General features: G+C 40.7%; 2 protein-coding genes and 1 pseudogene across 2 annotated transcripts; all 3 read right to left on the bottom strand.

Moving 5' to 3' along the window:
- Nucleotides 1-41,213: 41,213 nt before the first annotated feature.
- On the bottom strand, nucleotides 41,214-74,325 carry LOC118849113 (arylacetamide deacetylase-like). Its single transcript, XM_036758200.1, has 5 exons — nucleotides 74,116-74,325; nucleotides 64,333-64,540; nucleotides 58,009-58,078; nucleotides 56,076-56,247; nucleotides 41,214-42,233 (listed from the first exon to the last, which is right to left on the bottom strand). Exons 1-5 carry the CDS (start codon nucleotides 74,251-74,253, stop codon nucleotides 41,634-41,636), a joined length of 1,188 nt encoding a protein of 395 aa, XP_036614095.1. The 5' UTR covers nucleotides 74,254-74,325; the 3' UTR covers nucleotides 41,214-41,633.
- A 17,901-nt stretch (nucleotides 74,326-92,226) lies between these two features.
- LOC118849115 (arylacetamide deacetylase-like) lies at nucleotides 92,227-119,678 on the bottom strand. Its single transcript, XM_036758201.1, is given in 7 exon segments — nucleotides 92,227-92,877; nucleotides 92,880-93,202; nucleotides 93,204-93,277; nucleotides 102,091-102,262; nucleotides 104,016-104,085; nucleotides 106,173-106,380; nucleotides 119,483-119,678. Coding segments are annotated over 7 exon segments (1,173 nt in total). The 5' UTR covers nucleotides 119,621-119,678; the 3' UTR covers nucleotides 92,227-92,689.
- LOC118845988 lies at nucleotides 113,836-114,827 on the bottom strand (annotated as a pseudogene).
- Nucleotides 119,679-144,039: the final 24,361 nt, after the last annotated feature.

The following is a 144,039-nucleotide window of genomic DNA, read 5'->3' on the forward strand; positions in this document are numbered from 1 at the left end:
GAAAGTCATTACAGACAAGAAGAAAGGTATAAGATGTGTTTGGGGAACCAGGAAAAAGGACACAATCTGGGGGAGAGTATGTTGGAGAGTTTGTTTAGGGGCTACTGGGAGATGAGGTTGGAGAAGAAGATTAGGACCAGATCAGTAGAGTTCAAATGCCAAGGCAAAGACTCTGGACTGTTAGCCTATATAAAACTGAGCTGTTAATTTGGTGTTTTTATTGTTTGTTCATTTGTTTGTTTTTCCTGAGGGGGTGACACCAATAGGGAAAGCAGCATTTTAAGAAAACAAGAGTTGCAGGAGCATGCAGAGGAAAGGCCAGGAGGAAGTGAAGCCTGTTAGGGAGCCATTGCAATGAAGTGATAAAGGCCTAGAGTAAGGTGGTGGTGAGGAGGAAAGGAAGGGACAGTCCTGATAGAGACACTGGAAAATTAGATGAATGTTTCTGAATGTGGGGGATGAAGGGAAGGGAAGAGTCAGAAATGTCTGTGTAATTTTAAACTTAGTTGTCTGCTAGGCTTGAGGTACCATGAACAGAAATAGGGAAATCAGAAGAAGTAACTGGCTTGAGAGTGAAAATGCCAAATTCATCTTAGACATGTTGGGTTTGAAGTCATGGTGAGCCATACGGGAGGTAGCCATGAGCCAGCAGTTCCTTAGAAGAGGCACTCTGGCTCAAGAGAAAGGTCAGAGCATGGGGAAGCATGGACAGAGAGTGGTTAAAGAGCTTGCCTTGGAGTCAGGGGTTCTGGGCCCAAATTCCACCTCTGACACGTACTGCTCTTTGGCCCTGGACAGGGCCCAGGCAATGCTCTATGACTGCCAGTTGCCAAAAGGTAGCAATAGCCAGAGTTCATCCTTAAGAGTTCATAGGTCTAGTATATATATACTAGGTCTAGTATATATATACATAGGTCTAGTATATATATATATATATATACAGAGGCAGTATAAAGTTGTTCAAGTGAAAAGACTCATGAGGGAGGGAATGTAGACAGAGAAAAGAAGAAGGAGGCCAGTGGAAATGTGGGGAACCTCCACATTTGGGGTGATGAAAATTTAGAGAATGAGGAACTTATAAAAGGGATAGAGAAAAATGTGGTGAGAAATGTAGAGGAGAACCAGGGGTTAGTGATGTCACGAAACCAAGGAAAGTGAGAGTTTCAAGGAGGAATGGGGATGCAGAGCTTTGAAAGCTACTGAGGGAGGGTGGTGATAATACCACATTTTCCTGATTACTGGGACCAAAGGAAAGATGAGACATGAGCGGCTATGTTGTTACTCATTTGGAATCTAAAAAGACATTCTCCAGGGAAAGGAGTTCAATGGGCTCAGAAGGAGAACGAGGAAACAAGAAAAAGTCTCCTGCCTTGGCTGACTTTAGGATGCATTTCTTTACAAAGTTCCACAGCTGAACTAGGCACAGAGAGGGCACAATCAAACCTGGGGAAAGGAGGTTGCTTTTCAATCAGAATGGTGGCAGTATAGTAATATTAAAATTAGGAGAAAACAAAATGGTGACAGACAATGGGAAGAGACACAAAGCCAATTCAATAAAGTCCACTTAAAACCTTGTCAGTGACACATGTGGCTAGAGGAATCACACGTGAAGCCACCCAGAATAGGAAGGACCTCCAACGTAGCGGGATTATAGAAGGAGACAGGCATCTAATAGCCTGGAGCCCAAATGGGAAATTCTAGAGTAGACCAGAGGGAGAAGATTCTGTTTATCCAAGGAGCTAGTGACCTGATGAGATGTCCCTTACCCATCTCCCCCTAGAGAAGTTTTGAGGAGACTGGGAGGAGAATCCTTCTAGGCCAGAGGACTAGAGTTACTGAACCAGAGATAAGGGTTAGGGAAGTGAATTCTAGAAGGTCTCAGGAAAAAAAAGCTTCCCTGAACCAAATCAACCCATGAGATCAAGAACTGAGATAACATCTTATAGACTGGTTTTAAGGGATTCCTTTAATGGAGTCAGCCAGAGAGGAGGCAGCAAAACTAAGAATGTTCTAGACAGTTGCTTGCCTTGTGCATGGGAGACCCTAGACACCTTGTAGCTTTGGTCTTTGCTGAAGATGATCTTCCCTCTGTTTCTCTGTAGTGCTTTGTGCTGAGCCCTTGAAAGAACCTATGAAGAATGAGGCATCTCTTTCAGGGAAGAGGGAAAGAGTAGAGAGTTATCTTGCTCTCCTGTGGCTGCACTGAAATTTAGGAAACTCAAAACTGTGAATGGAGGTGATGGCAGCTGGTACTTGTTTAGAGAAAGAGCAGTAGTTTAAGCAATTCCAAGCTTGTTGACACAAGAAAAAAGTCCCCTTGCTAGCATTGGGTTGTGGGTGACATTAACCAGTCCATAAGTTCCAGTGTAACAGATACCCAGAAGACAAGGGGGTTTAGAAGGCCCATGGGAGTAGACGACTTTCACCACATATAATTGATGACCTTCTGGAATAAAACTTGGCAGTGTAATGGTTAGAGCACAAGACCTGGAGTCAGGAAAACTTGCTTCAAATCTGGCCTCAGACACTAGCTGGATAACCCTGGGCAAGTCACTTAACTTCTGTCTGCCTCAGATTCTTCAACTGTCAAATGCTGATAATAATAGCACCTACTTCCCAGGGTTATTGAGAAGACAAAAGTAAGGTGATATTTGTAATGTACTTTGCAAACCTCAAAACACTCTGCAAGTGGTAGGTATTATTATTAGTTTCACAATAAATGTTAGAGGCAACAGATTACACGTGATTAAAAGATAGTAGACAAAGAGTCAGCTGCTATAAATACATTACTGCAAAGGGCTTTGGGCAGACTAGATTTTGCCATAAAGAGCTATGGAAGTGTTTTCCTATGGAAAACTTACTGCCTTCCGACAAACACTGAAGATACTCACAACTCACTTGTGCTCAATTATCCATTCATATTTGACTCTTTTTTTCAGAATATTCTAAGCCCTGCCCCACTCCACTGAGTCTCTGAGCTTCATCCATTTAATTTTGCATTTGTTGTTGTTCAAGATTTCAGTCATATTTGACTCTTTGTGAGCCTCTTTGGGGTTTTCTTGGCAAAGATATTGGAGTGGTTTGCTATTTCATTCTCTAGGACATTTTACAGATGAGGAAACTGAGGCAACCAGGACTAAGTGACTTGTCCAGAGTCACACAGCTAGATAGTGTCTGAGTTCAGATTTGAACTCAGGAAGATGAGTCTTCCTTACTGCAGGCCCAGTATTCTATTCACTGTGCCATTTAACTGCCCCTTGCTTTGCATATTTTCATTAATCTCCATACTTTGCAGACCTTCATTCATTTCCTAATTCTGTACCACCCTCAATTGAATTTTTGTCTTCTGCAAAAATGAAGATTTCAGTCTTCCTGTAACTAACTGAAGAAATTCTTCGCTGCACTAAGACTCTGAGTCTGTAACCAAATCTCTTCCATTATGGATGTAGGAAATAAGGTATGAACTTGGTTAAACAAGTATTAGATTCAATCTTCAACAAATATAAAGTGAAAACTATTCATTGAGACAGCTAAAAGAGCTAGGAGAGTCAGACCTGGAGTCAGGAAGACCTGAGTTCAAATCTGACCTAAGACACTCATTTATTTGCTGTGTAATCCTGAGCAAGTTAGTAAAGTTTTGTTTGCCTGTTTCCTCAACTATAAAGCGGTGATAATAGTAGCACTCACCTCCTAGGCTTGTTGTGAGGATCAAATGTGATAATAATTGTGAAGCAGTTAGCCTGGTGCTAGTAAGTGGTATAATAATATAGTGGACTATCATTAGCTATTATTAAGTACCAGCAGTGTCTAGACAGCACCTGCCCTCAAGGAGATTACATTCCAATAGAGGGAGAACACACTTATAGGGGAGTGGCAGCCAAGGAAGGGATTTCATTCTGGGAATTCATATGGATTATGAGTGGAGCCACAAGGCTCTTGATTATCACACCCTTTCCAGAAGCAATGGCTGTATTGATCAGATTACAGTTGCCAAAAATGGAATAGAAAGTATGAGGCACATGCATGAAGGCTCTGGTCTCCTAGTTTGTGGTTGGGTGGGATTAGGAGCATGGTCTGTGCCCATCTAGATATAGAGGGTCAGATGAGTCTTTGCTTACTTGCTTATTCATTTGTCAACCATTACCACTCAAGCTGAAGGCATGGTTCCAAAGAAGGATGAATGAACTCTCCTTGGTGTGGGAGGCAGGTAGAACATATTCTCTGAAGGAGAGGAGAGGTAGTCAAAGGAAGAGCAAGTAGCAAGATGTCCTATAAGTCCTGATTTTATGTAGTGGGATTGGATGTGAAGCACAGAATGGGGCCAGCCATACGTGATGGGTCTTTAACCATATCTGTAGATAGAGATTTGTTCTGCTTGCTACCAGACAGAATAACATAGAGTAATGAGTGAAATCCACAAAAAGGTAAATTTAGACTTGGTATAAGGAAAGGCCTCTTCCCAATGAGTGCTAGCCATAAGTGCAATGGGCTGCTTCAGCAAACAATCAGCTGCCCCTCGGGAGAAGACTTCCAAAAATGCTAGTGGGACTCTTTGTGGATAGATCACAGAGATGGTCTTCCCAGCCCAGGCTATGTCACAGCAGCAGCAGCCACCACTGAGATATTGATGCCCAAGAAGAACTGTCATTTATAAATGTCTTTTTAAAGAGGAAGTAATGATAACACCCTGAGCTGGCAGACCAGAATGTACCCAGCCTCCATGTTATGAAGCCCATGCAGACTTGGAAGTCTCAGGGCTATACTAAGGATTAGTTGTCATGGAGATTCTTCTACTGGTCCCTTAACAAAGAGGGCATTGAGTACCACTGGGATTACTTTCACCTGCCCCCTTAATATTGTGCCCAGAAGTCATTCTGAGACAAGCAGATCAAGGACTAAAGGGCTGGAAGCTGAACGGCCTGCATCACTTACTCAGGGATGAAACTGAAGAGAGACATATAAACTAAGGGATGCTGGCCCCTTTTCTGAGGAGGCTGAGGCTGGTGCTGGGTCAGCAACAGCATTTCAGTAAAAAGGTGAACTAAGTCATAGATAGGGCAGCTAGGAGTTGGTAAGACCTGAGTTCAAATTCAGCATTAGACAACTAATAACTGGGTGACCCTGGGCAAGTAACTCAATCCTGTTTGCCTCAGTTTCCTTACCTATAAAATGAACTGGAGAAGGAAATGGCAAACCGCTCCAGTATCTCTGCCAAGAAAACCCCAAATGGGATCACAAAGAGTCAGACATGACGGAACAATATTTGAATTTAGTCACAGATGAGGCTAACCTTGTCCCCCAAAACTATATTAAAATTTACTTGTATTGAACAAAATTTGGAGAGAAAACTATCACATAGAGGAGTTCTCGTTCAGCTACTAATTGAACCAGCCAGCCTCTGATGTTCCTTTTTTGCCAAGAAATTCAATGATTTGGTGCTTTCCATTATCATCAGGGGAGTGCTGGTAAATGTTTAACAACCAGCTCTCTGGAACAAAAACTATGTGCATGACTCCCTTTAATCTTAATCTGCATTATTAACATTTTCTCCATCACTTCATCAAGTCTAGACAACAAAACAACAAATCAAGTCCTAATTTGTAGCATTTGCCAACTTGTGAGGTATAAATGCTCACCCTGAAAATTTAACAATTGACTCTGGAGATCTGATGCAAGTTGGCTCCAGCACACCTCTGAATCAACAAAAAAAAAGTCACAAAGGGCAGTTTGGATGCATCACCATGAAAGGCATTGATGATGCCTAGGATCTTCATATTTTCCTGTCTGGTGAGTTACCAAAGAATATAAAGATAAAGATGATAGTACAGGAAGGAATGGACATTTGTGAGCATATCACATTCAATCACCCCTGGTTCAAAGTGGCTGCTATCCAAACAAATGTAGTTTAATTGGTTTGGGCTTCCCTAGTTGGGCCCATGATTTGAAACAAAATGAAAGAAAGCATATTTCTAGACCTCAGCACCCATTCAAACAATCATACCATATTCACTTTTCCTTTGAGGTTACTGTCATTTAACAATTTCCTCATAGTTACATTTTCCAGAGGGCAAGCACAGAACCCCTGTAATTGCAAAGAGACTTAAAGGAGAGAATGTACTTTATAGCCTGATCTTTACGGTTTTTATATCTATCACCTAGGCAAGAAAGATTGGGAAAGATAGCAGGAAGAAGAGGGTAGGAACAGCAGCTGGTCTTTGGTAATGTTACCAAAAACATTTATTCCCTATAACTAGTCACAAACAAATATTTATTTCACCATGACAACCAAGGCAAGCATTTGTTTTCTGGAAACCTTTTTCCATGATAACAAAGGCTCACAAAAGAATTCTGTTTTGAAAGGATTAAAAAGCTGAGAATCAAACAGACTGAGATGGGGAAGGGGGTCTTGGAAGAACATCTAGTCCCACCCTATCATCTTACAGATGAGGAACCTGGTGCCCAGAGTAGTTAAAGACCTTCTTTTGGGTTAAATAGCTAATAAGTAGTAGAACTAGGATGAAAATCTAACTTTCTGAATCCAAAACTTGGGCACTTTTCCCTGTTTACAACATGTTGCCTCCTCTTATCAGCTAATTCACTTTAGTGTTTCTTGTGAGAATAGATCGCATGAATGGTTTTGGTCCTCTGCCAAATTGGGTGTAGTAGTTTATGCTATGTATCCATTTGTATATTATATTTACATCATGCATGCATATGTATACATGCATTCCTTGTGTGGAAATCCTCCCTTTGTCCCAATTTAAAAAAATATTTACTCATTTTAATTTTCAATATTCACTTTTATAAGATTTTGAGTTCTAAATTTCCCCCCTTCCTTCCCTTCCTTCCTCCTTAAGATGGCATGCAATCTCATATAGGCTACACATGTACAATCACATCCCCATTAGTTATGTTGTGAAAGAAGACCCAGAACAGAGAAAGAAACAAAAGGAGATGAAATAGTTTGCTTCTGTGTGCATTCAAGCTCTGTGTTTCTCTCTGGGTGTAGATGGCATTTTCCATCGTGACTTTTTTGGAATTCTCTTAGATCGTTGCACCTTTGTCCCAATTTTAAAGTGCTCACATCTCCATGCTGTTAGTCAGAAATTGGGCTGATATGGTCATTCATTTACACAGTCTTTCGTTCATTCTATAAATATTTGTTGAGTACCTACTATAGGTGAGGCACTGTCCTAGGTGCTGAGAAATGCCCAAAGATAACAGCCGATCTAGGAACTTACAATCTGGCAGAGGACTGAAAAGCATCTATGCTATCCATTCTCACAAGAAACACTAAGGTGAATTAGAATTATTGAAAAATGTTAAGTGTTATGAAACTTTAGTGGAGGGAGAGATGATTCCAAATGGGGAGGATTGAGGAGGACTTCACCAAGAAAAGAACATTTGAATAGGATCTTTGAAAAAGACTTCTTCACCCTATGAAGATGAGGGGGAGAGCTTTCCAGGTCTGATGAATGTTGTAACAAAGGCAAAAGAATGTAAATGCAAAATCCTTGTTCTCAGAACAGTGATTAAGTTAGTTTGACTAGAAATGAAAGAATAGCATAAAATCATGCTGGAAAGATAAGTTGGGAGGCCTTGCTTATAAAGCTAGGGGGTGGAACATTATTCTATAAATAATAGGGAGGCACTGACGGTATTCGAACAGAGGAAATGACTTAACCAGCTCTTTGTATTAGGAAAATTAATCCGCCAGCAATGTAGATTAGAATAAAGAAGAATTGGAAGTAAAAAGTGGTGGGAGACATTTTAAAAAGTCATAGGATGGATTGGTCAGGTTTTTGGAGAGGAGGTGTTTGGAGAGGAGGTGGGATTGAAGCAAAGCATGACTGGGGCTTTCCTGAGTGAGGCAATCACCATGCTGAGAGACAATAATGAAGTTAATACCAGCTGGGTTGCTCAATACACACTTGATCACCTCTAGCAATCTTGCAAAAACAATAGATTTCAGGAGGTCTGGGTTCTCATTCTGACACAGACTCACTAGGTTACCTTGGGGCATAGTAATTCCATTGACACCTGAAAGGTGGGGAATTTTTAAGAGGGTGACTTCATTTGAGTAGCGAAAAGTCTCAGTGGGAAGAGATCGTCTAATTTATTAGATTGTGAGCTCCTTGAGGACAGGAACTGTCTTTTGGCACTTTTTGGAACCCCAGCACTTAATAAAGTGACTGGCTCATAAGAAGTGCTTAACACATGATTATTGGTAGATTAATCCAAATTATACTGAACAAGAATTCTTTTGGCAGCGTTTCCAATGAGTCCCCATGAAGAGACATCTGGCCATGATAGCTGGCTGAAAAGAAGAGAGCCTACCCAGCTCCCACATACCTACTCCAGCAAAATCCGGAATTTCCCACCAGATGGAAAACCAATGAGATACTGCAGCATGTGACTTTTTCCTCTCAAGAACTAAACAAAAAGGCTTCCAGAAGTCCATGAGAAATAGAAAAAGTGGCCCCCACAGACAAAGACAGTGCCAGCTTCTCTTGGCACAGTCAGAGACAGGACATGTGTTGCCTGCAGGCTGCAAAACAAAGAGAGTGAAGGGCCCCACTCAAAAAACCTCAGGGTGAAAACCTTGGAAATGCCAAAGCACACACACAACACACACACAAGAGACACTAAACACCTGCAGCACTAATGCAGGCCAGCTACCCCTGGTGTTCTGAGACACCAGAGAGGGCATCAATCCAGCACTCTGAACCTCCAGGGTCACCTACCCTTGGGAAGTGGAGATCAATTCAAGACCAAAGGGATCCAGAGCAAGAGTGAGTACTGCCAACCACTCCACCCCAAAAGTCCATGGGGGTAACAACCTCTCTCTAGGATGAAGCCTCAATTCAGGAATAGAGAACAAGAGTTGGCACTGGTATCAAACAATTACCAAAATAGAGATGCCCTAAAAAGACAAGTGAATAACTTTGAAAACTAAAACCAGAAGTTTTGAGGAAGAAATGAGTTTTCCACAAGGATTACACAAATATCTATGAAAAATGAAGCAAGATTTTTTTTAATTGGGAAAGGGGGACTGGAGGAAAGAATTGGAAAGGGAATAAGTAGCTGAGAATAAAAAGTGGTAAAACTTATTCAAGAAGTGGACTCCAAAAACTAGAATGGATCAACTAGATGACTCCATTAAAGAGAAACATTGGGACAAAATGAAAGGTTTGAAAAATCAACAAAAATGTAAGATACCTGATAAGAAAAATAACCAACAGAAAATTGGTCAAGGAGAAATAATTTAAAAATCATTGGACTCCTCAAAAACTTTGTTGTTCTTTTAAAGGCTGGACACTATCTATCTATCTATCTATCTATCTATCTATCTATCTATATATATATATATATATATATATATATATATATTATATATATATTATATATATATATATATTATATATATATATATATATATGAAAATCATAATTAAAAGCTGCTCAGATTTATTACAACCATAGGCCAAAATAAAGATAGAAGGAATCCACAAATAACTTCCTGAAGATCCACAAAAGAAAGTCCCAAAAGTGTCATAGCCAAAATCCAGAGCTCTCACACCAAAGGACAAATATTTCAATGCAGTGAAAAGCAGTTACATGTTGCAGGCCGAGTTAGAGCTGAGCCCTGTCCTCCTCGGACCTCCAGGCCCAGGGCCCTGCTGAGATAAACTCAGGGCTTTAAGATATGGGTGTAGCCAGGAGGAGGGGTCTCGCCTTTGTTGCCTCCCTAGCAATTCCAGGTCTTTGCCTGGACCTGCCTGACCACATGGAACTTCCGGCTCTCTGTCTGGGCTTGCCAGAGCACATGGAACTTCCTGTTCTTTGCCTGCACTGCCTGACCGCAGGGAGCATCGGGTTAGCACGGGAAGAGAAGGGGAGGAGAGTAGGTGGAGTTGGGGCTGTCCTAGTTTCCAGGTGAATTGAATTTTACCTGTCCTTCACCCATGTAACCAAAGAATGTACCTATGTCACTAAAGATATAAATGTGCTGCTTGCTGAAATAATAAATAGAGTCATTCACCATCTTCTCGGCTCCCTCCCCGTTCATTGTCCGCGAGATCAGGTCCTTTGCTTAGGCAAAGGCCTGGGGCTTGGGGGGAACCCCGAGCATAGTTGCGAGGCTTCGGAAGCCCATAACAGTTACAGTACCAAGGCTCTATAGTAAGGCTCACACAAGACTTGGTCAATTCTGGTATAAATGAGAGATCTTGGAATGCAGTATTTCAAGAGGAAAAAGACAGACTTGTCTTTTACTTACCCTGAAAGTCTGAATATAACCCAACTAGGTGAGTGTGTGTATGGGGGTGTGGAAGATTAAAGTGAGGACAGAACAGATACGTAATGGAATAAAAGATTCTCAAGTATTTTTAATGATGTCACCAGAGCTGAGTCAGATCTATGACATACAAATACAAGTCCAAAGAAACCTGGAAAGGAAATGATGACAGACATGATTTCAAAGAACCCTTAGTATGAGCTGATGCATGTTGGTATAAGCAGAACCAGAAGCATAATTTATACAGGTAATAAAGTAAAACAACTTCGAAAGCTTTGCAAACTCTGAACATTGCAATGCCAACCATTTCTCTGAAAGACCGATGATGAAAAACTTTCCACCAAGAAATTAAAATATGTAGCTTTGAATACATTAAACCAAAAAGACTTTAAACAAACAAAATCAATGCTTTTTGAATGAAAAAGGAAATAGTTAATGGGGATGGGGAGGGAGTCTTTGCAGCAAATTTATCTGATGAAGATTTGATAACTAAGATACATAAGGGATTGATGTAAATATGTAAGAAAAAAGGCTCATTCCCCAAAGACAAATGACTAAAGAAGACGAACAGACATTTTTCAGAAGAAGATACGTTAACTATCAAAAGCATAGGCATTGTCTATGATGACAATGGATGAATTTTGAACTCATTCCTCAATACCTTTCTTCACTACATCCTAAGAAAGAATAACCCCCTCATTTCAGGAAACATAAAACCACATTAAGTCCACTTTTCTGACTTTCACAAATGATTCTTTGTTCAGACTTGGTATGTCCAAGATAAAATAGAGTATTTAGAAGGGAAGGATTCCCCAAGATCATAAGGGAGTCCAAACAAATTAAAAATGCATTCTAAATACAGAAAATATCTTCAGAATCTTAGTGTTTGGATGGGATGTTGGCAATGAGACCTCTTGGTTACTTTACTTTCTGATAGACAGATCTTTATCTACATTCTATGGAAACTAAGAACCTGTTTCTTCTTGGTAAGGAAATTAAGGCCAAAACTTGTGGTTTCAGTTAGACCACAAGAAACCTGGGGCCCTTGGTTAAAAGCAGTGGAGAGATTTAACTTCCCTTCTTTCAGAAACCCAAACTGGATCATATGTTTTTATGTATGTTTATAAGGCTTAATATAAGGAAAAGCTTCCTAACGTTTAGAGACATCCTAAAGGGATTGCCATGGGAGCTAGTGAGCTAGTGAGCTAGTGAGTTTCCTTTCACCAGAACCATTCAAGTGAGGACTCAATGATCACGTGTCAGGCTTGTTATTCATGTATGGCCTAGACAAGATAGCCACAGAAGTTCCTTCCTTACTATTATGTAATTTTGTTTTAAAAATTATTCAACATGTTCTAAATAATCAAACCATTTCCCCCAATTATTTTTTGGGGGGCCTTGGCCTAATGAGGAGGACAGGTCTAGATAATTTCTAGGATCCCTTTGAATACAGGCAGGCATTCTACAATTCCATGATTGGAGGAAAAATTAGGTGAGCAGGGATTGGAAAGTAGATAATGCTATCTAGGTTAGAAGGTGTTTAGCAGGGTCATGGTGGCAGCTGTTCAAACTGAAACTTGGAGTGGGAGGTGTGGTGTTCTGGAATGCCGGAAGTACAGGTGATACAGGAAGTACTGGGCTGTGGTGCTGGAGAGGGCCAAGGAGGAGATGATTCAGACACAGCAACGGGGCAAATCCTCGATCTCAGCTAGGAGATCCATCAAGTGGAGAAGGGAGAGAGTTACATCTCTAGGAAGAGCCACCTTTATTCCTGTGCATAGGATGCTATGCTAATCCTTACCCCTACAAATGTTGCTGGGCTAGCAAGTATTTCAGACAAATAATGGTCATAGACTGATAGTAATGGCATAATATTTACATTCAGGTTTAATATTTTAAAAAATATTGCCGTGTCTTATCTCATTTATTCTCACAACAACCACTTGAGGGTAGTATTATGCTCATTTTGCAAATGGGGAAACTGAGGCTTAGGAAGGATACTTGCCAGTGTCACATAGCTGATAATGCTAGAGACAGGATTCAGACTTGCGTCATCCTGCCACCGAGTTTAGCATTCTTTCCATGACGGTATTCTCATGGCCTCCAACAAGAAAGGCATCATAGTTTAGGAGTGGATAGATGACCAGCCTTCAGATGAGAAGAACCTGGCTTCATGCCCTGCTTCTGCTACATGCCAACTGTGACCGTGGGCAGCCATTTAGCCTCTAAGTGGCTCAAACAACTTCCTGCTGACTTTAAGTTAGACAGGGAATTTCCACTCTAATTTGGAGTTTCACACTCCAAGGAAATTAGAAGTCTAGACTAAAATATCTCCATGTCTTGTTGCAGTCAGCAGTATCTTCTCTGTGACCTGGGAGAAGAAGCTTCCCTCATTCTCATGGAAGCTCTAAATCTATGCCAATACATATATGTTAACACAAATGCATATAGATGTATGTATGTGTATGAGTTTTAATAACTTAAAACTACCCTAAGATTTTTGGTGCTCTGTATGTGGGTACACACACATACATCTACATGTGTTGTGTGTATAGACAAACACATAGATAAAATTTGTATATGTATAAGTAATCTTTAGAGCAAGAAGGGATCTGAAAGTTCCACCTTCCTTGTTGGAAAGATGAGAAAACTGTGTTCAAAAGAGGTGATATGACAAGGTCAGGCAAAATTCAAAGCTTAATCTCTTGAGACCAAATCAAGCCCTCTTTCCATTGTATCGTATGCCCTGTCTATTTGGCATTTGCATATTTATGGGGCCTGTTGATAGAATGTGAACTTCTTGAGGGTAGGGATTTTTCTTTATATGCCCAACAACTCGTACAATAACTGACACATGGTAGGTGCTTAATAAATGTTTGCTGATTGACTCAAATGGATATATGTTTTACATATATATACATATATATGTATATATAAACAAAATGAATATGTGCATGTACATACTGTGTGTATTTCTAGACCTCAGCACTCATTCAAACGATCATACCATATTCACTTTTCCTTTGAGGTTATTGTCACTTAAAAATTTTCTCATAGTTACACGTCCCAGAGGGCAACCACAGGACCACTATAACTGCAAAGAGATTTATAACAGAGAATGTACTTTATAGCCTGATCTTTACAGATTTACATTTTACAGACTTTACACCAAGGTTAGCAGTGTATCAGGGCATTATCAACCCCATTAGTGATTTCTTTGCTGGTGAGCCACATTTACTTGGAAACCTCTTCATTTGCTGTGTTCTGGTTTACTGACAGCCAGCCCACCATGCCCATGTTATGCTGTCTCCCACCTTCACAAACCACCCTTGTTTCACCAGAAGGGTTCTGGGGCTCATTCCGTGCCTTCTATGAGCTGTAAAGAAAAATGTCTTCCAGGCTACCACTTTTCTTTCACAATATTATTTCATCTATGTTTTAGAGGCCAAATGTTCTACAACCTCAGATGTTGCTGTGAGCTATGGAATTGTTTATAAGAGCTGGCCAGGCTCTCCACAGTGTCTGCACACCCAATAAAGACTAAAGAAAATCAGCTATTCCTTCATTTTGCAGTTAATCACTGTCCTCTGCTGGTAGCTCTGTGAAAAGTTGTAGAAAATCATATACTCAGGTTGTTAGGGCTAGCAGACACTCTAGAATGTCTCTTACTCAGCTTCCTCCTTTTACAAATGTCATTGTCATTCAGTCATGTCTGAATCTTTGTGAACCTATTTGGGGTTTTCTTGGAAAAACCACATTTGGGATTTTCTTGGCAAAGATACTGGAGTGGTTTGCCATTTCCTTCTCCAGTTCATTTTACAGATGAGGAAAGTGAGGCAAACAAGTTAAGTGACTTACCTGGGGCCATTCAGCTAGTAAGTGTCCGAGGGCAAATTTGAACTCAGGTCCTCCTGATTGCAGCCCAGCATTCTATCTATTAAACCACCTAGCTGCCCTATTTTACAAATTAGAAAAATTAAGCTCAGGAGAGGCTCATGCAGCTGCTTTGTAGCAGAGCCATCCCCAGGAAGTCAGTCCTTCTACTAGACCGGGCTGCCTCCCTTCTGGGTTTTCATGCACTTTGTGCACTTCTCTGAATTTCCCTTTTTCTGGTGAGGGGGAGGCATCAAAAATGAATTCAATTAGAAAGGTGCCTAGAGATTCATCTCTATGGGATTGTGTGGTGCAAATGGGTCTGCCACCATCATGTGTCACAGGGTCATAGATTTAGAGCTGAGAGGGTCCTAGGAGAACATTAGTCCAAATGCCTTCTTTTTACACATGAGGAAATTAAAGTTAGGCAGGTAAAAGGACTTGTAATTAGCAGCTCCATGCAGTGGCACAAATCACTGAACTCTGATGAGAAAAGCCCATTATCCCAGGGCACAGAAAAGATTGTTGCAATAACCAAGACATACATTGCAGCACATGCATTTATATACACAGGCAACCACATGTTTTTGCATAATGCACATATGCACATACATATGGATAATGTGTACACAAGACACACAAGCCCCAATTAACACACTTATTCAAATGCACGTGTATACACATACATACTCACATATGTGTCCACACACACAGACAAGTACATTCTTATGTGTACCTATTACACAGTGATACAAATTCATAACACTGCATGCAGGGAAACAGTGGATGTGAAGAACTTTTGAAACTTTACCATACTATGTAAATATCTGGTATTAGTAGGTTATTGTTATATAGACATGTGCACAAAGTATGCACTCACACACGTGCAGCAGCCAAGATTTGGTGAGGCATGCTAGGAAACCCAGATCTAAGAGGAAGATTCTTGCAATGGACACACTCAGAATCTACTTGCTGTGAGCCTTTAATCCTTGATGGAGCCAGCCTTTGCTTTTAGCCAGAATTTCTAGCTCTGGAAGCCAGCAGCAGCTTTTTCAGGGGAGGTCATGTCTTTCCTAGTGACTCTCCATTTAGTAGACATGACTTCCTTCAAGATCAGCTGGAGTCACACCTTCTGAAGGAAATCTTTCCCAGTCCCCCCTGCTGCTGATGCCTTTCTTTCTCAGATTGCCTCCTACCTACTCTGTCTATATCTTGTACATGCCTAGGAAGAAGTAGAGAAAAGCCATTCCATCATGCAAATCTCCTGCCTTTGGGAAAAAGGAAGAAAACACTTTTCCAGGGTTCCAGAGCTCTTGTCTGCCTTGGAAAGAGGAGAAAGGCCATTCCATCATGCAAAAGTTCTCTGCCTTTGGAATAAAAGAAGAAAACATCATTCTATAGCGCCAAGTCCCCTACTTCCCTTAGGAGAAGGAAAAAGACCATTCAATCAAGTATCCAAGTCTCCCCCTAGTATCCTGCCTTGGGGAAAGGATAGCAACACCATTTCTTCCCATAACACTCCCATAATGCTCCACTTTGTATCTTCAGCTCTGTTTAGGTTGAACTCCATGGAATAAAATGCCCCTCCTAAGATAAGCAGATCTCTTGAGATTTCATCATCATGCTCCTAACTCAGTCTTGGATATTCAATGCTTTCCCCACTCCCTCCGTCTCTTTTTCTCTCTGATTAGGGGGCTGAGAGGAAAGCTCAACCCTTCCCAAAGCTTTCCTATATAGAGGGAAAGATCTGAAACTATCACTTTCCATCTGCAGCTCCTTTTGAAACTACCTGAAAAAAGATGCCACCCCTGCAGTAAGGTACACCCTCATGTCCCCTTCCCCCTTTCCATATTTCTCTTCTGTGTTGTCTTCCCCATTAGATTATAAGTTTCTTGAGTACAAAGACTGTCTTTCTTTTTTTCTTTTGTATCCCTAATGTTTGGTACAATACCTAGCACATAGTAGATGCTTAACAAATGTTTATATAATTGAACTTAATTGAATTGTCCCCTTACCTGAACCATCTAAGGTCCTAAGAGGATTCTACCCTGAGGCTAAATCCCTATGAACAGTGAAAACCTGCCTGAATTTATTCATTAATAAGGAATGACAAACTCCCCCCAAGTCATACCCTCCCCATCCCAATGATTTTGAACTCCTGGATGACATCATTTAAACACCATTGTCTGTCCACCAAGGCAGGATCCCTCATTCTCATTACCCTCAACCCAACCCTTCTCCCAATGTTCAACTCATCCACTTTTTCCAGTGTGGTCTCTGGAATGCCTGGTCCAACATATATGCTGCTAAACAAACCTGGAGAAAGTCACTAAACTATCTTGGTTGAGTCCACTATGAATTTATATTATATAACTTCAAGTTGGTCCTCACCATGGCAAGGCACTTCTTTCATACCTCCCTAGTTAACTCATTACCCCACTCTTCACAGCAGCTCTCCCAAACTTCCCATGGCTCCCTCTTGCCCCACAACTGAGAACCCTGCCTCTTATTTTCCTGAAAAAGCACTACTGCTTGGTTTTCTTGACTCAAGCTGCTCTACTCCAGTCCATCCTCCACTTAGCTGTCAGCAATCTTCCAAAAGCAAAGATCAAGCCACGTCATTATTTCCACATTCAGTAAAACTCAGTGGCTTCCTATCACCTCTAGGATCAAATATAAAATGTTCTCTTTGGCATTCAAAGTCCTTCTCAATCTGGCACATGCCTACTCTGCCATTCTTCTTATACCTTACTCCTCCTCTTTATGTCTTACTACTCCTACTTATACCTTCCTTACTCCTTTTGATCCAGGAATATTGGGATCCTTGCTGTTCCTTGAACAAGACAACCCATGTCCAGACTCTGGGCATTTTTTCATGTCCATTCTCCATGGCCAGGATATTCTCCCTCTTCATCTCTGCCTCTTGGATTTCCTGACTTCCTTCAAGTCCCAGCTAAAGTGCTATTTTCTCAAAGAAGCTTTTCGTGATAATCCTTAATGCTAGTGCTGTCTCTTTGCTGATTGTCTTCAATTTCTAGCTTATTTACACATAGCTGTTTTCATGTTGTTTCTCCCATTGGACCGTGAGCTCTTTTTGCCTTCCTTTGTATCCCAAGTATCAGGATAGTGCCTGACACATAGTAGCTTATTAACAAATGCTTGTTACTGAAAACATTTGTTAAGGTACTACAGCCAGTCAGTTGACTGTATAAATTTAGGAGTTAATCAACTGATTGGCTGTAGTACCTACCTCATAAGGCTGCTGGGAGAATCAAATGAGAAAACATATAGTATGTACAATGTAAAGTGTAAAATGTAAAATGTAAGGTATTTTGAAAGCAAAAAAGTCCTATATAAATGTCAGCTATTATTGGTACTATAAGAAGACAGTGTGGTACAGTGGGGAAAAAGTCCTGACTCTAGAGTCAGGGACCTGAGTTCAAATCCTACCTTTAAGAGACACTTTCTCTATGACTTTCATGAATCACTTTCACCTACCTGGGCCTCAGTTTTCTCATCTGCGAAAGGAGTAGATTATACCAGGAGATAAAACCTTCCCAATGTGCTTGCTAGCTCCCTAGAGTTTTAGGCTCCTGTGATCAGGGGTTTCTGTCTCATCAGAGAGAAAATGCCGGAGGGTGCTGTCCAACTCCTGAAAATTGCAGTCAAGATAGGAGAAGAGACAAAAAAGTTCTAGCTGGGGCCACCTCTACTGATTTCCCTAAACGTGACCCCATATGGTGTCAAAACTATCAAGATATACATCTTATAGTCTAGGTACCTTAAATACAAATGAAGTGAGAAATTTCCAAAGCAGTAAAGTATAAGCCAGGTTTGGAAGTGTCATGGATGGAATTAGGAGAGACAGATTTCCAGGTATGATAATCAAAATTTATTAGTAAGGCCGGCAAATCACCATAAATTGAGGTCAGTGGTCTCTCTCAGTGACCAAAGACCCCCACTGAGCATCCCAGGCTCCCCTTAAATCCAGGTATTTTCATGCTGATAGTACATCATTTGGATCTCACCTGACAAGTGAAAAGCAACTCTGATTGGTAGACACTTAATGAGGATGTGGGTTGTGTTCTCAACCCTTTCTGACTATTTCATTCTTTGAGAGAGGAGGATAGCTGGGGAACATGGCCTTGTCATGGGATTCAAGCCACCCTTCAGCAATCTGGGCTAGGAAAATCACTGTATTCAGGATCTCCCTGATTTAATTTCCCCTTTGAAGATCAGGTCACCTACAATTTTGATTAGAAAGCAACACACAAGGGTCAGTAACTTCTTGGTAGCATGGATGAGTTTAAAGTCGGTTTCTGTGCTCAGGGGTAAACAGAGAGGCTCAGCCCATTCCTTGAGAGGGCCTGAAATATAATCACATTCCTTAGCTAGTTTCTGGGAGCAGTTTCTCTATTTGAACTCTACTGAAAGGTGGGGATTCTGATAGAAAAAAGAATGTTACATACTAATATTAATAATCAAATGATGTGGCATTAAAGTTAATTTTCCTTAGAAGGCACTCTGTAGGGGTTGTCTAGTCCAAGATGCTAATTAGATATTCAAGGTCACAAAACAAGTAACAGAGCTAGCATTCAAACCAAGGTCCTCTGACTCCCAATGTAGTACTCCATGCCATCTCCGAATAAGTAGATGATTTATTATCAGGGCACTTGGGTTTGAATTTTGGATCTGTTACTTATTATCTATCTGACCCTGAACAAATTATTCCTCACTTTGAATCTCAGCTTCCACAGCCAAAAGAAAACAAGCTCCTTAAAGCCCTACCTGGCACATAGTAAGTGCTTTATAAAGCCTTGTCAGTTGACTGAACCATAAAATGATGACATTGGACTAGATCTCCTAGAAGTACCTTCCAAGTTTAAATTTCATCATCACCTCTCAGAAGGGTTCTAGGTTCTAGGGCTAATCAGCAATGCCCCCTAGCATTCCACTTTTTCCCAGCATCTGGATGACAAAAAGCAGCCAGTGACGGCATTTTCTAAACCACTTGAAAAATATATTATAACATATTTCATTTTTTTTTCTTTAAAGAAGGAAGCAGAGTTGTGATTGAAGCAAGCCACACAGATTCCTTTGAATCATATGTGCAAGTAGCACACAGGCCACTGGGGGAAAGACAGAGAGCAGGCCAATTGTTGCAAGCTCCCCATAGCCTCCTTCAGCTGGTGAAGGTTTCTATTCCAAGCAAATGGACTGGCCCTTTTAATCCTCCTCATTGCTGAGTTTAAATAGTGTTTTTTTCACAGCTGTGGAAAATTGTGGCATTTCTTTGCCCAACTTTCATAATATCAACCTTGCTCCATATTTCAAGTTCAGTGGGGCATTCTATTGTTTCTGATTTCCATCTTATTTCCATTCACAAATTGTGGTTAATAGTATTCTTTGGATACACAAACTATACATCAATTAAAAATAGGACTTTTTTTCCCTAAAATAATCAACAGGCTTTAAAGTCCTTTGAGTAAATAGCTTCATGTCTCTAAGCCTCAGTTTTCCCATTTGTCAAATGAAGGGTTTGGAATATATGACTTCTGAGGTCCCTTCTGGCTCTGGATTTCAGATCCTATGAGCTTATTTTGTAGGATCAAAGGACTAAATTTATAGTTGGAATTTTCTTCTGAGATGAGAACAATAAGATTCAGATTGCTCAGGGGACTTGCTAAGGGTCACAGAGTTTAGGATTTGCCAGAGTGTGTGTATGGGGTGGAGGGAGAGTGATTCTAGGTCCTCTGACTTCACCCTTAATAGAAAATTTCTTTCCTGGGGATCTTTAGCCATCAGGTTCAGTGACCAACATAATATTTATCAGGGCAGTAAGTCTTTAGAACAAACTAAGGAAGAAGTTGAAGAGAATCATAGAACTTCATCCAGCTCAACCTGCACTGGGACAAAACTCCCTCCAGCGCCCCCCCCAATAAATGGATCTGTAGCCTTTCCTGGAAGGCTTTCAAGGCAGCCCATTCTACCTTTAGATTCTCCAATAAAAAAGGTTTGTTTTCCTTGACATCTGAGCCCAAACTGAGCTCTTCATAACTTCCTCCCATTGTTCCTAGGGCATCCCCCCAGGGCCAATCACAAGTTTAGTCCCTCTTTCTGGGAAAAACCCTTCAAATACTTGGATAAAATGATCATGTTCCCACTAAGGTTTCCCCTTTCCAGAGTAAACATTCCCAGTTCCTGCTTGGGATCTTCCAATGATAGAGCGAATTATCCTTAGCCATACTGGTCATTGCGTAGAGGTGGACAGGACCTTACAGATGAACTATCCAATTCCCTCTTTTAAAAGATGAAGAATATGAGGCCCAGAGATACGAAGTTCCTTGCCATAGTTAGTTGTAACAGAAAACAATTTGAATCTGGATCCCAGCTCTGTCACTTCCTAGCAACATACCCTTAGAGAAGTCACTTCATCACCCTGACTCTGAGATTCCACAATTACATTATCCTGGGATTGCATTAGGTGATCTCTGAGGTCCCTTCCAGTTCTAACTGTGATTTAAGTTTTATGATTTAATCAGGAGATAGCATAACCATCCCCTGGATTTTTTAGGAGCATGATACACAGAAATATCAGTCTCAATTTGCACAGAACTCAGAACAGAAAAAAAATGATGTCTTTCATTCCTTTCCGGGAAGACTTTATTGGCCATTAACCAATTCCCTTCAGTTTTAAAATTGTAACTATCTTGTAATAATAAAGCAGATGAGATTGTGAGAAAGAGGTTTGCAAAGGAATAAGGCCTTAACTGATGAAGTTAGGAAAGCAGTTTATTACATTCTTTCAAGAGGGGGTGCCCTACACATAGGTGTGCACCAATAGCTTGGCACAACCAGCTTTTAATTGCCATTCTCAACCTCAAGGTCCCTCCCTTGTTTTCTATTGGCTAGATACAACTTCCTGAACCACCTATTCCATGTGTTTCTCCTACATGTGTTCCCCCTCCCTTGTCATGCATTGCATGTGCATTCAAATTAGCTTGCTCCATCCTGGGGGTGTGTTGGTCAATATTAAACATCTTATAAGCATGCAAACAAGCTTTTGACCCAATTGGAAGCCTGGTTCTACCAAGTCACAGCTCTGGTTAGAATTAGTTACTTCTATCTTACATCCTGAGGCTGGGGGTGTGTATACCTGTCACTTCTGTGGAAGCAGAACTCCTTCCTTTGTTTCTCACAAGAATGAGCACAGTCTTCTATTTAATAGATCTAAGTATAGCACATGAGGGAGAGTAACTCTGTGTTGATATTGTCACTTCATTCTGTTGTCATCTTTAGTATTCAGAGGAATGTTTAAGAGCTTCATTGCTAACAAGATAGTTCCTTGATTTCACATAATGAAATTAATCTATTTATTACTACACACCAGTTTTCAATGTTATAAATATACTAATGTTGTCTAGGAATAAACAACACTCATTGGGAAGCCAGGAAGGTCTTAATTACATTTATTCATTCTGAATAAATAGGTATATCCCCTGAAGAGAATATAGGAGAGTACAAGGACTCAGACAAATGCCAGTTCTTTTATTGACTCCCAATTCAAATCTCCTACCTGGCTCTTCATTGGCCATATGCAACCCCATGACTGCCTATGTCATGCCCTTCTCAAATGGCTCATTAAACATGCGTATAAGCCTCTAATCTTTCACCAGGATCAGAAGCCTGGTCTCTGCTAGATCACATCTTAGATTAGATCCGCCTTACAATCTGCTATCACTGTCCTGTGGAAACAAAACTGCTCCCACCATTTTTCACAATTTCCCTCTCTTTTCTTTATTCAAATTTTTGTTTCCATATCTTTAATACTCCCTTACTCTCTTTCTCTTCTGAATTCTTCCCCTTAACCACCACCCCTTTAAGTAAATATGGGAAGGGTTGATTGACACATTGACAAATCAAAAGGGGGCAGTCTCCTTTATAAATACAGATACAGAGACCCAAAAGAAAACAATATTGCAATTGTCCCTTTAAGATTCAAAAGTCTCTTCTCATACAGACATCTGGCAGGAAACATCACCAATAAAGTCCTCTGGTCTTTGGTATTTGTTCCAGTCATCTCCAGCACAGCATCTCAGCATCTTCTTCTTTTCTTCTGCCTTCTGATGTCCACCCTCCTACAAAAGTGGCCTCAGCACAATTTTATATTACTTCTAAATTATTTCTAATGCTTATAACCCTGATAATTTTTAAAAATTCAAAATTGGAACCTTGGCCAATTGCCATGTTTATGAAATTCACATCAGAACCTAGTTTCTTATACTTTACATTAATCCATCATTAATTTCCTCACCAGGAGGATGAGATCTCACTACAGAATTAACAACAGGCTCCAGTATATACACAAATACACTAAATAATCAATTTTCAACACAATATGTATTAAGCCATAAAAGAATTTCAACTCCTAGCCATGCCTTATTTCTTTTATTGCATTTACAAAATAAACCAGAAGCCATTCTTTTTTTAACATTACTAATTGTGACAAAATTTAGATAAGCATGATATTAAACAAATAACAAAATAACATTTTCACAAGCCCTTGACCTATCTCCATAGTAACCTGAGAGCTTCCATAATCAATTACTTTAATAGATTTGTTACTGTACCTTCTGATGAAGAGATTAGGGACTTAATTTATAGTAAGGGAACAATATTTCCCTAACTTCATGTCAACTCCAGGCAGAAGTTATGTTCAGTGGCTCAAACAGCCTTCCTTGATATTTGTACTTGGAGTCAGACTCAGAAAAACAGTCGGTAACAGTCCCAATAAGTCTCTGAATAGCATGTTCCAATAATCTGTTTAGGATATGACTATAATTTCACATTGCTTAAGGAACATCTCCCAAGTGAGCCCTAAATAGCTTGCATGTACTTCCATCCTTGTTCATAACATCTTTCCATTAAGATCATTAGTTATTGTTCTAACAGATTTGCATCAGTTTTCCAAGTTTTTCTACTCTCCTCTAACTATGCCCAATTTGAAAGAATGAGATATTTCAAGAATTGAACCATATAAATATGATAGGTTCAGACACTAACTTTATCTTATGTTTTATACCATGGAATGAATTCAAATCCATATAGCCACGTTTAAATTTTCCCATCAATGCAAAAGTATTCTACAAGTTATGTCTCTCTAACAAACTTACACTGAAATTCTTTCCCCAAACTGAAAATGTCTCTTATTTAGTTCCAGTAATTAATTACACCATTTGTGCTAATACCCAATTGCTCTTACATCACTTTGAAACATTTAAGGACCTCATTCCTGAAACAGTAAGGCAATAATAACAATTTGGATGATAATTGTCAAAATGCCTATATACTTCCTTATTGCAAAGTATATGAGACTCTCCATGTAGAAGGTAGAAGAAGTAAACCAGGACTTCCGGGGACGGAGCAAAGATGGCAGCTGGAAAGCAGGGACTTGCGTGAGCTCCCCACTGTGAACCTCCAAAAACCTATGAAAAATGGCTCTGAACAAATTCTAGAATTGTAGAGTCCACAAAATAGCAGAGGGAAGCAGGAATCCAGGCCAGGACAGCCTGGATGGTCACTGGATGAGGTCTATCATGCACGGAGTGGAGGGGAGCGGAGCTCAGCGTGGGAGGCAGCAGGACCAGCAAGAACAGGAGGTGGGCAGAACAAGCCCTAGCACCCTGAATCAGTGAGCTGTGGCAGTTACCAGACTTCTCAACCCACAAACACCAAAGACAACAGAGAAGATTAGTGGGAAAAGTTGTGGGGAACAGGGGCAGCGGGGGAGGTGCAGCTACAGATCTACAGCTGCAGTTACTTCTGGCCCCAGGCCCACGTGATGGGAGGAATTAAGTGGCGGATCAGAGCAGGAGTGCAGAGCCTGCTGAAGATTTGCATCAGGTCTGGGTTGGTGGTTCTTGAGGAAGGAGGAGTGCTGGGGTGGCAGAGCTGGCTATATAGAAATAGCTCTGAAATCAACGGCACATCCCCTCAAGCTTGGAAAAAAGTACTCTTTGCTCTACAAGCAGTCATACCCCGCTGAAAAACTCAAGGGTCAAGTAAGTTGTCTGGGAACATGCCCAGGCAGCGAAAACACACCCAGATTCAGCCTCACATTTTGGAATCTTTCTTTGGTGACAAAGAAGACCAAAACATATGGCCTGAAGAAGTCAACAAAGTCCAAGAGCCTACACCAAAAGACTCCAAGAAAAACATGAATGGGTCTCAGGCCATGGAAGAGCTCAAAAAGGAGTTGGAAAAGCAAGTTATAGAAGTAGAGGAAAAATTGGGACGAGAAATGAGAATGATGCAAGAAAACCATGAAAAACAAGTCAATGACTTGCTAAAGGAGACCCAAAAAAATACTGAAAAAAAATATTGAAGAAAACAACACCTTAAAAAATAGACTAACTCAAATGGCAAAAGAGCTTCAAAAAGCCAATGAGGAGAAGAATACCTTGAAAGGCAGAATTAGCCAAATGGAAAAGGAAATCCAAAAGACCACTGAAGAAAATACTACCTTAAAAATTAGATTGGAGGGGGCGGAGCCAAGATGGCGGCTGGTAAGCACGGACTACAGTGAGCTCCGTACCCAAGTCCCTCCAAAAACCTATAAAAATGGCTCTGAACCAATACTAGAACGGCAGAACCCACAGAACAGCAGAGGGAAGCAGGGCTCCAGCCCAGGACAGCCCGGATGGTCTCTGGGTGAGCTCTATTCCACACGGAGCTGGGAGCTGGGGGCTGGGAGCTGGGAACGGAGTGGAGCAGAGCCCAGCCTGAGCGGCGTGGACGATCCAGACCAGAAGCCAGGCGGAGGGGGCCCTAGCGCCCTGAATATGTGAGCTGCGGCAGTTACCAGACCCCTCGACCCACAAACACCAAAGACTGCGGAGAAGGTTAGTGGGAAAAGCTGCGGGATTGGAAGGAGTTCGTGGTTCGGCTTCCAGCCCCGGGGGCAGCGGAGGTGGGGCAGCTACAGCTGTTGTTACTTCCGGCTCCAGGCCCACCTGGTGGGAGGAATTAAGTGGCGGATCACAGCCCTGCCGAAGATCTGAGCCCAGCCTGGACTGGGGGTCCTTGGGGAAGGAGGAGTGCGGCTCTGACAGAGCTGGCACCTCCCCCCCAAACGTAGAACATAGAACTCTGTAATCTACAAGCAGTCATACCCCACTGAAAAACTCAAGAGTCAAGTTAGTTGGTTGGGAATATGGCCAGGCAGCGAAAACGCACCCAGATTCAGTCTCAGACTTTGGATTCTTTCTTTGGTGACAAAGAAGACCAAAACATACAGCCTAAAGAAGACAACAAAGTCATAGAGCCTACAACCAAAGCCTCCAAGAAAAACATGAACTGGCCCCAGGCCATAGAAGAACTCAAAAAGGATTTGGAAAAGCAAGTTAGAGAAGTAGAGGAAAAATTGGGAAGAGAAATAAGAAGGATGCGAGAAAACCATGAAAAACAAGTCAATGACTTGCTAAAGGAGACCCAAAAAAATACTGAAAAATACACTGAAGAAAACAACACCTTAAAAAATAGACTAACTCAAATGGCAAAAGAGTTCCAAAAAGCCAATGAGGAGAAGAATGCCTTGAAAGGCAGAATTAGCCAAATGGAAAAGGAGGTCCAAAAGACCACTGAAGAAAATACTACTTTAAAAATTAGATTGGAGCAAGTGGAAGCTAGTGACTTTATGAGAAATCAGGATATTATAAAACAGAACCAGAGGAATGAAAAAATGGAAGACAATGTAAAATATCTCCTTGGAAAAACCACTGACCTGGAAAATAGATCCAGGAGAGATAATTTAAAAATTATTGGACTACCTGAAAGCCATGATCAAAAAAAGAGCCTAGATACCATCTTTCAGGAAATTATCAAGGAGAACTGCCCTGATATTCTAGAGCCACAGGGCAAAATAGAAATTGAAAGAATCCATTGATCGCCTCCTCAAATAGATCCCAAAAAGAAATCTCCTAGGAATATTGTTGCCAAATTCCAGAGCTCCCAGATCAAGGAGAAAATACTGCAAGCAGCCAGAAAGAAACAATTTGAGTATTGTGGAAACCCAATCAGAATAACCCAAGATCTGGCAGCTTCTACATTAAGAGATCGAAGGGCTTGGAATGCGATATTCCGGAGGTCAATGGAGCTAGGATTAAAACCTAGAATCACCTACCCAGCAAAACTGAGTATCATGTTCCAAGGCAAAATATGGACTTTCAATAAAATAGAGGACTTTCAAGCCTTCTCAGTGAAAAGACCAGAACTGAATAGAAAATTTGACTTTCAAACACAAGAATCAAGAGAAGCATGAAAAGGTAATCAAGAAACGGAAATTGCAAGGGACTTACTAAAGTTGAACTGTTTTGTTTACATTCCTACATGGAAAGATGATGAGTATGATTCATGAGACCTCAGTATTAGGGTAGTTGAAGGGAATATGCATATATATATATATATATATGCATGTATATATATATATATGTTTATGTATATATATAAGTGAATGTGTATGTATGTATCTATGTGTATATGTATATATGTGTATGTATGTGCATATATATATATGTAAAAGAGAGAGAGCAGACACAGGGTGAGTTGAGGATGAAGGGAAGATAGCTAAAAGAAATAAAATGAAATTAAGGGATGAGAGAGTAACATACTGAGAGAGGGAGATAGGGAGAGATAGAATGGGGTGGATTATCTCGCATAAAGGTGGCAAGAGGAAGCAGTTCTATGGGAGGAGGGGAGAGGGCAGGTGAGGGGGGAATGAGTGAACCTTGCTCTCATCAGATTTGGCCTGAGGGGGAATACCATACATACTCAGTTGGGTATCTTACCCCACAGGAAAGAAGAGGGAGGAAGATAAAAAAAAAATAAAAGGCAGGGGGATGATGGAGTGGAGGGCAGATGGGGGTGGAGGTAATCAAAACAAACACTTTGGAAAGGGGACAGGGTCAAGGGAGAAAATTCAATAAAGCGGGATGGGTTGGGAAGGAGCAAAATGTAGTTAGCCTTTCACAACATGAGTATTGTGGAAGGGTTATACATAATAATACATGTGTGGCCTAGGTTGAATTGCTCAACTTCTTAGGGAGGCTGGGTGGGAAGGGAAGAGGGAAGGGAATTTGGAACTCAAAGTTTTAAAATCAGATGTTCAAAAACAAAAAAAGTTTTTGTATGCAACTAAAAAATAAGATACACAGGCAATGGGGCGTAGAAATTTATCTTGCCCTACAAGAAAGGAAGGGAAAAGGGGATGAGAGGGGAAGGGGGTGATAGAGGGGAGGGCTGACTGGGGAACAGGGCAACTAGAATATAAGCCATCTTGGAGTGGAGGGGGAGGGCAGAAATGGGGAGAAAATTTGTAATTCAAACTGTTGTGAAAATCAATGTTGAAAACCAAATATGTTAAATAAATAAATTGCATTTAAAAAAAAAATTAGATTGGAGAAAGTGGAAGCTAGTGCCTTTATGAGAAATCAAGATATTATAAAACAGAACCAAAGGAATGAAAAAATTGAAGACAATGTGAAATATCTCATTGGAAAAACCACTGACCTGGAAAACAGATCCAGGAGGGATAATTTAAAAATTATTGGACTACCTGAAAGCCATGATCAAAAAAAGACCTTAGATATCATCTTTCAAGAAATTTTCAAGGAGTACTGCTCTGATATTGTAGAGCCAGAGGGTAAAATAGAAATTGAAAGAATCCACTGATTGCCTCCTGAAAAAGAACCCAAAAAGAAAACTCTTAGGAATATTGTCGCCAAATTCCAGAGCTCCCAGATCAAGGAGAAAATACTGCGAGCAGCCAGAAAGAAACAATTTGAGTATTGTGGAAACACAATCAGGATAAGACAAGATCTAGTGGCTTCTGCATTAAGGGATCGAAGGGCTTGGAATATGATTTTCTGGAGGTCAATGGAGCTAGGATTAAAACCAAGAATCACCTACCCAGCAAAACTGAATATAATTCTCCAAGGCAAAATGTGGATTTTCAATAAATAGAGGACTTTCAAGCTTTCTCCGTGAAAAGACTAGAGCTGAATAGAAAATTTGACTTTCAAACACAAGAATCAAGGGAAGCATGAAAAGGTAAACAAGAAAGAGAAATCATAAGGGACTTACTAAAGTTGAACTGTTCTGTTTACATTCCTACATGGACAGATGATGTGTATAATTCATGAGACCATGTATATATATACATATGAGGGCACAGGGTGAGTTGAATATGAAGGGATGATATCTAAAAAATTAAATTAAATTAAGGGATGAGAGAGGAATATACTGAGAGAGGGAGAAAGGGAGAGATAGAATGGGGTAAATTATCATGCATAAAAGTGTCAAGAAAAAGCAGTTGGTTAGAAGGGAAGAGGGGGCGGGTGACAGGGAATGAGTGAATCTTGCTCTCATCAGATTTGATCTGAGGAGGGAATAACACACACACTCAGTTGGGTATCTTACCCCACAGGAAAGAAAGAGGAAGAAGATAAAAAATGGGGGAATGATAGAAGGGAGGGCAGATAAGAGCAGGAGGTAATCAAAAGCAAGGGAAAAATTGAATAAAGGGGGATAGGATAGAAAGGAGCAAAATATAGTTAGTCTTTCACAACATGTGTATTATGGAAGGGTTTTGCGTAAGGATACACATGTGGCCTATGTTGAATTGCTTGTCTTCTTAGGGAGGGTGGGTGGGGAGGGAAGAGAGGAGAGAATTTGGAACTCAAAGTTTTAAAAGAAGATTGCAAAAACAAAGTTTTTGCATGCAACTAGGAAATAATATATGCAGGCAATGGGGCATAAAATTCTATCTTGCCCTACAAGAAAGTAAGGGAAGGGATGGGGGGGAGTGGGGTGACAGGATGGAAGGCTGATTGGGGAATGGGACAATCAGGATATATGCCATCTTGGAGTGGGGGGGAGGGTAGAAATGGGGAGAAAATTTTTAATTCAAACTCTTGTGGAAATCAATGCTGAAAACTAAAAATATTAAATAAATTTTAAAAAAATTGAAAAAAATTAAAAAATACCAAATCAAGAAAAAAAGAAATAATGTTATCTTTCACATGACTATACAAGAGTTCCAATTTACCCCAATTATTTGATTGAAAACTTCAAGATTTCACATATTTGCATTAATCAAATTTTCCATTTCTCCCCATAAAACCTTCTATGTCTTTAGGTACCACAACTTCTCTTCACAGTAGTAACAGATTCTCACAGATACCTTTCCTTTTATTACTAACTACTTGTTTTGATAATAGAAAGCTGTTATAAAAACAGCATCATATCCATCTGTTTTTTCTTCCTAAGTAACTAATGGCATGTCCCCCAGAGGAATGGTTCTTTTACATCAGATGGCAAGTCTCATTGATCTAAACTTTACCAGGACCCACATCTCAAATTCTGATCTTCTCCTAAAAACCAATCACTAGAAATCAGTTCCTGCTGACTTTAAAAAGCCAGGTTTGGAGGTTGGCTGATTTCTGACCCCACTGTTCTCTCTCTTTCAGCAAAATTTCCAGGATTTCCCAGCCGCAGGGCCCCTTATTGCATAAATCAAAATCCCAGTAACTGGTGCCCCTGCCCCCTCCTTACCTTCAGCCAGGTTGAAAAAGGTAAAGCTCTCTCTTCTTACCCAGATTAAGGAGGGGAGGGGGAGTGAGGGAAGGAAGTGAGGAGATAGTAAGGATAGTGTTCCAAACAAAAATTTTTAGCAGTTCTGAAGGCATCCCAAAGTCTCCTTTCACACAATTTCCTGTCTCTCCCCCTCATCCTGGGTCATAAAATTTCTCTATCTTCCTTATCTTCTGCCACACAGACTCATAAAATTCACATGAAGTAGGCCTTCTAAAAGCTATACAAAAGATTTTACAAAACATTTTTTCCTTAAGTTAAGAACATGTCCAATTAAACTGGCCTTACCACGATAACAAAGTTTACCAAGCCTTTGAAAACTTAGTAGGAATTTCACTGCACAGAAGACTTTAGATACAGATAAGAATTTGTGACTAGATGATTCCAAAAATCCTTATTTTAGTTAACAACCTCCAATCTTAATTAAGTACAACTCTTAACAACATTTAAACCATACAAATGTAATAATGCTTTAAACATTGCTATGTGTTTAAAACTTTGAACTACCCACCAAATTAGGTGAATGCATTTCTAAATCATGTTGTCATAAACAGCCAAGATTTTAAAATGGAAAATCTGCTATATTACTTATTTATAACCAAATATAACAGTTTCAAACTATCACATTTTATCACACCCTCTTAAAAGATCAATTCATATGTAACAAAAACAGATTAAAATTGCTTTTAACACCATTTCTACCTCACAACAGTCTCTTAAATTTTACAGCCTAAGAGAACTCTAAAAATACAATTTAGAAATAAGATGACATCAATTACATTTCCAGATTATGACATATAGAAATTATTGATCCTATTTCTTTTGCTATTTATATAATCCCTTAAATATATTTCATTTAGCTGTATATTCCCAGCACTAAACTGCTCTTCTTCTCAGCCAACCACTGCTTCTGGCTCAGGTATTAAGAATCCAAAAATTTTACCTGGCCATGAGTGAATATGATGGGGTGCTTGTGCTTGGATCCTAATTCTAACATCACATTTCTCCTTAGCCTCTGCTTGGGTGCCTGTACCTGAACTACAGGTCTAAAACCACATCTCTCCCTAGCTTCAAAGCATTGTCCCAGCAGTCTCTCTCCAAATCAAAAGCAACATGCCTTAGCAAAACACAACTAGTTTTCAAAACATATTCTCTCCCAGGCAGTCTCTCTCTAGCTAAAGGGCAGCATGCCCCAACTAACCTATCTCTTTTTCTTGCTCAGTAAGCAACTATGCCCAATTATATATTAATTCTGGATGTCCATAACTGACTATACACTGAATCACAACCATATTTACTATTTACTGACCTTTCTGTCATGTATCCCAGACATAATATTTTGTCTAACAAGACACTAAATGAGAAACTATATAGAGATTCCCTTTTAGCCCCAGCCTATAGTGAACTCAATGACATTTCACAGTAAAAACCACAACCCTAGTAACTCCACTGTGGGCTATTTCATAGAGAACTCTGGGTAATACACCTGTGCACTAGATACTAAATGTGCATGTTCCTTTAAGAACCAACCACTCATTAACCATTCCTTAACATTTCCTAATCCCACACCAAAATACCTAACTGACGTGTTCTCCCCCTTTAATCCCCTAAAAGCTTCTATGAAAATTCCCCCTGCGCCTCTTTGTGGTTGCAGGTTCCCTAAGAAATCTTTCCCCACTGTAAAGCGTAATAAGTCTTTGCCTCCTTGACCTAAGGAATGCTTGGGTCTGTGAATTCATTCCAGGAAGCCTTGACCTGGGAACTTTGGTTTGGGATCCCTGCGTCCCTGGGTTTCTTTTCCCCTTCAACAAAAAGATTTTTATTTCATGTCATTACCTGTTTTTTATAATTCATCCAGATTTGAAGTCTGTGCCCTGATCCTCATTGCTCAGCTTTTCACCAAACCCCACACCTTCATTACATCATTTCACTTCCACATTCCAATTTCCCCTCTTATCCTTTGGAGGTTTTACAAAAAGGTTTGAATTAGATTAGCTAAAGTGAAAGGCTTTGGACTCCTTAAAGTCCTCCAGTCTTCTAAAGAAAGGTGAGGAAGGAGTGGCTCTTAAGAGAACATGGGTTTGCAGCTCCCCCATTTCTCTCATCTTCATATACAAATCAATATCTTTACCATAGTCAGTACCCTAAGCAATCAGCCTTATTTTCCAATCAAGCTACAAATTCTTTAGTTTCAAGCTCTGATTAACATACTCAGTCTTCTATAGTAGGGTAGGGTAGGGGCTGACTAAGAATGCATGGATCTGAGAGTCACATGGACCAGTTGCTGTTCCACCTCCACCCAAATCCTTTATCTCCAGCTTCTATCTCTCATCTTTCCCAATCTTTACTCAACTACCTCAAACATTTCAAATAAACGAAAAAAAAATCATAATGGTGCCTATCTCATTGGGTTGCTATGAGTATCAGATGATATTGGTAAAGTGCTTGATACAGTGCCTGGCACATAGTAGGTGCTTAATAACTGCTTATTCCCTCCTGACTTCCCCATGATAATTTTCTTTTTCCATTTATTATTTAATCACCTCTCTTGGTGCATTCCTTTTCATACTTCTGGGTGCTTGTTTCTGTCAGAGAGCACTAATTTCCTTTCTCTTTGAGCACCAAATCCCTTCAGATTATACCTATTTCAGTCCTTGCACATCCCATTACAGCATATATCTCTTTCTCCATGGAAATGTTTTTCAAAAGGACCTTTCCCCTCCATTAAATCTCTATCCCTGTTTCCATTCATTTATTTGCCATTTCTTCCAATCTCACAGTACTTCTTCTTGCTGAGAGAGTATGAGTTACATTCCCTTCATTTTTGGCCATTGAGTTGATTAGAGTACAGCACAAATGTCCATCTATCTCCTAACTCTCTTTTCCTCTTTCGTACTCCACTGTCAATCTGTAGTTGAATGCCTGTGGGGGAGAGCATGAAGTTTGGTCTCTGGTGTTTCAAGCCTGTTCCTCAATCATTATTACTACAGTTTCTTTAAGTTCTGCCTTTCTCTTTAGCCCTTATTATACTTTTAGAAGTCTCTTAATGGTGCCTCTGCTGTTATTTGTCCTTTCTTAATCCCACAGGGGTCTTGTTCTAGCTCCCCTCTCCCCACTTTTAATAGTCTCTTGAGATGGAGGTAATTTATTTTGTTACTTTCTCTTCCTCTGAAAGTTTTATTGCTAATATGATGGAAAAATAAAATGGCAAATGTTGGAGGGGATGTGGAAAAATACAAAATATTGATTCACTGTTGGTGAAGTTGTGAATTGATCTTACCATTCAGGAGAACAATTTGGAACTATGCCCAAAGGGCTATAAAAACTGTGGCTCATCTTTGAGCCAGCTCTGTATCCCAAATAGAGCAAAGGAAAAGGAAAAAGACATATACGTACAAAAAGGTTGATAGAAGCTCTTTTTGTGGTAGCAAAGAATTGGAAAATGACAGGATACCCATAAATTTGGTAATAACTGGACAAGTTGTGTCATGTGATTATAATGACAAGCTATTGTGCTATCAGAAATTGTGAGTAGGATGCTCTCAGAAAAAGCTTCAAAGACTTACATTAACTGTTGGAAAGTGAAATAAGTAGAACCAGGAGAACACTGCACACAGTAATGTAGGATATTGTAAGATGATCCATCAGCTGTGAAAGACTTAGCCACTCTATTTGAGAAAATAATCTGATAGAATTCCCAAGGGCCTATGATGAAAAATGCTATCCACCCCCAGAGAAAGAAACAATGGAGTCTGAATACAGATTGAAACATACTTTTTACTTTACTATTGTAATTTTCTTTTCATCTTCATTTTATTTTACAACATGACTAAAATGTAAATTTCATAATCTACATCAAATTTCTTTCCTTCTCAAGGAGGAGTAAGAGGAGTGAGAAAGAAAAAGAATTTAAAACTCAAAATTTTAAAAAGTGAACATTAAAGTTTTTGTTTATATGTAATTGAGAAAAAATAAAAAAGTTGTGTTTATCTTTCTTATGCTTCTATTATTTGTAAATTGAATAATCTACTCACGTGAAGTCTTTTTTTGGTAGGAAGTTGTGAATTGATCCCACCATTCAGGATCCCTGAATTTTTTCCCTGTATTTTTTCACTGATGATTAAGCACAGGTTTATAGAGTATGCCATTTTAGGTTGTAACTTCAGCTTCTTTGCATTTTGGGCTATATTGCTCCATTCTCTTCTACTATTTTTTAAGGTTCAGGATAGTCTTATGTTTTTAAATTTCCCTTCTTTTTTATATTTGGAAGTTTTTCTCCTGGCCATTTACAAAATTTGATTGTCATTGGAATTGCAAATTCAATCTATGGGCTTTGGAGTATGTAGCATAGATTTTTTTTCTTCTGGAGGCAAGCTCTGGATTGTTTCCTAGTATCCTTTGTTTTATGTATTCAGAAGTTGTAAGCAGAATTTTTCCTGTTATTTCTTGCATTGTGGTATCTTGTTTTTTTACTTATCATGTTCTTCTAGGAGATCTATGATCCTTAAGTTGTCTCTACATTCTGTCTTCTAGATCATCTAGATTTCCTTCTATAAAGATCATATCTTCTTTAAATGTTGATTTCTCTTCTTTATTTCAGTGTGTTTGTGTTCCTGATAAGTTATTCTCTTTTTTGGTTCTTCAGAAGGACTAACCATGATGGATTCAAGTTGATCTGTTCTGCTAATTATTTCTGCTACGCAGGCCATTAATTCTACTACCTGCTCCCTTTTAGCTTCTTCATTCAAATTTCTGATTTTTCTCTTATACCAGTCTGGAATGTTCTTCTGTAGTTCCATGATGACTTGGGAAACCATAAGGTCTTATGTCTCATCAGGTTTTGGTTCACTTTCCTTCCTCTTGCAGTATATATTCAGAAACATTGGCACTTGCTTAGGTGTATTGTGCCTATTTTTGTTGAATTATTTGCTTGCTCTCTAGGATCAAATGAGATTATATTTATAAAAATGCTTAGCCCAATACCTGACAAATGGTTGATTGTTGTTCTTCATTCTCAGAGAGGACCAAAATGACATCATTATGCTAGAACCAAGTTTCAATCTGTCGGACTGTGGCTGATTAGACCGATATGACCTTGGAATGCTCTACCACAAGTTGGACAAAAATAGACCATGTGAACATTGGGGTGGATACTCCCAATTTGCATGTCCTGAATTTCCTTTGAGCTGTTTCCCTTCATGTCACACAATCAATTCTGAAGCTCCTAAGAGAGACCTTATGTGTCCTTGTATCACTTCTTACCATCATGTGAATGCTTGCCCCATGTGAGTTCACCATAAAATAGTCTTTTTGGCAAGCATATGTTTTGCAATCGAACAATGTGGCCAGCCCATCAGAGTTGCACTCTCTGAAGCAGAGTCTGAATGCTTGGCAGTTTAGTTCAAGTAAGGACCTCAGTGTCTGGTACCTTATCCTGCCAGGTGATCTTCAGAATTTTCCTAAGACAATTCAAATGGAAGCAATTCAGTTTCCTGGAATGGTGCTGGTAGCTGTCCAGGTTTCACAGGCATGCAACAAAGAGGTCGGCACAACAGCTCTGTAGACCTTCAGTTTCATAGTCAGTCTAATATCTCTTCTCTCCCACACTTTCCTTCAGAGCCTCTCAAATACTGAGGTAGCTCTGGCAATGCATGCATCAACCTCATTATCAATGTGTACATTCCTCAAAAGTATACTACCACAGCATTCAAAACTCCTCCTTTTGCTGTAACTGATGGTTCCACATATGGATGGCATGGTGGTGGCTGGTGGAGCACCTATGTTTTCTCGGTGTTGTTAGGCCATAATAGTAGGCAAATAGTAGACACTATATAAATGCTTATTCCCTTTCCTTTTCCTATTTTTAATATCTTCCTTATTGAATTATTTGCTTGTGCTATAGGTTTTTAGCTGAATTTTTCTCACCTTTGGAAGTTTTGATGTTTTCCTTTTTATTCCCCCATTGCTTACTTTCTGACTCCTTTCTCTCTGATAGTGGGTCCCCTGGGTACCGAATTTCAAAGAGCTATCTCAGCCATCTCCAACATTGGAGCAGTAACTTTTCCCTGGCCTTAGTCTTACCCTGGGGGACTTCTGGGGTGAAAGGACTGGACCCACCTGACTATCAATTGCCTTTCCTCCAGGCCCTGTGCAGCCCCACATGCATGCCCACTGGAAGCATGCTTCAGTTCCATCTATTCTTCAGTTCTACGGTTAGTAGGTACATATTCTTGCTTTTATATTTCTCCCTCATTCCCATTAATGAGTGGGCAATGTTCATGTCTTCTCTTTATTGCTGCAGATTGGTGGAATGAGGGCTGGGCCAGGTGGTGCTTGCAGAAACTGAAACAACAGCAGAGAAATTCCTGAGACTATACTAGAACATAAGCAAGGAGGTTCAATTATGCATCCTGCTAGCATGTGAGTGTGAGGGGGTTCTGAATGAACGATTTAGGCATGCACATTCTTTGCTCTTAATTCATAAGGTTGATACCTTGTTAGGTTCCTTGGTATCTTGGCTTGCAGAGATAGCTGTAACTACTTTTCCTCTGGCACATAATTCCTCTTGGAGAGAGAGTTTTTGAGAGTTGATGAGGACTAGAGAAAATATCTAGTTCTTCAGCTTGTTGGTCATGTTGATAACTACATTTCAATATAATTGGATTCCTTATAATCTTATGTATTTTATTTTGTGGATTTAAAAATATAATAAGAAGGGGTCAATCTGTAGGCTTCAGCAAACTACCAAAAGTGTCCCATGACATAATGAATGTTAAGGATCACTGAGATAGAGACAATAGGGAACCACTGGAGGTTGTGGGGAAAGAAAGTAACATGATCCCACTTGTACTTTGGGAATATGACTTTGGCAGCTCAATGGCAGGTGGCTTGGAGAAGGTCCAGGTTTAATGCAGAGAACCTAATTAGGAGACAATTGCAATGTTCCAGAGGTAGAAACAGTACTCAAGAGAATTAAGAAGGGAAAAGCAACCAAATTATACTCAATATATTTAAGAAAAGTCTTGTTGGTGATGAGATATTTGTGAAGACATTGAGGGTTTTTTTCATAATATATGTGAAAGAATGATCCCAGAAATATATATATGTATGTTTATGGTGGTACAAGAGAGACAAAGATAGAGAGACAGATGCGGAGATGGAGATGAAGACAGATACAGAAAACATACTTACCATGACTAACCTATCTGACTACTGCTTTATCTTTTACAGAAAAGTGTTGAAGAATAATTTATACAACAATGGAGAGGACATCACTGACATTGTTAATAATAGGAAACAAGCAGATTTTTATATATCATTTCCTATGAATACCACATCTTTGGCATTATGCAATTGACTATAAAAATTGTAGAGAATGCAATATGCCCTTGTGCTTCTCTGTTGACTATAAAAAGTTCTTCTTATTTTTAATAAGAAAATATTATCTGAAAGGTTCTCTTCCAACTAGATATGTCCCACGCATTTATCAAAGTTATGCAATGTTCCTGGAAAGACACCAGAAAAACAACAGAGAAAACCTTGTTTGGCAAACCTTTGATGATTAAGGCCAATTTTAATAAAGCACAATGAGGTTTTCCAGATGCACATGAAAATACCACCGTATTGCATAAAGGACTAATAATAAAACACGGTATATAGAACCCCTTCTATTGTGTGAGCTCAGAGTAAGGTGATGGTGATGGTGATGATGATGATGACGAAGATTATGATGGCAAAGATAATACTTTTATGTTATATTTTAAGGTTTATAAAGTACTTTCCTCACAGAAACCATATTAAATAGCCAGATTCTTTTTACGTATAAGAAACCTAAGGCTCAGAGATGAAATGACTTGCTCATGATAACATGATTTTGTATTTGGGCCGGATTCAAACCACCACTTTCTGCTGCCAGATCTAGTTTCCTTGGTACTATGAACTCTCTGTATGCTTCATTTCTTCACCTCAAAAATGAGAAGCTTTGTTTAAAAGATCTCTAAGGACCTTCCCAGTTCAAAAGTTCTGTGATTCTGTGAAAATGAAATAACACTCTTCACCTACAAATTCAAGCATGAATAATTAAGTCAACGTTACCAGGTAAACTTTTTCCTCTAATTTTCTTTCTCTATGCAGCTTGTACTGGTACTGTTTGAATGAAAGCTCTAAAAAAGTACTTAAACAAGATTGAGTGGGAAACATTTCATTTCATCCAAACAATAAGAAGAAGAAGCATTTATATAGCGCTTTAAAGTTTGCAAAGTACTTTGCAAATATTATCTCATTCTATCTTTTCAATAATCCTGGGAATTAGGTGCTATTGTTATCCCCATTTTATAGATGAGGAAACTGAGGCTTAAAGTGTGTGACTTGCCCAGGGTTGGATTTGAATTCAGGCTTTCCCGACTCCAGATCCAGCTCTCTATTTACTATACCACCTAGCTTCAGTGGTTAAGTAAATGTTAGAAATATTGCCTGGCATACCATAAGCACTTAATAAATGCTTATTAACTGATTATTGAAGACTATTGTTAAGTTGGAGGAGATCAAATAGATGTGCCTGTAGCCAGTGCTGTATTAGTTTACAGGAATCAGGCTTATATTGTGAAGTTCTTGTGATGTCAAGAAATAGATGTTTACAATACTAATCTTTGTAATTGTACTTAACATTATGCTATTGCCAAGGTCCCTTCTTCCAACGCTTGCAATATTTGGCCATTGCTGTTGTGAGGCTGTGATATGTGGAACACAAGCACCTCCAAGAATTGAAAGTGAATATCCCACAGAAGGCCATGGAGTGGTTGGTGGTGGTCATGAGCAGGCTGCAACATGACCACGATGAGGAATTTTGAAGAATAAGAGTAAAAGATATCATTAGGGAAATGTATGCTAAGAAGGGTAGATGGCCTGCCCACTTGACAAAGGTAAGGCATAACAGGTGGATCATCCCATCAATCCATTTTCATCCTTTTGATTTTAGGAGAAAATGAGGAAGGCTTCCACCAATGGAGTCAAACCCATGGCAAATTAGGGAAGAGCATGCCCAAGAGTTGAGTGGGCTTGGCGGATGTGGATCATTTTTGATCTGCTTTGTTGGAGGTAACAAGCAGATCACTGAATTCCCATTTCCATTTAATATGACCCTGGAACTATGCTAAGGTATGGAAAGACAAAGACAAAATAAATAATTCTAGCCATTGGAGAGCTTTTGTCTTACCCATAGAAACAACAGATGCACATATATGTATAATGAAATATTTCTATCTGGAGTCCTTTCTTGGCTCTCACCTGGGGCAGATTTTTGCTAAGGAACAGCCCTCTGACTGGGGACATGACCCTTAACTGGCTAAGAGAATGCTGAGCTATGACACTATGTGAGGGAGAAGGAACTTGTATTTTGTTGGATACAATCGAAGGATTCACCTTAAGAGAAATGGCTGAGGGAGAGGGGAGGCATGAATTTATGAATAGGCAACAAAAGCCTCCAAAGCCAAAGACTAATGGGAAAACAGCCTTCATCATGGCCCTCGATGTCTAGAACTTAGAACACTAAAGAGATCAGGCTCTCCTTGTAAACTCCTTTGGTAAGACTACATCTGCCTCCTTGGCTGACTGGAGGTTCTACCTCACCCCTTGCTGAAGAGTCCAATCATTCTTCTGTGTTCTAATCTGAATTCCATTTGTCTTATTTGTATAAATGGGTCTAGTTGCAACTTGCTATTGGAAATAATCTTTTGCATAACCAAGGGCATAAACATTTATATAGCTTGGGAAGGGGATGAGCTTGATAGGTGTGAGATACCTTCAACCCTCCCGCTTGAGAGCCAGGATTGTATCCCTACATTAAAGATATTTGAAAGGTTGAAGAAGAAATCTTCCTTTCCTGGCTATTCCACAAACAAACTCCATCTCTGGGCCCCATGAATTTTCTCTGGCTGTCTCCCATGCCTGGAATGTGCTTCCTCCTTATCTCTACCTCCTGGCTTCCCTGGCTTCCATTAAGTCCCAAGTAAAACCCCGTCTTTGAAGTCTTTCCCAAATCCTCTTAATTCTAATGCCTTCCATCTTTTCATCATTTCCTATTATCCTGTAGGTAGCTTGTTTGTATATATTTGTTTGAATGTTGTCTCTCCCATGGCATTGGAAGCTCCCTGAGAGTAGTCACTTTTGGTATCCCCAGCACTTAGCACAGTATCTGGCACATAGTAGGTGCATAATAAATGTTTATTGACTGAATGTGCTCTGAAGGAAGATGCGGATTCTGAAGAATGCAGGGTGGCTATATTCCAGTGTCTGGCACACAATAAGCACCTAATAAATATATATATCAACTATTATTAACTATTGAAGAGAGTAGAACCTGGAGGTAGAAAGACTGGAGGAAAAAATAAAGCGATAGTCCTGCTGAAACATGAGGAAGTACTTGGCTAGAGTGGTAATGAATGAAAGGATCTAACTCTAAACCTAACCCCAAAATGTGCATTGTGAGTGGATGGTCATCGTGATTTTTTTAACTAAATATTTTGTAGCTGGGAGTCCAATATGCAGTCACTTAGGCTAAGTGTTCATAATGGCCCTAAACATATAGACAGTCATAGACAGCATGTACTTTTCTAGTATCCTGGCTCATTCAGACCCTGTCTCAAGCTGTTAAACCATGTTAAACTATGCCGGCTCCTGATTGGACCAGCCCCCCAGCCCACTGGAAGCTGTGAGCCACCCCCACCCCACTCATGGGGGCTCTGAAACTCTCCACACTAAGTCTGGTACCCATAAGTGACCTGGAGAATTTGCCCATCACATCTGGATCGAATTAGGAATGCCCCTCCCACATCTGACCTTGATCACCTGTTCTCAATCAAGGCCATTTTGAGGATGCAAAACTTTCCTGCTCAGACGCTCCCCCCACCCCCACCCCCAGAGTAATTACTCCCACTAAGATCCTTGATGTCATTCACATCTCCTTCCTTATCCAGCTGGGCATGGGGCTGAACCTTTGCCTACATTGTCATATAGTAAGTGTGGATTATTTTTTTCATTGCCTCCACATGGTGCCAAACAATAACAAAGCTCATGTTTGTCCTAGCTTCCCAAAAAATTCCATATGAACCCCCAATCTTGGTCTTTGCTCTAACCCCAGCAATGAAACCAAATGTACCACCGTGAGAGAAAAAGAGGGGGCAGTATCAGCAAAAATGGGCAACTGCTTGCATGGGGGCTGGGGGTTTAGGGGATGAAGGAGAAAAAAGAGTCAAACCAGACTTGGAGGTTTCAAAGCTCATGGACATCCACAGAAACAGGGACAATGAAAGGTTGGGCAGACTTATACAGAAGAGGACAAGGATTTCACTTTGGGACCTGGTGGGTTGGAGGTGTTGGTAACAATAAAAACCACCATGACAACAATAATCACTAGCATTTATGCAGTGTTTTAAGGTTGGCAGGATCCATTTACATATTCTTCTTTGGACACACAGGTTGGCATATGAAGGAAATGGTTGAGGGTGCAGGTGAGCTGCTCAAGACAAAGACAGGAGCTTCACCAATCATCCTCCGGACCCACATTTCATCTGGTTTGAACTTCTGCTAAGCACTTAGGATATTTGACTTGATGACATGTCAATGCATGTTTTCTCCCCTTTGCTTCAGTTTTATTGCATCTATCTGTGCACAAATCTTATGTTCAGGACAGTCAAACCATCTCTTAGTTCAGTTTCTAATCCCTATTCCCAGCCTACTCCACCCCTGCCAGCAGCCAATACTGTGATATGCACACATAAGAAACAGGATCTTGGGGGAATGGAAGAGCTGAATTATCACTACAGATTCTCCTCTAGCCACTTCAGATATTTGTTGAGTTCCCTACGGCTTGCTCTAAAATATTTACTGAATGACAAGACTCCATGAAACCAATCTTCCACATGCTCATGGACAACCTGGACCCCTGCAGCCCTAAGGCGGGAGACATACATGAGCCCATCATCTCTTAAGACATCATATTGACAGGTGAGGATATGGGTCAAGGGCAAACGCTGTAACTTAGAGTCATCAGCTAACAGAGGGGATGCTCTGACATCTAGAAATCCCGGGTACTTTTTTGCAAGGTCAGAGTGTCCATGAATTGGGTTGGTATACAGGTGTCCTTTTTGAAACCTCTCAGGAAGCAGGGTACTCCAGTTGACAAACTGGAAGAGATGGCTGGACTCCACAGGTGTATGTTGGTTAGCAAGCATGGCTTCCTTCAGTGCCTTGTCTGAGGTGAAATACAAGCTCCAAAACAGAACCATGTTATATTTTCGCAGCATGGGCATATGGGCATTTTCTCGATATGATGGTAAATCCACATCAAGAGCCTGAAGAGCAGGATAAATTAAAGACTGAATCTTGACTTTTATTTTGACTGCTGGATCATCTAGAAGCTGAAAAACAGACAATACCATGCTTAATTAGAATTCATAGCAGACAGGACCTTAATGGTCATTACAACCCTATCAATTCACAGAGAGAGACACGAAGGCCAAGGAAGGAAAAGCAACTTGGTCATACTTATAACATTCCATCTCTTACCACCAAGCCTTGGCATAGACAGTCCCCAACATCCCACAGCGGATGCCTACAAGACACTCTTCCTCACCTCTACTTCTCAGGAATTCTAGCTTCCTTCAACATACTGCTAGAGACCCTCTTCCCAAATACATGTTTACCCCTTCTTGCAATTTTTTTGAATCATTTTTTCATACACTTTGTATTTACCTACCAGTGTAGCTCTCATTTGTTTCTCTCAATGTTGAATGTAAGATCTTCAAGGTCAGAGACTTTTGAGATGTTTGTCTTTGCAGGCCCAGCAAGGCTAGTACAATGCCTTGAAAGCACTCCATGAATGACTATTGAGTGGATGTGCAATGATTGAGTTACTTATTGGGCAAGGTGGCCCAGCTGGCCCATGAACCATCCACTGCCTCCATGATTCTAACGCCATATTTTGGAGACTATGTCAATTTCATAATATCAAAATACATTTTCAAAAGAAGGTATTTATGAAATATAAGTTTATTTTAATTTAAGACATATCATATGTAGTTAGAGGCATAAAGAATCTAGGGACAAATGGAACAAATCAAATCTTCAGGGCTTTGTTGTACCTTTCCTTTGCTTGGTAGGAAATGTGGCAATACTCAAGAATTAGTTACTGGCTATGTGAATGAATGAATGAGAGATGATGCAGAATTTATTAAGTATTTATTTACTATGTGCCCAGCACTATGGTGCATTGGGGAATATATATGCAAAAGTAAAGACAAACAGTCCATTTGAATCAGTTACCCGGGCAAAAATTATTTGCACCAGTTTGTCTGATAAAGGTCTCATTTCCAAGATAGAAAAGGACATGATTCAAATGTACAAGATTAAGAGACAACCTCCAATAAATAATTGGCCAAAGGATATAGCCAGGGAGTTTGCAAAGGAAGAAAGACGACACAGATAACCACACGAAAAAATTGTTCCAAATCACTCATAGAGAAATGAAATCATCCTGAGGTTCTACCTCACACTCATCAGACTGACAAAGTTGAAGAAGAAGGAACATGACAAATGTTGACAGGACCGCATGAAAATAGACACATTGACATACCATTGGTGGTAGTTGTGGCTTTCTCCTGCTATAGTGGAAAGCAATTTGGAATTATTCCCCAAAAGTTAGGAGCTCTGTTTACCCAGGGACCCTACTGTGAGGCCTATACCCTAAAAGATCAAAGAAAGCAACCCCTAAGCACAAAGTTTTTAAATAAAAAAGTCTTTACTAAAAGGACAATCCTGAGGTCAAGAAGTTTGCATTCTAACAAGGGTAGACAACACAGATAGATGTATGGTGGATGAGGAGGGGTATTTTGTATTTGGAAAGTGACAGTGGAAGCAGAGCCAAGATGGTGCAGTATAGTAAGCTCTGCTCCACAAACTTCTACAAATAGGGCTAGAAAAGGCACCAGCTTGAATCTTAATGGGTAGATCTAGAACAGTTACAATGAGTAATTTGTCTAGCCCAAGTCAGGAAAGGGAGAGAGGTAGAGAGGTCTGCTGACACTGGGTTGGGGTCAGGCCAGAATCATACCTGACTCTGAGCATTCCAGTGCCCAGGGAGAGGCTGTGTGCCAGGAGAAGAGGATGTTTGAGACTCAGACCAGACTATCCCCAGAGCCATTATGGGGCCTTGCAACTAGGACAGATGGGAACTGGCAGCTTTGTGACCCACTCCCCAGTCCAAAGCTGAAAGGTGAGGGCAGAGGAAGAAGAAGACCTGCACACAGGCCTGACATTTCTGGCCAGGAAAGCCCTGGTCCTGTATGAAGAAAGGACAAAGTTCAGAAGCCAGCAATAGCAATGGTTGTGCCAGGTAGGCAGGCAGGCAGGCATGGCTCAGACTCCAGGAAAAAAGCAGGGCCTCGCTTTCAAAGTTTAACCTAGGCAGCAGAAGAAAAACCAGGGTGGGAATTCCAGACCAAAGAGGAACCTACAGTGCTGCTGCCCTGAGACAATGGATCTTTCCAGCTGGCTGATGGGGTAGAGTCCAGCAGCCACATCTATTCATGCTCAGACCCAAACTCAGGTCAGAAAGTTTCAGAGCTGAGACCAGGAAGCAGGAATCAGACTTTGCCCTGGATCTGACCACTTTGTGAGCACTGAAAGCTTGTAGGTTTCCCACATTTCTCTGAGATCCTACAAAAGCAGAAAACTCAACACCCCCAAAAAAGCAGCAACAGGTTACCTCCTGAAAGAAACTCCAAAGTAAAAACTCCCAAGAATATCACTACCAAAATCCAGAACTTTGAGGTTGAAGAAAAAAGTGCACCAAGCTGCCAAAAAGGAAGAATCCAAGAAGAGCCATAGTCAGGATCACACATGATTTAACAACCACCAAAATAAAGGAGCAGAAAACTTGGAATATGTATATTCCAGAAGGCAAAGGATATAGACTTACAGCCAAAAACAGCTTACTTACCAAAGCTGAGAATGATGCTACTGGGCAGTGGGAGGAGGGGGGGCAGGAAGCTATGTGAATGGATTTTTAATGAGTGTTCTTGTTCTAAAGACCTTCTAAGTGTTCTTATTGAGAGCTACAGACAAGCTTTGAAGTTCAAACATGTGAAGAAAAATAGAAAAAGGCAAACATGAATGAACAATGAAAAAGGACTATATAAGGGTAAAGTGCTTACATTCACATATGGGGAAATGATACATGTGTTCCTTTCCCCCCATCCCAGACACCTATCATCATCAGGGTTAATAGAAGGAGTCCTATTAGAGAAGGCCTAGTAGTGGTTCTGCTATGTCTTGATTATCTTTTTTTAGATTTTTTATTTTTAGTTTACAACACACAGTTCTGCATGTTTTTGAGTTCCAAATTTTCTTCCCTGCCCCTCCCCTCTCCCCTCCTGGTCAAGACAGCATGGAATCCTATATATATTCTACATATACCTTTGCATTAAACTTATTTACACAATAGTCAAGTTGTAAAGAAGAATTATGACCAATGTACTGAATCGTGAGAAAAAAGAAACTGAAAAAGAAGAGGAAAAAAAAGAGAGAGAGAGAGAGAGAGGAAATAGTTTGCCTCAATCTGCATTCGGACTCCACAGTTCTTTCTCTGCATGTAGCAAACTTTTGCCATCATGAGTCCTTTGAAGCTGTCTTTGAACCTTGTACTGCTGAGAAGAGCCAAGTCTATCAAAGTTAGTCATCGCAGAATCAATATGTCTGTGGTTCTGTACGATGTTCTCTTGATTCTTCTCCTCTCATTCAGCATCATATCATGTAAGTCTTTCTAGGTTACTATGAAGTTCGTATCTTCCCCATTTCTTATAGCACGATAGTATTCCGTTACATTCATATACCACAACTTGTTTAGCCATTCCCCGATTGATGGGCATCCCCTTGATTTCCAATTCTTTGCTACGGGTCCCTTTCCCACTTGTGTGATCTCTTTGGGATACAGCCTTAGAAGTGGTATTGCTGGGTCAAAGGGTATGCACATTTTTATAGCCCTTTAGGCATAGTTCCAAATTGCTCTCCAGAATGGCTGGATCAGTTCACAACTCCACCAACAATGTAACAATGTTCCAGTTTTCCCACATCCTCTCCAGCATTTATCATTTTCTTGTTTTGTTGTGTTAGCCAATCTGACAGGAGAGATGTGGTACCTAAGAGTTGTTTTGATTTGCATTTCTCAATCAATAGTGATTTAGAGCATTTTTTCATATGCCTATAGATAGCTTTAATTTCTTCCTTTGAAAACTGCCTGTTCATATCCTTTGCCCATTTCTCAATTGGGGAATAACTTGTATTCCTATAAATTTGGCTCAGTTCCCTGTATATTTTAGAGATGAGGCCTTTATCAGAGATACAAGTTGTAAAGATTTTCTCCCAATTTTCTGCTTCCCTCCTAATCTTTGTTCCATTGGCTTTGTTTATAGAAAAACATTTCAATTTATCAATTTATTAATCAAAATTATCCATTTTGCGTTTTGTAATGCTCTCTGTCTCTTGTTGGGTCATGAATTCTTCCCTTTCCCATAAATCTGACAGGTAAATTCTTCCTTGCTCTCCCAAATTGCTTATAGTATCAGCCTTTATTCCTAAATCATGAACACATTTTGACTTTATTTTGTTATACGGTGTAAGTTATTGGTCTGTGCCCAGTTTCTGCCCTACCATTTTCCAAGTTTTTGTGAAATAGGGAATTCTTAGCCCAGAAGCTGAATTCTTAGGGTTTATCAAAGAGCAGACTGCTGAAGTCATTGACTACTGCATCTTGTGTACCTAATCTATTTCACTGATCCACCACTCTGTTTCTTAGCCAGTACCAAGTATTTTTGATGACTGCTGCTTTATAGTACAGTTTAATATCTAGTATGGCTAGGCCACCTTCCCTAGCATTTCTTTTCGTTAATTCCTTTGATATTCTGGACCTTTTGTTCTTCCAGATGAATTTTGTTATTATTTTATCCAGCTCTGTAAAATAAGTTTTGGGTAGTTCGATTGGTATGGCACTGAATAAGTAAATTAATTTAGGTAAAATCATTATTTTTATTATATTAGCTCAGCCTAACCATGACCAACTGATGTTTTTCCATTTTTTTTAGATCTGACTTTATTTGTCTGAGAAGTGTTTTGTAACTATGTTTATATAGGCCCTGGGTTTGTCTTGGCAGGTATACTACCAAATATTTTATAGCACCTACAGTACCTTTAAATGGAATTTTTCTTTCCATCTCTTGCTGTTGGTCTTTGTTAGTAATGTATAGGAATGCCAAGGATTTATATGGGTTTATTTTATATGCTGCAACTTTGATATATGTCTTGATTATCTCAAGAAAACAATAGAAAGAAGAGGGAAAAGAGGGTGGGATGGGGGAGGGAAAGAAAGGCTAGGGAAAATTATCTCATATAATGGGCAGTTAGATGGTTCTGTGAATAGAGTTTCAGGCCTGGAGTCAGGAAGATTCATCTTCTTGAGTTCAGATCTGGTCTCAGACAGTTACTATCTATGTGACCCTGGGCAAATCACATCCCCCTGTTTCCTCATCTTTAAAATGAGTTGAATAAGGAAATGTCAAACCACTCCAGTATCTTTGCCAAGAAAATCCAATGTTCAGTATTAGTGAGCTATGGTCTATGGGATAACAGAGTCAGACTTGATGGCAGAACAAGACTTAGAGAGCAATTAGTCTTAAGCCAAATAAGATCTAAGAACATACAAAAATATTCATAACCCTTTTTGAGGTAGCAAAAGATAGGAATCTGAGATGATGCCCATAAATTGGCAATGGATATGGAAATATGTTTTACATGATTGCACATGTATAACCTATATGAGATTGCATATTGTCTCAGAGTGAAGAGAGGAGGAAGGTGGGGATAGAATTTAGAAGTTAAAATCTAAAAAAAATGATAAAATTGTTTTCACATGAAATTGGAAGGAAATGTTATTTGAAAGAAAAAGTAAGAAAGTAAGTAAGAAAGAAGGAAGGGAGGAAAGGAAGGAAGGGAGGAAAGAAAAGAAAGGCTAATTAGGCATGCCCTTTTTTCTTTACTGTATTGATCCTGTAACAATCACTACTTCCCTTACTAAAGGTTCATAAACCCTCCATTTTATAATCACTTCCAGAATATCTCTTGGGGTTGATGTCAAGCTATCTGGCCTTTAGTTTTTGGAATCACTATTTCCTATTTCTCAGCTTTTGGAAACTTGGGATAATCATCACTGCCCCACCACCTTCCCCAGTATCTAACACTTCTGTTATGCACTAGAGCTCCTCAGAGATCACTGAGAACTGTTCAGCAATCATACATTAAGTGCTTTCTCCACTGTATGGGGAAATTGGCAAAGAAATTTGAAATGACTGTTTGATTTGTTGTTTGTTAATTTCACAAAAAGAATACTAGTAATACCAATAATAAAAGAAACTTGGGCTCCTTTAAAACAACTACATTCTTTTTGACTATTTTTCCTGTTGTGTCTTGAAGTTCACTTCTCTTTTTTTTAAAAAAAAACTTCAAATTTATTTGTTTTTAACATTCAATTTCAAAAAGTTTTTGAGTTCTGAATTCTCTCCCACCTTTCTCCTACCTATTGAGAAGCAAGAAATGTGACATCGATTATATATGTGAAATCACGCAAAATATATTTCCATATTAGCCATATTCAAAAAAAGGAAGATAAATAAGGAAAGTGAAAAGTGTGCTAAAATTCACATTCAGATTCCATCAGTTCTTTCTTAGAAGGTAGGTAGGATTTTCCATCATAAGTCCTTTAGAATTATCTTGGATCATTGTATTGATCCGAATAGCTGTCATTAACAGTTCATCATCATTACAATATTGCTATTACTGTATACAATAATCTGCTGGTTCTGTTCACTTCACTTTGTATCAGTTCATATAATTCTTCCCAGGTTTTTCTGAAACCATCTCCTTCATCATTTCTTTCTCTTTTTTGGTAAATAATATTTTATTTTTCCAATTACATGGAAAGATAGTTTTCAACACTTATTTTTTATAAGATTTTGCTTTTCAGATTTTTTTTTCCCTCCTGTCCTCCCATTCCCCCTTCCCCAAGAGGACAAGGAATCTGATATAGGTTATTCATGGGCAATCATGTAAACATACTTGCACATTAGTCATGTTGTGAAAAAAGTAACTAAACAAAAGGGAAAAGCCACGCACACACACACACACACACACACACACACACACACACACAGACCAAAGTGAAAATAGTATGCTCCAATCTGCATTCAGACACCATAGTTCTTTCTCTGGATGTGGATAGCATTTTCATCAGGAGTCTTTTGGAATTGTCTTGGATCATTGTAATGCCAAGAAGAGCTCAGTCAATCATAGTTGATCATTGTACAATGTGGTTGTTACTGTGTACAGTGATTTCCAGGTTCTGCTCACTTCACTCAGCATCAGCTCATGGAAGTCTTTCCAGATATTTTTTTGAAATCTGCCTGCTCATCATTTCTTATAGCACATTAGTATTCCATAACATTCATATACCACAACTTGTTCAGCCATTCCCCAGTTGATGGGCATCCACTCAATTTCCTTTTCCTTGCCATCCCCAAAAGAACTGTTACAAATGTTGTTGTACATGTAGGTCCTTTCCCCTTTATTACAGTCTCTTTGGGGTACAGACCTAGTAGTAGTATTCCTGGATCAAAGGGTATGCACAGTTTTATAACCCTTTAGGTATAGTTGTAAATTGCTCTCCAGAATGGTTGGATCAGTTCACAATTCCACCAACAATGCACTAGTGTGCCAATTTTCTCACATTTTCTCCAATATTTATCATTTTCTTTTTCTGTCATATTAGCCAACCTGATAGGCATGTGGTGGTTCCTCAGAATTGTTTTAATTGTCATTTCTCTAATCAATAGTGATTCAGATAATTTTTTCATATGACTATAGATAACTTTAATTTCTTAATCTGAAAACTGCCTGTTCATATCCTTTAACTATTTATCAATTGGAAAATGACATGTAGTCTTAAAAATTTGACTCACTTCTCTATGTATTTGAGAAATGAAGCCTTTATCAGAAACACTGATTATAAAAACTGTTTTCTATCTTTCTGTTTTCCTTCTGATCTTGGTTGCACTGGTTTTGTTTGTGCAAAGCCTTTTTACTCTAATGTAATCAAAATTGTCCATTTTGCATTTCATAATGCTCTCTAACTCTTGTTTGGCCATAAACTCTTCCCTTTTCCACAGATCTGAGAGGTAATCTATTCCTTGCTCTCTTAATTTGCTTATGGTATCACTCATTATGTCTAAATCATGGTCCCACTTTGGCCTTATCTTGGTATAAGGTTTGAGATATTGGTCTATGCGTAATTTCTGCCATATTATTTTCCAGTTTTCCCAACAGTTTTTTGTCAATTAGGGAGTTTTATCCGAAAAGCTGGAATCTTTGGGTTTCTCAAACAGTAGATTACTCTAGTCATTTACTACTGTGCTTTATGTACCTAATCCACTGATCCACCACTCTATTTCTTATCCAGTACCAAATACTTTTGATGATTGCTACTTTATGATGTAGTTTTAGATCTGGTACAGCTAGGCCAACTTCATTTGCATTTTAAAAAATTAATTCCTTTGATATTCTTGATCTTTTGTTCTTCCAGATGAATTTTGTTATAATTTTTCTGGCTGTGTAAAACATTTTTTTAGTTTGACTTGTATGGCCCTGAATAGGTAAATTGATTTATATAGAATGGTCATTTTTATTATATTAGCTCAGCCTACCCATGATCAATTGGTATTTTTCCAATTATTTATATTTGACTTTATTTGTAGAAAAAGTGTTTTGTAGTTGTATTCATATAGTTCCTGGGTTTGTCTTGGCAGGTATACTCCCAAATGTTTTATATTGTCTACAGCTATTTTAAGCAGAATTTCTCTTTCTATTTCTTGCTGTCGGGCTTTGTTGGTAATATTTAGAAGTGTTGGTGATGTATTTGAATTTATTTTATATCCCGCAACTTTCCTAAAGTTGTTAATTATTTCAACTAGCTTTTTAGTTAATTCTCAAAGATTCTGTAAGTATACCATCATATCCTCTGCAAACAGTTATAGTTTTTCATAATCTGATTCCTTCAATTTCTTTTTCTTCCCTTATTGCCAAAGTTAACCTTTCTAGTACAGTACTGAATAATAGTGGTGATAATGGCGATCTGTGTTTCATCCTTCATCTGATTGGAAAGCTTCTACCTTATCACCATTACAGATAATGGTAGTGATTTCATTTGACTTTATGTAGTCATTTACATAGATGTTACTTATCATTTCAAGGAAAATTCAATTTTTCCCCTATGCTTTCTAATGTTTTTAATAGAAATGGATGCTATATTTTGTCAAGTTTTTTTTCTGCATCTATTAAGATAATCATATGATTTCTGTTGATTTTGTTATTGATATGGTCAGTTATGCTAATAGTCTTCCTAATATTGAGCCAGCCCTATATTCCTGGTATAAATTCCACCTGGTCATAGTGTATTATTGTTGTATGCCTGTGAAACATGGACAGTCTACCAGTGCCATGCCAGGAAACTGAATCGCTTCCATTTCAATTGTCTTAGGATGATTCTGAAGATCACCTGGTAGGGTAAAATACCAGACAGAGGTTCTTACTTGAACTAACCTGCCAAGCATTCAAACTGTATTTCAGAGAGTGCAACTCTATATGCAAAACATACACTTGCCAAAAAGACTATTTTACAGAGAACTCACACGGGGCAAGTATTCACATCATGGTCAGAAGAAGTGATACAAGGATACTCTCAAGGTCTCTCTTAGGAACTTTGGAATTGATTTGTGGCATGGGAGACACTGGCACAGGACTGCTCAGCATGGCATTCCCATATCAGAGAAGGTGCTGTGCTCTATGAGCAAAGCAGAGTTGAAACAGCTGAAAGGAAATACAGGATGCAAAATTTAGAATATCCACCCCATATGTTCAAATGGACTATTTGTGCCTGACCTGTGATAGAGCATTCCAAGCTCATATTGGTCTGATCAGCCACAGCTGGATATATGGAAACTTGCCCCTAGCATAGTGACGTCATTTTGATCTTCTTAAAGAATGAAGGACAACAACCAACTAACTATCCTCATGATAAATTGCTGTTAACTCATTGCTAATATTTGATTTTAACATTTCGCTTCAATATTCATTAAAGAATTTGGTCTATAATTTTTTTTCTCTCTTTTGGCTATTTCTGGTTTATATCAGCACCACATTTGTACCATAAAATGAATTTGCTAGAACTCTATATAATATTGGAATTAATTGTTCTTTAAATGTTTTGTAGAATTCGCTTGTAAATCCCTCTGGCCCTGGAGGTTCTTTGTTAGGCTTATTCAGTTTCTTCTTCCAAAATGGCTTTATTTAATTATTCCCTCTTCTGTTAATCTGGGCAATTTATATTTTAGTAAACATTCATCTGGTTCAACGAGATTATCAGATTTATTGGCATACAGTTGGGCAAAATAGCTCCTAATTACTCCTTTAATTTCCTCTTCATTGCTAGTGAATGCACCCTTTTCATTTTTCATAGTGGTAATGTGGATTTCTTCTTTTTTGGAGATTTTTTTAAAAATAAAATTAAATGAATGATAGGTTTATGTATTTTACTGGATTTTTCATAAAACCGGCTTCTAGTTTTCTTACTTTCAGTTTTGTCAATCAAAGGTTCAAACAATGCTCATTCACTCTCTTCTTTCTCTCTACTATAATAGGTCTTTCATGCCTCTTCATGTGATAGAATTTACCCCATTCTGCCTCCCCCTTTCCTCTTCTCCCAGTACAATCCTTTCTTTCACCCCTTACTTTTTATATCATTGCATCAAAATGAATTTATTCCCTTCTTTCTATGTATACTTCTTATACCTGCACTAATAGAAATATAGTTCTTAAAATTTATGAGTACCATCTTCCCGTGTAGGGATGTAAATATTTTAACCTTATTGAATACTATGCTGTTGGTTTTTGTTTGTTTTTCTTTCCTGTTTGCCTTTTTATACTTCTCTTGAGTCTTACATTTGAACATAAATTTTTCTGTTCAGCTTTGGTTTTTTCATCAGGAAAGTTTAAAAGTTACCTATTTCATTGAATGACCCAGCTTTTCCCCTGAAAGATTATGCTCAGTTTTGCTTGGAGGTTGATTCTTGATTGTAATCCAAGCCCCTTTACCTTCCAGAATATCACATTCTATGCCCTCCAGTCCCTTAATGTAGAATCTGCTAAATCTTGAGTAATCCTGACTGTGGCTCAATAATATTTGAAATGTTTCTTTCTGGCTACTTGTAGTATTTTCTCCTTGACCTGATAATTCTGGAATTTGACTACAATATTCCTTGGAGTTTTCATTTTGGGATCTCTTTCAGGAACTGATCCGTAGATCCTTTCATTGAGTATGTTGCCCTCTAGTTCTAGGATATCAGGGCAATTTTTCTTGATAATTTCTTAAAAGATGCTCTCCACTCTCTTTTTTTTTATCATGGCTTCCAGGTAGTTGAATAATTCTTAAAATATCTCTCCAGAATCTATTTTCCAGGTCACTTGTTTTTTCCGATAGGTATTATATATTTTTTTCTATTTTTCCATTCTTTCAATTTTAACTGAATCCTGATGTTTCATAGAGTTTCATAGATGTTTCATAGAGCTTCCACTTGCCCAATTCTAATTTTTAAGGAATCATTTTCTTCAGTGAGCTTTCATACTTCCTTTTCCATTTCGCTAATTCTACTTTTAGAGTAGTTGTTTTCTTCAGTAGACTTTTTTTTTCCATTTGGGCAGCTCTATTTGTAAAGGAATTGTTTTCTTCAGTCATTTTTTTGTGCTTCCTTTTCCAAGCTATTCACTATTTTTTTACAATTCTTTTGCATAACTCTCATTTCTTTTCCCAGTTTTTCTTCTACCTCTCTTACTTGATTTAAAGAGTTTTTTAAAAAAAGATTTAAGAATCTTTTTTGAGCTCTTTCAAGTGGACTGTTTGGTCTTGAGACCAATTCATTTTCTTCTTTGAGGCTTTGCATGAAGGCATTTTGACATTATTCTCATCTTCTGAGTTTGTGTTTTGATCTTTCCTGCTGCCATAGTACACTTCTATGGTCTGGGCCTTTACTTAATTTTTCACTCATTTAAAAAAACTGATCTCTGCTCTTGGGGTGCAGGGGGCACTGTTCCAAGCTTTTTGCACTGGGGACTAGGGTCCTCATCACTGGCTACCTACACCAGGGCCTTGGGGGCTGATGTCTTGCCCACTGTGCTAGGGTGGCCTGGCCTACCTGCTGTGCCCTAGGTTCCAGGGCTGGTAGTTTGCCTACTACGCTGGTGCTAGAGGCATCACAGCTGGCCTGCTGTGCCATTGGCCTAATGAGCCAGAAGAACTAGGCCTCACATGCTGATGTGTACTGTGACTAAGAGCCTCCCACTTGTTTCCACAGAAACTGCCTATGCTGAGTTGTGCTTCTTTATTACTGAAGTGAGACAGACTTTTCCTGAAGTACTTCTAAGTTATCCTGGGCTGGAAAATTGTTTCACTTCATCTTTTTTGTAGATTCTCTCACTCCAAAAGTTTTTAGAGACTTGATTTAAAGGTGTTTCTGAGAGAAACTGGGGAGAACTCGGGAAACTTCCTGCCTTGTCTCCACCATCTTGTCTCAGCCCTTCAGTTCTTTCTTAATAATTTTCATTCTTTCCTTTTTTTGTCCTAATGTTACTCTCCTTTACAATTAAAACAGAAGAAACATAAAAGGGGTTGGTTATCTTCCTGTCATGTCAGGCTGTAGGGAAATGCCCATCTCCATCTTTGCCTCTCTCAATCTGTTTCTCTGTTTCTCTCTCTCTCTCTCTCTATCGCTCTGGGTGAGTAGGTCACCTTCTCCCAGTAATTATGTGGCTGACTTTAAGGAGGTCCCCTCAAGGACAATGTACAGGGCTAGCACAGACAGATTCCTTATGACAAGAGTAACTAACACAGGTTTCACATCCAAGGCAAAGTAGGGCTGTCATGGAAAGATTATCTGAGCTGAGTTCACATAAGAATTAGAAGCATTATTACTGAGAGGAAAAAAGTACCCTGACATAGGAAAAAGTTTAGGTGGCAGAAGTGGAATCCAAAAAGAAAGGGGAAGGAGGGAGTCTCCATCCATGAACATCTAGGGAACCAGCTCCCTGCAGACATTCAATCTTGTGCTAAATTCAGGAAATCCTTCTTTACGTTTCAATATTCCGATCTTGACTCCATCTTTTAAAATTAACCTATAGATTCATAAATATAAAACTAAAAATAGATCATATAAATGAGGAAACTAATGCCCAGGACATTATAGTGATTTATGAAGGTCACACAGGTATTACACATCAGAGATAGTTTGAACCAAGGCCCTATAGATCCATAGAGTGGAATCACCCACCACCACAATGTCTCCTATGCTTGGGATCAGTGGTGGGTTTCCCCTCATCTTCTTGCAGCCTCTGGATCCTCATTTTTCCATGGAGCAGAAGTACTACTTCTTAGAATGCCCATTGCTTAAGCTTCCATCCTGTTTCCAGTCTTCTCTGTCATGTCTGTTTACCAACCACCTGACCTTGATTGTAGCTCCCTCCTGCCTCATTAGAATATTTTTCTTTCCGAATTCCTTCTTGGATATATCCTCTCCTCATTATATGTGGGAACTCATCATTTTAGTAAGGTTGTGAACAACATTTCTCTGCCTTTTCAACTTATTAAAGAAGGAAAACATCTTTCATTTGACCACACTTATAGTGAGACCCTCTAGCAGAAAGACAAGTGTAACACAGTCTTGAGAAGTCAATGATCTGGTTCCATCAGGGTTCATACATTGAGGAATGGGAAGTTTTGAGTTTGAGGCTACAATGTAGTTAGGAATTCTTTTTATCATCTGGTTCGTTGTGCCACTGAATTATAAGCTCATTTCTCTTATGCTTCGTGGGTAGAGGATTCTAAAACCACTGCCCTCCATGACATTGCATGTCATTTTAGTAAGAAAAGAAGTCAGTCTAACAGGAGGAAGGGATACACTTAAAAAATAATAGATTAATTCTACCTGATCATTCCTATAATATTCTCAAGGTGAAATATCACTACTTATAGTTTCATTTTTAAACATTTATGACACAAACATGATTTTGAAAAGAACATTAAATAAAAAAACATACAAATATTTATCTAATACCTTCTGAGTGGCAGCTGCAGCTAAATTCCCCCCAGCACTGTCTCCAGCAATAGAGATACGGGTTGGGTCCACGCCATACTCTGCAAGGACTTTCTTCCTCAAGAACCACCTTAAGGCATCATATACATCTTCAAATTGAGTTGGAAAGTGATATTGAGGTGATCGTCTGTAGCTTTTTAGAGAAAAACAAAATATTTATTGCATAATATGAGGAGTTCTAGATGAATGCTGAAATCATATGCTGTGTGGGATTTCATATTTTTTAACTTAAAAGCAAGATTATGTACATGTGGGTTTTTAAAATGGTTTTTCAAATCATTTGTAGGAGGAAAAACTTTGTTTTCATTGTGTATATTGAAATATGATCTTTAAAAGCTGAGTTTTTGCAGTCATTACCCATCATAACACCTCAGAGCATGGAGCATGCAGGATTATGAATGATGGTGATTTAACAAGTGGGATAGTGATTGTGCATTTAGCTTTGAAAGGGGCCAGAGAGGAAATTGCCCTTCCATGGTTGCTCTTGAACTTTTGGTTGTTGCCCTTCTCATGGACCCATCTGTCTATCCGCTTGACTTTATCTCTTCTCCCCCACCTTCTGCCCATTGTGCCAGCACCATACAGACTACATGGCCCATGTTTCATATAGTACTTGATGATAAATTGATTAAGGGATGATGTTTATTCAGGTATTGAGTTCAAATAATTACACCCTCCCTAGCCTTATCAAGGGCTTCTGAAAGGCATCAGAGTCTAGCGGATGAAGAGTCAGAAGATCTGGGTTCGAGAGCCATCTCTAATACCTACTGGCTGTGACCCCGGGCTATTTTGGTAAAGAGAGTTTCCTGACTGAAATTACAAGCCCTGGGGGAAGATACTGATCTGCTGTTCTCAAAATTTTTATCAAAGCTTTAAATAAATCATCTTTTCACCAAAAAAAATTGCTCATATAAATAATGTTCAATTTTTGTTTGTTTGTTTTACCATTAAACACATTATATTAAACAAGGAAATTTGACTATGCACCTACACACATGAAACAATTGGAGTACTTTGCTAGGAGCTGTGCAAAAAAAAGAAAACCAGTTAGTTTCATTTTTAAAGTTTGGCTTTGTCATTTTTGCCTAATTTGATGTGTTTTCATCATCATGAGAGTGACTGAAAACTTTTCAGTTTTATAGTCATTTTAATCACCATTCTCAGAGTCATTCCAAATCTCAGCAGATTTCACGTTGCTACTTCCTCATGCACTAATTGGCTCCTGGATTGTGAGTAGATGATAAGAACTGGAAGAGGCCTTAGAAATGCCAGCTAGCCCAATTTTCTCATTTCATAGTTGAAGAAACTGAAGCCCAGAGAATAGAAGCGACTTGCCCAGTCTCTACCTTGAGTATTTATTGGAAACCATCTACTAAATATTGAGAAATCTCCTCCCAAGTCATAGGTTTCTTAAGTCATGGTGGATAAAAAGCCTTTGGCTAATTCAGGAAATTTATCTGCTCCCTACAAATGCTTTACCAGCTTCATTTCCTCCTCTTCCTTGAATGACAGCAGAAGGTCTCATTCTTATTCCTCCTACACTTGAGCCACCAGAAGTTGAGTTAAATTGAATTAAATTGGCTTAAAGAATTAGTCACTTGTGGCTCTTGGCCCTTTAGTCTGACCTTTCTCAAGCTTGTGGATCTTTTTCCCTTTGGAATATCTGATAAGTGATTTAGCCCTATGCGGCAGTCTAGTCATTATCTATGGCCATTAAGTCACTTACTCAAGGTAGGTGACTCACACCTAGGTTTCCTGACTCTAAGACTGGCCCCCCAATCCACACACCATGCTGCTTTGGAAGCAGTGAGAAGTATAAAAACAAAACACAACCATGGAAGGTGATGGAGTTTTTGTCCAAACAGATCTGGCCTAAAACTGAAATGATTCTTACTTAGTTGATACTACCACAGCGTCGAGTTTGTTCACCATCTCTCTCCCCAAATCATCATAGGGGATCCAAGCTAAAATACAAGAAATCAAATCCAGTCAATTAGAACTGACAAGGAAAAAGATGCTTCTCTCATAGTAATCTTATGGTTATTTCTTCATATTCATAGATCACTCCAGAGTTAATTGCATGGACTATCAGTACTGATCTGTCTAGAGAGAAAAATGAAATACATCATTCAAATGGAACAGGCTCTCCCTACACATGTACATTAAGAAAGTCCTTTCTGGGGCAACTAGGTGGCACAGTGAGTAGAGCACTGGCCCTGGAATCAGGAGGACCTGAGTTCAAATTCGGTCTCAGACACTTGACACACTTACTAGCTGTGTGACCTTGGGCAAGTCACAACTCCAATTGCCCTGCCTTCCCCCCTCCAAAAAAAAAAAAAAGAAATTCCTTTCCACAACAGAGAAGGCACATAGTTGCCAGATAATTCAAAGGTACAGGGTTGATGAAGGAGAAGTTTTGAACATGGAACAGGATTGCAAAGATCAAAAGAAGGGACAATGTTCAGCCCCCTATGATGCAGAAGAAGAGATGGAGTATGCTATTTTCTCTTCACAGACAAATAATGTCGCTTTGCTTCACAGGCCACCCTATGATGTAAAACCTCAGTAGGGCAGAACTGATGGGATTCTGGCTCAGGAAGAGGCAGGACTCATGTTGGTCTCCTCTTCCTCAGAGGTACCTGAGCATTGAAACAAGCTTCAAATCAATCTTCCTCTTGTAAGAAGCTTTTAGCTCAAAAAAAATTAAGGGACAAAAAGATTTCTGAACTAAATCTTTAACAAATTTAGCACCATTCTGTCTCTCCATTTAAGATGATGACATATGCCTCTGAAACTTCTACAGTTGTGATAGGAAATGACTTTGGGGAAAATAGAATCCCAGAATTCAAGTTGGATGGGACCCAAGCAGCCATCTAGACCAAACCATCCATGAATAGAACCCAATATAACATAGTCAACAAGTGGTTCTCCAGCGTCTGATTGAGGACTTTTGAAAGGGGGATCCCAGCACCTCTCCAGGCAGCCCCTTCCATTTTTAGAATGCTCTGGTTGGTAAGAATTTTTTAATTATTATTTATTTATTTAATAATTTTAGTTTTCAGCATTGATTTTCACAAGAGTTTGAATTACAAATTTTCTCCCCGTTTCTACCCTCCCCCCACTCCAAGATTGCACATATTCTGATTGTCCCATTCCCCAATTAACCCTCCCTTCTGTCATCCCACTCCCTTACTTTCTTATAGAGCAAGATAGACTTCTATGCCCCATTGCCTGTATATCTTATTTCCTAGTTGCATGAAAAAACTTTTTTTGAACATCTACTTTTAAAACTTTGAGTTCCAAATTCTCTCCCCTCTTCCTTCCCCACCCACCCTTCCTAAGAAGTCAAGCAATTCAACATAAGCCACATGTGTATCATTATGCAAAACCCTTCCACAATACTCATGTTGTGAAAGACTAACTATATTTTGCTCCTTCCTATCCTATCCCCCTTTATTCAATTTTCTCCCTTGATCCTGTCCCTTTTCAAAAGTGTTTGCTTTTGATTATCTCCTCCCCCTATCTTCCTTCCCTTCTATTGTCCCCCCTTTTTTATCTCCTTCCTCCTATTTTCCTGTGGGGTAAGATACCCAATTGAGTGTGTATGTTATTCCCTCCTCAGGTCAAATCCGATGAGAGCAAGATTCACTCATTCCCCTTCACCTGCCCCCTCTTCCCTCCCAACAGAACTGCTATTTCTTGCCACTTTTATGTGAGATAATTTACTTCATTCTATCTCTCCCTTTCTGCCTCTCTCAATATATTCTTCTCTCATCCCTTAATTTGATTTTTTTAGATATCATCCCTTCATATTCAACTCACCCTGTGCCCTCTGTCTCTCTCTGTCTCTGTCTCTCTATCTCTCTGTCTCTCTGTCTCTCTCTCTGTCTCTCTCTGTCTCTCTCTGTCTCTCTCTCTCTCTCTCTCTCTCTCCCTCTCTCTCTCTCTCTCTCTCTCTCTCTCTCTCTCTCTCTCTCTCTCTCTCTCTCTCTCCATATATATATGCATTTCCTTCAGCTAACCTAGTACTGAGGTCTCATGAATTATACACATCATCTTTCCATGTAGGAATGTAAACAAAACAGTTCAACTTTAGTAAGTCCCTTATGATTTCTCTTTCTTGTTTACCTTTTCATGCTTCTCTTGATTCTTGTGTTTGAAAGTCAAATTTTCTATTCAGGTCTGGTCTTTTCACTGCAAAAGCTTGAACGTCCTCTATTTTACTAAAAATTCATATTTTGCCATGGAGTATTATACTCAGTTTTGCTGGGTAGGTGATTCTTGGTTTTAATCCTAGCTCCATTGACCTCTGGAATATCATATTCCAAGCCCTTTGAACCCTTAATGTAGAAGCTGCTAGATCTTGTGTTATCCTGATTGTGTTTCCACAGTACTCAAATTGTTTCTTTCTGGATGCTGAGGCCATGAGTGCCTGATTCCTCAGCCTCTGGGAAAGTTTTTTTTTTTTAACCCTGAAACTTTTTGTTCTTTCTTCTGGTTCTGGTTTAAAGATTTGCTAAGCAATAATAGGATCACTGTGACCTGATTTCTTTTACTGTAAAGTACTGTAGAAGAATGGACAGGGTCCCCCCCCTTATCTTATTCTCCTTCTTTAGATTTGTCGATGTTACCTCAGTTGGAATCATTAACTAAGGGAATGGGAATTGGAATTCCTGTGTCTTGATTTCCAGGTTTCTTGTCTAGTTTTTCCTGCTCAGATTGTAAGCCCGCCTCCCAGCCAATGGTGAGAAGGATCAGAGGTGGGCAGGAATTCTCTTGCATTAGATATAATATTGGTACGTTGTTCCTTGTGCCTGGGCTCCCTTGCTAGATCTATTCTGGCAGAGGATGCCCTATTCTTGGGAGAATCAAATAAAATTTTATTTCTGTTCCCATCCTGAGATGGCTCCTTATTAAAAAAAAATTTTAATTAGTGAGGTTCTTTCATCTCACACATCACTGTAAAAAAATTTATGGTAATGATCACCAACTACATATTTCCCACCACCCTCTTTTCACTGTTTATCCTACTCTGTCAGTTCTTTCACCCTGTCCATTCTCAAAAGTGTTTTGCTTTTTCATTTTTGCCTGCCTCAAATTGCCCTCCCTTCTATCAGCCACCCACTTCTCTTATCCCCTTACCTTCCTGGTATGGTAAGATAGATTTCTACACCCAACTGAATGTGTATAGTCCCTCTTTGAGTCAATTACAATGAGAATAAGGTTCATGTGCTGCTCTCCCTACTTCTCCCATTTTCCTCTCCACTGTAAAATCTTTTTCGTGCTTCTTTTATGTCAGATTATTTATTGCACTCTACCTTTACCTTTCCCCTTCTCCCAGTGCATTCTTCTTTCTCATCCTTTAATTTTTCTTTGATAATCATACCATCATATTTAACCTGCACCCTGCTTTTTGTCTATGTATACTCCTTCTAACTGCCCTAATAATAAGAAGGTTTTTAGGAGTCATAAATATTATATTCCCATGTAGTCATATAAACAGTTTAACCTTATCAAATCCCTTACGATTTCTCTTTCCTGTTTACCTCTTTATGCTTATTTTGCATTTTGTATTTGAAACTCAGATTTTCTATTCAGCTCTGGTATTTTCATCAGGAACATTTTAAAGTCTTCTGTTTTATTGAATGTCCTGTTTTCCACCTGAAGGATTAAACTCAGTTTTGCTGGGTAGGTGATTCTTGGTTGTAATCCAAGCTCTTTTGCACTTTGGAATATCATATTCCAAGCCCTCTTATCCTTTAACATAGAAACTGCTAAACATTGTGTTATCCTGACTCTGGCTCCACAATATTTGAATTGTTTTGTATTGGCTGTTTGCAGTATTTCCTCCTTGATCTGGGAGGGCTGGAATTTGGCTAAAATATTCATGAGAGTTTTCATTTGGGAATATCTTTTGGGAAGTGATCAGTGGATTCTTTCAATTTCTATTTTACCCTCTGATTCTAAAATATCAGGGCAGTTTCCCTTTATAATTTCTTGAAAGACAATGTCTAGGATCTTTTTATCATGACTTTCGTTAAGTTATCACTCCTACATATATTTTCCAGGTAAGTTGTTTTCCAATAACTTATTTCACATTATCTTCCATTTTTCATTATTTTGATTTTTTAAAATCATTTCTTGATGTCTCATAAACTCATTAGCTTCACTTGGCCAATTCTAACTTTTAAAGAATTATTTTCTTCAGTTAGCTTTTGGACCTCCTTTTCCATTTGGTCAATTCTATTTTTTAAGAAATTCTTATCTTCAGTGATTTTTGTGCCTCTTTTAATATTTGGCCTATTCTGTTTGGTAAGGTGTTATTTTCTTTGCTACTTTTCATGCCTCCTTTACGAAGCTGTTGACTCCTTTTTCATTATCTTCTTGTATCACTCTTATTTCTCTTCCCAAATTTGCCTCTACCTCTCTTACTTGATTTTTAAAATTTTTTTCAAGCTCTTCCATGGCTTGAGACCAATTCTTACATTTCTTTGAGGCTTTGGATGCAAGTATTTTGACTCTGTTTTCTTCTTCTGAGTGTGTTTTGATCTTCCTTGTTAATATGGTAAATTTCTATCTTCAGAATTTCTTTCTGTTGTTTGCTCATTTACCAGGCTATTTCTTGACTTTTAACTCTATACTAAAATGGGGCTCTATTTCCCAAGTGAAGGGGGCACTATCCAAAGCTTCAGGGTTTTTTTTGTGAAACTGTGTTCAAAGGTAATTCTAGGGACAAATTTTTATTCTTCCAAGGTGGTATGATCTAGGGAGAGATGTGTCTACTAATCTTCTGTACTGTGCATTGGTTTGTGAGCTTCACAAGTATTCTTTTGAACCCTGGAACTGTGACAAGGGTCCCTGCACCCCTGCTGCCACAAGCTCTGCTGGGCTAGTGCTCCACCTCACACTGCTACTAAGACCCAGGACTGTGACCAAGGTATAAGTATAGGCAATGCAAGAGTCCTGCCCCTGGTGCCAGCAAAGTGATCCCTGTAAATCTCCTTTGACCCATTGTCTCATCCCCTTACAGTCTGTGGGCTGAGTGGTATGTAAACTGCCACTGCTGCCACTGATTCAGTTGGCCCAATGAGTCTGTGCTGGTACAGCCTGAGCTGGACTGTGCTCCTCTCTCAGTCTGGTGCAACAGATCTTTCCTGTTGACCTTGTCTTGGGCTGGAATATTGTTGCACACTGTCTTTTTGTGGGTTCTGGCATTCTCAAATTTGTTTAGAGGCATTTGGAGGGGCTTGGGAGAGAGCTCAGTTGAATCCCTGCATTTACTCTACCTTCTTGGCTCCACCTCCTATTGGTGTGTTCTTAGCACTGTTCAGGGAAAATGGTTCCAGTCACATGCAGAAGAGCCACTGATTCACATTTACATTTCCACAACAAAGATTGCCCATTTTGATGAATTCACCAACTCAGAAAAAAAACACTTACCTCAGATATACCCTTAAAGCAGGAGGAAGGGAGAGAACAGGGAGGAGAATAAACATTCGTTAATGCTTATTCTAACACCTACTTTGTGCCAGAGTGTGTGATGAGCCTTTTACAAAAATTATCTCATTTGATCCTCACAACAACCCTGAGAGGTAGTTGCTATTATCATCCCCACTTTACAGTTGAGGAAACTGAGGCAGATAGAGCTTAAGTTACTTGCCCAGGGTTACAGAGATAGTAAGTGTCAGAAGTGGGATTCCTGACTCAACACTCAGTGCTCTATCCACTGCACCACCAGCTACCCCTAAAGATCTAAAAGGCCATCTCCTTCTTCTAATCATTTATTCACCAAAGAAACATAATCAGTAATTTGATATATTCAGTGTACCTACCTGTTAGAAGTTAGTGTCCTCTGCAAATGACCAACACTGGTTATCTTAATCTTGTCAATTAATAAAATGGCATTCTGGTTAAACCCCACCAAAACCCAGGAAGCTCTGAGTAGCTAGTTGTGTCCTGTCCTCCCCTCCTCTCCCCTCCCCTCAGCCCCTGTCCTCCCTTCTTCTCCTTCTCCTCCCCTGTCCTCACTTTCTTCCTTTTCTCCTCCCCTGTCCTGCTCTCCCCTCCTGTTCTCCCCTTCTCTCTCCTCTCCTCTTCTCTCCGTTTGGCTCAGCTCTGTTCTCGTATCTCCTAACTACAAAATATTCTGATTAATGTCAAAGATGGATTGAATTGTGTTGGCCTCTCCAAGATTCAGTTCCCTAAGAAAAGTACTTACTAGCATCTCCCATGGCCCAGCCACCACCATGAATGTAAAACACGGCTCTTCTCATCGTAGACGACTTTTGCTTTGGCTCAAAGACTCGCACTGGAACTTCATTGAACAGAGTATCTGTCACTGTGACATTTGCATCAGATATCGGTGATACTTCCAGGAGATGCAAAAGTGCAAAAGGTGGAAATCCGAGTATATCCAAAAGCACTGCCTGACATCCAAGAAACACAGTGAAAGATACAGTTGTGAGTTCCATATACACAAGAGTATGTCTCCCTGTTACTACTGTATCCCAGAGAGCCAATGGCAATATCTACATTGTAGAACTTTCAGGTATTCAGAATGTTTTACGTACATTATCTCATCTGACCCTCACAGTAATGCTAGGTGGTCAGTGCTTATTATTAGCTCCCATTTAATAGGAAAGAAGACTGAGGCTCATTGAGGTCACATGACTTGCCTGGCAGACACAAAGCAATTAAGTCTCAGAGGCAAGATTTGGACCCATGTCTTCCTGATACCAAGGCCAGCAGAGTATCTATAACAAACATACCAGCAGGGTTTTAGCTGTACAGCTGAATCTGCCTTGGCAATTTCAGAAGGGTTCCATTTCTTTTAGCTAAAATATTTGACAAATGAGAAGAAAAGACAGGTATGATGATACCAGTGCTGGTTGAGATAAGCAGCAACTAAGTGCATGAAATTTTTGACAAGAACAAAAATGAAAGGGAGCTCAGCTGGGGTCTCTGATGCTTTTTGCTTTGAGATGACCTCCCCTCTCTCCACTCAGTTTGTACCTTGTGTGTATCTAGTTGTTTAGCTGGAGTCCACAGCATTAGAATGAAGGAATCCTTGAGGACAGCCTTTTCTTCTATCCCCAGCACTTAGTACAGTGCCTGGCACACACTAGGTGCTTAATAAATGAAATTTTATTCATGATTCATTATCTGATGTCAGCACTCTGGAATTACAATAGCTGAAGTTCTACTTGTATTTTCCATGACTACCACAACTTCTTGAGTTGTTACCTTTGGTTCTATACCTGCGCTTTCCCTTGAGTCAAAGAGGTCATCAAGGACTCCTAATTTAATCAAGGAAACAAAGGCCAAACTCTTCAAGGCCATTTGATTGAATAAGTGCTAAAAGCCTTCCTTAATTACCAATACACTGACCTCTAACCATGTTTTCCATAAACCTCTTCTCAGTGACAGGATCACACCATACACTACCTGTTTACCTGGTTCTGGACCACACACAGCCACCAAAATCTTGAAAGTGAAAGTGAAAAATAAAATGATGGAAATGGTTGATGGAATGATTATTAAAATTTCTAAAATTCATTTTCAGCCCTTAACAAATCTCTCAACGTCATGATTTCATTTTCCTCTTGAAACCAAACTGTGAACTGGATTGTTTTTCCTCTTTTTCCCAGTTCTTTTGTGTGTAACCTGTTACGTTACAGATAGAGATGGTTTACAGATGCCTCTGGATCGTGTCTGGCCTGAATGTGTATTGTTTATTGGCTTCTGACTAATTTTCTGCTTTATCTTGGTCCTGATGGACGAGTCTGACCATGGCACTTCTTCTCCCAAATCCTTTGGTATCTCCCTTTGAACTATATGAAAGGGCACAAAATCTTCAGCCTGGCATTTAAGGCCTTCCACAATTTTTCCGACCTTTCTAATTTCTATGCATTTTCACTCTACTCACCTTTATGCGATTATGAAGACTGGCTTGAAGGTTTGTCAGTGAGTTAAAGAAGGCAAAAGTAGCCATTTTTCCCAAGGTTTGGGATAAGCCTGAGAAAGCCAGGGGCTATGGTTGCTGGTGTTATTCATGACATTATTCAGTTAATTTTATTGATTATGTTAATGACAACCCACATTTCAATATGCTGGAAAGGTTGCGAAGTAGGTTTCCTCTGACCATGGGACTATGGAGGGAAGCCCTTTTATATCTATTTCGTAGGATTAAAAAACAAAACCCAGGAATATGTGTTGTGGTCCCACATGGGGCGCATTGTTGTGTATGAGTAAATAAGTGACAGATTTGTGATTGAGTGCTAGCTCTGACTATGAATCCAGCACTTTCCCCATAAAACTGCACCAATGTCATTATTTATTTTTATTTATTTTTCAAGTGTGGCCATTTATAGTTGCCTATGACTCCTGGATAAGCAAGGAATAGTCATCTCTTTGCACATGTGACTCCCCAGCTAAATGCCATGAAAAAGTCATATGTATGCAAAAAAAAAAAGGTTTTGACAAAATCCAGTGCCAGTTTATGTTAGAAATACTAGAAAGCGAAGAAATATCTGTGGGGGTGAAGCCAAGATGGCGGCTAGAAAGCAGGGACTGGCATGAGCTACCCACGGAGCCCCTCCAAAAACCTATAAAAATGGCTCTGAACCAATTCTAGAAGTGCAGAACCCACAAAATAGCAGAAGGAAGCAGGGCTCCAGCCCAGGACAGCCTGGAAGGTCTCTGGGTGAGGTCTATCCCGCACGGAGCTGGGAGCGGAGCAGAGTGGAGTGCAGCACAGCCCAACATGGGCGGCACAGACCAACCAGACCAGGAGCTGTGTGGAGTTGGCCCTAGTGCCCTGAATCAGTGAGCTGCAGCAGTTACCAGACTTCTCAACCCACAAATACCAAAGACAACAGAGAAGGTAAGTGGGAAAAGCTGCTGGGGACAGAGCTATAAAGGAGTTTGAGGTTTGGCCACCGCCCCGGGGGCAGAGGAGGTGGGGCAGCTACAGAACTACAGCTGCAGTTGCTTCCAGCCCCAGGCCCACCTGGTGGGAGGAATTAAGTGGCTAATCAGAGCAGGAGTGAAGAGCCTGCTGAAGATCTAAGTCCAGTCCGGTTTGGGGAAGGAGGAGTGCTGGTGTGGCAGAGCTGGCACATCCCCTCAGGCTTGGAACATAGTTCTCTTAACTCTAAAAGAAGTCATACCCAGCTGAAAAACTCAAGGGTCAAGTTAGTTGGCTAGGAATATGGCCAGGCAGCAAAAACGCACCCAGATTCGGTCTCAGACTTTGGAATCTTTCTTTGGTGACAAAGAAGACCAAAACATACAGCCAGAAGAAGTCAACAAAGTCAAAGAGCCTACAACAAAAGCCTCCAAGAAAAACATGAACTGGTCTCAGGCCATGGAAGAGCTCAAAAAGGATTTGGAAAAGCAAGTTAGAGAAGTAGAGGAAAAATTGGGAAGACAAATGAGAAGGATGCGAGAAAACCATGAAAATCAAGTTAATGACTTGCTAAAGGAGACCCAAAAAAATACTGAAAAATACACTGAAGAAAACAACACCTTAAAAAATAGACTAAATCAAATGGCAAAAGAGCTCCAAAAATCCAATGAGGAGAAGAATGCCTTGAAAGGCAGAATTAGACAAATGGAAAAGGAGGTCCAAAAGACCACTGAATAAAATACTACCTTAAAAATTAGATTGGAGCAAGTGGAAGACAGTGACTTTATGAGAAATCAACATATTATAAAACAGAACCAAAGGAATGAAAAAATGGAAGACAATGAGAAATATCTCATTGGAAAAACCACTGACCTGGAAAATAGATCCAGGAGAGATAATTTAAAAATTATTGGACTACCTGAAAGCCATGATCAAAAAAAGAGCTTAGATACCATCTTTCAAGAAATTATCAAGAAGAACTGCTCTGATATTCTAGAGCCACAGGGCAAAATAGAAATTGAAAGAATCCACAGATCTCCTCCTCAAATACATCTCAAAAAGAAATCTCCTGGGAATATTGTCGCCAAATTCCAGAGCTCCCAGATCAAGGAGAAAATACTGCAAGCAGCCAGAAAGAAACAATTTGAGTATTGTGGAAACACAATCAGAATAATCCAAGATCTAGCAGCTTCTGCATTAAGAAATCGAAGGGCTTGGAATAAGATATTCTGGAGGTCAATGGAGCTAGGATTAAAACCAAGAATTACCTACCCAGCAAAATTGAGTATCATGCTCCAAGGCAAAATATGGATTTTCAATAAAATAGAGGACTTTCAAGCTTTCTCAGTGAAAAGACCAGAGCTGAATAGAAAATTTGACTTTCAAACACAAGAATCAAGAGAAGCATGAAAAGGTAATCAAGAAAAAGAACAAGAAAAAGAAATTGCAAGGGACTTACTAAAGTTGAACTGTTTTGTTTACATTCCTACATGGAAAGATGATGTGTATGATTCATGAGACCTCAGTATTAGGGTAGCTGAAGGGAATATGCATATATATATATCTTTATGTATATATATGTATATGTGTGTATGTATGTAGATATGTATGTGTGTGTGTATATATATATATATATATAGAGAGAGAGAGAGAGGGAGAGAGAGAGAGAGAGAGAGAGAGAGAGAGGGCACAGGGTGAGATGAAGATGAAGGGAAGATATCTAAAAGAAATAAAATCAAATTAAGGGATGAGAGAGGAATATATTGAGAGAGGGAGATAAGGAGAGATAGAATGGGGTAAATTATCTCACATAAAAGTGGCAAGAAAAAGAAGTTTTGTAGGAAGAGAAGAGAAGGCAGGTGAGGGGGAATGAGTTAATCTTGCTCTCATCAAATCTGACCTGAGGAGGGAATACCATACATACTCATTTGGGTATCTTACCCCACAGAAAAAAAGGAGGAAGAAGATAAAAAAAGAAGGGGGATGATAGAAGGGAGGGCAGATGGGGGTGGAGGTAATCAAAAACAAACACTTTCAAAAGGGGACAGGGCCAAGGGATAAAATTCAATACAGGGGGATAGATTAGGAAGGAGCAAAATATAGTTAGTCTTTCACAACATGAGTATTGTGGAAGGGTTATACATAGTGATACACATGTGGCCTATGTGGAATTGCTTGACTTCTTAGGGAGGGTGGGTGGGAAGGGAAGAGGGGAGAGAATTTGGAACTCAAAGTTTTGAAAACAGAGGTTCAAAAACAAACAAAAAAAGTTTTTGCATGCAACTAGCAAATAAGATACACAGGCAATGGGGCGTAGAAATTTATCTTGCCCTACAAGAAAGGAAGGGAAAAGGGAATGGGAGGGGAGGAGGGTGACAGAAGGGAGGGCTGACTGGGGAACAGGGCAACCAGAATATACACCATATTGGAGTGGGGAGGGTGGGTAGAAATGGGGAGAAAATTTGTAATTCAATCTCTTGTGAAAATCAATGCTGAAAACTAAATTTAAAAAATGCTACGTAAAAAAAAAACAAAGAAAAAGAAATACTAGAAAGCATAGCAATATTTAAAATTGACGTTTCTTCATTACGATAAATTTATCTATGGAAAATGAAGAGCCAACATTCTTTGGAAAGGGAAAAAAATGAACAGCTTTTCCATTAAGGTCAGAGAGAAAGCAAGCATATTTATCATCATCATTATGACCTAACATAGTATTCAAAATTCTAGCCTTGCAATATGACAGGAAAAAAAATCAAGAGAATAAACCCAGTTATAGCGGAAAGAAAAACATCTTTTTGTAGATGATGTGATCTAAAGAGTTGAGTAAAAAATAATTCAAATATTAATTCAGCAAAGTTACAGGATATCAAATAATTCCACATGAATAATTAGCATCCCTGTATATCATTAGAAGGAAGAGAGAGAAAAAATTCCGTTTATAATAACTACAGATAGTAAAAGCATTTGGAAGTATATCAGCGAGACACATGGGAGCTAATGGAATATAACTACAAAACACTCTGCAGAAATAAAGTAAGACTAAATAGTTGGAGAAATAACAATTTTGCATATTCTGGCCATGCCAATATAATAAAAATTACAATGTTATCTAAATTAATTTACTGGTTCAATATCACAGTAATGAAATTACCAAAGGATTACTTTATAGAGCTAAAACAATATGTTTATATTTGTAGAGTTAAATAATAACAGAATTCATCTGGAGGGCCACAAGAGTAAGGAAAAGAATGGCAAAAAGGTGGAAAGGAAGGAGGCTAGAGTTCAAACTATGCTACAAAGTAGAAATCACCAGAATGATTTGGTACTGGTTGAAAAAAGAGAGATAGGTCGATCCGTGGAACAGACTAGGTATACAACATAGAGAAGGAAATGAATCTGGTTGCCTCATGTTGGGTAATTACAAAAAGCCTAGCTGCCTGGGTACAAACTCACTATTCAACAGAAACTGCTAGGAGGAAATCAAACATCTGGATAATGGAGGGAAGATTAAAAGGAAAGAATTAGAAGTTAAGAGAATGCCCATCTATTGGGGGATGGATTGAATATGCTACACATATGCTAAGAGAAAAGGGGGATGGAGCCGTTAAGACAAATATTTGGAGAAATGGCCACTGGAGGAATTTGTTTCACTATTTCATTTTTTTTTTCAAATTAGGGATTGTTGGGAAGGAGAGGGGATGAGGCAGGGCTAAATATTTAAAAAGAAAAGCAAGAGGTACATAACAAATATTTACAGTTTTATGTGCAATCCATGTTTAGTCTACTATGATACATGGAAATTCTCTTTTATTTGATGTTGTTTGGAATTTTTATGAGAAAAAAACTCCATCCATACTCAGTTTCTCCTCTTCCTTCTTCCTTCTCTTCTAAACCCTCTGCAAATTGGCTTCTACCTTCTTCATTCAAATGAAGTTGCCCTGTCCAGACTTAGCAACAATCTCTAACGTGCCACAGCCTCCTGGCATTTACGCGGTGCTCACCCTTCTTGAGGTCTCTCCAGTACTTGGCATTGTTATCACCTGTTCCTGGATGCTATCTCCTATAGAGTTTTCATGACGATTCTGTTCTGGTTGTCCCTCTACCTGGTCAATCCTCCTCAGGCTCCTTAGCTAGTTCTTCTCTCCATGTCATACCTTGGAATTCTTGGTTTCACTTGAAGTTCTCCCCTCTGCCCTCTTTGAGTTTCTCTGGATACTGCCTCACTTGTTGATCACATCAGTCCCAATGGATTTAGTGATTGTTTTTGGGCAGATAATTCCCAGATCTCTATATTCAGTCCTAGGTTCTCAACCAAGCTACAGTTACTTGTCACCAGTTGCCTTTTGGAAATCTCAAACTCAGTATCCCATAAACATCTCAAACACGACTTGTCCAAAATAGAACACATTGTCCCACCCCAAAACGAAACACTCTTTGGAACTTCCCTACTACTTAGCCATCATCCTGCCAGTCACTTAGGATTGCAATGTCCATGGCATCCTCAGTTCCTCATTCTCTCCCAATCCATCACCAAATCTTGCTGTTTCTACCCTCAAAACCTCTCCAGCATACATCTCCTTCTCTTCCCTGCCTCCAGTCTATCATGTAATAAATTCTACTTTTGCCAAATTTTCATAAATTAAGAAACTTCCCAAGCATGTACATTCCTAGTCATGTTCTTTCCTCTGCTCAACAACCTTCAGCTAACCCCTATTACTACAGGATCAGACATAAAGACTTTTGACCTGTAAAACTCTTCACAATCTGACCCCTACATCCTTTTCAGTCTTTTTATACTTTATTTCCTTCACACAATCTCTAATCCAGCTTTGTTGATCTTCTCCCTCTTCCTTTCCCACAATCCTATTTATGCCTTTGCACAGGCTTGCCCCCATTTCCAGAATGTTCTCCCTTCTCTCCTCTGTTTCCAGTGTCCTGGGATTGCTTGAAGATTTAACCCAACTACCGCCTTCTTCAGGAGGCCCTCTCCATTCTCCCTTGCTTATCCCCTCATAGAGGAGGCTAGAGCCTTTGGCTGTCTTCTCTCTTCTATGAACATAGTTGTTTGCAAGTTGTCTCCCTCTTCTGATTACATGCTTCATAAGGGCACAGACTGTCATTGCCTTCCTTTGCTTCCCTAGTGCATAGCATTGAGACTCAAACCTATTAAGCAATTAGAAATTCCTTGTTGAGTGAATAATTGTGATCCAAGATTATTGTTTGAAGTGTGCAATTGGGTGCCATATAGAACTGCCCAGGTCAATAAATCCAGCATCTTAGAAAGGGTGTCGATTGTTCAGTCATTTTGGTCATGTCCAATTCTCTATGACTCCATTTGGGATTTTATTGGCAAAGATACTGGAGTGGTTTGCCATTTCCTTCTCTAGTTCATTTTACAGATAAAGAAACTGAGGCAAACAGGGTAAAGTGACTTGCTAAGGGTCACCCAGCTAGTTAGTGTCTGAGACCAGATTTGACCTCAGGTCTTTTTGATTCCAGGCCCCACACTCTATCCACTGAGCCACCCAGCTGCCCCCTGCCAAATTTGTGACACCTAAGACCAGAAAAAGGAATTGGCCATCAAGTACAATCTACTCCACCAACATTTCCACAACCCAACAAGCTGGTGCCCAATGCCTATTATGGCAGGACAAGCTTTTAGGCACAAGAGATCTAAAGACAAAAAATAATCTCTCCTTGCCCTTAAGGAACTGAAAGCTTTTATCAAGAGGAAACAATGTGTGCAAAGCAAAGTGCAAATGGGAGAGTTTGAGGAGGGAAGGAGCCCAAGTAATGAAGGGGATTGTGAAAGGCTTCCTCTGATAGCTAAGTGATAGGCAGACAGATATAGGTAGATGAATAGATACATGATAGATAGGTAGATAGATAGATAGGTGGATAGATAGGTAGATAGATAAAATAAATGGGTGGATAGATTGACTAGTAGACAGATAGAAAGATAGAACAGAAAGATAGATGAAGAGACAGACAGAAGATAGACAGAAAGATGGAAACATAGATAGAAAGAAAGAAAAATAGACTAGAAGGCAGACAGAAAGACAGAGAGATGCACAGAATGACCATTTATTAATTGCTTGCTGTGTACCAGACACAGTGTTAAGCACTAGGATATAATTGCAAGCAATCAAAACAACTCTTTCCTTCAAGGAGCTTACCATTCTAAAGAAGAAAGGAAACATATAAAAGGTAGCCGGAAAAGGGAAGACTACAAAAAAGAGGGAAGGTATGTATGGTAGCCTGGTTGGAGTTAGACAAGATAAGAAAACCATTCATCATTATGTAACTACACAGGTTCCCAAAGTGCGTGATACCACCCCCTGGGGGTGCTGGAACAATTGAGAGGCAGTAGTTGCCTCAAGTGTAATTGGGGGGCATCGAATAAAAATAATGGGTGGTGGAAGCATAAAGAAAGAAGAAAAGAGAAGAAAATTTTGAAAAACCTTTCATCCATGTTTCATCTATTGTATAACTGAGTTAAAGTCGTAGTGATTACATTATTTTCCAAATAAACACACAAAATGCAAGTTATAACTGATTAGGGGTCAAGTCCACCAGCAGGTCTTAACAATCAAGTGTTGGCAGCTTTACACAACATCAGGAAGTCCATCATGCATCAGCGGAAATATGTGCATGTAATGACTTGTTTACAATATGATACTATTGGTTACATAATGCAATGTTGTGTCACCAAAATTTCAGTGCAGGAAAAACCCACAAATTTACAATAAATTATTAAATTTAATATGTCATTTTGAAAAAAAATATTTCATAATTTTTTGAAATGATGCAAATTTCCATAAAAACAATAAAGAGTTAAAGATTTCCAGGGGTGTGCTGAGTATTTTTTAAAGGGGGCAGTAGGTCAAATAACTTTAGGAACTTCTGCACTAAACTGTCTATCTTTGGTAGGAATCTCAAGCTAGATCGCTTTGAAATATTCTGCTTTTTTAAAAAAGAAAATATTTTAACACTGGCAAATACAAGAGTGCCAGGTCCCTGGGAAGTGTTCTCATTTTCCTTCCTGGCAGCATTTCACTTTGACACACAGAGCTGACCAAATTCTCCACTTACCACTTGGATGTGAACTCTAACCAGAGCCCAGGCAATCATCACTTTCCATGGTTGTTCGATGTTTTCTGGGACAGGAGTGTACACAAAGTAGGCAAGAAGGGCACAAGAAATCAGCAGGGACAAAGGCTTCTTTCCCATGTTGCTGCTGCTGCTGCTGCTGCTGCTGCTGCTGCTGCTGGTGCTGCTTCTACTTCTGCTGCTGCTGCTGTTCCTTCTCCTCCCCCTTCTTCTCCTCCTTCTCCTTCTCCTCCATCTAGTCGTCCTCCTCCTACTTGTCCTTATCCTCCATCTCCTCCTCTTCCTCTTTCTCCTCCCTGACCTTTCCCCTACTGGGCAGCCAAGGCTGTGTCTGGCCCAAGAGGAGGGTTATTTGAGCTGCCCCCAGGCAGAGTCCAAGGCCTGCCGTGATATTAACAAAAAGAAGTGAAAATTGTCCCAGACTCCCAGCAGAGAATTCTCCCCAATGAATGCCCAGGCGCCCAACCTACCAGTGAACCTTGAGAATATTGACGCCCTAGCTACCTCTGGACCACAAAGCCCTCCCCCTGGCTCTTTCTGGGCCAGTTTGGACCCGAGCACAGCTGGAGCCAGCCCAGCACCAGGCACTCACTGAGGACCTGCACTGTGCAGATGGCTGCTTTGAAACCAGCAGAGGGAATAAGTGGGAGTCCTGGCCCGGGCCCCCAAAGGGCTTCAGATAATGTGAGGAGGAGGGGATCAGAGAGTTCCAGAATCTCCGAATTCGACGGGGGCTTAGAGAGGCTATTGGTCAAATCTGGGTCTGGCCAGAAATCTCCTCTAGAATGCTCCTGACAGAAGCCTAAAGACCTCTGCTCCTGGGGAGCCACTGCCTGCCTCTTGGAGCAGCCTATTACCAGGGGGTGAGCAGCAACCTTTAGGAAGCTTTTTCTAGGATCTAGCTGCAATCTGTTTATCGACATGCCTGCCACAATAGCAATAAAAACAGAGTTAGCTAACATCTATATAGTGCTTTAAGATTTGCAAAGCATTTGACAGATATGATTTCACTTGCTGCTACCAATAACCTTGGGGGTAGGGGGTCAGCAGTATTATGTCCTCATTTTAAGACAGAGTGAAGTGACTTGCCTAGGATCACCCAGATAGGAAGGGTCTGAGGCTAGATTTGAACTCAGGTCTTCCTGACTCCAGGTATATATTCTATAAAAATCATGGTAAGAATAGCTGACACACAAAATGTTTTATGATTTGTAAAATGTAACTCATGTGATCCTCATGAAAACCCACTGAGGTAGGTGCTATATGAAATGTGATTTCCATTTTTCAGTTGAGATGAGATTCCAAGAACTTAAATTGAACTGTGTCATGTATGAGGGAGGTGGTGGGATTCTAACAAAGGTCTTTCCTGACTCCAAGGCCCTTGTTTGAGCCTCTATAAAAAGTAACATTTGCATACTATGCCCTTCTCAATGGAGCCTCAAAGCTTATCTTTCAAAATGTCAACGTGCCTGCTCTCTCAGCAATGTGGGCACTGTCTCCATAGGTTCATGTGGCAATCTACTGCAGGCTCATCATTGTCTGTGATCTTAGCATCTGAACTTTGCCCATTTCATTGGGTGACTGACATGAATCTTGGGTCATGAGATTAATGAACAGGAAATCCAGGCTGTTCAAGAGGACTTTAATGAATACTATAGTCTGCAAGCTTAAGGGCCAGACTGGCAATGGAGAATGCTGTGAGCCAGATACTAAAAGCCCTGAGAAGAGGTGGGGGGGGGGTGTTACACAGATGATTGCAGTGGAGCTCAAGGGACAGAAAACTGTAGAGTGTGGGAGTCATGGGGAGGGATCTGTAAGTATCGGTGGAGAGCAAAGGGCAGGCCAACTGCCAGCCTTGCACCCTGTGTTGAAGAGGAGCAACTCACCCTGGAGAGGGCATCCAAGGACAACCATGGAACTATCTACTAGAGGGAACAAGGTTTCTGAGTGATACAACAAAATGTCACATGAGCTCCAAAGAAGAAGTCTGTGATAGATGATTTATTGTACCCCTATTTATTGCAGTACTAATCAATTTCATATGATTCAATGGGGGTGGTGACTATAAATTCTGATAATAAGTCTCAGAGTTGTGACCTGCAGATTGTAAGTTTATTTGCTCAATTATAGGAAGCTAACCAGAAGACCTCCAAACTTGATTTCCTTGTTATGGTGGCCAAGCCCAGCATGAGAGAAGTGACTCACATAAAAAGGACCCCAGATATGTTGGTTGCCCCCTCATCTCTTGTCATCCCACTATTGCCCAACATGAGGAAATGACCATAACCATGTAGCCAATGAGTGACCCTGGTTTTCAGACTGTGGTCTGCCCTTCTACCAAACTGTCAGCCCATGTAGATGCTTTGACATCAAGTTATCAGCCCAACCCCATGAGTCTGCATATTGGCTTAGTAGTAACTCCTGAAAGGTCAAGATAGGTCTCTTAAGGTCTGCTCACTAGCCTGTTTGTCAACCAATGGGATTCTGTATTTTATGCAGACCCTTCTAGAAGGCCAAGGGCAAGGTCTAGCAACGAATGAGATTCTGTGTTTTTGGTCTGCTTCACCTGTATTGCCCAAGTATCAAGCATAATAAAACTAAAGCCCCAGAGGAAGTGGTCTTCTTAGATCTGAGGTCCTCTTCAGTGGAGGGGCCATGGATGCTTTAATAAAGTGCCTTTGTCTCAGAGCTCTGCCCTCAGTGGCTTTTCTTGCAGATTGGGCAATTATAATCCCCACAAACATTGACTGTGGAGATCTGGGAAGGCTTAAAGGTAGAGCTGACTTTGACCTGGGTCTTTAGGATAGGAGTCTTTCAGGGATTTCACCCAATACAAATGGGAGAGCTAGAGTCTTACAGGGGTAAGAAAAAGCAGGAGAGTCTGAGTGGAATTTGAGGAAAAGCAGTACAGTTTGTCTAGAATCTACAAAAGGGATTCAGATAAGGCTAGGAAAAGTAATAAGTTGCAGGCAAATTTCAGAAGGCCTTGAATGTCAGGCTCAAGACTTGAGGTTTGATTCATTAGGCAGCAGGAAGCTATTAAGGTTTCTGAGCTGAGTAAGGCACTGGGAGCCTGACTCTGCCAGCTGTGGAGAATGGATTGAGAGACTGGCAAAAGGCAAAAGTTAGTAAACTGTATTAGTCCTGGCAAGAAAAATAAGCATTTATGTAGCACCTACTGTATGCTAGGCATTGTGCTAAGAACTCCTCACAAGTGCTTTATCTAATCCACAACCACCATGGGAGGGGGATGCTATGATTACCCCAATTTTACAGTTGAGGAAACTGAGGCATTCAGAGATTTCAGAGTAACCTGACCAAGGTCACACAGCTAGGATATATCTGAGGCTGGATTAGAACTCAGATCTTCTTGAGTTCAAAGCCAGTGCTCCATTCCCAGAGACACCAGGTGCTTGTAATAGGGCTTGAATTAGAGTAGGGTTCTTAGCCTGGGCTCCACAGACGTTCCCGACCCCACTCCCACTCCCAGGCTTCTCAGGGCAGATGTCAAGAACTCCATGGACTTGGAATAGATAAATAAGTGAATTGCTGTATTGCATTATAATTAGTATCTTTTGTAATCCTGTGTGTTTTACCTTATGCATTTCAAACCAGATTCTCACAAGAGGACCTAGGTTTCCCCAGAGTGCCAATAAAAATGAAAAGTTCCTGAGCTAGAGACAAGTGGTAGAGCAGACAGAATATTGGATATGAACTTTGAAAACCTGGGTTCCAATCTGCCACTTAGAGGTTGTAAAACCATGTATAGGACATTTGATCCCAATAAGTTTCACTGTCAAAAGTAACTGGTGGCTTGTCAGATAGAATTTTATACCTGGAGCCAGCAAGTCCTGCTCACTATCTGGGTGACACTGGGCAAGTCACTTAACCTCTGCTTGCCCCGATTTGCCCAAAGGTAAAGTGGGGGATAACAATTGTCCCTAGCTGCCTGACTTGTTGTGAGGCTCGGCTTTGTACAGTATATGGTCACTGATGTTGTTGAGTTAGTTTCAATCGCACGTGAATTTTGGTGACGCCATTTGGGGTTTTCTTGGCAAAGATACTGGAATGGTTTTCTGTTTACTTCTCCTGGCTCATTGTACAGATGAGGACGTTCATTACCTGCATGCAAAAATAATACACTCATATATATGTAGAGCCTACATCAGATTTCACACCATCTTGGGGCGGGAGGAGGACAGGGAGGGGCAGAAAATTTAAAACTCAGAATCTTATGGAAGTGAATGTTGAAAACTAAAAATAAATACATTAATTTTTAAAAAGAGGTATAATCTGACAAAATGGAAAAAAATACGTATACACACGTGTGAATATGGCTCCAGACAAAAAGAAGCCCCTAATGACAGCGAAAGCAGAAGAAACAAGGCTAAGGCCCCATTATAGTGACTCGGCTTGTGTGCTTCAAAGGGAATCATCTGTCCATGACTCGAAATACGCAAATCAGTGTTAACAGCATCCTGCCCCTTCCTCACTGTTGTAGAGTGATGAGATTAGGGAAAGAAATGCCAGACAAGAGAAAATGAAAATTAAGGCTTCAGAAGGAAAAGCCTGGAGAAATGGTCAGAGTAATTCAGGCCTCCCTAAGCTGGAAAGCTCCTGAAGAATGACCAAGTGATCACTGGCTCTTATGATGGGGCCTAGCACCTCTCACAGGGACTTTCATTCAAAGACTGAAGGACCAAGCTCTGGGGAAAAGAGGCTCAGCCCATTGCTGGAATGAAGCCAGGCCACTGTTGGGCTATCCCTCCCACAGGCCAAATATCACCTTTGCCACAGTAACCGAGGCATGGAGAGCTGGATTGCCATGACCTTTGTTTTGTTTAGCTCAGAGCCCCCAGATAGAATAAAGTCAAGTCAAAGTGAATTGATTAAACACCTACCATGGGCAGGCATGGTATGAAGGAAACACAAACAATGCAGCTATCAGATCCAGCCTCAAGGAGCATGCTTTCTACTGGGGGAGACCATGTGTAAGCAACTACGTACTTAGAGTGCTTTGTGGATGGGAGCTCTCCTTAGCATGGCCCTTTAGACTTTGATCTCATTTCCCTGGATGGCAGTTTCCTTGTTGACTGAAAGAAGGGATTAGATTAGATAATTTCTGAAGCTCCTCCCAATGTTCCTTTTTAGGGGATGACAGGAGGACAAGAAAGACGAAATTCAGACTGTGAAGAAGGGAAGGAGTCAATCAATCAGTAAGCATTTACTGAGCACCAACCATGTACCACACACCATGCTATGTACTGGGGATGGAAAGAAAGACCCTCCCCCCCAAAAAAGATGTCTCTTCTCTCAAGGAACTCAGCCTAACAAAGGAGACAATTGGTTCATAGAAGCTATAGGAAGAGGAGTTGGAGATAATCAACAGAGGGAAAGCACTAGAATTAAGAACAGGGAAAGATTTCCTGCAGAAGATGGAATTTCAAGGAAGGCAGGAATTGGTGAGGGGGAGGGAGGGCATTCCAGGCCTGAGTTCCACCAGGGAAAATGCTCAAGGATTCGGGCTGAGAAAGGGCCATTGGATTTAGCAATTAAGTGATCCTTAGTGATCTTGGAGAGAACAGTTTCAGTTGGATGGCTAGGGCAGAAGCCAGATTGTAGAGAGTTTAGAAGTGAGTGAGAGGAGAGGAAGCAGGGACTCCCATTGTCCACTTCTCAATGGGTTTAGCCAGAAATGAAAGGCCAGATCTGGCACAATAGATAAAACCACAGGTCCACAAGGAATACAACATGCACATGTATATACACACATAGAGAAGTTTAGAAAGGTCTGATATATATTACCCCTACTTGTCTATGAACACTTAGCTGGTTCTTATTCTTTCTTGGTTTATTCTCCTTATGTCTATGACCCTTTAATTCTCAAGGGTAGAAATCTATCTCCTGATGGTGACATCACCACTACCACCATATTCCCTGTTTGCCATGCAAATCAACTGGGGAAGAAAAGTTTAAGGGACCAGGTGAATTGCTGAACCTGGTGACAATTGTCAAACTTCCTACCAGGAACCCAAATCACTAAACTCTTATACCTATATATGAACCCAGGCAGAGAAGGCTAGATGTAACTTTGTTTACCTCCTTGCTAATAGACAAATTAACCATCTTCCAAGGCAATTCTGGGGACTGCCATTAGACAGCTCGGTAGAGTGGTTTGCAAATGGTTTGGTCTTGGGACCCCCTCACACTCTTAAAAATTATTGAGGATCCCCCAAAGAGCTCTTATTTATATGGATTATAGTTGTTGCTAATTACTATATTAGAAATCAAAATACCTTAACATTATCAAAATAGTTTTGACCTCACAGGCTCCCTAAAAATGTCTTGAGGACTCTCAGGTACCCCCAGACCACATTTTGAGAACCATTGGCTCAGTATATGGTTCTATGTGTATTCTAAAAAGACTGGAAAGATAGTGTCTGCCCACACCTGCCCTAGATCCTTCTCTGCGCTATAACCCTGAATCACCCACTGCCTGTGGCTATTACCCATGTGTGGGACAGCAACTTTATCCCAGAATTAAACTCAGAGGCTTCTCAAGGTAGAAAGTAGAAAGAAATTTTATTACGATCTCGCAAGAAAGGGCAACTCATCACATCAAGAGTTCTGTCAGTGTCAGAGCACACTAAGCACAGATAATACAGTTTCTTATATAGGACCTAACGCAAATTTCTCCTTCCCGACCCCCTTCCTCTCTGCTCAAAATCAAGATCCTTGAGGGTACAATCTGGGAAGCGACAAATCTACCCCAATGACAATAACAAAGAACAAAAGGTATAGTTATCTTGACAAGCAGATGCAGGTTATTTTTGACAAACCTCGTCTCCCAATAATTCTTGCACCTGTAACAGATGACAAAACCAGTCTTTCCCACCGTTCTTACATCTGCAATGGATGACGGGCTTAGTCTCCCACCATTCTTACATCTGCAACAGATGGTGAGCCTAGTCTCTCACCATTCTTACATCTTCTGACATGGTTTGCATCTGTTTTTTTTTCTGGCATCTCCTTTCCTCTTTCAGGCCCCTTACCCTTAGGTAAATATGTGGATGTAAGCATCCTGTGTCCTTATTCTTATCCCCAGAGGATCCCATGGTCATTATGTTGTCTTACAGAAAAATGAAGCAGAAAAATGAGATTTAGATTTTATGAAAGGTTTTAGTATCCCACTCATTTGGATTTTCTGAAAGGTCTTTACTATCCTGCTTACCCAGAAGTTAACTCATATGCATCTCAAATTCAACAGACTCCCTTCTATCTCTCATGAGGGCACTATCACCCTTTGAGCCATCCTTGACTATTTACTCTTCCTCACCCCCAGTATCTAATCATTTCCAATTTCATAATTCCAGCTCCTCAACATCTCCCCCACCCATCCTTCTTTCCGCTTATGAGGCCACATCCTAGTTCATACCCACATCACTTCCCACCCAGAATATTTCATTGGTCTCCTCATTGGTGTCCCTGCTTCCAGTCTCTACTCCCCAAGCTATACTGCCTACACTTACCAAAGTGATATCTATTCCTAAAGCAGGGCTTGGATCATATCAATTCCTCACCCCTCTCACCCCCACTTCACCCCTCACCCACATTGCTGTCATTTTTTACCTTTGGATTGAATACAAAATATAGTTTACCCTTGGCTCTCCACAACATGGCCCCTGCCAATCTGTCCATGATTGTCACACATTACTTGCCTTAAATTACTCTTTGGTCCAGTCACAGTAGCCTGTTCACTGCTTGTCACACACAATATTCTTTGTGCCTTTGAACTGGCTGTCCCCCCAAATCCCTGGAACTCATATCCTCCTCAGTCGATAAACATTTACTAAGCACCTACTATGTCACAGGCATTGTGTTAAATTCTAGGGATACAAAAAGAGGCACAAGACAGTCTCTATCCTGACAGAGTCTACAATCTAATGGAAGAGATAACAGGCAGACAAGTATAGATAACCTAAGCTACATACAGAATTACTAGGAAATAAATTTTCAAAGAGAAGGCACTAAAATCAAGCAGGAGTGGGGAAAGCTTCCTCTAGAAGATGGGATTTTAGTTGTAACTTGAAGGTAACAAAGGAAGGCAGGCAGTAGAGATGAGGAGGGACAGCCTTCCAGGCGTGGGGGACAGAGAAAATGCCAAGAGTTGAGAGATGGAGTGACTTGTTCATAGAACAATACAGAGAGCAGGGTCACTGGATCAAAGTGTAGCTATCAAGGAGTAAAGTGGAAAGGTGGGAAGGGTGGGCTATGAAGGGCTCTGAATGCCAAGCAGAGTACTTTGTATTTGATCCTTGAGGCAGTAGGGAGCTACTGGAGATTATTGGAGGGGAGAGTGTTTAAGAAGAAGCACATTAGTGACTGAGTGTAAGATGGATTGGAGTGGGGAAGAACTTGGGACAGGCAGACCCACCAGCAGCTGTTGCAATGGTCCAGGTATGAGGTGAGGAGGGCCTGCACCATAATGGGGGCGTGGGGGCAGCATCAGAGGAGAGAAGAAAGATGATGAAGAGGTGAAATCTAAAGGCCTTGGCAACAGTTTGAATGGGGGAATGAGGGATAGAGAGGAATCTGGGGTGACTTATAAGCTGTGAAGCTGGGGACTGGAAAATGATGTTGCTCTCCAGGATAACAGGGAAGGTAGGAGGAGGGCAATGGTTTATGGGGATTATAAGCTCCTTGAGAATAGAGACGTTTTGTGCCTTTTTGTATCCCCAGCACTTAGCTTAGTATCTGGCACATAGTAGGTGCATAACAAATATTCATTGACTGAATGTGCTCTGAAGGAAGCTATGGATTCTAAAAAGGGCAGGGTGGGTATATTCCAGGTCTAGGAAACAGCCTGTGCCAAGGCATAGACTACATTGTTTTTTCTGTCTCTCATGTTTCAAAAGTTTTACGAATCTTTGACCATGTCTTGCAGTAATTTCTGCCTTCAGTGTTCTCTAAGGCTATCCCCCATAATGTGATTTCCCTTTTTCCTCTTCCCAATCTTGAGTCCTCTCACTGCTCATGCCTTGCCAAATGCCAACCCTGGATGACTTTGATCATCAACCTTCTCTGCTCCTCCTCACTTACTGCCAATTAATGATAGGGAAAACCACCCAAAAAAGGAGTGCTGACTGGGTACAAATTTATGTTAATTAACCTAACCAGCCTCTTCCTACCCCTAGTGTGCCCCCCTCATGACTTTTGTTTGCCTTGTATATGTTTTGTAGGTGTGTGTGTTGGTAAGCAAAATGGGCTCTTAGCACTTAGTTCCAGTGCTTAGCCCTTGAAGTGTTTGGCCTTTATTTCTTTGATTAGATTTGGGTGTCCTTGGTGCCTCCTTGCCTCAGGGGAGGGACTAGTTTATACATGAGTTTGAGTGACATGTCTGGGACAGCGGAGGCTTTTAGACCACGTGGGTTTAAGTCACGTCTTTGTGACGATTCTAGGTCACGTGGGTGAGTCACGTGTGAAACTCACCCCTGACCCTGAAAAAGATATAAAACCAGAGGTTTCTCATCTTCGGAGCTCTTACCCACAGCAGTGGTGCTGCGCGTGACTCTGGGCCAGCCCCTTTCATGAGCTCCTGGACTGAACCTAGATGTTGGTAACTATGAATCTGTATTTGGTCTGTCTGTTGATGTTTGTAATTTGTTTGTATTTGCTCTGAAGTTCAGGGTGCTGACTTTTTCCCCTGAACTAAGTGAATGGTATTTGTATGCTGAATTAAAGTAAGCTCGTCAACCCCTTCAACCTTGCTTTCCTTATTAAAGCAGATCAAAAGAACCTGTGCTTTTGCAGTGTGTTGGCAGCTTTCCAGGTGCTGGTTGTTGGTGGATCTTACACCCGCACAGAAGCTGCTAGCCGGATTGTGGAAACAGTGTGCCATTGTATACTTGTTTTACCATAATAGACTACAATTAAGGAATACTCCCTCCTCTCTCTCTCTCTCTCTCTCTCTCTCTCTCTCTCTCTCTCTCTCTCTCTCCCTCTCCTTTACTTGTTTTTCCCTCCCTCCCTTTTCTGCACCTTTCTGCCCTCTACTCCCTCTCCTTCTGTGTCTTAGTATCTCTATCTCTCTTTTCTTTCCTTTCTTCCTTTCCTGTCTCCTTCCTTTTCCTTCTTTTCTTTTGTTGCTTTCCTTTTCTTTCTTTTCCTTTTTCTTCCTCCTCCTCCTCCTCCTCCTCCTCCTCCTTCTCCTCCTCCTCCTCCTCCTCCTCCTTCTCCTTCTCCTTCTCCTTCTCCTTCTCCTTCTCCTTCTCCTTCCTTCTCCTTCTCCTTCTCCTTCTCCTTCTCCTTCTCCTTCTCCTTCTCCTTCTCCTTCTCCTTCTCCTCCTCCTTCTCCTTCTCCTTCTCCTTCTCCTTCTCCTCCTCCTTCTCCTTCTCCTTCTCCTTCTCCTTCTCCTTCTCCTTCTCCTTCTCCTTCTCCTCCTCCTCCTCCTCCTCCTCCTCCTCCTCCTCCTCCTCCTCCTCCTTCTCCTTCTCCTTCTCCTTCTCCTCCTCCTTCTCCTTCTCCTTCTCCTTCTCCTTCTCCTCCTCCTCCTCCTCCTCCTCCTTCTCCTTCTCCTTCTCCTTCTTCTCCTTCTCCTCCTCCTCCTCCTCCTCCTTCTTCTTCGTCTTCTTCTTCTCTCTCTTCCTTGTCCAGACCTATAATTTTATGGCCTTTTACTGTTGTAGATCAGCCACTCTCTAGCTACCTTCAGTCTTAGAGAACTGCCTAGGGATGCCACAGGATTATATAACTCGCCATTGGTCTGCTAATCTGAAATAAACTCTCCTGTAATTAGACCAAATTTAGCACGCATTCATAGATTGAATTTCCATACTGGGGAATTCCTTATACCAGTGACATGACAGATCTTCTTCCTATCTTTATGTACTGGGAATTTTGAATAAAAATTTTGATACAAAATAGACTCCTCAGATAAAGAGCTTAGAATCAAGTAAGAGAAATAAGACATGTTCCTCAAATGAATGATACATAGTAGAATGTCAGGAAAGGCCTAGACCAGTGATGTCAAACTCAAATAGAATCAGACCCCTGGAAAACCATAAATTAACATTATCCATGTTGTATAATATTTTTTTGAATTATTTTGTTAAACACTTCCCAATCCAGACATTTTAATCTGTTTTATGAGTTTGATGCCTCTGGTCTGGACAGCAAGCTAAAAGGTAATATGAAGAGAGAGCTATGGCCTTGGCTATATATAAGGGGAAGGTTCATGGAGAAAAGAGCAACAGACTTATGCTTTTAAGGAAGATGAAAGAGAGTGATATCATTACATAGGCACTTTATGAAAACTGGCTTTCCATGGATGGCTAACAAGTAGGCATCCTTAATGATGGTGATGGGAGGCTTATTGTGTTGTGGTGTTTGTCCTTTGTTTAAAGCAAGGACCATGGCATCAGGGAAATGATGACATGGCTTGCAGTTGACTTTGATTTGAGTGAGGGAGGGCTGGGCAAGGTCACCAGCCTCACTTTCTCCTCCACAACCATCTAGATCCAGTGACCAGATATTCATCAGGATGACTGGAAATGATCCAGGATGCAATGGGAGACCCTAGCCCTTTAAGCTAAGGCCTTTTCATGTTCTCACTTAGATTGAGGTAAAACTCATTCAGCGAAAAGACCTCTTTAAGAAGTCAGACAGGGGGTCAGCTAGGTGGCACAGTGAGTAGAGCACCGGCCCTGGAGTCATGAGGACCTGAGTTCAGATACGGCCTCAGACACTGGACACATGTACTAGCTGTGTGACCTTGGGCAAGTCACTTAACCCCAACTGCCCTGCCTAAAACAAAAAACAAAAACAAAACAAAAAAAAAAAGAAGTGAGTCACAGGAGGTGATGGAAGGTAGGAAGGATTTAGAAGAAAGGGTGGTGATTTCAGTTTGGGACATGTTGGCTTGGAGGTGCTGGTGGTAATAAATAAAGGTGGGATGCTCAAACATCTCATTTTCCCCCAGCAACACTCATTTTAGACACCTTAGACACCTTAGACACCTTCTCCACTCTCCCTTCCCTGCCCTCCCCTTCCAGCTTTTCAGCTTTCTTCTCGGGTGGTTTCCCTCCATTATATTTTAAGGTCTTTGAGGGCAGGGACTGTCTTTCTTTTTCTATATGTGTATCCCCAGTACTTAGTACAGTACCTAGCACACAGTAAATACTTAATAAACATTTAAGGACTATTGTGACTATTGAAGAGAGTAGAAGCTCGAGGCAGAAAGACTGGAGGACAAAATATAGCAATAGTCTTTCCGGAACATAAGGAAGTACTGGGCTATAGTGGTAATGAATGAAGGGAAATAACTCTAACCTTAACCCTAAAATGTGCATGGGGGGTGGGAGGTCATTGTGAGTTTTTTAACTCTATGTTTTATAGGTGGCACTCCAATATGAAGTCACTTAGGCTAAGTGGCCATAATGTCCCTGAACATAGAGACAGTGGTAGACAGCATGTACTTTTCTAGTATCCTGAGTCATTCAAACCCTGTGTCAAGCTATTAAACTATCCCAGCTTCTGATTGGATGAGATTCCAAGCCCACTGGCAACTGTGAGCCCTCCCCATTCATGGGGGCTCTGAAACACTCCACACTAAGTCTGCTATTCATAAGTGACCTGGAGAATTTGCCCATCACATCTGGGTCTAATTAGGAATGCCCCTCCCACATCTGACCTTGATCACCTGTTCTCAACCAAGGCCATTTTGAGGATGCAAAACTTGCCTGCTCAGACCCTTCTCCCCACCCCCACCCCCAGACTAAACACTCCCACTAAGATCTTTGCTCTCATACACGTCTCCTTCCTCGTCCAGCTGGGTATGGGGCTGAAACTCTGGCTGTATTGTCATACAGTAAGTGTGGATTGTTTTTTTTTCTTTTGGCCTCTTCATGGTGCCACACAATAACAAAGCTCATGTTTGTCCTAGCTTTCCAAAAAATCCCATATGAACCCCCAATCTTGGTCTTTGCTCTAAACGCAGCAATAAAACCAAATCTACCAGTGTAAGAGACAAAGACAGGGCAGAATCAGCAGAACTAGGCAACTACTTGGATGGGGGCTGGGGGTTTAGGGGATGAAGGAGAAAAAAGAGTCAAACCTGACTTGGAGGTTTGAAAGCTCAGGGACATCCACAGAAACAGGGATGGTGAAAGGTTGGGCAGGCTTATACAGAAAAGGACAAGGATTTCACTTTGGGGCCTGTTGGGCTGGAGATGCTGATAATAATAAAAAAAACTACCCCTGCAACAATAATCACTGGCATGTATACAGTGTTTTAAGGTTGGCAGGATCCATTTACATGTTCTTCTTTGGAAATAAAGGTTTGCCTGTATAGCAGACAATGGATAGGTACTCAAGACAGAGAGAGGAGCTTCACTGATCACCCTCTGGACCCCCATTTCATCTGGTTTGAACTTCTCCTAAGCACTTAGGATATTTAACTTGGTGATATTGTCAATGCATATTTTCTCCCTTTCACTTCAGTTTGTACTGCAGCTATTTGTCACACATATTTTATGTCTAGCACAGTCAGAAACATGTCTTAGTCCAATTTCTAACCCCAATTCCCAACCTACTCCACCCCTGCCAGCAGCTAATACTGTGACTTGCTCACACGAGAAATGAGCGCTTGGTAGAATGGAACAGCTGATCATTACTAGAGATTCTCCTCTAGCCACTTCAGATACTTGTTGAGTTCCCTATGGCCTGCTCTAAAATTCCTACTGAATAACAAGATTCCATGGAACCCATCCTCCACATGTTCATGGACTACCTGGACACCCACAGCCCTAAGGCGGGAGACATACATGAGCCCATCATCTCTTAAGACATCATACTGACAGGTGAGGATATGGGTTAAGGGCAAACGCTGTAACTTAGAGTCATCAGCTAACAGAGGGGATGCTCTGACATCCAGAAATCCCGGGTACTTTTTTGCAAGGTCAGAGTGTCCATGAATTGGGTTGGTATACAGGTGTCCTTTTTGAAACCTCTCAGGAAGCAGGGTACTCCAGTTGACAAACTGGAAGAGATGGCTGGACTCCACAGGTGTATGTTGGTTAGCAAGCATGGCTTCCTTCAGCGCCTTGTCTGAGGTGAAATACAAGCTCCAAAGCACAACCATGTCATATTTGGGCAGGATGGGCATATGGGCATTATCTCTGTATGATGGCAAATCCATATCAAGAGCCTGAAGAGCAGGATAAATTAAAGACTGAATCTTCACTTTTATCTTGACTTCTGGGTCATCTAGAAGCTGAAAAACAAAGAGACAATACCTTGCTCAATTGGAATTCATACTGGACAGGACCTTAGCGGTCATTACAACCCTATCAATTAAAAGCTGGCAGGTATGTTGGAGGCCATCCAGTCTAAGATCCTTCTTTTACAAATGAAGAAGCAAAGGCCTTGGTTGGGAATTGTTGGGAGTCACAGAGATTAGGATCTATCATAGTAGAGCATTTGTTTGGGCATCTTCTGATTTTGTCTTGTTTCCACAATAGTTTTCAATCACCCATCTGATAATAATTGGGACAGTGAGTTTTTAGAAAAAATCCAAGTAAAGAATATTTACAATCATGGAATCTCATCAACAGGACAAAAATCCTCCCAAAGTCATCTCCAGTGAGTGGTCCTCCAGCCTTTGTTGGAAGGCTTTTGAAGGGCCCATTCCACCTTTAGATAGTTCCAATTAATAGGAAGCTTTCTTAGCCTAAACTAGCCTCTGAAGCTTCCACTCTTTGCTTCTAGTTCTGTCTTGTAAGGCCAAACACTATGAGTGTATTCCCTCTCCATAGAACAACCATGGACAAATACTTGAATAAACTCTTATGCTTTGTTTGTGTTCACTAAGTCTTCTCTTCCCAACATCTTCTTCTAAGTGATTCCCATGGGACAAGGGTGAATGGCCCTTCAGTATCCTGGTCATCCTCCTTGGGATGCTGTTCTCCTTATCAGTGTCCTTGCTACCATGTGGTACCCAGAAATAAACAATCTTCCAGTTGTCTTCTGAGAAGGGAAAGAGCTCACTGAAAGGATCAAATCCTCTCTCCTGGATTCTCTGCACATTGGAAAGTGAAGTGAGTCAGCAACCAATTATCTGGTCCTCTCTTTTCCTTATATGCGGAATTTCTTTACCTGTGCCAAACACGTGTTCTGTAGAGAGTGCTAGTGGGGCACAGTGAAGAAGCTCCTGGGATTGGAGTGAGATGTCCTGAGTCTGAGTCATAAGTGAATGTGATGTGGAGTTGGAAGAAACTTCAGAGATAAGCTGACTAGAGTTCCCTCAATTAACAGCTGGAATAGATTTTAGGTGTTTGCCAATCCAGTCTCTGCTTCTCATAGATGTGGAAACTGTGGCTCAGAAAATGAAATAATTTGTTCACTGTTAAAGTCACTGAATGACAGGAAACCCAAAATTTGAACTCAAGTCCTATCTCTACCCTCACCAAGCCTACATTCTCCTTGGAGGAAGAAGAGAAGATACAATAGTAACAGCTAAGTTAATGATAAGGTGATCTGTGCAGTGAAAAAACTCTAGGAATACGGGAAATAGAGAAGGCTTCATGGAGTTTTTGAAACTGAACCCGAGCCAAGAAGGAAGACAAGGCAGCAGACAGTTGAAGGCCCCTGGGAAGGGCCTGGGTCACTAGAGGCAAATGGGCAACTCTCAAGGAGAGCAATGAGCCCGGTGTATTTGGATTTGAAGCACAGGTGGTGGTAGAAAGCAGAGGTCAGAGCCAGATGACAGAAAGCATTAAAGATCAGGTTGACCTAGTTTGTCCTTAAGATACTAGGGAACCAATGAAGGATTTTGAGCAGAGGAATGACACTGTCCAATATGGATCTTCAGAAGATAATTTTGTCAGCTCTGTAAAGCATGGATTGAAGAGGGAAAGGAACTGAAAAGAGAGTTACTAATTAGGAGGTTATGACAGTAGCCCAGGTGAGAATAGATGAGTGTCTAAGCCACTGGGTGGTGGCTCTGGGGGTGGAGAAAAGAAGATATATGAGACATACCATGGAACAAGAATTGGCAAGACTTAGCAACTGATTAATTGTGAGAGGTGGACATGGACAAAGTGCCAGAGGTGACTCAGTTATAGAATGGGACAGTTTTAGAGGAGGAAGATAAGAGTTCAGCTTTGGATACATTGAACTATTGAGAAGACACCCAAGTGGAGATTTCCAGCAGGCAGAGGGGGAAAATATCTGGATTTCTAGAGAGAAATTAAGGCTGGATTAAAGATTTAGGTGCCATTGGTGTAGTGGTGATACAAGATGAAGGAAGGAAAGAAGAGAGGAGAAGTGGGATGGGAAGAGAGAAAAGGGAAGGAGGAAAAGGGAAGGGAAGGTGAGCAAAGTATTGAGGGTCAACCATGATTATAGAAGGGATGGCCTAGAAGCCTGCTCAAACCTTAGAATTGGTAAATTTTCAGTGTGAGCATTTGCACCTCAGAAATTGACAAACACTACAAATCAGGATGGGATTTCTTATTTTGTTGATTGCATGGATTTAAGAAAGGCCAGATGGATGTTAATAAAGTAGACTATATTTCAAAGAATCCCAGCTGCTGTATTTTCAAAGAAGTAGTTATTAAACATTTACCAGCACAACCCTGATTAGAAGGTAGCTGTATTAACAATCCGGCTAGCAGCTTCTGTGGGGGTGTAAGATCCCCCCCACAGCCAGCACCCAGGAGGCTGCCAACACCCAGGAGGCTGCCAGGACGCCGGGAAAGCACAGGTTCTTTTTATCTGCTTAAACAAGGAAAGCACGGTGAAGGGGTTGACCAGCTTACTTTAATCCAGCATTCAGTTAGCATACAGACAACATTCATTTAGTTCAGGGGAAAAGTGCCAGCATTCAGTTAGTTCAGGGGAGCAAAGAGACAAGCATCAAGAAACATACCAAATACAGATTCATTCACGTATTTCAGGAGAAAAAGCCAGCACCCTGAGGTTCAGAATATTCATTTAGTTCGGGAGAAATGAACCAGCACCCCAAACCTCAAAACCAAAATACAAACAAATTACAAATATCAACAGACAGACCCAATACAATTCATCGTTACCAACATCTGGGCTCGGCCCAAGAGCAAGGACTGGCCCAGAGTCACGCTTGCCGCTGCTCCCACACCAACCGGAAAAGGAAAGAGAGCTCTTCAAGCTGTCTTCTCCCCTCTTATAGAGTTTTTGACATCATCAAGTGCCGCCTGAATGACCAGGGCCAATTGGTTCTTGAGTTGGCCCTTCCCCCTAGTATAGACTAGGTTAAGACCCAACAGGGCGTGGCTCTGGAGTCAACACCTCCCCTCAGCCAGCCACATGACTCATCACACAGGAAGTTCTCTGTTCCCAGGCATGGTCGCTGGGCTTCCTGCCCCAGAAGAGAAGCCCCAGCACCCAGCGAGGCTCAGTGAGGTAAGCTGAGTCACTCAAAGAAAACAAAGGCCATTCTGGTCACAGTAGCCAAATGGATGAAGAATTAACAAAGCAGACTGAGGAATGGTCAAAAAGTCAGAAGAATCAAAGTCCAGTTATAACCAAAGAGCAATGTTTGCAATTTGATTAGCATAGTTCTCCACTCTACAGGCCTGAGGCTTGGCTGATGCAAACCTGTTTTGGAAAGTATTGACAAACTTACAATAAGCTGGTGAAAATGACCTCCTCCCCTTAAGAGGAAAATGTTAGCCACTTTGAAAAAGAGAATGATGTTATTATTCAAGTACATTTAAAAAACAAGCCTGGTAGCAGCAAGAAAGATGGATTGGAAAGAGAAGGGATGGAGGCAGAGAAATTAGAAGGGAAGGTATAGCTATAGTTCAGATGGAAGTTAATGAAGGACCAGCCCAGTGGCTGGAGTGGTGGTAGTAAATTAAAGGAGGAGGAGCTGGGTGGGAGAGATAAGGAGGCAGAATCTGCAGAACTGGGCAACTATGCAGATGGTTTAGGGGATGAAGGAGAAAAAAAAGAGTCAAACCTGACTTGGAATGTTCAATGCTGTTAGACTTGCACAGAAACAGGGATGGTGGAAAGTTGGGCTGATTCATACAGAAAAGGACAATGATTTCACTCTGGGACCTGTCTGTGTTGGAGGTGATGGTAATAACAAAAAACACCACTACAGCAATAACCAGTGACATTTCTAAAGTGTTTTAGAGTCAGCAAGACCAAGATCCTTTTACATTTTCTCCTTAGGACATTCAGGTGGGCCTGTGCAGTACACAGTTGAGGGTATAGGGGCAGTGCTCAAGACAGAGACAGGAGCTTCACTGATCATCTTCTTGACCCCAATTTATCTGGTTTAACTTCTCCAAAGCACTTGGGATATTTAACTTGGTAATATGTCAATGCAAGTTTTCTCCCCTTCACTTCAGTGTGTGTTGAAGCTATTTGTTCACAAATCTTATATCCAAAACCATGTCTTAGCCCATTTTCTAACCCCTACTCACAGCCTGCTTCAACCCTGCCAGCAGCCAATACTCTGACTTGTATACATGAGAAATCGGCTATTGGTGGAATGGAATGGCTGAATTGTCACTAGAGATTCTCCTCTAGCCACTTCAGATATTTGTTGAGTTTCCTATGGCCTGCTCTAAAATTCCTGATGAGTAACAGGATTCCATGGAACCCATCTTCCACATGATCATGGACTACCTTGACCCCTGCAGCCCTAAGGCAGGAGACATACATGAGCTCATCATCTCTTAAGACATCAAACTGACAGTGAGGATATGGGTTAAGGGCAAACCCTGTAACTTAGAGTCATCAGCCAATAGGGGCGATGCTCTGACATCCAGAAATCCCGGGTACTTTTTTGCAAGGTCAGAGTGTCCATGAATTGGGTTGGTATACAGATGTCCTTTTTGAAACCTCTCAGGAAGCAGGGTACTCCAGGTGACAACCTGGAAGAGATGGCTGGATTCCACAGGTGTGTGTTGGTTAGCAAGCATGCCTTCCTTCAGTGCCTTGTCTGAGGTGAAATACAAGCTCCAAAGCACAACCATGTCATATTTTGTCAGGATGGGTATATGGGCATTTTCTCTATATGATATCAAGAGCCTGAAGAGCAGGATAAATTAAAGATGGAATCTTGACTTTTATCTTGACTTCTGAGTCATCCAGGAGCTAGGGAAAAAACCCATAATGTGTTGTTTAATTAGAATTCATGGCTTTTTAGACCTGGGAGGCACCAGAGAGACCATCTAGTCCAACCCCATCGTTAAATAGATGGAGACATTAAGGTCCAAAGACAGGACACGCCTTGGTGGTCAATGTTACATTTGCCCATCTTCTACCTCCAAGCCTTGGCATATCTGGTCCTTTCTGCCTGCCAGGCACTCCTTCCTCACTTTCACATCTCAGACACCCAAGATTCCTTTAAATCACAGTTTAAGTGCCCCTTCCTTCTACGGACCTTTCATTATTTTCCAAGTTCTCCCCATCCTGACTGGCAGTGTTTTTCCCTTGTTCCCCTAGCTCCAACTGAATCCCCCTTTCAGGATACTTTATACCTCCTCCGCACATGGCTTGTATGTACTTAGTTGTATGTGTTTTGTCTCCCACCCCCCCCCTTTAGAGTACATGCTCCTTGAGGGCAAGAATTTTTTGTCTTTTTTATCTCCAGATCATAGTATTATATCTAATACTTAATAAATGCTTGTTGGCTGGTGATCTCTCAAGTCTCTTCAAGCTCTAAGTCTATGGTCCACGGCAATGCATGGTGATTTGGTTCAAGACGATGAGGCCAAAATTCTATTTAGTCTTCTCTGTATATAGAGTACTAATAGTAATGAAACAGTATAAAAAGGACTTGGGGGGTCCACTGGAGGATACAGACTTCGAAGCTGCAAGGCAGGTAGGGCTCAATGTTATAAGCAGTGGTTAGACTCATCAGACAACCCACCATTATAGCATTGCCTTAGCCTTTGTGTGTGCATACATTCTATACCTGGCTTTTAAATCCCTCCACCACCCAGCCCCCTCCTCTCTTTCCAGTCTGCTTATACTTCATTACCCACCATTCAGTGGGGATTCAGTGACACTGGCCTTCTGCCTGTTCCTCAAACAAGACATCCCCTCTCCCAACTTTTGCCTTCATACTGGCTGTCTTCCAGGTCTGGGATGCTCTGCCTTCTCAACTCCACCTGGACTGCCTTGTCTTCCTGTAAGAATTAGCTTCATACCTCTTCTGTGGGAAGGCTTCCCTGGTCCCTTCCCCATACTCCTCCCAATGCCTCTGAGGTTACCCTCCGTTTACACTCTAGATGCCTTGTATGCACCTGGTTATTGGTGAGTTTTCTACCCCATTAGAATATGAGGCCCTTGGTGGTAAGGACTGTTTTACCCATTCTTCGTATTGCCTGAACTTAGTACAGTGCCTGGTATACAGTAGGTGCTTAATAAACAACCATTGACTGAATAACTCCACTTTATTATTACGATCAAATGAAATAATGTATAAAAAGCACCTCGCAACTTTAAAGCACTATATAAATTATTATTAATAATAATAGCAAACATTTAGCACATTAAAGTTTATGACACACTTTATTTGTGTTATCTCATTTGACCCCCCACACACACACACATAACAACCCTGGGAGGTAAGCTCTATTATTTTGTTCTTTTTACAGATGAGGAAACTAAGGCTGAGAAATGTGACCTGACTTGTCCGGGATCATACCGCTCATAAGTGCCTGAGGCATTCCCAATAAACTCCAAATCCAGCATTCTATCCATTGCAACAGTTAGCTGTGTGATCAATAAAGACTAGTTGGAGACTTACATTAACTGAGGCAGAATGAGATGAGCAGGACCAGGAGAACATTGTACGCAGTACCAGAAATGTTGGCTGATGAGCAACTGTGAATGACTTAGCCATTCTCAGAAATACAAAGTACTCCGGATGACAAATGCTATCCACCTCCAGACAAAGAATTGATGAAGTCCAAATGAAGATCAAAGCATACTATTTTTCTTTCTTTTTCTCCTTTCCTTCCCTCTTTCCTTCCTTTCTTCTTTCCTGCCGTCCTTCCCTCTGTCCTTCCTTCCTTCCTTACTTCCTCCCGGCCTTCCTTCCTTCCTTCCTCAGTTTTCATCAAAAGTCCTTCAGAATTGTCTTAGATCATTGTACTGGTCAGAATTGCTAAGTCATTAACAATTTATCATCATTACAGTATTGCTTTTACTGTATACATTGATCTACTCGTTCTCTTCACTTCATTTTGCATCCATTCATATAATTCTTACCAAGTTTTTGTGAAATCATCTCATTAGTCATTTCTCTCTTTTTTTTATAAATAGTATTTGATTTTTCCAATTACACATAAAGATGGTTTTAAACATTCATTTTTTTATAAAATTTTGATTTTCAATTTTTTTCTCCATCCTCTCCTTTTATTACTGCCCCCCCCGAAGATGACAAGGAATCTGATATACATTATAAATGGAGAATCATGTAAACAAAAAAAAAAGGAAAAGGAAAAAAAAGAAAAAAGTGAAAATAATGGACTTCAATCTATATTCAGACTCCATAGTTCTTTCTGTGGATGTGGATAGCACTTTCATCAGGAGTCTTTTGGAATTGTCTTGGATCATTGTACTGCTAAGAAGAGCTATTTCAATCATGGCTGATTATGCACAATGTTGCTGTTACTGTATACACTGTTCTTCTGGTTCTGCTCACTTAACTCGGCATTAGTTCATGTAATTCTTTCCAGGTTTTTCTGAAATCTGTCTGCTCATCATTTCTTATAGCACAATAGTATTCCATAACATTCATATACCACAACTTGTTCAGCCATTCCCCAATTGATGGGCATCACCTCAGTTTCCAATTCTTTGCCATCACAAAAAGAAATGCTATAAATATTTTTGTACATGTAGGTCCTTTTCCCATTTTTATGATCTCTTTGGGTTACAGACCTAGTAGTGGTATTGCTGGATCAAAGGGTATGCACAGTTTTATAGCCCTTTGGGCATAGTTGTAAATTGCTCTCCAGAATGGTTAGATCAGTTCACAACTCCACCAACAATGCATTAGTGTCCCAATTTTTTCATATTTTCTTCAGCCTTTATAATTTTCCTTTTTCTGTCATATTAGCCATCCTGATAGGTGGTAGGTGGTAACTCAGAGTTGTTTTAATTTACATTTCTCTAATCAAATGTGATTTAGAGCATTTTCTCATATGGCATCCTATAGATAATTTTAATTTCTTCATCTGAAAACTTCCTGTACATATCCTTGGAGAATGATTTGTAGTCTTATAAATTTGATTCAGCTTTCTATATATTTGAGAAATGAAACCTTTATCAAAAACTGATGGTAAAAATTGTTTCCCATCTTTCTCCTTCCCTTCTAATTTTGGTTGCATGGTTTTGTTTGTGCAAAAACTTTTTAATTTAATGTAATCAAAATTATCCATTTTGCATTTCATAATGCTCTCTATCTCTTGTTTGGCCAGAAATTCTTCCCTTCTCCATAGATGTGCCAGGTAAACTGTTCCTTGCTCTCCTAATTTGCTTACGATAACACCATTATGTCTAACTCATGGTCATGCTTTGACCTTACCTAGGTATACAGTGTGAGATGTTGGTTTCTGCCTAATTTCTGCATACTATTTCCCAGTTTTCCCAGCAGTTTTTGGTAAATAATGAGTTCTTATCCTAAAAGCTGGAGCCCTTGGCTTTGTCAAACAGTAGAATAATCATTTACTTCTTTGCCTTTTGTACCTAATCTATTCCATTGATCCACCGCTCTATTTTTAGCCAGTACCAAATACTTTTGATGATTGCTGTTTTATAATATAGTTTTAGATCGATACAGCTAGGCTACCTTCCTTTGCATTATTTTTTTTCACTAATTCCCCTGACATTCTTGTTCTTCCAGATGAATTTTGTCATTTTTTCTGGTTCTATAAAATAATGTTTGGTAGTTTGATTGGTATGGCACTGAATGGGCAAATTACTTTAGATAGAATTGTCATTTTAGTAGCAATTATGAGCAACTGACATTTTTCCAGTTATGTAGATCTGACTTCATTTGTAGGAAAAGTATTTTGTAATTGTGTTAATATAGTTCCTGGGTTTGTCTTAGCAGATAGACTCCCTAATGTATTATATTGTGGAATTTTTCTTTCTATTTCTTGCTGTTGGTCTTTGTCAGTAATACGTAGAAGTGATGATGATTCATATGGGTTTATTTTATATCCTGCAACTGTCCTAAAGTCGTTAATTATTTCAAGTAATTTTTTAGATGATTCTCTAGGGTCCTCTAAGTATACCATCGTATCCTCTGCAAAGAAGGTAGTTTTTTCCCTAGTCTAGTTCCTTCATTTTTTTCTTCTGTTATAGTTAAAGTTAACATTTCTAGTACAATACTGTATAATAGTGGTGATAATGGGCATCTTTTTTTCATCCTTTATCTTATTGGGAAAGCTTCTAGTTTATCATCATTACAGATAATGCGTGCAATTTCATTAAGTTTTAATTAGTAATTTAAATAGGTACTACTTACTTTTTAAAGGAAAATGACAGTTTGTTCCTATGCTCTCTAGTGTTTTTAATAGTAATGGATACTATATTTTGTGAAGAGGTTTTTTCCCCTGAATCTATTAAGATAATCATATGATTTCTTTTGGTTTTGTTATTGATATGGTCAGTTACATTAATTAATATTGAACCAGTCCTGCATTGCTGTTATAAATTCCACCTGGTCATTGTATATTATGCTCATGATAAATTGCTGTGATTTCTTAGCTACTCACTTCCCTAAGTTTTTTCTTGCTTATTTTGTGGTTAGATTTATCAAGTTCTGACAGGGGGAGGTTGAATTCCCCCATTTGTATAGTTTTACTGTATATTTCTTCATGTAACTCACTTACGTTCTCCTCTAACAATATGAATGCTATACATCTTGTTGCATATATGTTTAGTATTGATATTAATTCATTGTCTAGGGTACCTTTTAGCAAGATGTAGTTTTCTTTCTTGTCTAATTTAATTAGATCTACTTTTTTTGCTTTTGCTTTGTCTGAGATCAGGATTGCTGCCCCTGTTTGTTTTTCTTTACTTCAGTTAAAACATAAAACATTCTGCTCCAGACTTTTACCTTTACTCTGTGTGTGTCTCTCTCAGTTTCATATGTAAACAACATATTGTAGGATTCTGTTTTTTAATCCACTCTTCTATTCACTTTCATTTTATGGGAGAGTTCATTCCATTCACATTCACAGTTATGATTAGTAATTGTATATTTCCCTCCATCCTAATTTTCCTCCTGTTTATAATTTTCCCTCTCTTTTCACCCTGTCCCTCCTCACTAGTATTTTGCTTCTGACTACTGAATCCCTCAATATGCCCTCCCTTCTATCAGCCATCCTCCCTTTTCTTTTCCCTCCCCCCTTCTACTTCTCTATAGAGTAAGATAGAGTTCTATACCAAACAGAATGTGTTTTCTCTCTTTGAGCCAAATCCAGGGTTCAAACAATGCTCACCCACTCCCTTCTTTCTCTCTCCTGCAATAGATCTTCCATGCCTCTTTAGGTGATAGAATTTACCACATTCTGCTTCCCCCTTTCCTCTTCTCTCAGTACAATCCTTTTTTCACCCTTTACTTTTTCATATCATCAAATCAAAGTCAATTTGTACTCACACCTTTTGTCTCTCTATACTCCTTATAACTGCACTAATAGAGATATACTTCTTTAAAATTACAAGTATCATCTTCCCATGTAGGGATGTAAACAGTTTAACCCTATTGAATACCGTATTGTTATCATATTTCATTCCTGTTTACTTTTTTATACTTCTCCTGAGTCTTATATTTGAAGATCAAATTTTCTGCTCACCTCTGGTCTTTTCATCAGGAAACTTTGAAAGTTGCCTGTTTCATTGAATGTCCCATCTTTCCCCTGAAAGATTATTCTCAGTTTTGCTGGGTAGTTGACTCATGGTTGTAATCCAAATTCCTTTGCCTTCCAGAACATCATATTGCAAGCCCTCCAATCCTTTAAAGTAGAACTGCTAAGTCCTGTGTACTCCTGACTATGGCTCCACAATATTTGGATTGTTTCTTTCTGTCTGATTGTAATATTTTCTCCTTGACCTGATAATTCTGGAATTTCACTTCAATATTCCTTGGAGTTTTCATTTTGGGATCTCTTTCAGAAAGTGATTGGTGGATTCTTTCAATGACTATTTTACCCTCTAGTTCTAGTATATCAGGGCAGCATTACTTCATAATTCCCTGGAAAAACTTTCCACATACTTTTTTTGTAATCATGGCTTCCAGGTAGTGAAATAACTCTTAAGTTGTCCTTCCTGGATCTATTTTCCAGGTCACTTGTTTTTCCATTGAGATATTTTACATTTTTTTTCATTCTTTTGATTTTTTGACTGCTTCCTAATGTCTCATACAGTCATTAACTTCCACTTACCCAATTTTAGTTTTTAAGGAATTATTTTCTTCAGTGAGCTTTTGTACCTCCTTTTCCATAAGGCCAATTCTACTTTTAAAGGAGTTTTTTTCTTCAGGGGACTTTTTTTCACATTTGACCAATTCTATTTTTTAAGAAATTTTTTTCTTCAGTCAATTTTTGTACATCACTTTCCATGCTTTTGACTTTTTTCATAATTCTTTTGCATAACTCTCATTTCTTTTCCCAGTTTTTCTTCTACCTCTCTTACTTGATTTAAAGATTTTTTAAAAAAGATTTAATAATCTTTTTTGAGCTCTTCCAAGAGGACTTTTTGGGCTTGAGACCAATTCACCTTCCCCTTTAAGCTTTGCATGAAGGCATTTCGACATTATTGTCTTCTTTTCAGTTTCTGATTTTATTTTCTTTGCTGCCCTGGTAGCTTTCAATGGTCTGGGCTCTTATTTATTTTTTGCTCATTTTTAAGAAATCAAACTCTGCTGCTGGGGTACAGGGAGGTCCTGTCCCATGCTTTTTGCACTGGGAACCAGGGCCTGGTCACTGACTATCTGCACCAGGCTCTCTGGGGCTTGTGGCTTGCCCACTGTACGAGGGTGGCCTGGCCTAACTGTTGTGCACTAGGATCCAGGGCTGGCAGTTTGCCTGCTGCACTGGGGCTGGAGGCCTCACAGCTGGTCTACTGTGGCACTGGCCTGATGAGGCAGAAGAGATGGGCCTCAGGTGCTGATCTGTGCTGTGACTAAGAAGCTCCCACTGATTTGCCCAGACACTGCCTGTGCTGACTTGTGCTCCTTTTTTACCCAAGGGAGGCAGACCTTTCCTGAAGTCCTTCTAAGCTGTCTTGGACTGCAAAATTGTTTCCGTTTGTCTTTTATTGTGGATTCTGTCACTCCAAAGTTCTTTTTAAGGCTTGATTTAGCATTGCTCTGAGAGAAACTGGGGAAAACTCAGGCAACTTCCTGGCTTCTCTCCACCATCTTGTCTCAGCCCCACAATTCTCTCTTACTAATATTTCTTCTTTCCTTTTTTGTCATAATGTTATTCTCCTTTATAAGCAAAATGGAAGAAACATAAAAGGGGGTCATTATCTTCCTGTCACACAGAGCTGTAGAGAAGTGTCCATCTCTGTCTTTGCCTCTATCTCTCTGTTTCTCTGTCTCTGTCTGCCTCTCTGTCCCTCTGGGTGTGTGAGTCTCCTTCTCCCAGTAATCATGTGGCTGAGCTTAAGGAGGTCCCCTCAAGGGCAATGTGCAGGGCTGACATAGACAGATTCCTTGTGACAAGATTAACCAACACAGGTTTCACATCCAATGCAATTTAGGGCTGTCATGGAAAGATTATCTGAGCTGAGTTCACATAAGAATTCATGAATCATTATTACTAAGGGGGGCAAAGAACCCTGATATAGGAAAAGGTGTGGATTATAGATGAGGAATTCAATAAGAAGGGGAAAAGAGGGAGTCTCTATCCCGGAATATCTAGGAAAGCAGTTCCCTCCAGATATTCAATCTTGTGCTAAGTTCATGAAATCCTTCTTTACATTTCAATATTCCAATCTTGACTCTGTCTTTTAAAATTAACCTATAAATCTAAAAATAGATCAGATAGATGAGGAAACTGAGGCTCAGGATGTTATTGTTATACATGAAGGTCACACAGGTAGTACACATCAGAGTTCAGTGTGAACCAAGGCCCTATAGCGCCATAGAGTAGAATCACCCATCACCACAATTGTCTCCTGTGCTAGAGATCAGTGGTGGGTTTCCCCTCAACTTCTTGCAGCCTCTGGATCCTCATTTTCCCATGGAGCAGCAGTCCTACTTCTTAGAATACCCAGTGCTTAAGCTTCCATCCTGTTTCCATTCTTGTCTGTCAAGTCTGTTTGCCAACCACCTGACCTTGATTGTGGCTCCCTCCTGCCTCCTTAGAAGATTTTTCTTTCTAAGTACCTTCTTGGATATTCCCCCTCCTCATTATACATGGGAAATCATCTTTTTTAATGAGATTTGGAACAACGTTTCTATGGCTTCTCATCTTATTAAAGAGGGAAATCACCTTTCATTTGACCACACTTAGAGTGAGAACCTCTAGCAGAAAGACAGATAAACACAGTCTTGAGAAGCCAATAATCTGGTTCCACCAGGTTTCATACCTTTAGGGATGCAAGGGTTAGGGTTTGAGGTTTCAAGTATAATGAGGAATTCTTTTTATTATCTAATTGGTTGTGCCACTGAATTAAAAGCTCATTCCCCTTATGCTGCATGGGTGGAGAATTCTACAAACACTGCCCTCCATGACATTTCTATATCATTTTGGTAAGAAAAGAAGTCAAACAAGAGGAAGGGATATATTTTAAAAAAATAATAGATTCATTCTACGTGATCATTGCCATAACATTCCCAAGGCAAAATAGTCACTACTTAAATTTTCATTTTTAAAAACGTATGACACAAACATGACATTGAAAAGGAAATTAAATAAAAAGAAGTATTTTTCTAATACCTTCTGAGTGGCAGCCGCAGCTAAATTTCCCCCAGCACTGTCTCCAGCAATACAGATGCGAGCGGGGTCCACGCAATACTCTTCAAGGACTTTCTTCCTCAAGAACCACCTTAAGGCATCATATACATCTTCAAATTGAGTTGGAAAGTGATATTGAGGTGATCGTCTGTAGCTTTTCAGAGAAAAACAATATTTATTGAATAATATGAGGAGTTCCAGATAAATACCGCAATCATATGCTATGTGGGATTTCATAGTTTTTTTACTTAAAACCAAGATTGTGTATACGTGAGTTTTTAATGGTCTTTTGAATCATTTGTAGGAGGAAAAACTTTGTTCCATTGTGTGTGTTGAAATATGATCTTTAAAAGTTTAGTTTTTGCAATCATTACCCATCATAACACCTCAGAGGATGGAGCATGCAGGATTATAAATGATGGTGATTTAACAAGTGGGGTAGTGATTGTGCATATACCTTTTAAATGGGCCAGAGAGGAAATCGCCCTTCTGTGCTTGCTCCTGCACTTTTGATTGTTGCCCTTTTCATGGACCCATCTGTCTGTCCCCTTGACTTTATCTCTTCTCCCCAACCTTCTGTTGTGCTAGCACCATACAGAAAACATGACCAATGTTTCATATAATACTTGATGATAAATTGATTAAGGGATGATGTTTATTCAGGTATTGAGTTCAAATAATTACACCCTCCCTAGCCTTATCAAGGGCTTCTGAAAGGCATCAGAGTCTAGCGGATGAAGAGTCAGAAGATCTGGGTTCAAGAGCCATCTCTAATACCTACTGGCTGTTACCCTGGGCTATTTGGGTAAAGAGAGTTTCCTGATGGAAATCACAAGCCATGGGGGAAAATCCTGATTTGCTGCCTTCAAAATTTTTATCAAAGCTCTAAATAAACCATCTTTTCACCATATAAATTTTCTCATCTAAATAATGTTCAGTTTTTGTTTGTTTTACCACTGAACACATTTTAGAAAGCAAGTAAATTTGACTATGCACCTACACACATGAAACAAGTGGAATTCTTTGCTAGGAACTGCCCAATGAAAAAGAAAACCGGTTGATTTCCTTTTTAAAAGTTTGGCTTTGTCATTTTGGGCTAATTTAATTTGCTTTAGTCATCATCACAGTGACTTAAAACTTTTCAGTTTTATAATCGTTTTACTCATTGGTCTCAGAGTCATTCCAAATCTCAGCAGGTTTCAGGTTACCAGTTCCTCAGCCAGCAATCAGTTCTGGGATTGTGGGTAGAAGATTAGAACTGGAAGAGGCCTTAGACATGCCTGCCAGCCCAATTTTCTCATTTTATACTTGAGGAAACTGAAGCCCAGAGAACAGAAGGACTTGTCCAGTCTCTACCTTGAGGATTTATTGGAAACCATATACTAAATATTGAGAAGTCTCCTTCCAACTCATAGGTCTCTAAATTCATGGTGGACAAAAGGGTTTTGGTTAATTCAGGGAATTTATCTGCTCCTTACACATACTCTACCAGCTTCCCCTCCTCTTCTTCCTTGAATGACAGCAGAAGGTCTCATCCTTATTCCTCCTACACTCTGTGTCTCCAGAAGTTGAGTTAAATTGAATTAGATTGGATTAAAGAATTAGTCAGTTGTGGCTCTTGGCCTTCAGTCTGACCTTTCTCAAGCTGGGTGATCTTTTCTCCTTTGGAAGCTCTGATAAGTGATTTGACCCTATCTGGTAGTCTAGTCCTTATCTGTGGCCATTAAGTGAATTATCCAAGGTAGGTTACTCACACCTGGGTCTTCCTGACTCCATAACTGGCCCCCCAATCCACACACCATGCTGCTTTGGAAGCAGCTGAGAGTTATTAAAAATAAAACACAACCATTGAAGTTGATAGACCCTTTGTTTAAACAGATCTGACCTAAAACTCAAATCATTCTTACTTAGTTGATATGACCACAGCATTGAGTTTGCTCGCCATCTGTCTTCCCAAATCATCATAGGGGATCCAAGCTAAAATACAAAAAATTAAATCAAGTCAATTAAAACTGACAAGGAAAAAGACACTTGCTTCTTTTGTAGAACTCCTACAGTTATTTCTTGACATTCATAGGTAACTCCAGTGTGAATTGCATGGGCTATCAGTATTGATCTGTATATAGAGAGAAATGAAATACATCATTCAAATGGAACAGGCTTTCCCTACACATGTACATTAAGAATGTCCTTTCCCCAACACAGAAGGCACATGGTTGACTAACACTTTAAAGGTACAGGGTTGACAAAAGAATTTTTGGACTTGGAACAGGATTGCAATGAGCTAAAGGAGGGAGTGAAAATGGTAAGCTCCCTATGATGCAGAAGAAGAGATGGGGTATACTATTTTCTCTTCATAGACAAATAATGTCCCTTTGCTTCACAGGCCACCCTATGATATGAAACCTCAGTGGAGCAGATCTGATGGGATTCTGGCTCAGGAAGAGGCAGGACTAATGTTGAACTCCTCTTCCTCAGAAATACCTGGGCATTTGAAACAGGCTTCAAATCAATCTCTCTCTTCTAAGAAGGTTTTAGCTCAAAAAAAATAAGGGACAAAAGATTTCTGAATGAAATTTTTACCAAATTTAGCACCATTCTGTCTTTCTTTTTGAAGACAGTAATACATGCCTCTGAAACTTCTACAGTTGTGATAGGAAACCACTTTGGGGAAAATATAATCCCAGAATTCCAATTGGATGGCACCCCAACAGCAATCTAGACCAACCCATCACTGAATAGAACTCTAGTATAACAGCCAACAAGTCTTCTCCAGCCTCTGACTGAGGACCTTTGAAAGGGGCAAGCCAGCATCTCTCCAGGCAGATCCTTCCATTTTTAGAATGCTTTAGAACCCACATTTTCCTCTTTGGGCTTTCACCCACTGCTTCTAGCTCTACCCCTTGGGGCTGAATAGAACAAGGCTAATCAAGCTTCCAGGGGAGGTTCCTTCAAATATCTGAGGTTAGCTGTTACATACCCCTCTGAAGGAAGAGGCAGGTTTTCCTCACTCAGGACCAGCACTCTCACCACTGCACTACCCATTGACAATGTATTGTACTACCTGCTGGGGATGCTCAAATACTAAAAAAGATCCATAATCTCCATGCTATGGATATCCCATTAAATAATGCTGTTTGCCACTCATCCAAGCAAGCTCATACTGGATAATGTTTCCCTATGCCCTTCCACAAATTCATCACAAAGGGCCAGGCAATGTGCTAGAGGCATCTTGAGGACAGCAGTGGAACACATGGGCTCTCCATTATGCTTTTCCTTTGCTATGGGACCAACCCATCTTTTCTCATTCCACATTTCTTTGATGACTTCCTTTACTCAGCTCCTCTTTATTATCTTATTATGGCCAGCTCCTACCCACCATGTGTGTTTCTGAGTGATATTCAACTTGAATTGTTCAGAGAAGGTAGCTTCCTTGACTCATACAACCCATGAAACAAAATTACCAAAGGTATAATGATCTGCCCTCGAGGAGTTTATATTCAACATGAGACAAGGCATTCCTTTGGTTTGTTTTCTGAAAATTAGATATGTGGGTGCTTTAAAAATGTAATGGAATATATGAGAATGGAATAAAGATAGAATACAGATCCAACTAGAGGCTGGATTGTGTAATAATGCATAGTGAATTCATAGTGAATTTCCTCTTCTTTTCTTCCCTCCTCTCCCCTTTCCTCTCCTATCTTCCCCTCCTCACCCCCCTCTCCTCAGCCCTTGTTCTTCCCTCCTCTCCCCTCTCTTCTCCTATCCTCCCCTCCTCATATCTCTCTTCTCAGACAGCCCTTGTCCTCCCCTCCTCTCCCCTCTTCTCAGCCCCTGTCCTCCCTTCCTCTTCCTTCTCCTCAATTGTCCTCCCTTTTTGCTTCCTTTCTCCTCTGTCCTTCTCTCCCCTCCTGTTCTCCCCCTCCTCTCTCCTCTCTTCTTTTCTCTGCTTGGCTTAGATCTGTTCTATTATCTCCTAACTACAAAATACTCTGATTAATGTCAAAGATGGAGTGAAATGTATTGACTTCTCCAAGATTCAGGTCCCCAAGAAAAGTACTTACCAGCGTCTCCTGCGGTCCAGCCACCACCATGAATATAAAACACGGCTCTTCTCATTGTAGACAACTTTTGCTTTGGCTCAAAGACTCGGACTGGGACTTTATTGAACAGAGTATCTGTTACTGTGACATTTGCATCTGATGTTGGTGGTACTTCAAGGAAGTACGTGAGTAGAAGAGGTGGAAATCCCAGTATTTCCAAAAGCCCTGACTGACGGCCAAGAAACACAAGGAAAATACAGATGTGAGTTCCATACACACACAAGACTATACCTTCCTATTACTACTGTACCCCAAAGGGCCACTGACAATATATATATATTCAGAGGATCTTTTGGAGTAAATAGTTTTCAGAAGATAGTTGCTTTCTAGTGAAGTGAAGATCATCCACAATAAATGTGCAGATTCAGTGGGCTAGAGCAGCAGGCACGAGGACCATTTTCATGCTTAATTCCAATTCTATTTGGGGCTGAGCTCTTCAATGGTTCCCTCATTCCACAAAAACATGACGGAAAATAGAGTTTTTAAAATTTTTCTTTTGCTCATCCAACAGAAAAAAATGAGACATATACACTGTCAAATTTAAACATTTGAGGCATATTCTATCATACATTCCATCCTATTAGTTCCTACAGTAAAGCTCGGCATTATTCGTATAAAAACTTAAATTGGCATTAGGAGTCTCGAGTAATGAATACAGGGAAAAATTAAAAATGTCTGCAATAAACTAAGAACACCTGACAGCTAAACCAGGTTTACAATGCATTTGTAAAAGCCCTGCAAAGTTGATAGCATCAGATCAATATTATTATTAAGCTATATAAAAGTAAAGCAATTATGGCTGTGAAAAAGTAATATTCTCTGGAAGATATGGTATAACAAATGAACTCAAAAGGACTGATTAACAGAACTTGAAAGGGATTCTTTTGTTCATGTTAAAGAAATCTAAGCAATATTCCATAGTATGTGAAAACTTAAAATTTAATTTTTCCACATTTAGTAGAAAATTAAACTGACAATCCTGGCTTTTTAGAAGTAAAATCACAGATAAAATAAATGGCATAGCATTTGCACAAAATGATCTTTTGATTTTGTATTTTTTTAGTCATTATTTATTTATTTAATATTTTTAGTTTTCAGCATTAATTTTCATAAGAGTTTGAATTACAAATTCTCTTCCCATTTCTACCCTCTACCCCACTCCAAGATGGCATATATTCTGATTGCCCTGTTCCCCAGTCAGCCCTCCCTTCTGTCACCCCTCTACCTCCCCACCCCCTTTTCCCTTACTTTCTTGTAGGGCAAGATAAATTTTTATGCCCCATTGCCCGTATATCTTATTTCCTAGTTGCATCCAAATTTTTTTTTAACATCTGCTTTTAAAACTTTGGATTCCAAATTCTCTCCCCTCTTCCCTCCCCATCCACCCTCCCTAGGAAGGCAAGAAATTCAACATAGGCTACATGTGTATCATTATGCAAAACCCTTCCACAATACTCATGTTGTGAAAGACTAACTATATTTTGCTTCTTCCTATCCTATCCCCCTTTATCCAATTTTCTCTCTTGACCCTGTCCCTTTTCAGAAGTGTTTGCTTTTGATTACCTCCTCCCCCATCTGCCCTCCCTTCTATTGTCCCCCATTTTATCTCCTTCCTCCTTCTTTCCTGTGGGGTAAGATACCCAAATGAGTGTGGATGTTATTCCCTCCTCAGGTAAAATCCAATGAAAGCAAGATTCCCTCATTCCCCCTCACCTGTCCCTCTTCCCTCCCAACAGAAGTGCTTTTCCTTGCCACTTTTATGTGAGATAATTTACCCCACTCTATCTCGCCCTTTCTCCATCTCTCAATATATTACTCTCTCATCCCTTAATTTGATTTTTTTAGATATCTTCCCTTCATATTCATCTCACCCTGTGCCCTGTGTGTGTGTGTATACATACATACATACATACATATATATATATATATATATATATATATATATATACACACACACATATATATGTATATCTGTATATTCCCTTCAGCTACCCTAATACTGAGGTCTCATGAATTATACACATCATCTTTCCATGTAGGAATGTAAACAAAACAGTTCAACTTTAGTAAGTCCCTTAAGATTTCTCTTTCTTGTTTACCTTGTCATGCTTCTCTTGATTCTTGTGTTTGAAAGTCAAATTTTCTATTTAGCTCTGGTCTTTTCACTGAGAAAGCTTGAAAGTCCTCTATTTTATTGAAAATCCATATTTTGTCTTGCAGCATCATACTCAGTTTTGCTGGGTAGGTGATTCTTGGTTTTAATCCTAGCTCCACTGACCTCTGGAATATCATATTCCAAGCCCTTTGATCCTTTAAATGTAGAAGCTGCTAGAACTTGTGTTTTTCTGATTGTGTTTCCCCAATACTCAAATTATTTCTTCCTGGCTGCCTGCAGTTTTTTCTCCTTGACCTGGGAGCTCTGGAATTTGGCGGCAATATTCCTAGGAGTTTTCTTTTTGGGATCTTTTTCAGGAGGTGATAGGTGGATTCTTTAAATTGCTATTTACCCTCCAACTCTAGAATATCAGGGCGGTTCTCCTTGATAATTTCTTGAAAGATGATATCTAGGCTCTTTTTTTGATGATGGCTTTCAGGTAGTCCAATAATTTTTAAATTATCTCTCCTGGATCTATTTTCCAGGTCAGTCATTTTTCCAATGAGATATTTCACAGTCTTCTGTTTTTTTTCATTCCTTTGGTTCTGTTCTATAATATGTTGGTTTCTCAAAGTCACTAGCTTCCACTTGCTCCAATCTAATTTTTAAGGTAGTATTTTCTTCAGTGGTCTTTTGGACCTCCTTTTCCATTTGTCTAATTCTGCCTTTCAAGGCATTCTTCTCCTCATTGGATTTTTGGAGCTCTTTTGCCATTTGATTTAGTCTATTTTTTAAGGTTTTGTTTTCTTCAGTATATTTTTCAATTTTTTTTGGTTCTCCTTTGGCAAGTCATTGACTTATTTTTCATGTTTTCTCACATCCTTCTCATTTGTCTTCCCAATTTTTCCTCTACTTCTCTAACTTGCTTTTCCAAATCCTTTTTGAGCTCTTCCATGGCCTGAGACCAGTTCATGTTTTTCTTGGAGGCTTTTGTTGTAGGCTCTTTGACTTTGTCGACTTCTTCTGTCTGTATGTTTTGGTCTTCTTTTTCACCAAAGAAAGATTCCAAAGTCTGAGTCTGAATCTGAGCCTGTTTTTGTTACCTGGCCATGTTCCCAGACAATTACTTGACCCTTGAGTTTTTTGTTCAGGTATGACTGCTCATAGAATATAGAGTACTTTGTCACAAACTTGAGGGGCCTTGTGCTGCTGTTTTCAGAGCTATTTCTACACAGCAAGCTCTGCCACACCAGCACTCCTCCTCCCCCAAGAACCGCCAACTCAGATCGCAACTCAGATCTTCAGCAGGCTCTGCACTCCTGCTGTCATCCCCACTTAATTCCTCCCACCAGGTGGGCCTGGGGCCAGAAGCTACTGTAGCTGTAGTTCTGTCCTCAGAGCTGCACCACCTCTGCTGCCCTCAGGTGGTGGCCTAACCGTGAACTCCTTTCACTCTGTCCCCACAGCTTTTCCCACTAACCTTCTCTGTTATCTTTGGTGTTTGTGGGTTGAGAAGTCTGGTAACTGCCACAGCTCACTGATTCAGGGCACTAGGGCCTGTTCTGCCTGGCTCCCAGTCTGGTTAGTCCTGGTGCAGCCTACACTGGGCTCTGCTCTGCTCCGCTCCCAGCTCCATGCAATAGACCCTTTCCCACTACCATCCAGGCTTTCCTGGGCTGGAGCCCTGCTTTCCTCTGTTATTTCGTCAGTTCTGTAGCTCTAGAATTTGTTCAGAGCCATTTTTTATAGGTTTTGGAGGGACCTGGGTGGGAGCTCACACAAGTCCCTACTTTCCAGCTGCCATCTTGGCTCCACCCCTATTTTGTATTTTTAAGAGAAAGTATTTTAATAGAATATTTTACACGACAGAACAATGCATGGTTTCTTATGTTTGCCATAAAACCATAAAAAGGGGGGAATATATGAAGGCTCATATTTATAGATTATATAAAATTATTGTTGATATAAGAAAAGGGACATAATTTGTGCCAAAACATAAAAAAAAATTCTCTGGGAAGTATTGGGCCTGTCTTTTTTGTTTTTTAAGGATGATTGTCTTATAGTTTATTAGGTCAGTCTGATTAACAGCTGACTTAAAAAATACAACTTTATTAATAGGTTCTAGAGCATTGTACATAGGAAAAATATAAAATAATGCAGATCCATCTGGGGAAAAAACAGCTACAAAATAAATAAAGATGAAATGACTTAGTTTGCCCTGCATGAGAAGATGCATTAGAGCTGAAAGTTTTAGTCCATCCTGATGCCTAGATACAGGACCAGCACTTTTTAGTTTGTTTTCCATAGTTGAGTTTGTGAACAGTTCTAGTTTATCTTTATTCTTTTATTTATTTCTTTATTATTTCTTTTTTCAATTGATTTAATTTATTTAATCTATTTAGTTTTCAGCATTGATTTTCACAAGAGTTTGAATTACAAATTTTCTCCCCATTTCTACCCTCCCACCCACTCCAAGATGGCATATATTCTGGTTGCCTTGTTCCCCAGTCAGCCCTCCCTTCTGTCACCCCACTCCCCTCACATCCCCTTTTCCCTTCCATTCTTGTAGGGCAAGATAAATTTCTATGCTCCATTGCCTGTGTATCTTATTTTCTAGTTGCATGCAAAAACTATTTTTTTTTGTTTTTGAACATCTGTTTTTAAAACTTTGAATTCCAAATCCCCCCCCTTCCCTTCCCACCCACCCTCCCTAAAAAGTCAAGCAATTCAACATAGGCCACATGGGTATCATTATGTATAACCCTTCCACAATACTCATGTTGTGAAAGACTAACTATGCTTTGCTCCTTCCTAACCTATACCCCTCTACTGAATTTTCTCCCTTGACCCTGTCCCTTTTTGAAAGTGTTTGTTTTTGATTACTTCCTCCCCCATCTGCCCTCCCTTATACCATCCCCCCTTTTTATCTTCTTCCTCCTTCTTTCCTGTGGGGTAAGATACCCAATTGAGTGTGTACAGCATTCCCTCCTCAAGTCAAATCTCATGACAGCAAGATTCAGTCATTCCCCCCACCTGCCTTCTCTTCTCTTCCTACAGAACTGCTTTTTCTTGCCACTTTTATGCAAGATAATTTACCCCATTCTTTCCCTTTCTCCCTCTCTCAATATATTCCTCTCTCATCCCTTAATTTGATTTAATTTCTTTTAGATATCATCCCTTCATCTTCACCATATATATATATATATACACACACATACATATATACATATGTACACACAAACATATACATATGCATATATACATACACACACACACACATATATATATATGTATATATATATGTATATATATATATATATATATATATATATATATATATATATATATATATATATATACATATTCCCTTAAGCTACCCTAATACTGAGGTCTCATGAATCATACACATCATCTTTCCACGTATGAATGTAAACAAAACAGTTCAGCTTTAGTAAGTCCCTTGTGATTTCTTTTCCTTGTTCTTTGTCTTGATTATCTTTTCATGCTTCTCTTGATTCTTCTGTTTGAAAGTCAAATTTTCTATTCAGCTCTGTTCTTTTCACTGAGAAAGCTTGAAAGTCTTCTATTTTATTGAAAGTCCAAATTTTGCCTTGGAGTATGATGCTCAGTTTTGCTGGGTAGGTGATTCTTGGTTTTAATCCTAGCACCATTGACCTCCAGAATATCGTATTCCAAGCCCTTCGATCTCTTAATGTAGAAGCTGTTAGATCTTGGGTTATTCTGATTGTGTTTCCACAATACTCAAATTGTTTCTTTCTGGCTGCTTGCAATATTTTCTCCTTGATCTGGGAGCTCTGGAATTTGGCGACAATATTCCTAGGAGATTTCTTTTTGGGATGTATTTGAGGAGGCGATTGGTGGATTCTTTCCATTTCTATTTTGCCCTGTGGCTCTAGAATATCAGGGCAGTTCTCCTTGATAATTTCTTGAAAGACGATATCTAGGCTTTTTTTCTTGATCATGGCATTCAGGTAGTCCAATAATTTTTAAATTATCTCTCCTGGATCTGTTTTCCAAGTCAGTGGTTTTTCTAATGAGATATTTGACATTGTCTTCCACTTTTTCATTCCTTTGGTTCTGTTCTATAATATGTTGATTTCTCATAAAGTCACTAGCTTCCACTTGCTCCAATCTAATTTTTAAGGTAGTATTTTCTTCAGTGGTCTTTTGGACCTCCTTTTCCATTTGTCTAATTCTGCCTTTCAAGGCATTCTTCTCCTCATTGGATTTTTGGAGCTCTTTTGCCATTTGATTTAGTCTATTTTTTAAGGTTTTGTTTTCTTCAGTATATTTTTCAATTTTTTTTGGTTCTCCTTTGGCAAGTCATTGACTTATTTTTCATGTTTTCTCACATCCTTCTCATTTGTCTTCCCAATTTTTCCTCTACTTCTCTAACTTGCTTTTCCAAATCCTTTTTGAGCTCTTCCATGGCCTGAGACCAGTTCATGTTTTTCTTGGAGGCTTTTGTTGTAGGCTCTTTGACTTTGTTGACTTCTTCTGGCTGTATGTTTTGGTCTTCTTTGTTACCAAAGAAAGATTCCAAAGTCTGAGACTGAATCTGGGTGCGTTTTCACTGCCTGGCCATGTTCCCCGCCAACTTACTTGACCCTTGAGTTTTTCAGCAGGGTATGACTACTTTTGTAGAGTAAAGAGTACTATGTTCCAAGCTTGGGGAGATGCGCTGTTGATTTCAGAGCTATTACAGCCAGCTCTGCCACACCAGCACTCCTCCTTCCCCAAGAACCCCCAACCCGGACTGGACTTAAATCTTCAGCAGGCTCTGCACTCCTGCTCTCCCACCAGCTGGGCCTGGGGCCAGAAGCAATTGCAGCTGTATTTTTGTAGCTGCCCCACCTGCACTGCCCATGGGGCAGTGGCTGAACCGAGAACTCTATCACCCTGTCCCCAACAGCTTTTCCCACTAACCTTCTCTGTTGTCTTTGGTGTTTGTGGGTTGAGAAGTCTGGTAACTGCTGCAGCTCACTGATTCAGGGTGCTACGGCATGCTCCGCCTGGCTCCTGGTCTGGTTGGTCCACACAGCCTATGCTGGGCTCTGCTCCACTCCCCTCCACTACACTCGCAGCTCTGTGCACGAAAGACCTCACCCAGCAACCATCCAGGCTGTCCTGGGCTGGAGCCCTGCTTCCCTCTGCTATTTTGTGGGTTCTGCTGTTCTAGAATTGGTTCACAGTCATTTTTTATAGGTTTTGGAGGTACTTGGTGATGAGCTCACACTAGTCCCTGCTTTCCACTATCTTTATTATTATTGTTCGTTTTGATTCTGCCTTTCCTCGTGCCCTTCTTCTTCTTAGCACATTTCATGATGAGAAAAATTATCAAAGATGGAGGTTGTGTACTTTTAAGTGGAAATGATTTTAAGCACTTGTTTAGCTTTTGCTAAGGGTACCTCCTGTATATCACCGGACTTTGTAATGGGTTTGTTGTAATTATTCTCCAGCCTGATGTGTTGAAGTTGGTTGCTGGGCTTGTTGGTTGTTGTTTCAGTTTCAAGGGGCTACCTCTAGTTTTGGGGGTGGTTGCTGAGGGTTCTGATATTGTGTTTGGGCCGAAGGAGGAGGCTGAATTGGAATAGGCTGAACAATCTGTTGTTGTGGCTGTGGGAGAGACTGAGGTGATGAAATCTGTTGGGGAGTGGGAGCTTTCCTCACAGACCCCTTACTATTCCAAGTACCAATGTCCATAATTATATTTTATACATGCTGGAGATAAAGCACCTCCAATTATAAGTCCACTTTCTGTTTTCATTTTAGGGTGTGGTTTTGCAGGTTTGCTGACAATGGCAGCCCAAGATGTTGCTTTTGAAACTGGTAAGTTTACACTTGATCCACCATTACCAGAAAGAGCACCAGTCATTACAGCATTGTTAACAGATCCTACCGTCTTAACTGCAGATGTTGTCTCATCTCCACCAATCTTAAGCCCAACCATTCCCTGCTCAATGATATTCATTCCAACCTCTTTATTTAAAGTGTCATTATGAAATCCTGTCAGTCCATCAACAATAGTACCACCCAAAGAAGTGGGTGGGTGGCTATAACTGCTTCCATAAGCTGAACTTTGAGTTTGTTGTCCTTGGAATCCACTGGTTACCCATGCTGAAAATGCAGAGTTTTCTGGGAAAAAATATTAAACCTGTGCTGATAGATATTGTTTCCCAGTCCCCCATGTTGTCCAAAAACACTATCATGCATGATGGTCACCATTACTAAGCTGTCCATAGGTGGTGAGATATGGAATAGGTTGCTCACCACCAGTAGACCATGGTGCTTCACTGTGTGAGGAAATTCAATAGATGATGGATAGTAACTGGAAAGGTAGGGATCAGTCCTTGAGGGAGAGCTATTATTCTGATTTGACTGTCCAGAAAGGTGGGGTTCAAAGTTATTGTCATGCACTCTATTCTTCTGATGCAAGGAACCATTTTGTACTTTTTATCTTGTCCTTTTGTTCTCTGTGGGTCTACCATGGTGGCCAACATAATTCCTAAACCAGGCCCTGGGTGGGGGGAAGTGGAAGGGGAGAAGGGAGGTGCCAGGCTGGCCCTAGTTCAGGAGGCAGGCCACCCAGGGTCAGGTCTCCTAAGGTTTGGCTTAGGGTGGGGCAGCTGACAGGGGTGGCTCTGAGGCTCTGTCTCCAGCCAGGTAGGGTGGGGGGCCCTGGCACTTCCCACTCCTCATGTTTTGCCACCCTGTTCCACCCTCCCACCCACCCTCCACCCAGGCACCCAGACAAGACAGGAAAGGAGGAAAAGGAAAGGCTGAGGAAAAGTGACCAGAGACTCAAGCTGGGCATGGACAGAGGAAGCACCGATAACAATGGCTATATAAGAGAACTTTCATGTATTCGGATCATGTATTCATGTATTTATATCCATTATCTCATCTGACCTTCACAATGATGCTAGGTAGTCAGTTCTATTATTACTTCCCATTTAATGGGCAAGAAGACTGAGGCTAATTGAGGTCACATGGAGGACACATAGCAATTAAATCTCAGAGGCGAGATTTGGACCCATGTCTTCCTGATGCCAAGGCCAGCACTGTATACATAACCAAATACACCAGCAGGATTTTAGCTGGACAAGGGAATCTGCCTTGGCAATCCCAGAAGGGTAACAGTTCTTTTAGCTAAAGCTTCACCAAACTAGAAGAAAAGACACATATGATGACTCCAGTACTCCTTGAGATAGGCAGCAACTAAGTGCATGAAATTTTTGACCAGATCAAAAAAGAAAGGAAGCCCAGCTGGGTCCTTCAATGCCTATTGGAGGATGACTGAAAAAATAATGGCATATGAAGGAAATGGAATGTTCTTCAAGAAATGACATAAGGGATGGTTTCAAGGAAACCTGGGAAGACTTGTATGAACTGGTGCAGAGTGAAGTGAGCAGAACCAGGAGAATGCAGTATACAAAGACAATGCTTAACAACAACTTGGAGAGACTTAAGACCAGGGTTTAAGTATGCTGCACATCTACTAAGAGAAGATGGGGATGGAGCCCTGATGAAGAATAAGACAAATATTTAGAGAAATGGCCGCTGGAGGAATTTGTTTTGCTATTTGATGTTTTTATAAAATTAGGGTTTGTTCAGTAGGAGAGGGGGGCTAGGGAGAACTGTATATTTAGAAAGAAAATCAAGAAGTACATAACAAATATTATACAGTTTTATTTACAGTTTTATCTTTAGTCTACTATGGTATATGGAAATTCCATTTTATTTGGTGCTGTTCGGATTTTTTTTAAAAGAAAAAAGAAAAATCTCCATCCATACTCAATTTTTCTTCTTCCTTCTTCCCTCTCTTCTAAACCCTCTGCAAATTGGCTTCTACCTTCTTCATTCAAATGAAGTTGCCCTGTCCAGACTTAGCAACAATCTCTAACCTGCCAAAGCCTCCTGGCCTTTGCTCAGTGCTCATCCTTCTTGATGTCTCTCCAGTACTTGACACTGTTATCACCTGTTCCTGGATGCTGTCTCCTATAGAGTTTTCATGACGATTCTGTTCTGGTTGTCCCTCTACCTATCCAATCCTCCTCAGGCTCCTTTGATGGTTCTTCCATCCCTATCATACCTGGAAATTCTTGGTTTTATTTGAGGTTCTCTCCTCTGCCCTCTTCCAGTTTCTCTGGATACCGCCTCACTTGATTCTCACATCAGTCCCAATGGATTTAATGATTATTTCTGGGCAGATAATTCCCTGATCTCTAGATCCAATCCTAGGTTGTCAACCGAGCTACAGTCACTTGTCACCAATTACCTTTCGGATATCTCAAACTCAGTATCCCATAAACATCTCAAACATGACCTGTCCAAAATAGAACACATTGTCCCCACCCCAAAACAATACACTTCTAAAATTCAGTATTACTGGGCCATCATCCTGCCAGTCATTTAGGCTTGTAATTTCCAAGGCATCTTTAATCCCCAATTCTCCCTCACCCTACTTATACAACCCATCACCAAATCTTGTTTCTATTCTCAAAACCTCTCTAGTATACATCTCCTCTTCCCTGCCTCCAGTCTCTCCTGTAACCAATCTGCCTTCTACTGTTTCCAAATTTTCATAAATTCAGTAAACTTCCCAAGCATGTACTTTCCAGACCATGTGCTTTCCACTGCTCAACAACCTTCAGCTGCCCCCTATTACTACAGGATCAATTATAAAGGATTTGGGCCTGTAAAACTCTTCACAACCTGACCCCTACCTCCTTTTCAGTCTTTTCATACTTTACTGCCCTCCACAAATTTCTAATTCAGCTTCGTGCATCTTCTTCCTGTTCCTTTCCCACAATACTCCATCAACCATATTTATGCCTTTGCACAGGCTTGTCCCCATTTCCAGAACGTTCTCCCTTATGTCCTCTGCTTCTAGAGTCCCTGGATTGCTTGAAGGTTTAGCCCAAATGCTACCTTCTTCAGGAGGCCCTCTCCATTCCTCTTGCCTATCCCCTCATAGAGGAAGCTAGAGTCTTTGAGTATCTTCTCTCTTCTATGAACATAGTGGTCTTCATGTAGTCTCCCCCTTCTGATTATACATTTCATAGGGCACAGACTGTTATTGCCTTCCTTTGCTTCCCTAGTGCATAGCATTGAGACTCAAACCTATTGAGCAATTAGTAATTCCCTGCTGAGTGACTGCCTGTGATTCAAGGTTATTGTTTAAAGTGTGCAGTTGGGTGCCATATAGCCCTGCCCAGGTCAATAAATCCATATCTTATAAGGGGTGTCCATTGTTGTTCAGTCATTTTGGTCATATCCAACACTCCATGACTCCATTTGGGGTTTATTGGCCAAGATAATGGGGTGGCTTGACATTTCCTTCTCTAGTTCATTTTACAGCTAAGGAAACTGAGGCAAACAGGGTGAAGTGACTTGCCCAGGGTCACCCAGGTAGTTTGTGTCTGAGAATAGATTTGAGTTCAGGTCTTTTTGATTCCAGGCTCCACACTCTACCCACTGAGCCACCCAGCTGGCCCCTGCCAAATTTGTGACACCTAAGGCTGAAAAAAGGGATCTGCCATCAAGTACAATCTACTCCAACAACATTTCCACAACCCAACAAGCTGGTGCTCAATGCCTATTATGGTCAGACAAGCTTCTAGGTGCAAGAGATCTAAAGACAAAAAATAATCAGTTCTTGTCCTTAAGGAACTAAAAGGTTTTATCAGGAGGAAACAATGTGTGCAAAGTGGTGTGGATGGGGAAGTCTGAGGAGGGAAAGAGCACAAGTAATGAAGGGGATTGTGAAAGGTTTCCTCTGATAGTTAAGTGATAGGCAGACAGATAACACAAATAGAGAGATGAATAGATACATGATAGGTAGGTAGATAGATAGATTGATAGATGAGCAGATAGATGCATAAAGTAAATGGGTGGATAGATAGATATTGACTAGCAGACAGACAGAAAGATAGATGAATAGACCAGCAAACAGACAGACAGAAAGAAACATAGATGAGAGATAGATAGATAGAAAAATAGACTGTCAGGCAGACAGACAGACAAACGCACAGACTGAACATTATTAATTGTTCTCTGTGTGCCAGACCCTGTGCTAAGCAATCAGGACAATCTCTGCCTTCAAAGAGCTGGCCATTCTAAAGAGGAAAGAAAACGTGAAAGGTGGCTGGAAAAGGGAGGATTATAAAGAAGAGGGAAGGTATGTTTGGCTGCATGGTTGGAGTTGGTAGTCAGAAGAGAGGTGGAGGCTGGCTTCCGGACAAGATAAGAAACCTATTCATAATTATATAACTACACACACACACACACACACACACACACACACACACACACACACATATACACACACACATACACACACACATACACACATGCACACACACACATACACACACATACACACACGCATGCACACACACACACATTGCCTCCCCCTAGGGGGTGTTGGAATAATCGAGGGGTAGGACTTATAGTTTCAGGTGCAATTGAGGGGGTGTTGAATAAAAATGAGGCGCCAGTGGAAGCATAAGAACAGTAGAGAAGAGAAGAAAATTTTGAAAAATCTTTTATCTATGTTTCATCTGTTGTGTAACTGAGTTAAAGTCGTAGTGAGTACATTATTTTCCAAATAAACATACAAAATGCAGGTTCTCACTGATTAGGAGTCAAGTCCACCAACAGGTCTTAACAAGCAAGAATTGGCAGGTAATTATGCTGCACATTATAGGAGAAGTCCAGCATGCATTAGCAGGAATATGTGCATGTATTGACTTGTTTATAATACAATATTATACCGTTACATGACACAATATTGCATCATCAAAATTTCAGTGCAAGAAAAAACCAGAAATTTGCAATAAATTATTAAATTTAATATGTCATCTTATAAAAAATATTTTATAGTTTTTTGAAATGATGCAAATTAAAAATAAACAAGCAAAGCTTTAAAGATTTCCAGGGGGCAGAGCATTTTTTAAATGGGGTCATTAGGCCAAATCAGTTTAGGAACCTCTGCACTAAACTATCTATCTTGGTTAGGAATCTCAAGTGAGATCACTCTGAAATACTTTAACACTGGCAAACATAAGAGCCCCAGGTCCCTGGGAAGCATTCCCATCTTCCTTCCTGGCAGCATCTCACTTTAACACTCAGAGCTGACCAATTCTCCACTTACCAGGTGTACTTGAACCCTAATGAAAGCCCAGGTCATCATTAGTTTCCATGGTTGTTCGATGTTATCTGGGATAGGAGTGTACACAAAATAGGCGAGAAGGGCAGAAGAAATCAGCAGGTACAGAGATTTCTTTCCCATGTTGCTGCTACTGTGTTGTTCTTCGTCTTCCTCCTCCTCCTCCTCCTGCTGCTGCCTCTCCTCCTCCTCCTCCTCCTCCTCCTCCTCCTCCTCCTCCTCCTCCTCCTCCTCCTCCTCCTCCTCCTCCTCCTCCTCCTCCTCCTCCTCCTCCTCCTCCTCCTCTTCCTCTTCCTCCTCCTCCCCCCTGACCCTTTCCCTACTGAGCAACAGAAGCTTATACAGCTATTCCCGCCCAGGAAGAGGGTTATTTGAGCTGCCCCCAGTCAGAGTCCAAGGCCTGTTGTGAGATTAACAAAAAAAGAAGAGAATTGTCCCAGATTCCTAGCAGCCAATCCTTCCCATTGAAAGCCCAGGTGCCCGGCATGCAAGTGGGCCCTGCTAGCTCTGGACCACTCAGGCCTTCCACTGGTTCTTTCTGGGACAGTTTGGACCCGAGCACAACTGAAGCCAACCCAACACCAGGCACTCACTGAGAACCTGCACTGTGCAGACGGCTACATGGAAACCAATAGAGGGAATAAGTGAGAGGCCTAGCCCAGGCCCCCAAAGGACTTCAGATAATGTGAGCAGGAGGTGATCAGAGAGTTCCAGAATGTCTGAATTAGAAGAGGGCTTAGAGAGGCTGTTGGTACAATATGAGTCTGGAAAGAAATCTTGTATAGAATGTTCTTGAGAGAAGTCAGAAGAACTCTGCTCCTGGAAAGCCGCTGCCCACCTCCTGGGGAGGACATTACCATGGGGAAAGCAGAAACCATTAGGAAGTTTTTTCCAGGATCAAGCTGCAATCTGTTTATCTGACCTGCCTACCATAATAACAAAAAAAACAGAGCTAGCTAACATTTATCTAGTGCTTTAAGATTTGCAAAGCATTTGACATCTATGATTTCATTTGCTGCTCCCAACAACCCTGGGGGGGGCAGCTTAGGCACCTTTATGTCTTCATTTTAAGACAGAGTGAAATGCCTTGCCTAGGATCACCCAGCAAGGAAGCATCTGAGGCTAGATTTGAACTCAGGTCTTCCTGACTCCAGGTATATGTTGTGTAAAAATCATGGTAAGAATAGCTGACATTTCTGAAGTGTTTTATGATTTGCAAAATGTATTATATACACTGACTCATGTGATCCTCATGAAAACCCCTTGAAGTAGGTGGTATATGAAATATGATATCCATTTTTCAGTTGAGATGAAATTCCCAGAAGTTAATTTGACCTATCTCATGCATGGTGGAGGTGGTGGTATTCAAACACAGGTCTTTCCTGACTCCAAGGCCCTTGTTATGGTGGCCAAGCCCAGCATGACAGAGGTATCTCCATCACATAAAAATAACCCCAGCTATTTTGGCTATCCCTCCATCTCTTCTCATTTCTCTATTTCCCAACATAAGGAGATGACCATAAGCATGTAGCCAATGAATAACTGTAAGGTTAATGGAATGTAAGATCTTCACTATCCATTAGTCACCACATGTGTCCCCTTTTCCTTGGAACAGGAGCCATGTTCCCAGGTCTATAGGTACACAGGTATTTCAATCACACATGTCTTGCTGCTTTGAGCTCTGGTCCAGTTCACATCTGTGATACATCCTGAGTCACACAGAGCCCCTTGCAGGAGGAAGGGGAAACTTGCTTGAAGGAAGACTTTCACATCTTTGGGTACAAAGTTAATTAGGCACTGAATCAAGGGGGTTGTGATGCATTCTGGCTCTGAGAAGTGTATATTCTGAGGTGAGATTTTGCCTTGGGGCTCCTTCATGGGAAGAATGTTCATATGATTTGGCCAGATGAGACTCTGGGTAGCCATTGTTAAGGAGCCCCCCAGCTTTGTGAACCCATATGTTGGCAGTCCCTGTCTGGTGACTATGTATCTATTACTTTGTTCAGAGAGTTGAAGCCCTGTCTGTTGTATCTCTGTGCTAATATCTCTGCTTGTATTTTCTTCACACTCAGAGTGCTGACCTTTCCCCTGAACTAGTGAATGATTTATATATGTTTGATTAAAGTAAGATTTTTGACCCCCTTCAACTTGCCTTTCTTTTAGAAAAACAGATGAAAGAACATGTGCTGGAGGGCATCTTGGGTGTGTTAGGGTGCTTGCTGTTACAGTGACCCAGGTTGTCAGACTGTGGTATGCCCTTTTATCAGCCTGACATCCACTTACTGGCCCAACCCCATGAGTCTGCATATTGGCTTGGTAATACCTCCTGAAACGTCAACATAGGTCTCTTAAGGTCTGCTCATTTGCTGGGTTGTCAGTGAATTGGACTCTGCATTTTGTGCCTACCCTCCTAGGGGGCCAAAGGCAAGGTCTAACAACCAATGAGATTTTGTATTTTTGGGCTGCTTCACTTGTATCGTCCAGGTATCTAGCAAAATAAACTGAGGCCCTGGATGAAGTGGTCTTCTCAGATCCTGAGGAACATCTGAGATTCATTTCATTGGAGGAAGCCAATGAACCTTTAATAAAGTGCCATTAGCTCAGAGCTCTGGATCAGTGGCTTTCCTTGCAGATGGGACAATTACAATCCTGAAAAACATTGACTGTGGGGATCAGGGAAGGCTTACAGGTAGAGGGGGCTTTGACCTGGGTTGTTAGGATAGGAGTCTTTCAGGGATTTCACCAAGCGGAGATGGGAGAGCAGGAGTCTTCCAGGGATAAGGAACAATAGGAGAGGCTGAGTGCAATCTGAGGAAAAGCAGTACAGTTTGTCTGGAATCTACAAAGGATAAGGCTAGGAAAGTAATAAGTTGTAGCCAAATTTCACAAAGCCTTGAATGTCAGGCTCAGGACTTCAGGTTTGATTCATTAGGCAGCAGGAAGCTATTAAAGGTTTCTGAGCAGGAGAATGAGCTGAGTAAGGCACCAGGAGCCTTACTCTGTCAGCTGTGGAGAATGGATTGAAAGAGAGATTGGCAAAAGGCAGTGAGTCAGGATGCTGTAATAGTCCTAGCCAGAAAAGAAGCATTTATGTAGCACCTACTATGTGCCAGGCATTATGCTAAGAACTCCTTAAAAGTGCTTTATCTGCCCCACAACCATCACAGAAGGGAGGTGCTACGATTACACCCATTTTACAGTTGAGCAAACTGAGGCATACAGAGGTTTCAGAGTAACCTTCCCAGGGTCACATAGCTAGTACATATCTGAGGCTGGCTTAGAACTCAGATCTTCTTGAGTCCAAAGCCAGTGCTCCATCCCCAGAAGCACCAGGTGCTTGTAATCAAGACAGGAATTAGAGCAGGGTTCTTAACCTGGGCTCCAGAGACCCTCCCCACCCCACCCCCACTCCCAGGCTTCCCAGGGCAGATGTCAAGATCTCCATGGACTTGGACTGGATAAATAAGTGAATTACTGTATTGCATTATAATTAGTATCCCTTGTAATCCTGTGTGTTTTACTTTATGCATTTCAAACCAGATTCTCACAAGGGGCCCTAGGTTTCCCCAGAGTACCTAATAAAGGAGTCTGCCAATAAAAGTGAAAAGTTCCTGAACTAGAGACAAGTGGTAGAGCAGACAGAATGTTGGATCCGGACTTTGAAACCCCGGTTCCACCCTGACCTTTATGAGGCATGAAACCGTGCACAGGACACTTGATCCCAATAAGTTTCAGTGTCAAGAGTAACTGGTGGCTTGTCAGATAGAATTCTGCACCTGGAGCCGGGAAGTCTTATTCACTCACCGGGTAACAGTGGGCGAGTCACTTAGCCTCTGCTTGCCTCGGTTTCCACAACTGCAAAATGGAGGATAACAATTGTACCTACCTCCCTGAGGGGCTGTGAGGCTCCCCTTTGTAAAGTATACAGTTGTTGAGGTTGTTGTTGAGTCGGTTGTGTCTGACTCTTCGAGACCCCATTTGGGATTTTCTTGGCCAAGGTACTGGAGTGTTCTGCCATTTTCTTCTCCCTCGTTTTACAGATGAGGAAGCTTACTGTGTGTATATGAAAACAGTATACAGGGACATATGTAGAGCCTATGTGAGATTTCACAACATCTTGGAGAGTGAGAAGGACGGGAGAAGAAGAAAATTTAAAACTCAGAATCTTATGAAAGTGAATGTTGAAAACTAAAAACAAATACCTTAATTTTTTAAAAAGAGGTGCAATCTGACAAAATAGAAAAAATAATAATACACGTGTGAGTATCGCTCCAGACAAAAGAAAGCCCCTAGTGAAAGAGAAAGCAGAAGAAACAAGGCTAGGTCCTTACTATAGAGACTATGCCCGTGTACTTCAATTGTCCCTTCTTCTTTGTTGGTAGAGTGACGAGATTAAGGGAAGAAATGATAGACAAGAGGAAATGAAAATTACGGCTTCAGAAGGAAAAGCCTGGAGAAATGGTCACATTAATTCAGGCCTCCTTAAGCTAAAAAGCTCCTGAAGAATGACCAAGTGAGGAGCCAAGATGGCAGCTGGAAAACAGAGGCTGCTTAAGCTCTCCCCCAAATGCCTCCAAACACCTGTAAAATGGCTCTGAACAAATTCTAGAGCTATAGAACCCACAAAATAACAGAGGGAAACAAATCTCCAGCCCAAGACAGCCTGGATGGTCCCTGGGAAGGGTCTATTGCACCATGCTGGGAGCAGAGTGCAGTCCAGGGAGGGCTGAACCAGGATTGCCCAGACCAGGAGTCAGGCCAAACAGGCCCTAGGGCCCTGAATCACTGAGCTGTGGCAGTTACCAGACTTTTCAACCCACAAATGCCTAAGACAAAGGAGCAGGTTAGTGGGAAGACTGCTGGATTGGGGTGAGCAATGGTGGCTGGGCCCCAGCCCCAGGGGTGGCTGTCGCAACAATTTGGGTAGCAGCTGCTATGGGGGATGAAAGACCAACACAAGCCCAACAATAAGAACGCTGCCAGCACAAGTTCTTTTGATCTGCTTTACTAAGGAAAGCAATGTTAAGGGGTTAAGAATCTTACTTTAATCCAACATATACATATAAACTCACTTAGTTCAGGAGGAAAAGCCAGCAACCTGAACTTCAGAGCAAATACAAACAAATTACAATCATACACAATATAAACAGACCAAGTCACAATTCATAGTTACCAGAAACGCATGAACATCTGGGTTGACGAGCCGGGAGCAACTGCCCAGAGTCTCCACATCAACCCTTCTCCGGGAGCGAGAGCCTCAAACAAACAATTCTGTTCTCTCTTTTTATACCATCCTTAGACTTCATCTGATCAACCAGAATTTAGGTGCATACTATTGGCTCTGGTCTTAGCAACTCCCCTTAGGGCTCTGGGGGCTCCCCGCCTATCTCAATCTAGGGAACTAGTTTGCTAACCAGCCTGGGGCTTTGCATCTAATAAGACTCAATCAAAGACACTTAATTAGTTTAGCATTCTAAAACAGTAAGAAAGTCCCACCTGGCAGATGTAGTGCAGCAGCAGCAGCAGGAAGCTCCTGCAGCTGCTTCCAGAGGTCCAGCATCAGTTGCTTCCAGAGTCTCTGGTCCACATGGTGGGAGGAATCAAGCTGCAGATCAGAGCTGGAAAGCAGGAATTGCTTTGCAGGTGCAGAGGCAAGGTTCACTTGCTTTGCCCTGCTTGGATCTGGGTCGCAGTCCTGGTTGGCAGTTCTTGAGGAAGGAGGGGCACTGATGTGGCAGAGCTTGCTGTGTAGAAGTAGCTCTGAAAACAGCAGTGGAAGGCCCCTAAAGCTTGGGACAAAGGACTCTCTACTGTACAAGCAATCATACCCTGACAAGAAGCCCAAGGGTCAAGTAATTGGCTGGCAACATGACCAGGCAGTGAAAATGAACTCAGATTCAGACTCAGACTATAGAATCTTTTTTGTGACAAAGAAGATCAAAACATACAGCCAGAAGAGGTCAACAAAGTCAAAGAGCCTACATCAAAATCCTCCAAGAAAAATATGAATTGGTCTCAAGCCATGGGAGAGCTCAAAAAAGATTTGGAAAATAAAGTAAGAAAAGTAGAGGGAAAACTGGGAAGAGAAATGAGAGTGATGCAAGAAAATCATGAAAGACAAGTCTAGCTAAAGGAGACCCCAAAAAAATACTGAAGAAAACAACACCTTAAAAAATAGACTAACCCAAATGTCAAAAGATGAGGAGAAGAATGCCTTAAAATGCAGAATTAGCCAAATGGAAAAGGAGGTACAAAAGACCACTGAAGAAAATACCACCTTAAAAATTAGATTGGAGAAGTGAAAGCTAGTGACTTTATGACAAATCAAGAAATTATAAAACAGAACCAAAGGAATGAAAAAATAGAAGACAGTGTGAACTATCTCATTGGAAAAACCACTGACCTGGAAAATAGATCCAGGAGAGATAATTTAAAAATTTATTGGACTACCTGAAAGCCATGATCAAAAAAAGAGCCTAAACATCATCTTTCAAGAAATTATCACGGAAAACTGCCCTGATATTCTAGAGCCAGAGAGTAAAATAGAAATTGAAAGAATCCAACAATCACCTCTTGAAAAAGATCCCCAAAAGAAAACTCCTAGGAATATTGTAGCCAAATTCCAGAGTTCCTGGGTCAAGGAGAAAATATTGCAAGAAGCCAGAAAGAAACAATTTGAGTACCGTGGAAACACAATCAGGATAACATATGATCTAGCAGCTTCTACATTAAGGGATCAAAGGGCTTGGAATATGATATTCTGGAGGTCAAAGGAGCTAGGATTAAAACCAAGAATCACCTGCCCAGCAAAACAGTATAATACTCCAAGGCAAAATATGGATTTTCAATAAAATAGAGGACTTTTGAGCTTTCTCGATGAAAAGATGAGAGCCGAATAGAAAATTTGACTTTCAAATACAAGAATAAACAGAAGCATTAAAAGGTAAACAGGAGAGGGAAATCATAAGGGACTTACTAAAGTTGAACTGTTTTGCTTACATTCCTACATGAAAAGATGATATTTGGAACTCATGAGACCTTTCTCAGTATTAGGGTAGTTGAAGGGGATGTACATATATAGACAGAGAGCACAGGATAAGTTGAATATGAAGGGATGATGTCTTAAAAAATAAAATTAAGGGGTGAAAGAGAAATGTATTAGGAGGAGAAAGGGAGAGATAGAATGGGATAAATTATCTCACATAAAAGTGGCCAGAAAAAGCAGTTCTATTGGAAGGGAAGCAGGGGCAGGTGAAAGGGAATGAGTGAATCTGGCTTTCATCAGATTTGACTTAAGGAGGGAATAACAGACACACTCACTTGGGTACCTTACCCCATAGGAAAGTAGGGGGGAAGGGGATAAGACAGGGGGTGATGATAGAATGGAGGGAAGATTGGGGGAGGAGGTAATCAAAAGCAAACACTTTTGAAAAGGGATAGGATCAAGGGAGAAAATTGAATAAACGGAGACAGAATAGAATGGAGAGAAATATAGCTAGTCTTTCACAACAAGATATTATGGAAGTGTTTTGCATAATGATACATATGTGGCCTATGTTGAGGTGCTTGCCCTCTCAAGGAGTGTGGGTGGGGAGGGAAGAAGGGAGAGAATTTGGAACTCAAAGTTCTGAAAACAAATGCTCAAAAAAAGTTATTTTTCCATGCAACTGGGAAATAAGATATACGGGCAATGGGGTGTAGGAATCTATCTTGCCCTACAAGAAAGTAAGGGGAAAGGGGATAGGGGTGGGAGTGGGGTGACAGAAGGGAGGGCTGACTGGGGAATGAGGCAATCAGAATATGTTCCATCTTGGAATGGGGGGAGGGTAGAAATAGGGAGAAAATTTGTAACTCAAAATCTTGTGGAAATCAATGTTGAAAACTAAAACTATTAAATAATAAAATTTTTAAAAAAGAGAAAAGACTCAGGTCAAGTACTACTTTCTATATAAACTAGAAGTGTATTAGATGAAAAGAGAATACTTAGCTTTGGATAAGCTGCTTTCTCAAATGGTCTGTGTCCTGAGGTATATTCACCTATAACCACCAATATGAACAAAAAAGACTTGTCATGAAATATACTAAACATTCAAAAATATAAACAAGGTTGACAAGTTGTAAAGAAAAGTAAAGGAGCTATTTTCTCTCAAAAAAATAAAAAGAATGACCAAGTGACCACTGGCTCTTATAATGGGGCCAAGCAGCTCTCAGAGGGACTTTCATTCAAAGACTGAATGAAGCCAGGCCACTGTTGGGGCTGTCCCTTCCACAGGGCAAATATCACCTTTGACATAGTAACCAAGGCATGTCGAGCTGGCTTGGGGTGACCTTTGTTTTGATTGACTCTGAGCCCCCAGATAGAATGAAGTCCAGTCAAAGTGAATTGATTAAACCCCTACTGTGGACAGGCATTTTATGAAGGAAACAAACAATGCAGCTATCAGTCCCAGCCTCAAGGAGCATGCTTTCTACTGGGGGAGACCATGTGCCACAACTATGTACTTAGAGTGCTTTGTGGATGGGAGCTCTTCTCAGCATGGCCCTTTAGGGGTTGATCTCATTTCCCTGGATGGCAGTTTCCTTGTTGACTAAAAGAAGGGATTATATTAGATGATTTTTGAAGCTCCTCCTAATGTTCCCTCTTAGGGGATGACATGAGGACAAGAAAGATGAAATTCAGATTGTGAAGAATGGAAGGAGTCAATCAGTAAGTAAGCATTTATTGAGCACCAACCATGTACCAAGCACCATGCTAAGTATTGGGGATGGAAAGAAAGCCCCTTCTCCCCCTGCCAAAAAAAAAGGGCATCTCTTCTCTCAAGAAGCTGAGTCTAACAAAGGAGACAATTAGTTCATAGAAGCTATGTGAAGAGGAGTTGGAGATAATCAAGAGAGGGAAAGCACTAGAATTAAGGATTGTGAAAGATTTCCTACAAAAGACGAGATTACAAGGAAGGCAGGAATTGGTTATGGGGAGGGAGGGCATTCCAGGCCTGAGTTTCACCAGGGAAAATGCTCAAGAATTCAGACTGAGAAAAGGCCATCGTATTTGGCAATTAAGTGATCCTTGGTGAATTTCGAGAGAATGGTTTCAAATGGAAGCCATACTGTAGAGAGTTCAGAAGAGAGTGAGAGGAGAGGAAGCAGAGACTCCCATTGTTCACTTCTGAATGGGTTTAGCCAGAAATGAAAAACCAGGTATGTGACAATAGATAGGTCCACAGGTCCACAATGAATACAACAAGCACATGTATATACACACATAGAGAAGTTTAGAAAGGTCTTATATATTACCCCCACTTGTCTATGGACACTCAGAGAGCTTGTTCTTATTCTTTCTTGGTTTATTCTCCTTATGTTTGTGATCCTTTAATTCTCAAGGGTAGAAATCTATTTCCTGATGATGACATCACCACTTCCACCCTATTCCCTGTTTGCCATGCAAATCAACTTGGGAAGAAAAGTATAAGGGACCAGGTGAATTGCTGAAGCTGGTTACATTTGTCAAACTTCCTACCAGGAACCCAAATCACTAAACTCTTATACCTATATATGAACCCAGGCAGAAAAGGCTAGATGTAGCTTTGTTTACCTCCTTGCTAACAGACAAATTAACCATCTTCCAAGGCAATTCTGGGGATTGCCATTAGACAGCTCAGTAGAGTGGTTCTCACATGTTTTGGTCTTGGGAGCCCTTTACACTCTTAAAAATTATTGAGGATCCCCCAAGGAGCTCTTATTCATATGGATTATAGTTGTTGCTAGTTACTATATTAGAAATCAAAATACCTTAACATTACAAAAATAGTTTTGACCTCACAGGCCCCCTAAAAATGTCTTGAGGACTCTCAGGTACCCGCAGACCACATTTTGAGAACCATTGGCTCAGTATATGGTTCTATGTGTATTCTAAAAAGACAGGAAAAACAGGGTCTGCCCATGCCTGCCCTAGATTCTTCTCTGAGCCACAGCCCTGAATCACCCACTGCCTGCTGGCTATTTCCCAGGAGTTGACTCATAGGCATCTCAAACTCGACGTAAACAAAGCAGACTCCCTTCTATCTCTAACGAGGGCACTATCGCCCTGGGAATCACTCAGGTTGACAACCTTTGAGCCATCCTTGACTATTTACTCTTCCTCACCCTCAGTATCTAATCATTTCCAAGTCTTGTGATTTTAGCTTCTCAATATCTCCCCCATCCATCCTTCTTCCCACTTATGAGGCCACATCCTAGTTCATGTCCACATCACTTCCCATCCAGAATATTTCCTCATTGTTGTCCCTGCTTCCAGTTTGTCCACTCTCCAAGCTATACTGTCTACACTTACCAAAGTGATATCTATTCCTAAAGTCTAATCATATCCACCCCACCCCTCTCACTCCTACTCCACTTCCCACCCCCACCCTTGTTCACAAAGCTCTAGCTGTCATTTAGTACCTTTGGGTTGAATACAAAATATAGTTTGCCCTTGGCTTTCCACAATCTGGCCCCTGCCAATCTGTCCAGGATTATCACACATTACTCACCTTAAATCACTCTTTGGTCCAGTCAAAGTGGCCAATTGGCTGCCTCTCACACACAGTATTCTCTGTGGCTCTATACTGGCTGTCCTTCCAAATCCCTGGAACTCACATCCTCCTCAGTCAGTAAACATGTATTAAGCACCTACTATGTCACAGGCATTGTACTAAGTCCTAGGGATACAAAAAGAGGCAAAAGACAGTGTCTGTCCTGACAGAGTTTATAATCTAATGGAAGAGACAACAGAGAGACAAGTATAGACAATGTGAGCTACATGCAGTATTAATAGGAAATAAATTTTCAGAGAGAAGGCGCTAAAATTAAGCAGGGTTGGGGAAAGCTTCCTCCGGAAGATGGGATTTTAGTTGGAACTTGAAGGTAACAAAGGAAGGCAGAAGGTAGAGATGAGGAGGGATAGCATTCCAGGCATGGGGGACAGAGAAAATACCAAGAGTTGAGAGATGGAGTGACTTGTTCATAGAACAATGCAGTGAGCAGGGTCACTGGATCAAAGAGTAGCTATCAAGGAGTAAGGTGTAAGAAGACTGCAAAGGTGGGAGGGGTGGGTTATGAAGGGCTTTGAATGCCAAGCAGAGCACTTTGTATTTGATCCTTGAGGCGGTAGGGAGCCACTTGAGATTATTGGAGGGGAGAGTGTTTAAGGAGAAGTAACTTCAGTGATTGGGTGGAGGATAGCCTGGAGCGGGGAGAAACTTGGAGCAGGCAGGCCCACCAGCAGCTATTGCAATGGTCCAGGTATGAGTGACGAGGGTCTGCACTAGAATGGGTGGGGAGCAGCATCAGAGAAGAGTAGGGGGTGCATTTGAGAGATGAAGAGGTAAAATACACAGGTTTTAGCAACAGTTTGGATAAGGGGGAATGAGAGATAGTGAGGAATCTAGAATGACTCCTAAGCTGTGAAGGTGGGGGCTGGGAGAAGGATATTGTTCTCCAGGATAACAGGGAAGGTAGGAGGAGGGGGAGGGTTTATGGGGGAAGATAATGAGTTCCAGTTGGGACATTTTGTGTTTAAGATGTCTACAGGACATCCAGTTGAAGGTGTTTCCAAGGCAGTTGAAGATGTACAATCAGAGGTTGGCAGAGAGTTTAGAGGCAGAATAGGCAGATTTGAGCATCATCAGCATAAACGGTGAGTAAATCCTTGGAAGATGATGAGATTATCACCAAGTACAGTAGAATACAGAGAGAAGGGAAGATGGCCAAGGACAGAACCTAAGGGACAACTGCAGTTAGAGGGTAGATCTTGGATGAGATTCATCAAAGAGGGAGACACTGCCAAACAGGGTAGGATTTTTTTGCTGTTTCTTATCAGCACTAAGGAGATTGAGTACCTTTGATTGAGTCTTGCCTTTGTTTCAATCAAGAGTTGATTGAATCAGGAGTCTTTGATGACCTGCTTAAGTCATAAGAAAGCCTAAGTCCAGGTGTTTGGGTCTGACCCTGGAAAAGGGTATATAAACTCTGAGGTTAGCATTTTGCTTAGGGCTCTCACTCATTGTAAGAGTGTATTGTGATTTGACCAGATGAGACTCTGGGTAGCCCTTGTTAAGGAGCCCTGCTGTCCCCAGCTTTGAAAAACCCAAATGTTGTTACTTCTCTGTCTGGTAACTATGTATGTATTGCCATGGATAGACGGGTTTCTGTTATTTGCTCTGTTTATATAATTTCTGCTTGTATTCTACCTGAAGTTCAGGGTGCTGGCTTTTTCCCCTGAACAATATCAAAAGATACTTCCCATGGCTGAACTAGAGAGCATGACCATCTCTTTGTACAGACCGCCCCTTACCCTAAACTTCTGAAGCATCAGTGCTTCAGATGTATCTATATCTATACCTCTGTATCTATCATGTTTCCATCCATCCATTCATAATGCCTGCCACTACATACTATCTCACTGCTTACAATAGCTCTAGGGTGAAGAGATTACTCAGTTTTTCTATTTCTGCTACTTAGGAACTTATAAAGTGATCATAAATAAAAGCCACAATAATTCTCTCTCAGTTGGCTTAGCCCCCAGTCAGCATGGGAGGGAAGAAAACAATCCCTTTCCCTGCTGACAATGAGACAGAGAAGATTCATCCTGTGAAAACATATTTAAAAGCTTTTTAGTCCAATTGAAAATATTGAGTAATAAATATTTCTTCACTGTAAAGCACTTCCCAGACCTTCTCCCCTTTTCTTAGACCTAACCTCTTTCTTAGGAAGGTGCATAAAAAATCAAGAATAAAAGCAAATGCCCTGGCAATGGATTACAAGTAGTAACTGACTTTAAGCCAGAAACAAAGAGAATCCTGGGAAGACTTATAAGAATTGATGCAAAAGGAAGTAAGCAGAACGAAGAAAACAATATATGGGATTACAATGTAAATGGAAACAATGCCTACCAAATATTCAAAACTGTATGTTTTGAAATTATAATGACCAAGCTTGGCCCCAAAGAAGACAAAAAGAATCTCCTCCTCCCACCTTTTTTATGAGTGGAATAGGATGGGTGTAGAACATTAAAAATAGTGTCAGACTTTTTCTCTGTTGGTTTTGATGGACTTTTTTTCCTCTCTTATTCTTTTACTATGGGGGATAGCTTTCTGGGAGAGTAGAGGGATAAATTGAAAAAATAATGTGTAAAAACAAAAAACATCAATAAAATTTTGTTTAAATACAATCTCCACGTTTTTCTGAGTTAATGATGAGTATGTTTTTGGTATGAAACAGTGGAAAATCTATTTTTAAGTATATAACTAACCAGAGTAACCACAGAAATTTGGTGGGGGGCGAGCAATCATTGGTCTGTGCTATTGTCTAAGAAGTATCCCTGCCACCTAGTGGTAGTATCTCCAAATTGCAATATCTGCAAGATAATTTTTTTCTTTTTCTATTAATTAATTAGTTTTTTGTTTTATTTTTAGTTTACAACACTCAGTTCCACAAGTGTTTGAGTTCCAAATTTTCTCCCCTTTCCTCTCCTTTTCCTTCCCCCACCCCAATGGCATGCAATCTGATATAGGCTGCACATATACCTCCACACCAAACTCACTTTCCCCATAATCAAGTTGTAAAGAAGAACTACAGCCAATGAAATGAACCATGAGAAAGATGTAACAAAACCAAAAATTAAATTGAATTATATTTTTAAAAAGATAGAGGAAATGATTTTCTTCAATCTGCATTCAGATTCCATAATTCTTTCTCTGTATGTGGATAGCCTTTTCTATCATGAGTCTTTTGGAGCTCTTAGAACTTTGCATTGTTGAGAAGAGCCAAGTCAATCAAAGTTAGTCATCACAGAAGCAATGTGTCTGTAGTTGTGTACAATGGTCTCCTGGTTCTGCCCCCTTCACTCATCATCAGATCATATAAGTTTCTTCAGGTTCTTATGAAGTCCACCTGCTCCACATTTCTTATAGCACAATAGTATTCCATTACATTCATATACCACAATTTAAGAGAAACACCCTCCCACCCAACCCTCCACCCCCCCTTAGCTCTATAAAGCCAGGTGCTTTTTTTAATTCCACTCACCTCCACCCCCATGCCCCCAAAATCTGCATCTTTTATTCAACTATGTAACTCTGGCAACATGATCTTCTGCATAATGTCACCTAGATACCCATTTGTCAAATCTGTTTTATGGGGGATTCTTTTTCAGTTGGACAAGATGACCACCAGGGTCCCTCCAAATTCTTAAATTCTGTGATTTTGTAATATCATTTAATCTTCTCAGTAACCTGGTGACATACCAGCAAGGTATCATTATCTCAAATGAGGAAACAGAGCCCTCCAAGAAATGGCAAGAAGCAGTCACATCTTATTTTATTGATTTTTCCATAGTTTAGAGCCAATAAACTGGACTGAAGAGGTTTTGCAGGAATTATTTGAGTCATACACAATATTTGCTCATCTCTGTTCATTTTAATATGATTCTGAGTTTGATCGTTCTGTAAATTGTTATTGTCGTGTATTAGGAGGGCAGAGTTTATAATCCCAAAGAGGATCATATATATGTCTGAAAGGTTCGGAACCGCTGGATATAAGAAATTCTCAAGATAAGAGGCAGAAGAATCAAAGCATATATTTAGGCTCCACAGTAACCAACCCATGAACCAGCATCCCGATTTTGACATATTGATCAAAAGCTTCCAGGCCCAATAAGTACACCGCACAAGAGTAACCAGGAAGCCACAGAGAAGCATGATGGTGTACAGCAAAATCATATACATGCTTCCCCTCTATGGTAAAAAGATTACCCACTGGCCTCAAGTCCTTGTTCAGCTTCCTCCCGTAGGTCAGCTCTGCTACCAGCAGCTCCTGCTTCAGCTTCGGCTGTGGCTGTAGCTGTAGCAGCCTCTGGCTCCAACGGAAGCTGTTTTTAACCATCCGGCTTCTGCGGGGGTGTAAGGTATGCCGGGGAAAGCACAGGTTCTTTCAATCTGCTTAAGCAAGGGAAGCAAGGTTAAGGGGCCGACAAGCTTACTCCAATCCAACATACAAACAGCATTCAGTTCAGGGGAAAAAGCCAAACTAGTCAAGGGCACTTGTTGACTAAGTGCTAAGGAGCCCATTTTTGGTTACCAACACATGTCGAAATTAATGGAATAGAGTATTCATTTGTGCTTAACAGCTAGTGTCAGATGAACATTACATTTGAGTCGTTTTATGAACAAAGCACAAGTTACATATGTGAGGACTATGTTTTATGATCTTAGTGAAATGGCCACGCAAATCAATATGACACCCAAATATACGTGAAATTCCAAGGGAGATCCAAGGCTTTGGGGTTTTGCTTCTAAGGATTCGGGGAAATTGTCGAAATTGGTTTGTGTTTCTGTTGTTGGTTTTTGTTTTGCTTTGATCAGGGAGTAAATGTGGTGCTCAGAAATATGTATTAGGAATATAAATTCTGCATTGTTCTATGGGTGATACCATAGTCAGTATCACTGACCTGAGGATGCAGAGATTGGCTGGGAAGCTACTCATATAAGGAGCAATTCTGGTGTAGAGGAAGGGACTGATTTTAGATGTGTATCAAAGGAGGAATTAGCTGATTGGATGTTAGGGATGAAGGAGAAAGGACTTCTGGTTAAAGCAAGGAGAGAAAGGGAACAAACTCTTACCAGGTGCCTACTACATGCCAAGCATTGCACCAAGAGCTTTATAAACACCTCATTTGATCCTCACAAGAACCCTGGGAGGTAGGTACTATGATTATCCCCATTTTAAAGTTGCATAAACTATCACAAACACGGGTTAAGTGACTTGCCCAGGGTTACACAGCCAGTGAATCTCTGAGACTAGATTGGGAATGTAGATTTTCCTGACTCCATGGCCGTCGTTCCGTCCACCGCCCTGCCTAGCTGTCTTTGGGCCATGGTCAGGAAGCTCTGAGGTATGCACAAAGAGCAGATTGGTTTGCCTTCTTAAAGAAAAGGGAAAGGGACTCATTCTCACTTTTTCTCCCCCCAAAAAGTCAATACCCCTGGCCTTTTTTTAATGGGACATTTGTCCTTTTCCAATCAGTCTTAAGGTACAAAACAATTGTGGTAAGTAATAATAATAACATTTTAGGTAGGAATTAATGTGTTGGTGAGCATTCAGAGGAGTATGAACAGGATGCTGTGTGTGTAAATACACACACCCATACATACATACATATATATGTGTGTATGTATACAAACACACACACACACACACACACAAATTTATTGAAGAAATTGGAGATGTTTAACAAAGAGAAAAGAAGATTAAGAAGATGACTCTTACGAGCCAGCCTTATGACTCCACTCATCATTCCTGGGATATCCTAAATCAAGTATCCTTCAGTGTCTACCATTCCTCTATATGTGTTCTCTCCCCCTATTAAAATTTAAACTCCTTGAGGACAGGAACATTTTTTTTTGTATTTGTATCCCCAGCATTTGCACAATGCCTGGAAAAGCCTGTTTAATACTTTTTCAGTCATTCATTCCTTTAGTCATTTATTCTTTCAATGACCATCTTCAAATAATTGACAGGCTATTGCTAAGAAGGGGAAGGGGTCAATTTGCTCTGCTCAGCAGAACTATGAACAATGGTTGGATGTTTCAGAGGCAGAATTAGGATTGATGTAAGAAAAAGCTTCCTAATAATCAGAGCTATCCAAAAGTGGGACAGGCAGACCCTGGAGGTAGTGGGCTCCACTCACTAGACATTTTTAAGAAAGTCTGACCACTTCTTGGCAGGTGTATTATAGAAGAGATTCTTCTGGGTTGGACCATCATGGTGCAATGATTGGGACAAGGGCAGGAGCTGATTCAGGTCCGAGGACACAATGTGAAGACCCTTTTCAAAAGATTTCAGAGACAGGTCTGACAATGGACTGAATGTCTTTCATCAAAGGACCAGGAAAAGACAATTTTGGAGGGCCTCAATACTCGAAGTATTTCCATGAGGTGATGGGGTTTTGTTGTCGTTGGTGTTTCGTTAGGTTTCCAAAGCAACTCAGAAAGAAGTCCTTTTGTTGTGTACCAGTGCTGTGATCAGTACTGGTGAAGGATGTGCCTATATGGATGACTACTCATTCAACATCAGCCATTTGAAACAAAGATTAAACCCATGACTCCGTAGAAACTAGTTGAAAAGTGACCACTTATTTTTCTTTTCCAATGGCAAGTAAATGGTGATTTCCTGTGTTTACACCAATAGGTCTTAGGATCATAGCTCATGATCCGGAAGAGACCTCAGACCATCTGGCAAACCTCATTTTATGAATGTGAAACATAAGGCCAAGGAAGCCTAAGTAACTTGAATGTGGTTACAAAGATGTGTCACAAGTTTCTGAGGTGGAGTTTGCACTTAGGCCTTTTAACTTTAGAACCAACATTCTGCCTCAGTGTACCTCAATGACTACATTTATCATGGAGAAAGTTTTTGGAAGATCCCAAGGCCTTTAAAAATAATTTTATTGTTTATTTCATCAAAATAAATCAAATAATTATACATTTCAAATAAAATGTAAAACCCCACTCCTTTTCTCCTTCAGGTAATATGTGACTTTTGTCAGGGTGGGACCTCTATTCACAGATGTGGGATTTCTTTGGTTTAGGGAGTTCTACCCAGGTAGATCACAAGCCTTCTGTAGTTCAGAAAAGGCTTAGTGGGTGGTGTTACGGACAATTCTCCCTGACATGTGATGAGGATCAATGACTATACAGGAAGTATCATCACCTTACTTAGCTGTGGCCCTGATGTTCTTGATGCTGCTCCTGCTCATGGCCACCTTTTTCTATGGAGAAACCCACCGGGTGGTGCATCACCTTCCACATGGTCCTAATCCTTTAGATTAGTCTTTTTTGAGCCTCTCTTATATTCAATCATTCCTTCAGAGGGGTATTACGTTGTTTGTTCCATTGCTTTGTTTCTGTTTTGGTTTTTCTCTTCTTCCGTAGCCAGCTTCTTGAACGTTGGACATCAGGGTTGACCAATGACGTAGCTAGAGTTATTTAAGGCATGAAAAGTCCTCTAGAAGATCTTACGGAGCTTACCTCTAAGGGGTGGAATGTGATAGGAGCAATAACCCAACCCCTGCTGCCACCACCACCTCCATGCGAGTTACACTGGTTTTTCCTTAAAAGATTTTGAGACCTTCATTGAGACTCCAAGAGCTCAGGAGACTAAAGGCTCGGATTGTTGCTGTCACTTCCTCATTACATAAGTAATAAGCAGCATTGAAGAGCTCTCTGATGTTCAGCTGGTAAAAAATGATGGGAATGGAAGTTTTTCTCAGCCTAATCTACTTGAGAGAGCTTCCTTGCCTCTCTTTGTGGAATATCTTTCTGCTATAACTAAGCAAATGTCTTCTTGTTAACTGTTGAGTGATCTGCTACTGTCTCAATGTGTTCTAATATCAAGCCTAAACTACTAGGGGACTGGTCTAAGTCAGGCTCAGCTCAGGATAACTAACCTTGTCTTGAGGGACTTGAACATAATTGAGCTTGCTGACATGGAGGAGAAGCAGTGAAGAGAAAGATGATCCTGAGCTGGTCTTCATGCTTCTGATTGTGTTTTGGTGGTGGTTGCTTACCATGAGGCACACACACTCTCATGGGAAATTAAAGAGTAATCTGCCTATGGTCATTAAGCAAAAAGAGACAGATTGGAGTATTCTCCGAGTCCTTAAAACTGGGACCTTGAAGCTATAAAACTGTGCATCCCCTTTGATCAAGAAATAGCACTACTAGGTCTGTATCCTAAAGAGATCATAAAAAGGGAAAAGAACCCACATGTACAGAAATATTTATAGCAGCTCTTTTTGTGGTGGCCAAGAATCGGAAACTAAGGGGATGCCCATCTATTGGGGAATGGCTGAACAAGTTGCGGTATATGAACGTAATGGAATTCTATTGTACTATAAAAAACGATGAACAGTCAGACTTCAGAAAAACCTGCAAAGACTCCTATGAACTGATGCTGAGTGAAGTGAGCAGAGTCAGGAGGACACTGTATAAAGTAACAGCCACATTGTGAGGTCATTTACTTTGATTGATTTAGCTCTTCTCAGCAATACACTGATCGAAGACAATTCTAAAAGACTCATTATGGAAAATGCTATCCCCATCCAGAGGAAAAAAATTATGGAGTCCGAATGCAGATCGAAGCATATTACTCTCTTCTTTTCTCTTTCTCATGGTTTTTCCCTTTTGTTCGGTTTCTTCATTCACAACATGACTAATGTGGAAATATGTTTAATACGATTGTACATATATAGCCTATATCAGATTGCACACCTTCTTGGGGAGGCAGGTTGGAAGAGAGGCAGAAATATTTGGAACTCAATTCAAAATCTCATAAAAGTGAATGTTGAAGACAAAAATAAAAGAATGGGACCTTGAAAATAGTTAGTTAGCTATGCTTTAGTCCCTCTGTCTTTGTTAAACCTTCTATCCTTAAATTATTAAGCCTCCTCCCATCTCCACTAGGAAATATCTTCAGAGCTCATTTTGCCTTCAAAGAAACATGGAAGGATTAAATTTGGGGGGATTTGAAAAGAGATTTCCCCCTCGTTAGAAAAGGACAAATTCAGAAGAACTGCTGCTCAGTCCTTACAGGGACCAAATACCTTTCTTTGTATTGCCAATAGTCACTGTTTCCCAAATGCCCTAGGGGAGGCTTAGTAAAAGGAAGGTCTTATCAGTTTTAAGGAAAGAAGTCATATTTATGTAAAATATTAGGTTTGGAATGGATTTTTAGAAAGGATGATTCAAAATTAGCAACCATTGAGGGGAGGCATGAGGGAACCCAGCAGTGAGAGAACACAAACCAAGGCACATCCCTGACATTTTAGGAGTATTTAATAACTGTAGTAAAGAAACTGAGTTTTGTCTTTTTTAAAAACTTTAGAATTTGAGAGATAATCCATAATTTCATTACATGGATTTTGTTGGGATCCTTTGTTGCAAGCATTGGGGAGAGTCCCTTGAAAGGACAATGCTAAATTTTTTCAGGAGCCCAGACATTTCTGGAATTGGAGATATGGACCAGTATGCCAATGGTATCTTATTTAATTAGCTGCGGGCAAGTGAGGGTGCTGCATCAATTTTGAAAGTTTCTATTCACCCCTGAACTATGACCCTGTGAACTATAATTCTCTTTGTTTCTAGTGAAGGGTGTCTGAAGTAGACAGAAGTCAGGTTTCAGAAGCCTGTCACCAACTCCAGTAAAAATCCCAGAAACTTCTTAATTGACTGAACTAGAGCACATGTGGAGGCCTGGAGAAGTCTCTGGTTTTATCAGGTTTTTGTCGTGCTTTTTCCCAGCATTGTCACACAGAAGGCAGAGGGCAGTGGCAGGGAATGCAGGTGAACAGCATCCACTCAGGCCCAAATGTGCAGTGTCAGGCCAGCCAGAGTGGGTGGAATTAGGCCATGCCACTCACCCTGCAATCTTACTCAATTCCATGTCCCGGCATAAGTCCCCAGAGCCCCAGCCCTAATAGGCTACTCTGGCATGGGGGGAGCAGTTGACCCTGGAAGAGCCAGCCATTGGCAGAGACTCAAGCCCCAGCAGCAGTGGCCAAGGGGCATCAGGGATAGATGTGGTCCCTAGCAGCAGCCAACAGTGGTGGACGTGAGCTGAGATGTGAATCTCAGCAGCAGCTGACAGTGGATCAGCTCCCAGCAGCAGTGACCTCATGGCAGAAGAGCGGGCACTGGCATGTTCACTATAGACCATGGCTCACTGACTGCCTCTTCACACTGTTGCCACCACTATACCCAGTGACGATCATGCAACTCTTCTCCAGGGAAGGACAATTGCTGGGACCACTTTTTGGCAACAGGAAAGTGAAAATGTGTAACTAGCACACCCAGAAAAAGAGGTCCCTCAGAGGCCTCCATGGGGCAAAGACCTTATATTCCATCCTGCTCCCATAGATCTCCAGAGGAAGAGGAGGACATGATGCCTTATGATGCAGGGAACATGAAGGCTATGGTGATACATAGATTTCCCTGACTTATTGTAAGAAATGGGAGGAGGAGTTTTTGTTTCCACAGAACTGAAGGTATACTTCCCCCTCCTCCTCCACCCTAGCTTTAGCATAAGTCAGGCCTCAAGGTCAGTCAGGTGAGGGTTAGAGGCTTATACCCATGCCTTTTGAGAAGGCAGTCAGAGGAACCAGGTTGAACCAGTTCAAGATTATCTAGGGTCTGGCCTTGGTTAAGAGTCCAGGCCTACTGATTTACATATGTTAAGGAGGGAACTCAGGGGAGTAAGGAATGTAGATGTCCTAAACTCAGATAAGTCCAGACCTACTGATTTGCATATGTTAAAAAGGGAAAGTAGGGGAAGAAAAAGAATATCGTTTAATCCTAAATTAAGACAAGGAAAATCTAATTAACTTCACTTTTGCTTCTGTATCCTTATTATCCTACCTGTATAAACTGTATAATGTAGGAAAACTATGTAAAAAAACAAAGATTGTAAACTAACCATAACTCTAGCAGGAGTGGAGGGAATGGTTACCCCTGCTCCTGCAGCTGTATCGGTGTGAGTGTTCCCGTGAGCACTACACCCACTCTCGCGAGAAATGTAATAAACGCCTTCCTCTGCCCACTCTGGTCCTGAGTTCTTTGGGTGAGAAGGGGGCATATCACATGGACTTCCCTAAGGTCAAGTGAAGGGAAGCAATGGGCAGCGGCAGCTCGTCCCAGGCTTACTCCTGGATCTAGCCTTGGGGTGTCCTGTGATCCTCACTGTGGTGTTAGGAGGGCTACCACTCTGGATTCCCTCAGGAAAACTTGTGGTCTGCACAGCCTTCTTAAGGGGACATCACTTGGGTCTTCCAGCCCTGTCTCGGGAGCCTTGTGATTTTACCATCGTTCAAAGGGGCCATCATTCGGGTCCTCCTAGGGTCTGACTCTAGGAAGCTCTGTGATCCCCGCAGATTAAGAGGGGGTGCTACCACTTGACCTTCCCCTAGGAGTCCTGTGGTCTGCACAGCCTTCTTAGGGATTATCACAGGTTTCTTCCTCAGGATTTTGGCCCTGCCTAGGAAGTCCAGTGATCCCCAAAGCCGCATGTTCTCACAATTTGGGGAAGTCCAGTGATCCCCAAAACCCCATTTCTCACATTATGTGGAGGATCAGTATCAGTAACCAAGCAAGAAATGGCATCACCTCCCTGCCACCCTGAAGTTCCTGGCATTTCTCCGGCTTATGGCCAAGTGTTTATATTGCAAGAACACTGGGAACTGCAAAGATTTAGCATCTACTATCACATGGAGCTGATTATCTATACCCAGGATTTAGACCTGGATTTACACCGTTTAGACCCAGAACTCCCCCAGCCCCAGTCACTCCTTCAGGGAACTGTTACATTGTGTGTTTGGTTTAGCTTTGCTTTTTTTCTCCTTTGTTTCTGTTTCAGCTTTCCTTTTCCTCTTTCAGTGTTGCCTATATCAGGCTTTTTTTGAATGTCAGAGGTCAAGGTTGACAATAAACAACCTGAGACCAGTATTTGTGTAATGGAAGATCCTCTGGTCACCTTAAGGACCTTACGCCTAGGGGTGGTAGGAAAAGAATCCTAACCCTTGTCCTCGATGCAAGGTAGGTTAGTTTTTTTTAAAACCTAATGAAACTGTCCTTGAAACTTGGTTAACCTTGGGGACTAAATGCTTCAGCTGTTCATGGCACAGGACAGCAATATCTGGAGTTCCCTGGTGGTGGATGGTGGAAAACAATGGGCTACTTAGACCAGGGAGCTTTGCTGGGCTGAATCAACTCAATGCCTATCCTTGTTAACTGTCCTGCTACTGATAAGCAAACCCTTTTGTTAACAGCTGAATGACTTTCAGGTGTCTTATCTTGTACTCAGGAAGAATCAAAACTTCCAGGAGGCTGGCCTGAATCAAGCTCAGTCCAGAACAGTCTGAGGTGGTCAGACCTGTGCCTTAGGAAGCTTATTTTGGCAGCTGTATGAAGGATGAGTTGCAGAGAGGAAGAAGGCAGGAAGTAAGGAGGTGGATTAAGAGGAGGGAGGGATTGCAGTAATCCAGTGGAGAGATCATGAGAGCCTGAGCTGGAGTGTTGGTCATGTGAATGGAGAGACGGGAATGGAATTGAAAGATGTGGAGGTAGTGTGGACAAGACCATAGTGCGTGAAGGAGAATGATGAGTTGAGAACAGTGTGGGCGTGACAACCATCTGCGACTGGGAGGATATTGATGCCCTCAACAGAAAGAAGGGAAATTGGAGGAAGAGCAAGTTTAAAGGGGAAGATGATGAGATCAGCTTTGAAGCACTGTGCTTGAGATCACTGGACATTCATGGGCCATTCATCTCTGCCCACTGTAGGATTTGGTACCTGATCTGGCTACTTCCATGACTCAAATAGCTCCTTAGGGGTGAGTGAAGGCCTTAGGTGTCATCTTATGGCAGTATTTCTAGACATCGTTGGCATACAGACTACAAACAGTCTGCAAACAGTCTGTATTCATGCAGGCATCAATAGAATCCTGCGGTATTACATATATGAGAAATCCCTTTACCACAGAAAACAATTTTCCAGAGGAGAGACCAAAACTTTTCAAAGAAAAATGATGTCTGCTTTATCTGTTTCTGTTCGCATTTGAAACCCTGGGCCCTCCCACCTTTCCTTCTCCCCAACAATGCTGACCTCCAAGAGGAACTGGCCAGAGTTTCTGTATCAGGCCCCGGTAAGGAAGCTTGTCAGTGCCAATGGGCGCATGCTCATTCCCCAGGGGATTAATGCCCATGCTCCTTTTAGAAAGCTTACCCTGCTTTCTTTTCTTTATAACCACCTGTAATTTCCTGGTAAGTTATAGTCAGGGTGTTTCTGCTGTCAAGTTCTTTATGCTTACAGGAAGATAATCCACAGTCATTTACTTCAGGGAATAAGTCACCACAACTGATTGCATAATCTGTGTCCCAGCTCCCTGCCCCCACTCTATCCCAAACTCTGAATTTAAATGTGCTGAATTAATTCTTGGGGGCTTCTCATAAAACCCTCTCTTTTGTTAATTCTCCTCCCCCTGAGGGTTTCTCCTGAGAACTTCTGAATCTTTTATTTTGCCCCCCACCCCAGTTCTACCCTGGAAATATCAATACATAGCTTGTGTCTAGTTTCCTGCTTCTGTGAGTCAAAGGGTGCTCTGTTCTCTTGCAAGTATTTGGGCTAACAATATTTCTTGTATACAGGACAGCCTTTTATCACACCCCAAATACCCCTTCGAAAAAGCCACAAAAGGTACACAGGAGCTCATAAATATCCAAGACATCCTTCCTTCCTCTCAGGAAGGAAGTACTGGAGTGGTTTGCCATTTCCTCCTCCAGCTCATTTTATAGATGAGGATTCTGAAACAAAAGGGTGAAGTGACTTTGCCCAGAGTCACACAGCTATTAAGTGTCTGAAGCCAGATTTGAATTCAAAAAGATGAGTCTTCTTGACCCCAGACCTGACTCTCTAACCACTGCACCACCTAGCTGCCCTCAGGTGGCACTACAAATTAC

This window comes from Trichosurus vulpecula, chromosome 4 (genome assembly GCF_011100635.1).
Source record: "Trichosurus vulpecula isolate mTriVul1 chromosome 4, mTriVul1.pri, whole genome shotgun sequence".
NCBI classification, from domain to species: Eukaryota; Metazoa; Chordata; class Mammalia; order Diprotodontia; family Phalangeridae; genus Trichosurus; species Trichosurus vulpecula.

Bases quoted from the DNA above. Each gene is read 5' to 3' on its own strand.
- LOC118849113 (XM_036758200.1), bottom strand. From the start codon at position 74,253: ATGGGAAAGAAGCCTTTGTCCCTGCTGATTTCTTGTGCCCTTCTTGCC. The intron at 56,248-58,008 runs GTAAGAATCATT...TTCTCTAAAAAG, and splicing joins GCTGTGGTAGTATCAACTAA to CTACAGACGATCACCTCAAT. The intron at 42,234-56,075 runs GTATTAGATAAA...TCTGTTTTTCAG, and splicing joins CTGCAGCTGCCACTCAGAAG to CTTCTAGATGATCCAGCAGT.